At 44.8% G+C, this 117,962-nt stretch overlaps 3 protein-coding genes across 5 annotated transcripts in view; 2 read left to right on the top strand and 1 right to left on the bottom strand.

Annotated features, from left to right (window-relative positions):
- DYNC1LI2 (dynein cytoplasmic 1 light intermediate chain 2) overlaps nt 1–13,622 on the top strand; it is a 24,481-nt gene extending 10,859 nt beyond the window's left edge. The window contains exons 5-13 of one of the 2 annotated variants that reach the window (XM_036833707.1): nt 1,633–1,802; nt 2,524–2,617; nt 3,834–3,969; nt 6,129–6,240; nt 6,886–6,945; nt 7,701–7,742; nt 8,147–8,264; nt 9,095–9,211; nt 10,642–13,622. In XM_036833707.1, coding sequence (XP_036689602.1) covers nt 1,633–1,802; nt 2,524–2,617; nt 3,834–3,969; nt 6,129–6,240; nt 6,886–6,945; nt 7,701–7,742; nt 8,147–8,264; nt 9,095–9,211; nt 10,642–10,742 — 950 coding nt within the window. In that variant the 3' untranslated portion in view covers nt 10,743–13,622. The remainder of the gene's footprint in view (nt 1–1,632; nt 1,803–2,523; nt 2,618–3,833; nt 3,970–6,128; nt 6,241–6,885; nt 6,946–7,700; nt 7,743–8,146; nt 8,265–9,094; nt 9,212–10,641) is intronic. The other variant, XM_036833708.1, reaches the window with a different exon arrangement.
- A 19,367-nt stretch (nt 13,623–32,989) lies between these two features.
- Nucleotides 32,990–102,561, top strand: CMTM4 (CKLF like MARVEL transmembrane domain containing 4). The gene is made up of 4 exons (XM_036833110.1): nt 32,990–33,320; nt 85,366–85,542; nt 92,876–92,974; nt 94,046–102,561. The coding sequence occupies exons 1-4, from the start codon at nt 33,135–33,137 to the stop codon at nt 94,208–94,210; spliced, it is 627 nt and encodes a 208-aa protein (XP_036689005.1). The 5' UTR covers nt 32,990–33,134; the 3' UTR covers nt 94,211–102,561.
- CMTM3 (CKLF like MARVEL transmembrane domain containing 3) lies at nt 101,160–110,653 on the bottom strand. Of its 2 annotated transcripts, XM_036833112.1 has the most exons (5): nt 110,390–110,649; nt 107,165–107,320; nt 106,083–106,178; nt 105,556–105,676; nt 101,160–103,540 (listed from the first exon to the last, which is right to left on the bottom strand). In XM_036833112.1, the coding sequence occupies exons 1-5, from the start codon at nt 110,534–110,536 to the stop codon at nt 103,512–103,514; spliced, it is 549 nt and encodes a 182-aa protein (XP_036689007.1). In that variant the 5' UTR covers nt 110,537–110,649; the 3' UTR covers nt 101,160–103,511. The 2 variants fall into 2 exon arrangements, with proteins under 2 accessions (XP_036689007.1, XP_036689008.1); XM_036833113.1 differs by lacking the exon at nt 105,556–105,676 and having other exon boundaries at nt 110,390–110,653.
- Nucleotides 110,654–117,962: the final 7,309 nt, after the last annotated feature.

The following is a 117,962-nucleotide window of genomic DNA, read 5'->3' as shown; positions in this document are numbered from 1 at the left end:
ATTTCTTAAGAGCCTTCAACAATCATCAGAAAACCCTTCTCTGTTTTTGTCCAAGATGCAATGCAGTAAAGATCTCTTGAGTATTCATTTATTGAATCTGAAGAAATAAACTGCACTGATGGTAAAAAAAAAAAAAAAAAAAATCTCTTGAGTAGATTGTTTTTGTGTGTTTTTTTTTTGTTTTTGGCCACGCGGCATTCAGGATCCTAGTTCCCCGACCAGGGATTGAACCTGCACCCCCTGCATTGGAAGCGCAGTCTTAACCACTGGACTGCCAGGGAAGTCCCATGAGTAGATTATTTATATTGGCAATGAAATTATATGAATGAGCTTAATTAAAGAGAAGTTGTAGAGATGAAATGTTATATCTGCGCTTTAGGGTTTAGGCAGTGGTTTTTTCCCAGTATTATATGAAAGACATTGTACTCCCAGATAATTCCAGAAGCTTATATAACAATAACCTAAAGTCTTTGTAAATTAGGACTCACTGTTTTAAAATATTTGAAACCTGTTCTGTGGGTGAAGAAGAGTACATGCACTTTTCTCTAGATTCTCTTTAACCTAGTTGTCTGTGTTTTCTCAGTGAGCATGTTGTGGATGAGAGTAAAAGTCCTTTTGGTCCTTTAGGCGTGTTGTGTGTAGAAGAGTAGAGCTGCCGGCTCGAAGTAGCTTTAATCATCATGTCCTTGTTCTCTGGCCTGACATGTAACCTTGAAGCACCCAGGAAAAGGTGCAGGTCTGTGGACTTTGTGTTCACTTGCCTTAACCAAGACCATGGACCACTCTCAGCTTGAAGGCCCTCCTGTGGGGTTGCACCCATGGCCAAAGTAGTGCCAAGAAGTAGATGTTGTATCACTCACCCCTTCCTGTGTTAGGCAGGAACAGGTCCGTGATACATGTGACTCAGGATCTCCTGAAGATGAAACTGAGTCCACAAGAGTGAGGATGATGAGGAGATGCAGATGGTGCTGGCAAGTCCAGCCTTGCTCTTTAGCACGGACGCACCTCAGCTGTATGGAAACAGCATGTTCTTGGTAATTCAGGTGGTTTCTAATGAGAACTCTGAGGAGTTTCATAAGTTGTAACCTATTCTAGTGGTCGCGTCTGTTGAAGTAGCACAGTTCAACTATCCTAATATTTTGAAAATGTAAAATATATAGGAAAAGTGTTGGGAATTCCCTGGTGGTCCAGTGGTTAGGACTTGGCTCTTTCACTGCCATGGCCTGGGTTCAATCCCTGGTAGTGGGACTAAGATCCTGCAAGCCTCGCAGCGTGGCCCAAAAAAGAGTGTTTTGTTTTGTTTTTTCATAGTAGGAACTATTGAAGCCTTAGGAGTTTTTAAAAACCTGTTTAATTGTTAACAGTTAGATGCAATTAAAGATGACCAGGGGAATATCTTTGCTGCTCTGAAGTTATACTGCTCAGACTGACTGAAAATGTCAGAATTGGGATTTTGTATCACCACCCCTAAATCCCTAATATTGCAGTTAAGTCAGATGCAGTTAGGAAGTTTGTCACAACTCTTTATGTTTTGTGCTTATCACTACCTGCTTCAGTTTTCTAAAGCTGGCATGTGCATTTTTTATTGTGTGTGTGTGTGTGTGTAATTTTCTTTTTCTTTTTCACCTGTAGTTGTGAAAGATTTTCAAGACTATGTTGAGCCTGAGGAAGGTTGTCAAGGTTCCCCACAGAGAAGAGGGCCTCTGACCTCAGGTCCTGATGAAGAAAATGTTGCCCTGCCTCTTGGTGACAACGTGCTGACTCATAACCTGGGGATCCCAGTGTTGGTGGTGTGCACAAAGGTATGTGCCAGGGAATTGTACGCTTGGCTGGGTTTGGCAGTGCAGCAAATAAATAAAGTGCGTTAAGAAAAAAAATCCAGTAAACAACAAACAAAAAAATGGGGGGTTTGAAAAGTTCTTTGATCCTAGTCAGAGCCACTAGGTTGCCCAACTGCAGCATGTGCCATTCACATCATATTCTGTGAGAATGGAGCCCTGTGGAGTGTGCAGTGCACAGCCATGTCCAGTGGGCCTGTTTCCTGATGTGACCTTGTTTGATTCTTAGAGCAACTGTGAGGTGATCAGGGCTATCATATCCCTGCTTTATAGATGTGGAAACCGAGGCCCAGGATGAAAGAAGAATCTCCAGTTGCTTTTCACTCTTGTCTATTTATTTAATTAATGCTTGGACTTTGGGCTGTGGCTGCCTTCTTTTTTTTTTTTTAAATTAATTAATTTATTTTGGTTGCGCTGGATCTTAGTTGCGGCTGGCGGGCTCTTTAGTTGTGGCATGCAAACTCTTAGTTGCAGCATGCATGTACGATCTATTTCCCTGACCAGGGATTGAACCTGGGCCCCCTGCATTGGGAGCACGGAGTCTTAACCACTGCACCACCAGGGAAGTCCCATGGCTGCCTTCTTTGAAGCTATGATACTTTATTACTGACAAAGACAGTGTTCCCATCCTTATCAGGCAGACAGGCAAAAAGATGACTCCTTTCTCTTTCTATCTTACCTGCAGTGTGATGCGGTGAGTGTCCTGGAGAAGGAGCATGATTACAGGGACGAGCACTTTGACTTCATCCAGTCACACCTACGGAGGTTCTGCCTCCAGTGTATCCTTGGGGCGCTGTGTTGGGGTCCAGGGGCACAGGCTCCCCTCTGTGTGTGCTAATCCAGGCTTCCTCCAAATGGGGCATCTTCAAAGAGATACAGTACTTCCTGAATCCAGAATAGTCTTTTGCCAGGGTGAAACTGTATACATCTGCGGTCCCCAACCTTTTGGGCACCAGGGACCAGTTTCGTGGAAGACAGTTTTTCCACGGACCACGGGGGGCGGGGGAGGGTTCAGGCAGTAATGCGAGTGATGGGGAGCAGCAGATGAAGCTTCACTCGCTTGCCCACTGCTCACCTCCTGCTTTGCGGCCCGGTTCCTGACAGCCCGAGGACCAATACCGGTCTGTGGACCCGGGGTTGGGGACCCGTGGTATACATCATTTTACTTTCTAAAAGTTTACTGTGTTGGAATTTGAGACTTAATAATTTGTGCCTATTTTTGATTACTTTTTATTTTTAATGGTGTACATTTGATAAGCTTTTGTATTAAGAAGAAAGCTGATATGATAATTTTATTGCAAATTATTTTTATCATATCTTGGAAATCTTTTTAAACTTTGCTTTTTTTATAGAAAAGGTTAATTACCCAACATGATAGTGTTTTGGCTGCTACAGGGTTTCCTTTATGTTTATGTTTTGTGCTGTCCGTGAGAGAGATGCTGTGTCAGCAGACTTTTGAGTCTTGTTTCTGTAAAAATCCAATAACAGTTGGTGCCATCATCCCACATCCTGGGCGGGGCAGGGTAAGGGTGGGTTCCGCTACTTCCTTTGGGCTCTTAAGCTTGTCCAGCTCAGTGGAGGGTGCCAATAACATGTAGGTACCCAACTCTTGTATGCTTAATGACCAACTTGATCACATGTGGGCATCTGTCTGGGAAAGAATCTGTGTACCTTGGATATGCTGAGGGTTATCCTGGGCTACCCTCAGAATCATTAAGTTGACTGCTTGGGACGCAACCTGATGGGTTAGAAGACAACAGTTTACATGTTCAAAAATGAACTACGTGGCCCGCTATCATCAACATGCTTTATGCTTTTGACCTGCTGCTTCTGCTACTATTACTTTTTTAGTTCTTAAAATTTTAACACTTTCTATTAATCGTGTGTTGATCAAAAACTGAGTATCCTGTGACTATACTTTGAGGATTGTGCCTGTATGTATTTGCTTTTGTCTCCTCTTGCAGTGAATTGGTTTTCCTTAAGCAGATTGATTAGATGGAGCGGCCTTGATTTACACGTCAGTGAAGGAAGAGAAAAACCTCGACTTGTTGTATAAGTACATTGTTCATAAAACATACGGTTTCCACTTTACCACGCCTGCCTTAGTTGTGGAAAAGGAAGCAGTTTTTATGTGAGTTCTTTATAGGTGATGCTTTCAAATGCTTCTCTTCTTGGTACATTTGCTCTTTACATTTTATCTTTCCAAGTAAGATGGCTCTGTCTCTCTCTTATACAGCCAGCTTTCTACTACCCTGGGGCAAAGTGCTTGGAGTTGGACCTCATAGGGGATATATACACCCACCTTTCCATCTCTGCTGTTTTCCAGATTACTTGCCATTCTGCTTCCAGTCTGAGGGAGCTGGGTGGAGTGAGGTCAGGGGTGCTGCCTTTCTTCATTGAGAGCAAGTTGCTAAAACATTTTTGCCACTTACTGTCAACTCTGGTAGAATACCGGCTGAGTGAGGGAGTTGCAGTATAGGGAATTGGCGCTTTGAGGATCCTGAACGTTTTCTGTTGAAGCATCTGGTTTATTGGCATCCATTGACAGGGATGACTGCCTACGCCCTCCCTCGCGCCCCATCAGCTTGGGCTTTGGCCGTACTGAATGCCTGTTGTGTTTCCGGTGTTTCACATTTGAGGAGCCACTGGGGCTGATTGTCCTGGGCAGAGACTTGGATACCTGTTAGTCCGAATTTGTGTCATTCTCTCAGTGGAGAATGGTGAGTGTTGTGGATGCATAAATGAATGTTGAGGGTGTGGTCTCTGAGAGGACTTGTGCTAGTATCATGTTTTTAGGCTTAGATATCCTCTTAAGAAAGAATTACAGTTTGTTCAGCAAATACTGAGCACTTTCTCGGAGACCAGGTTCTATGCTGAGGGCAGAAATGAATGAGATGTGGTTCCTGCACGAGGCACTTTAAGGGACACACACAGCCGAGGAGGGCTAGGGCAGTACTGGGGTAGTAGAGGCAATGTGGCAGGGAGAGCAGAGGAGTGATGCTGGGAGGATGAGTGGTGCGTGCCAGGCAGGCCAGAAGGAGTGGTGGAAGGGTGGGAGAGTCTGGGAGAAGACTGAAGGTGTGAAAGCCGAGAGCTCTCGGGGGACCCAATAGGCTGCCTCCTCAACATTTAGGGAGAGCCTCACTTGGGCTCTTCCCAGACAGCAGACATAGAGACTTAGACTGATTTTAGAGAATCGTTGTCTAGAGCAGTCAGGCCAGCACCAAAGCCACAAGCTCTCAGTGAGTGGTATGCTTTTGGAGTCAGTCAGTACCCAGATCACTTGTGATCCTGAGGAGAAGGAGGATCCGGGAGACTGGATGTGTTCGGGGCTGGTCTGGAGTGGAGAAGAAGCTCAGAGCTTCTGAAGGTGACACGGGTCATGGCAGTATCTTGATCATGCTCTGTTCCTTTGCACCTTTGGTCCTGTTGGTAGTTGCCTGTTTGGGAGCCGGTGAAGTCGTCGGAGCCATTGGGGTGGAGGGCCCTGGCTAAGCACCTTCTCGGTTATAGGGCTATGGAGCAGGAGTTGGATGGAGAATGAGAAGCCTGTGGGAACAATCAGTTGCCATCTTTTAGAGCTTCTAGATAAAAGTATGTCATGTAGGGCATTTTACAATTGTTCCTTACCCTAGGCTGCAGCTGAACTTAATGGAACCTGGGTGCCATCCTGCCCTGCGATGTCAAGCTGGGCAGCACCCACATAGGATCCTCCTTGTGTCCCTCTGGTTTGAGGCCCAGGATAGTGCAGGTCCTGCTACTCCCCTTGGCTCCAGGGTACATATTCACACATCAGTAAAATTAACCAATCCATAAGAAAACTGCTGTCAGAAAGAAGAGTTCTCAGAGAAACAGCTCACAGGGGTGTCTTCATACCAAAGCCCAGAGAAACAGCCCTATCCTGAGCTCTATCCTATGTGTTGCTCTGTATTCTCCACTCTGTCAGAACAGGGCCCCATTGTGTCCTTGTTCTTCTCGGCAGAGTTGTGGAAAAGCTCTGAACACCTCCTGTGGGTCAGCATGTACAGTCAGTAAGATCTTGCTCTGGCTCCTTAGGCCTTGGGCCTCATGAACTCAGTATGGAGCAGGACCTGTGAGGTTGAGCTGATGGACTACACTTGCAGTGAATATTGGCTTGTCTGCCAGAATCTACAAGCCGGCCCAGCAACTACAGACCAGAACTTGTGGGAAGGGATCGCAGCCGGGAGTCCTCTCTAACCCAGAGTGTGCTGAGTATTCCATAAGGCAGTCCCAGGAAAAGCAAGTCAGTCTCTGTGTCTTTGCCTTTAGACCTGCAGGCTGGGACAATGAAAAGAAAATAGCTATTTTACATGAAAATTTCACAACTGTGAAGCCAGAAGATGCATATGAAGACTTTATTGTGAAACCTCCTGTGAGAAAGGTACCCAAATCAATCACTTTAAGAGTTGCAGGTGGGGAATTCCCCAGCGGCCCAGTGGTTGGGACTCTGCGCTTTCACTGCCAAGGGCCTGGGTTCGATCCCTGGTCGGGGAACTAAGATGCCACAAGCTGCGCAGCGCGGCGCCCCCACCAAAAAAAAGAAGAAATAGTTGTAGGTTTTTTTCATGGGAAAAGAAACTTATAAAGAAACAAGTCTTACACATTGAACCATTTGGGGGGGTAAAAAAAAATAATCCAAGGGCCTTTTAAAAAAAGTCTTTAGATGAAGTCGTGTTATGTAATTGGCTCTGGGTGGCACAGCATGAGTGATGGAGTGCCACTGCTGCCTCTGGATTACTGTTAGTAGATCCCACTTGCTCCTGTGATCACCTGCAGACCCGGATCTGGGAGGTATTGTTTAGAACCTGCCAGACTTAAAAATGTCATTTGGCCATATGCCAAGCCTGGTCTGGGAACAGGGTCTTTGCCAGGCTAGAAAGACTTGACCTCTGCAGTCTCCATAGGGACTCCCCAAACCCATGTTGAGACATGAGCACAAGATTCTCCTTTCAGCATGAATTTTGACAAGTAGTTGGGGGTGTTCTTGGTCTATGACCACGAATGAGTGTGTCACTTCACTTCACAGCTGGTCCACGACAAAGAGTTGGCAGCGGAGGATGAGCAGGTGTTCCTAATGAAGCAACAGGTAAGAAGACCTGTGAGGCCAGAGCAGAGGCCTTCTCACGAATGAAACCAGCTCCCTGGCGTGAGGCGGGGGTATCACAAAGAGCTTGCAGGGACAAAGGGGTTGCTACCAGTTCTTGTTCTCTCCCATTTCTAGGATTGGTACAGGGTAGGGGGCCCCTCAGAGGATCGCATTCCTGCCTTGCAGATTCTCCTACAGTGATAGGCTTAGTATCTTATTAAGTACCTGTTCTGTCTGCAAATGTAGGTTTTCTGGCATAGTATTTCCCATGTTGACAGTTTACCAAACGCCCTGACCTCACTTCCGTTAGTTCACATAGCCCCACACAGCCCTGTGCATGAAGGCATGTGAGCTGATATACACATTTTGTAGGTGAGGAGAGTAAACCCAAGCTGACAGTTCAGAATGCAGACCCAGTCCCACCTTTCTGTTTCACTGAGAGTGGTGTTAGACACATCATGGGTTTGCCTGATGATGCAGGCAGGTCAGCAGGGGGCGTTGATTTTTTTTTTGCCAACTTTTCCTCCCTTTTGTGCTCTCCTTGCTTCTTTAGCTTCAAAACTGGTTACTGGGAGTATTTTTTGTTCACCATATACCAAATTGCTCAATTTAAATATTTTGCATTTATAGTGTAGAACCTCTGACTTGGTTGTTGTTAATGGTGCCCTCTAGTGGAATACTTGGAAGTGTTTCTCCAGACCTTCAGTGCACTCTGCAGGCCTTGGTTAACGGTCGGTGTGTCCCTCTCTTTGCAGTCACTCCTTGCCAAGCAGCCAGCCACACCCACGAGAGCCTCCGTGAGTACCTTAAACTAAACAGAGGGTCAAGGCCCAATGTCATGTCTTCAAACTTTATACCATTATTTGTGAGAGCTTACATTTGTGTGGGCTTTTGTATATTCAGAGGGAATTTGGTCCCCCTAAAAGCCCAGGGCCAGGAACATGGTAGGAACTCAGAAAACGTCTGATGAAGGAATACAGCTCTGGGAGTTAGAGTGAACAGGTTTTGTTATCTTGGTATCTCTTCTCTCAGGAGAAATTGGGATCTAAAAAAGGGACTGAGCTGGGCGCAAACTCCCATTACTGCCACCCTTCTCCCTAGACTGTGAAAAATACCCTGCAGAAGCATGTCTTCATTTTTGGAATATGTATTTTCTGTTATTTTTATGCCTGTGTGTGACTTGGGCTGGTTTTGGACTTAGGAATCCCCTGCAAGAGGACCCTCTGGCTCTCCAAGAACCCAGGGCCGGGGAGGGCCAGCCAGCGTGCCTAGTGCCTCCCCAGGCACGTCAGTAAAGAAGCCGGACCCAAACATCAAAAGTACGTATCCTGTCTCTTTGGAGAGTGGTTTAGTCCTAGGCCTCATTCCTACTTTAGGGGGTGAGTAGCTGGGTTTGGAAGGTGGAGACTCAAGGTAGCTGAGCTGTTTTCTTTCCCAAGAAGGGCTGCTTTCCACTTCCTCTTTCTGAGAGAGAGGGGGTTCATGGTTGGCAGAGACCAAGGCCTGTTTCTTTGTTGGAATTGGTGGCCCTTGCACCTGGCTTTGTTTAAGACCTTGGTTAGGCCTCTCTATATTCAGAGAAGAATACAGCATAAGAAGTCACTTTAAAATGTATATTTTGAGTTCTTGGTTTTGTTGCTTATTAGGTTTATATTATTACCATTTATGAATTGTCACTTGTTTTGTCAAGCTCAGTTACTTACTAGTTTAAGTAGCCCTTACCCCAGTGACTTAATAATACCCCAAGATGTTGGCTGCAGTAAAACCCTCAAATTATATTTAATTCTTGCATGTTCGATGACTGTGTTCTATTCTGAATGAGAGCTTTTCACAGCAACTTTGGAACATTACGGGCTTATAAAACTTTGAAAAACACTGCTTCATGGACAGGGAGATGATGTGGAGCACAGGTTACCTGTTATGCCTCTGAACAGGTGGGAACTCTAAACAGGTTTCCACTTACTAACTATGCTAACACATCATCAGCCTTAGCAGTGGCAGTGTATACGGCATCATAGTGAATGAATCTGCTCAGTATCCTAGGAAGATCATAACCACAAATGGATAATTCCAAGCTGAAAAATAGTTTGTTGCTGTTTAATTGAGTCATTCAGTTTGTGTGATGCTTTTTTTCTTAATGTTTCCTTAGATAATGCAGCAAGTGAAGGGGTGTTGGCCAGCTTCTTCAATAGTCTGTTGAGTAAAAAAACAGGCTCTCCTGGAAGTCCTGGTGCTGGTGGGGTGCAGGGCACAGCCAAGAAGTCAGGTACTGAAGGGCCCCCAAAGACTTAGGACCCTTGTGATCGAGGAGTGCTGGAAGGTGGGGTGGTGGACAGGAGTGTCTGCTTTCACTGACCTGCAGACCCCTCGATGTTCTGAACAGATTTCCACCTTACACTGAGCAGTATACTTTACAGTAGGATTACCTTATTACCATGCGTGTTTCTTGGTACATTTAAGGTGGGATTTATGTATATTCAGGTTCTCAAGAACTGACTGTTGGGTGAGTTGAGGTAGGTCCTAAATATTGGGCTGGCCAAAAAGTTCGTTCGGGTTTTTCCATAACATCTTACGTAATGAACTTTTTGGTCAACCCAGTACATGGCCCGGGTGTAGAAGTTCTGTCAGTTGGAAGTCATGGTCTAGAGTGTACCATTGACATTTTATTTACTCTCTTTAATTTTCTGTGTTGCTTTATAAGGATTTTGCTCACTCTACTGCCTCCAGTCTTGCCGTCAGCTGCCTGTGAACCCTCACTGTCTCACTGGAGGGTTTTTATTTTCTCCTCCATGAAGCTCCCCACCCTTGTCACACATAGACATCTCTGTGGCAGCCCACCCATCTGTTCTTCCGTGTGGGCACATAGGGCAAGTCTATGTCTTGGAGGTCTCTGAAACAAAAGAACCAGGTTCCTTGGGAATTACAAATTTTCCCAGAAAGCTTGAGGCCATTTCCAAAGGGTTTTAATTTTCCATTAGCTATAAGGAATATTAATACAGTATTGTCCTTAATTGGTGTTTTCCAATCAAAGGAAACCCTCAAGAAATCACTCCATCCTCAGGTCAGCCTGTGCCTTCAGGTGCTCTTGAGTTCTTGGAGACTCAGAGTCTGTCTGATCTGGTGGCCCAGGCTATAAGCTGGTATTCCCTGGGAGGAAATAGGAGTCACTTCTAGGCCCCAGTTAGTGTTCAACAACAAAAAATATGTGCACCAACTTTGTGCAGTATCGAAATGGCCAACCTTAGTCTTATATTCTTATTGAAATATGATGTTTCCAGGATATCCATGTGAGTCAGTTGTAATTAGTAACAAAACATAAACAGCTGTTCTGTCTGAGGCACAGAAAGTCATTTGCTGCATGCCAGAAACTCAAATACCACCTCTAGGAAGATGGGTGATGAGAGTGCATAGGGGTGAGAGGGTTTTCAGAAAGGCCTTTGTGTTTGGCACAAAGGCACCCCCAGGCAGGGGGCAGTAATGTAGTCGGGGAGCCCAAACCTGTGGCATTTGGAATTAAGAAGGGCTGAATTAGAGTCTGTCTCCTTATAACCATTGCAATGAAAAAAGACTTTCCTCATTCTCATTGGAGTTATTATCACCAAAAATGATTATAGAAATCTGTATAATTTTAAATGTCCCTTTTTAAAAAATTTTTTTTCTGCTCTCATCACTGCTGCTTTTTTTTTTTCTTTAAAGGACAAAAGACTGTGTTGACAAATGTTCAGGAAGAACTGGATAGAATGACTCGAAAACCAGACTCCATGGTAACAAACTCTTCAACAGAAAATGAAGCCTGATCCTCCTTAAAAAGTGCATATGTAAAATGACCAAATAACTATATTGATCTGCTCTAAGACCAGGATTTTTCTGATATGGCACATGCTATCAGTTTTTTGGGGCAGGGGAGATGAACTTAAAAAAAAAAAAAAAAAAACTTCATTGGCTTGTCCGAGTGTGAAATGCACCTTTAGGAAGGTTATGTGTCAGACCCCTTTGTGAAGGATAACCCTTGGACTCTCAGGCATGTGGCTCTCTCATGGGCAGCAAGTGCAGCTGGGCTTCTTGGGGAGGGGAAGGTAGATGGGGAGAAAGAGGGCCCACTTACTTTCAGGGTGGAGCCGGTGAGACCAGGAAGTCATTGATCAGATGGTGGCTAGTCCGACCAGTTGCGTGTTAACAGATTCACTTGTTCTTGGGAAGCAGATTAAGTAGCAGAAAGTCCAGGAAAGAGAAAGACTGAAAGGAGGAATGAGAGAAGTGTTGGTAGGGAAGCTGAATGTTGCAGGAAGTGGAGGAGGAGGAGATGAGCAGTGTTAGTAAATACTGTGTGTTCAGTAGAAGTCGAATAATCATTTTTAAGACTTAAAATCAGAAGCATTTCCAAACTAAACACTAAGCAAAATGGGAATTGGACTTGTTCTGAATGCATCTTTAACTTATGAAAGATGTGTTAAGTGTGGGGATGCCTGAGTCAGGTGGAGCCGGTATGGGGGTGGGGAAGATGGCAGCTGCCCAGGACGCACGTGCTTAGCCCAGGCCATGTCCTCGTGGGAGGTGTTGGGCTCCACGCATGTGCGTCGTGGGGCAGTCACTGGGGGGTATGTTTAAAGTCAGCAGTTACAAAATTAGTTTACTTTGAATTGTGTTTTCTAAATAGCTTCTGCTTTGTTTTTAAATTTTTTTTTTTTTTAACTACCACAGGCTGGCCTACTAGTAGAGAATGGGTGACCAACCTCTCATTTTACCATAATGCAGTGTGCTACAGAAAGTTTGAAGGAGGTTTTTAATGTAAATACACTCCAATTAATTGGCTTACACCAGTCCCTGCCTTATGGTCATTGGAAACCTTCGTGGAGTTCCATTGATGCAAAAGGGTTTTGTCCTAGCTCCCTGGTCTGATCAGTGCTATCAGATGGACAAATAAGTGTGAATGTTTTATATTGAAAATGGAAATGATACATTTCTCTTGTTTTATGTTTTTCATAAACTAGCATTTTTTTCTTATGGAAATAAGTGTTTCAGGTGTCTCCATTTAGGGCAAATTCATGCACATTGTCATGTCACACCATCATCCTGGAAGTGACTTCTATGGATTTTAAATGGCACTTTTAATTTTATACATGACACAGAACATTGAAATGCAAACACTACCATTAATTTAATGTATAAAACATTTGTTGTCAAATCAAGGGAAAAACTACAGTTCACTTATGTGGAATTTACTTTTTTTATATGAATGTTTGTTGTACTGTGTCTAAGCCTAACTTCCCTAATGTCATTACTTTTACATACCAGATTTGACTGACCACTAACCATACTGGGCATAACTTAATATCGTGTGTTATATAACAAGACTCTGAGACTGTCTTGAGTTGCTTTTCTGTAAAGGTCTGAACACTGTTAAGGAGAAAGCTGAGTATTTACTTGCCTTTCTGACAAACATAAAAATGTGTTTCTTGTGCCAGTCTTATTGTTGAAAATACACTTTTTCCCCCCTTTTTAATTCAGTTTTTTTTTTTTTAATGTATTATGGCTTCCAGTTACCAGATTTTCCAGGTAATGACAGTAAACTGACTTGGAATGATGGTTGTGGTATAATGACCAATAGATGCCAAACAGCTTGTGGCCACACGAATGATGGGGTCACTTAATCCCTCCATAGCAGCTGGCAGGGGCAGGGGGCACAAAATGAGTGACCTCAGAAATAAGAAAGAATTCTTCGAACGGCACATGCCTAAGAGGGATACAGTGTGGTTTTAAATTTTAATGCAAAACTTTACTTTTTGTTTATTTTTTATCATTTAAACTGAGAAGCACTTTTTGATGTCAATATAAAATGTACTAAAACCGAAGAAATGCTAAGACACCTGTCTTGCGAAGGAAGGTTTCTTGGAGATCACTTTAGTTTCTCATAACAAGTGGATACTCCTAGGATCAGAAGAAACTGATGTATAGATAGTGTCATGTGCTCAGTGGTTGCCAAAGTCTACCAACTTTGGGGAGCTGCAGGGTTCTTTTTTGGGAGGGTGGGAGGGGGGAGCATATTTTTTGTTACTTTGGGATTTTCGTGCATTGGAACCAAAGGCCAAACAATAAACAGCCTTTACTTTTTAAAGTAAAATTCATTTCATTTGCAGAATACACTTGTATGGTAGACTGTTAAAGATAATTTTATGACTATTTATGTACATTGTAGTGGTTACATCTGCTGTTTGTCTTTAAAATGGAAAAGTCAAAGAAATAAGCCCAACCTTGAAGATATGGCCACAATAAAGGCCATGAATTGGTCTTTCCTAAAAATGCAACGGGTATGCTGCTAGAATTATTTAATTTTGTTTGCACTTTTTTTTTTTTTTTGGATTGGCATTTTTAAACCAGTATTTAAACTGAAGATGTGTTTTATTAGTTTAACAAAGTTGAAAGTGACTGCTCTGTACATCATGACCTTAACAATGTTGATGCTGTAAGTGAAAGTTCACTGTTGTCTCTATACTAGGTTTATTGGTGTTTTTAACTTAAAATTAGGACTGCAGATTATTCCCCCACCAGCCTTAGTCCAGGGGTGTGGCTCTATCCGAATGCAGTATGCAGTCATGTGGAACCTTGCTTTCTAGTGCTGGAAAAGAAGATGTCTCTAATTACTGGCTTCAATAAACATGAATCCAGACTGCTTACAATTTTTGGTGACTTTCTTTATGATAAATCATCCCACTGGAGATACACTGAATTGTCTGCTAGTCATATAAGGTATCTACCATGTAGCTAAAAATGTATACCTCTCTCATTTGAAATTATCAGAAATTCTGTTAAAGAATATTTTAAAACCGTATTTTGAGATATGTGGAGTTCCAGGCTGTAAGTAAAGTGCAAGGAGTGTGAGTTGTCCAACATATTTTCTTGTCTATTAGATAAGTTTTTGACTGTCTGAATTGGGCTAAGAAATTTTCACTTAACTAATTTAGAAGCCTTGAGGATTCATAGAGGAATTTCAGAGCAGCTGTACCATAATGCTTCTCACCTGCTGAAATGGGCAACAGTAAAGTATGTTTAAGAAAATTGGACACTTTATATTAGAGATGAATTGTGTTTCTGATTATTACAGTTTAAGCATGTTGAATTTTCTGTTCTTTAAAGCTGATTTATTACACAGATTTTCTCCCCCAATTTTTATTTTGAAAAATTGTAAACCTACAGAAAAGTTGAAAGAGGAATATATTGAATACCCATGTTCTTTTACATAGATTCACCAGTTATTAACTTTTTGCCATATTTGCTTTCTCTGTCCCTCTCTTCCTCCATCCCTCCTTCCCTATATCTGTCTCAGTACACACACATATACTTTTTTCCCCCTGAGTCATTTAAAATAAGTTTTAAACACCAGGGCATTTCACCCCTAAATATATTAGCTGAGTCCAGGCCAGTTGTCTTATAGAATATCCCACAATCTGGATTTGTCTTATTGTTTCCTCATGATTTCATTTAGGTTAAACATTTTTTGTAAGAATTGTTATAAGAATGCTATAAGTGAGATTGTGTATGTTCCAGTATTGCACATCAGGTTGTCCCTGTATTGGTGATGCTGGGTTCAATGCCTTGTTTAAGGTAGTGTCCCACATATCTATCAAAGTGGGGTGATACCACTGAAGATGTTGGATTTCAGCCACCTTTTCCACATCATTTATAACATCCACTGATGATCTTATCTAAATCAGTTACCACATTAGGAGTTCTTAAATGGTAGTTTTCTTATCCCATCATTCCCCTACATGTATTAGCTGGCATTCATCTATAAAGAAGAGTTTTCTTTCCTCTACCCTTTTTGGGTAGTTGTTTTCACTGTGAATTTACAGTTTTGTTTTTTTAATTCAAAGTGTTACAATCTAATAACTCATTCTTTTTTTTTTTTTTTTTTTTTTTTGCCACCCATCCCCCTCACCAAAGCCTGAAATCCCCCCGTTATTAAGAAATACATTTATAACAAGCAATGATCTTTACCTAAAACTGCACAGTGGGAAGATGAATGATTTTGGAAGTAGAAGTGAATTTCAATCTTTGGGCATCTTCTGTAACTTATTATTTATTTTTATTTTTATTTAATTAATTTATTTATTTATGGCTGTGTTGGGTCTTCGTTTCTGCGCGAGGGCTTTCTCTAGTTGCGGCGAGCGGGGGCCACTCTTCATCACGGTGCGCGGGCCTCTCACTGTCGCGGCCTCTCTCGTTGCAGAGCACAGGCTCCAGACACGCAGGCTCAGTAATTGTGGCTCACGGGCCTAGTTGCTCCGCGGCATGTGGGATCTTCCCAGACCAGGGCTCGAACCCGTGTCCCCTGCATTGGCAGGCAGACTCTCAACCACTGCGCCACCAGGGAAGCCCCCTCATTCTTTTTGATGCTCAAATTGCTCCAGATTTGATGAGTGGGAGCCTCTTCAACCAGTTGTGTCCTTTTTTTCCCTTTTATTGAGATACAATACACAATATAAAATTCATCATTTTAAAATGTTCATTTCAGGGGTTTTTAGTATGTATATTCACTCTGTTGTGCACCCATTGCCACCATCAAATTCCAGAACATTTCCATCACCCCAAAAAGAAACTCCATACCTATTTGTCAGTCCCAGTTCTTCCCTCCCCCAATTCCTAGCAACCACAAATCTTTCTATCTATGGATTTGCCTATTCCGGATATTTTACATAAGTGGAATCATACAGTATATGGCCTTTTTGTATCTGGCTTCTTTCATTTAGCATGTTTTCTAGGTTCATCCATGTTGTAGCATTGTGTCAGTACTTCATTTCTTTTTGTAGCTGAATAATATCCCACTGCATGGAAAACCATATTTAGTTTATCCATTCATCTGTTGATGTATATTTGGGTTATTTCCAATTGTTATTATGAATGAGGCTGCTGTGAACATTCATATATAAGTTTTTGTGTAAACATATGTTCTTTTGGCAGATACCTAGAAGTGGAAGTGCTGGGTCATATGATAATTCTATTTTAGCAGAGAATCACCAGACTTTTCCATAGCAACTGAACCATTTTATGTTCCTGCTAGCAATGTGTAATGTTCTTTCTCCATATCTTAGCCAACACTTGTTTTCTGGGAGTTTTTTGTTTGTTTAACTATAGCTATCCTAGTGAGTGAAATGGTGTCTTAGCGACTAATGATGTTGAGCATCTTTTCATGTTGTTATTGGCTATTTACATAGCTTCTTAGGAGAGGTGTCTATTCATATCCTTTGCCCACTTTAAAATTATTTGTCTTACTGCATAATTGTAAGAGTTCTTTATATATTCTGGATACTAGACTCTTACAGATATAGCTGTGTCCTTCTGACTCGCCCCCATTGTTCTTTGAGCATTTCCCTACTTCCTGGCACAAAAAGATGTTCCAGGCTCACCTTGCATTTCCCCTGCCTCCGACCTGGAATCAGCCATTTTCCCAGCGAGTCCTGGTTTCTTTTAGTGGGGATTGGTATTTAGAAACTAAGATCTGGACTGTAGGCATGCTTAATGTTACTGGGTGCTGTTGCATCTAGGCTCTTTCAGTGGACATGCAATATGTACTTTTTCACTGAACATTGCCTAAAAGTTATTTTATATATCAATTCAGTTTATTCTTGTTTATGGCTGTATAGTATTCTTGTTTATGGCTGCATAGTACTTGATTATGTGGATGTACCATAGTTTATTCAACCAATCTCTTATAGATAGACATTTAAGACATTTCCAGTCTTTTGTTTTTACATAATGCTGCAATGAATAACCTTGTGCATGTGTTGCTTTTATTTGTGGAGATGCATCTTCAGGGTAAATTCCTAGCCATGGGTCTTCCTTGTCAAAAGGTAAATGTAGTTTGTTTTGTTTTGTTTTTTAATTTCGTGTGACTTCCTTTATTGCAATACTCCCTTTTTTGTTGTTTGTTTTTTTTTTTTTTGGCTGCATTGGGTCTTCATTGCTGCGCACGGGCTTCTCTAGTTGTGGCGAGCAGGGGCTACTCTTTGTTGTGGTGCGTGTCGTCTTATTGCGGTGGCTTCTCGTTGCATAGCATGGGTTCTAGGCACACGAGCTTCAGTAGTTGCAGCACATGGGCTCAGTAGTTGTGGCATGAGGGCCCTAGAGCACATGGGCTTCAGTAGTTGTGGCACACAGGCTCAGAAGTTGTGGCTCACAGGTTCTAGAGCGCAGGCTCAGTAGTTGTGGCACATGGGCTTAGTTGCTCCGCGGCATGTGAGATCTTCCCGGACCAGGGATCGAACCCATGTCCCCTGCGTTGGCAGGTGGATTCTTAATCACTGCACCACCAGGGAAGTCCTCCCTTTGTTTTTTTAATTGGAGTATAGTTGATTTACAATGTTGTGTTACTTTCTGCTGTACAGCAAAGTGAATCAGTTATACATATTCCACTTTTTTTAGATTATTTTCTCATATAGGCCATTACAGAATATTGAGTAGAGTCCCTGTGCTATACAGTAGATCCTTATCTATTTTATATATAGTAATGTGTATATGTCAATCCCAATCTCCCAATTTATCCCTCCCCACCCCTCTTACACCCTGGTAACCATAAGTTTGTTTTCCGTGTCTTTGAGTCTGTTTGTAAATAAGTTCATTTGTATCATTTTTTAAGATCCCACATGTAAGCAATATCATATTTGTCTTTCTCTGGCTTACTTCGCTTAGTATGATAATCTCTAGGTCCATCCACGTTGCTGTAGATGGCATTATTCTTTTTTATGGCTGAATAGTATTCTATTGTATATATATACCACATCTTCTTTATCCATTTATCTGCCAATGGACATTTAGGTTGCTTCCACGTCTTGGCTATTGTAAATAGTGCTGCATGAATCTTTTCAAATTATGGTTTTCTCCGGGTATATGCCCAGGAGTGGGATTGCTGGGTCATATGGTAGTTCTGTTTTTAGAAAACATCTATTTGCTAGATGTTTTCAGAATCCCTTCCATAAAGATCACATCATTCTGTACTATCTATCAGCAGTTGTGGAAATTATTAACTTGTTGTATTTTGCCTTAAAATTGAGTTTAGGAAGTTTTGTGAATAAATACTTACTTTAGGAATTACTTAATTTGATGATACTAGCAGTAACATTGTCATGGCAAATATTTATATTAGAGATTGCTATCTCCTCTATTAGCAAGGAGGAGTCAGTGACTCCTCTAGATGTTGTATGTAAATTGATTTAATCTTTATAAAGACCCTGTGAGGCAAACTAAAGATGGATAGGCGAGGCAGCTACCAGGGTCAGAGCCAGAATTTGAACCCAGTCAGCGGTGCTGTGCTCATATTCATTGTACTCATTTTTAAAGCAAATGGGGGGAAGTAAAAGCAATTGGAAGTGTTTTCATCTGTGGTCTTAAGCACACATGGTGCTCCTGTTCAACCTTTTCCCCTTTCTGTCGGGGATGAAGGAGCCATTCTTCTTAGGCGGGAGAAAAATGGCAGAGAATGTACCCAAAGGGAAGGTGTACAATCACCTAGGCAAAGTGGGACGGGATTGCAGTCAGTTACTTTGTTGAGAAAGGCAGGTTGGGATGCCTGCCACTCTCCTTCTTGGAAGGATCTCTGCCTCTTAAGGCATGAATGGCTTTGGGGGTCATCTGTGGTAAGGGCTCTTGGCAGGGCCTGAGATGTAGACCTTCATCAGTACAAATACTCCTGAATGTACAAGTAAGGGGGAGGGCATGGGCTCCAGTGGGTTCCAGTCCTGGTGCTTTCTCTGACCTATGGAAGGCTCATTACTTTTGAATCAGGCAAGTACAGTTTAGACAGATGAGAAATTGATCAAGAAGTAGAACAAGAAAACAGTCAAAATTGGGGAACTTCACTTCTCTTAGGCCTCCTTTCTTTGTAAAGTGGGGATAAAATTTCTTTCCTGTCATTGTGAACATTAGAGGAGGTGCACGTGTGCCTGGCATATGGTAGGTCTTCACTGTGATGGTTGACCCTGAAAAATACCTCTAGGAAACTCTTCAGTTAATGTTGTTCCAGCAACCCCATTTGGTTTTTTGGTTGGTTTGTTTTAAATAAATTTATTTATTTATTATTTATTTTTGGCTGCGTTGGGTCTTTGTTGTGCGCGGGCTTTCTCTAGTTGCGGTGAGTGGGGGCTACTCTTCGTTGCGGTGCGCGGGCTTCTCACAGCAGTGGCCTCTCTTGCTGCGGAGCACGGCCTCCAGGCATGTGGGCCTCAGTAGTTGTGGCTCACGGGCTCCAGAGCGCAGGCTCAGCAGTTGTGGTACACGGGCTCAATTGCTCCATGGCGTGTGGGATCTTCCCAGACCAGGGTTCGAACCCATGTCCCCTGCATTGGCAGGCAGACTCTTAACCACTGCGCCACCAGGGAAGTCCCAGCAACCCCATTTGTACCCCTGTAGAATCTACCCTTTCCATTTGTGGCATTTCACAGTTAGTGGTCTAAATACCATCTCATCTCTAAAGAAAATAGAGGTTGGAGGGATGGATATCCATCCTGTAACCATTCACCTGGTGCAGTTCCCATGGGATCCCATGCCTGAGCCCTGGATTCTGGAGGTAAGGACGGTGCTTGTTACTTAATACTGTATTCCTTACCCTGTAAAGGCCTGCAGATAGCCACGAGGATGCAGAGTGCTGTCTGGATGCTCTTTCTGACTTGGTTGATGAGGCGCAGATGGTGAGTTCTGACTAGGAGGAGACGGAGATGACAGGCCTGTGGCAGTGTTGTTGGGAGCAGGAGGAAGAAGCCAAAACTCCCACTTTGGGTGGACATTGGCCCCACTGGTGCAGAGAGCCAGGCCGCAGTTGAGACAGCCCAGAAGTCTCTCCTTGGGCTCTGAGGGACTCAACAGCTTGAAGGGAGAGGAGACACTGTGCTGAGATAGCAGGGGTTTGAGAGGCTAGGAATGGGGCGTGGGGTGGTCACCAGATCACTGGGGACCAGGGTTCTGTGTGGAAGGGTTGAGAGGTCATGACGTCTGTTCCCCATCCTTGGGCAGCATTTCAGACAAGAGGAGCCTAACCTGTCAAGTGTTTCTGATCTTGTTAAGAAATTCCTATGTGGGTAAAGTTACAATTTTTTCCAGTAATGTGAACATTTAACTTTGTATTCCATCTTGATTGTTTTCATCAACTCAAGGTAAATCTCAAGAGTGATATGAGGTATTTGATTGTATGATGTTTTCCTAGAACATATAATTGAACTTTTTTGTGTAGAACTGAGTTAACATTCCTAAATGATCATCAGCCTCCACTGTCTTCCTCACCCTGCCTCCCCGCAAACCCACCTCACCCAATCAGCTTCTTCATGGAACTATTTTAAAGTTCTAGACAAGCAAGATATGAACTTCAGATTATAAGATCTTAAATTTCATTTGGGGAAAAATTTAATGATTTTAACTATGTCCCATTTTCAGGCAGTTATTTATTTTAAAGAGTGGGGTGCTTTGTACATCTGTCAGCAGCCCGTGGCATGGTACATCTGTCCTTGATATTTAAAATATTTGGCGCCATTTTACTGTGAATCCATTTTTGACCTACTCAATCATCTAACAAATGCTAGCCTGGAATTAGACTTTGGAGTACATGGGAAACTAAACACTGTAATTGTTTAAACTGCGTATACAGATGATATGTGCATGTTGAGAAGGTATTTCAGAGGTTCCAATCAATGTTAGGTGGCTTTGCGCCCTGAAGACCCATCTGAGAGGATCTGTTCTCTCTTACAGCAGAGCTACAGGAGGTGGGCAAACTGCAAGGCTTTGCTTTGTAGCTGCGCCAACAGCACACCCCCTGGTTCTGGGCAGGCTCTGCCCCTCTCCAGCAGCCTTGCTGTTGACATTCCTCTTTGCATTTGTGGAAGCGTAAATCTAGGCTTCCCAAAGTGTGTTCTGGGCATATCATATAGGTGGTTAAGAAGGATTAGAAGACTCAAGTTTTAACTAAATGAAACAGGTTTTTGTTTTGATTTGTTTTATGGGTGACTGGGTAGGTGTGAGTCTTCAGAAAGGCTCAAGTGTGGGCTTTCCCAGCCGACTGTGACTGTGGACATCCTCTAGGTTCCACAGAGTGCCGTTTGAGAACATCCACATGCAGGGCTTCTAAGGCTTGGTCAAGGTCCATGTTTTCATGACTCTTGGAATTTGGACTCTGGTGATCTTTGCGTATAGCCTCTCAGTATCCTCTCTCCTGTCCCCACCTTCTCTTCCCTCTCGCTACCCCAGGGGAAATCAACTTTCTGTAAATTGGTGGGTTTGCCATAACTAGGACAACCCCTAGGAGGTTTTGCCCCTGGGAGCAGGTTTCTCCAGTGACTCCCATGGGTGGCTTGGGCCTAGACACAAAGGAGGCCAGCAAACACCGCCCTGCTGCTGGCTCCGGGTCCTTAAGGGAGGCATCACCAAACACAGCTTCAAACCAGCCAGTCTGCCCACACTTGGAACCAGAAGAGTTTCTGGCGTTGAGCTGAACTAGAACTGCTCTAACATAAAAGGGAAAACCATTGTCCACAGTTCCAGCCCGGACGCCTGGGCTGTCTCAGCTGAGAACCTCGAGTCTAGTGGACTTGGGTGACAAATAAGTAACTTAACCTCTGAATCCTAGCATCTTCATCTGGAAAGTGGTGAGGACAATCTCACCTACCTCACAAGGAGGCTGGATGCATTGAGATGGGTGCACGGCACAGTGCCTGGTGTGCAGACAGTCCTGAAACTGAACCAACCCGGAACTAATTGTGTGAGAGACAGACCTTAGTGTTTGAAAGGATCTTAGAAATCGCCACTTTCAAGATGGGGAAATAAGGCCAGGGAGGGAAATTACTTATAATGGTCACACAGAAAGGAGCAGAGTTGGGACTGAGAATCCAAGTGTCATTGCTGCTCCTTCCCTGCCTTCTGCTACCTAGTCTGCATACCCTTCCCCAGCCCGGGGAGTGCTGAACACCAGGTCTTAAATCTGAAGAAATAAATTGCTAGTTTAGACTGTGAGCAAGAGAGCTATTTTAGGGCAGACAGGCTTTCAGCGCACCATAAACTCCATCACCTGGGCAACTGCCTGATTGCATGGACAAGGCAGCTCTCCACTATCTGCACGTGTGGGCCTCCGAATACGTGGCTGAGGTATGTGGCCTCCTCCCTGCCTCTCCTCAGCAACCACTGCCCTCTTCCAAGGAACTGTGGGCAGGAGTGGGTGACATTCAATATGCTGGTGATAGGTGAACCAGGTGGGTCCTCCCCTGCAGGGCTTGTAGTCTTCCGGGAGCAACAGACAAGCCAACTGCTGTCCCTGACACCACAGTCAGCTTCTCTGCCCAAATTAAAAAACGAGGTCTTTGTGCTGCTCTTCCTCTTCCCCACCGATTTGGCCCTAAACCCTTTAGGTGGGCAGAACATGATAGGTTGGAGTGGGGTGGGGAGCTGTGGTGACCCAGAGCTGGTTTTTGGAAACTGAGCTGGGTGAAGAGAATCCCAACTATGGGTAGGGATGAGGGGATGGCCTGGCATGGAGTGTTAACCCAAGCAGGGTGAAGAGGGCAGCTTCCTGTGCAGGGCAGGAGTTTGGGGGGGACACAGGGTGTCAGAACCCAAGTCGGGTGAAGAGAGCAAACCCATGGAGGGCTGACCTGACTCAGGCTATCAGCCTGGGTGGGCTGAGGAAGGCATCCAGAGGGGGTGTCAGAACCTGAGTTGGGTGAAGAGAGCCTCCATAAGAGACGGGTGGCCCAGTTTGGGGTCATGTGGTAGGAGGGCATCTGTGCAGGGATGGGGTGATGGTGGAGATGGAAAAGGGATTAATACAGAGGCATTGATCAAGCAAATTACCGTATGAAAGACAATAGCCAGGTTTCTCACTGCCAGAGAAGGGAGTTATAAAGAATGGAGAGAGAGAAAACTGGAATGTTGAATTGGAGTTGGAGGTATCAGTGTGAACTCATGATTTTCAGTACACACACACAGAAAAAATATGTAGATGTAAATATGTGCATGTATAACTGTGTGTTTATATACATATATTCCCTAGCTGTTTGTGCTGAGAGCTCAGGCCTAGGAGCGGCAACGGCCCATTGAACACACCTCATGCCTAGACTCAGTTTCTAGGTACCGTTCTCCAATAAAATAAATCAGGGCTCCTTGGAGAAATGGCTGATTCCAGGGCTGGGCCAGGGACAGTATAAGATAAGCTTGGAATGTCTGTGTTAGTAGGAAAGGGCTCAGAGAACAATGGAGACATGTCAAAAAAACACTGCAGGGCTTCCCTGGTGGCGCAGTGGTTGAGAATCCGCCTGCCAGTGCGGGGGACACGGGTTCGAGTCCTGGTCTGGGAAGATCCCACATGCCGCAGAGCGGCTGGGCCCGTGAGCCACAATTGCTGAGCTTGCGCATCTGGAGCCTGTGCTCCGCAAAAAGAGAGGCCGCAATAGTGAGAGGCCCGCGCACCGCGATGAAGAGTGGCCCCCACTTGCCACAACTAGAGAAAGCCCTCGCAGAGAAACGAAGACCCAACACAGCCATAAATAAAATAAATAAATAAATAAACAAATAAAAAAGGCATTCCTGCTAAAAAAAAAAAAAAAAAAAAAAAACACTGCAGCCCGGTGGCCAGATTTGAGGAACAATTTGAGCATTAAAAAAAAAAAAAAAAAGATTGTAACAGATTACAACCCATTAAAAAAAAGAAGTCGTGAGTCTATATTGATATAAAGAAATAAATTGAAAGTTTAATGAGAAACAGCATTCCCTGCCTCATCAAAATTTCAGTTGATGTGTTTCTTTGATGCGTTATAATCCATTACAATCAATACTTATTTGATTGCTCACTTTGTCCCAGGTTTGTTCATTACAAGGGGGAAAAAAGAGTGATGGTGGAGAAGCCTGGGAGACACAAGCCTAATCCCCAAAAGTGAATGCCATTAGCAATAGGACAAACAGAAATCTTGTGCCTCCTGATAGGCTGTACTGAGAAAGAATACAACATCACATGTAGGGTATTTCTGCCAAAAGTGTATAACCGGAATCTAATGGTGAGGAAACATCAGACGAGCCAAATTGAGGGATGTTCTGCAAGATAATTGGCTGTAATCTTCCAAAGTGTGAAGGTCGTGAAAGTCAAGGCAAGTGTGAGGACCTCTTCCAATCTGAAGGAGACTAAAGAAGCATGACAACTAAAGGTAACATGTGATTCTCAATGGGATCATTTTCTTACAAAGACACAGGGACATTTGGCAAAACTTGAATGGGATCCAGTGGTTAGATGGTAGTAACGCAACATGAATAACTTGTGGGTTTTGATGGTCGTATTCTGGTAAAGGAGGAGAACATCCTCCTTTAGGAGGATAGGACAGAAGCACAAATACTAAAGTATTTGGGGTGATGCAGTATTAGGTTGGCAACTTACTCTCAAATAGTTTAGAGGAAAAAAGTTCTTCGTTCTGCACTTAAAACTATTTTTTTGAGACTTTCCAAATGAATACATTTAATTAAAACAAACCAACCACCTTCGAGTCTACCCATGCATATGGACTGAAGAGCCAGGTGGTGTGACATTCAGGCCACTCACAGTAACTCCTAAAACCTTTCCACTGTCATGACTTCTTTGTGTTTTTCTCAGCTTGTATTTCATTCTTCCTTCCCTAGTCTCCTGGCTTCCCAGACTTGGCCCTTGGTGTGTCCTACCATCATGCTTTCCTGCCCACTCTGATCACTTACCTAAGTCCTGTCTGTTTTTGAGGCTTAGCTCAGGTGCCCATTGATCCGGGGGGCCTCCATGCCCCCTCCAAGAACCAGGTTGCTGAACTCCTGGGGCTTTTCTGGCTCTCCCAGGCTTTCCCTGGATAGGTCTGGGGACCCCCTAGGCATCCACAGATACACTCTTGGGGGCTCTGAGACTCTTCTTCTTTTAAAGGGCTCTGTAGGACTTCACTGGTGGTGCAGTGGTTAAGATCCATCTGCCAATGCAGGCGACATGGGTTCAAGCCCTGGTCTGGGAAGATCCCACATGCCGCAGAGCAGCTAAGCCCGTGTGCCACAACTACTGAGCCTGCGCTCTAGAGCCCGCGAGCCACAACTACTGAAGCCTGCATGCTACAACTACTGAAGCCCATGCGCCACAACTGCTGAAGCCCATGCGCCACAACTACTGAAGCCCACGCACCTAGAGCCCATACTCCACAACAAGAGAAGCCACCGCAATGAGAAGCCCGCGCACCACAACGAAGAGTAGCCCCCGCTCGCCGCAACTAGGGAAAGCCCGCACACAGCAACAAAGACCCAACACAGCCAAAAATAAACAAATAAATAAATTTTAAAATTAAAAATAAAGGGCTCTGTACATTTTTCAAGACAACAGTCTCTACTACCCATTTGATACAGTGGAGATAAGACTTTGAATTATTCATCTGCACTTTACTTTCACCCAAATTCAATCATGTCAGCACCCTGCTTAAAGAGCATAGTGCAGCCCTGATGGCTCCCCTGACTACAGGGGCCTTCAGAATCTGTCCCTGCCCCTGCCTTCACATGCCTTCTAACCCCTTTCTGCCTGAGCAAGAACCCAGACTGCTCACCTCTTTCTGAACCTCTCAAGCCTTTCCATCAGGACCTTTGCTTAGGCTGGGTCCTTTTTCCAGAATGCTTTGCCCTGCCTTGCTTGTTGAGAATAATGGCAACAATAATGAGTAAACATTTGCTGAGTGTCTACTTTGTCTCAGACACAATTCTAAACCCTTTACAATTTACAGATGAGGAAACTGAGGCCCACAGATGTTCACAACTTGTCTGAGGTCATACAGCCAGTGAATACAATCCTGTGTTGCACAAATGCTTGCTTGCATGTCTACTCCGTGTTCTGGTCCTGAGCCAGGCCCAGAGGGTACAACAGAGATAAATGAGGCCTTTGCCCTCTCAGAGCTCATGGTCTGAGACTGATGGGTAAACAGTGAGTCGTAACAGAGTGTAATAAACACTTTGATACAAGGGGCCATGGAAGCTAGGGCAGGAGCACCTGACCCAGCCTGGGAACTCAGGAAGGTGTTCCTGATATGCAGGAGTTAGCCCTCCACACTGGGCTGTTTTGAGGATTAAATGCGTTAATATGTGAAAACCAAGTAGATCAGGTTCTGGCACGTAGAAAGCATGATAAAAGTACCGCCGCCTCCTTTGCCTCCTCTTCCCTCCTCCTCCTCCTCTTGGCCTTATAAAGGAATGGATGTTTTTATTGTGGGAGGGGGAACAGCAGGTAAGAGTATGAGTTATGTTCTGGCCTAATGGAATTCAGGACACCCAAGGGTGATGTCTAGGGGGAGAAAGGTCATGGGAAAGGGGATGAAGGTAGCACCCTGAGGAACACTGAACTCTAGGGGCTAAGCCCATACAAATGACTGAAAAGAGCAACCAGAGAGGTGGGAGGAAAATCTGGAGTGTCTGGGGCCATCCATGCCATGCAAGGGGACTGTCACAAGAAGGCAGAAGCAGTTGGCAGGCTCACATGCTGTTGGGTAAACTCCTACTAAGCCTTCAAGACCTAGTTTAGCTCGTCGAAGCTTTCCCTGGCCTCTCCCACCCTGGGCAATTGTACTGGCCTTGTAGTCCTGTAAATATTGCAGCAGCAGATTCCTGTTCCCCACCTGAGGCCTAAGCATCAGACTCTTGGGGGAGGTCCTGAAAATCTACCCCTTGAGTGATTCCTATGCACATTAAAGTTTGCAGATGCCAGTATTCTAGAGAGAAAAAACCCAGGGTAGGATTCTCATTAGCTCAGCTTGGGTCCCGTGCCCACCCTGAGCCAATCTAGGGTGGAAGAGAACCATGATTGGTCATTCTTGGGTCAGGTGCCGACTCTTCCTAGGTGGGCATCACTTGGAAGGAGGAAGGCAGGTGTTGGAGTAGAAGAGGAGCAGCCCCAGAACAAGGAGGGCTGCTGTTATTAAAAGCAGCAGATGGTGCTAGACAGAGAGAAGCAAGCATGTCTGCTACAGTTCCACAGTTCTTTTCAGAGAGCCTTGAGGTCCCAGGATGTGGCTCGGTGCCTGGCACAGGGGGGGTGGGCCATCAGCAAATGTTTGGTGTATGTACGTTGCCTCCTGGCTACCTGGGCAGCTCCCGGAGGCTCACAGGCTAGTTTAGCCAGCCCAGGCCGGCATGGCCACGGGTATCGGAGGTGAGTGTAGGCAGTGTCCACATTCCCTTGTAGCCACATTTTCTGCCTTCTTCCCCAGAAGACCATTCCCCATCCCCTGCCCTGGGAAGAGAAGGCGGAGGAGGGCAGCCAGGGAGAAGCCAGGCAGCTGCTGAGCAGGCGAATCTTCCCCTGAATCAAGTGCCAGCAGGGTTTGGAGGCAGCGGGAACAACAAACTGGGGTCCCACGGAGGGTGGGATTCCACTGGAGGCCCCGGTAAGGGGCGCAGATGGTTTGGCCCGGGGTTGTCCTTGGTCATAGGAACCGAAGGAATGTCAAACTGGAAAATCCCGGCGAGCACTATTTTTAGAGATGACTTGGAGAGCATTTTTCCGGCTAAAGGGACAAGTTCTTTCAGAAGCAGCAGTTAACTCTAACCCCTGAACCGCTCCCGCCTGGAATCTGCCCAGGCCCGGCCCCTCCCTCCAGGCTCGTGGGAACACTGCGGGAGGAGGAGAGGGACATTTGCTCCTTTCAAACACAAAAAGAGGTTGTTTGTTTTCTCACATCTTTGACCACAGTCCTCAGACATTAGGAGTTTATACCAGTACCTTTCTTTAAAAGGCCCTTTAAAGGTAGAGAATCATTTCAGACCAAGCTGTTAGTCTTGAAACATTAAACATGATTTTCTTGGATGTTTGGTCCATGCTTAACATTGATAGTTGCTCGTGATAAACTCAGTCTTCCCACTGCATGCTTTATGCTTGCGATGTTCTCCTTAACTACCGCTGTCTATATTTTTGTGTTTGAAGTAGGAGTCTCTAGGGACCTCCTAATTACTGAGCTTATTAAAAGTAGTAGATGAGCGCTATTGCTTAATTGAAGTTACAGGAAAAGCAGCCCTACCCCCAACACTAATGGGTGCCCTGGGGAGGGGCCTCAGTAAGAAACAAAGTGAAACTGGAACCTCTTCCCTCCTCACCGTTATCAGGCACCGCCTCCAGGGACAGAACACGCAGGGACCCCAGTTTGGGAAGGTGTTTTGCTCCCAGCCCTTCATGGAATTCAGATTCTAAAGTCCTTGTAGGACCAATGCTTTATGGAATCAGTGTGCTTGGGGAGGAGGGCAGGAGGGCTGGAGTGGGGAATCATCCCCCAGGCTTGGAGGTGGTTGCCCTTCGGCTAAATGAGAGGCTGAGAGACTTGGGAAGAGGCCAGGCCCGATGTAGGTGAAGCGGCATATACTGGGGCATAGCGTGTATCTAAGGATGCTACACTCTGAGCAGTTTTTTTTCAGGATGAGTTCAGGAACTGAGATAAGAATCAGCATTATGGTTGCTGGCAGAGCCTATCCACTGGCAACAATGAACAAAGTAGCATCTGGTTTCTTCATCAGTCTTGTCTGAGTCTGGTTTCCTTGAGTCAGCCCTGGATATGTGGACCAGACCCTGGAAGCCAGGGACCTGAGGGCTACCCACTTCTCTGTCATTTATCATCCTCATTTTGTCTTCACTTGTAGACACCTGGAGGCACAGCTATAGCCACAGACTCATGCTGTATTACGACTGAACACTTGAGGAAGGCACAATACCAAGTTTTATCTACTCTTAATATGTGGGATTCCCAATAACACTCGTTGAAGTCTGTGAACTTCTGTTAAAAACTAGAAGTAAACATTTCGAGTCTGTCCCCGGAACTAAAAATAAACGTAGGCTAGTGTCCAGGAATAGGGAACAGTTAACAAGTACTGGAGAGGAGCCTCCAATCTTGCTTCCGCTCAATCTACCTCCTTCGATGAAGCCAAAGAGAGCATTCTAAAAGGAGGCCTCACTGGGCCACTCTCCTGCTTAACACGCTTCAGTCCAGAATCTACCCTCTCATACGGTCCCTGAGGCCCTGCAGGGACACCCAAGGCCACCTTTCACCCTTGAATTCTGCACTTGAGCCTCTTCACTGTGCTTTGCTTTCTTGCTTATCTCTTGGCCTTTGCACATGTTGTTCCCTCTTCCGGGAATGCTCGTCTACCGACCCTTACCATCTCTTTGCCTTGCTAACTGCTCTTCCTATTTCAGACCTCAGCGGAAATTCTGACCCACAGACTCAATGAAATCCTTCCTGGAAATTCCCATACCACCATGAACAACACTCAGCACATGCTCTGTTGTATTTACTGGTTTCAATGCTTGGTCTCCATGTCTGTGCTGGCAGGGACTATATCTGACTCTCAAATTCCTTTTTAAAAAATCATTTTAAATTTAGCTTTTATTAAAATTATATGAGCACATAGTTGAGAGAATCAAATAGTTCTACAAGGCCTATAACCCCCATTACATATCCTGCTCCCCAGAATTGACATTTTTTAACTTTTAACCAATTATTTTTATATTTACACACACATATATATATATATATTATACATATATATATATATTTTTTTTTTTGCCTCGCCACGTGGCATGTGGGATCTTAGTTCCTCGACCAGGGATCGAACCCGTGCCCCCTGCACTGGAAGCACAGAGTCTTAACCACTGAACCGCCAGGGAAGTCCCTTTACCTTTATATTTTTAATTAACATGCATATACTGCTTCCTGTTGAGTTTTCAGTTTTAAGCATCTACTGATCTCCCATGATGGATGATGAGTATTCAGGTCTCTTGCCCACCTTCCCCTTCTCCCTATCATACATGCACACATCCTGTCCCTCTATCCTTTCCTCGTAATATGGTCAGGTACTTTTGGTTAGATCCGCACTCATTGTTTACATTGTTATAATTATGCAAATGTTATTCACATGTGATTTAGCATACTTACTTCTTTTCTATATATCATTTTATTTCCTGCAGTTCATCTACGAATATTTGCTTAATTTTCTATGCATTTATCACTAATTTATCTCAAAACTTTCCAGAAACTATGAATCTTTCTTTTCTGTGTATTTAAACACATTCTTAATTTCATCTTGAAGATGTCTCTTGAAGCTCTGGCTGCTCCAATCTGGGCTGGTTAACCCCCAGCCCTGCTGCACAGGGGCCTCTGTCCCCTTCACCATAGGACCCTTATCATCTCTCTCTCTCACCCTTTCCTGGCTCCCAGGTCCTCTGCTTCCTTGGTTTAAATCCTTGTTCTGGTGGTGTCCTCCTCCAGCAGCCTCCTAAGAAGAGACAGAGGGAGTCTTTGCATGTCCCAAAGAGTCTTTCATCAGTCCTCATACCCGATTGATACTCCAGCTGGAACCAGACTTCTAAGTGGGGATCATTTTTCCTCAGGATGTAGAATGGTTTACTCCATTCCCAAAGCTGCTGTGGAAAAGTCTGTTGCCTTTCTGATTCCTGATCCTTTATAATGAAATGTGCTCTGTTCTTCTCTGGAACCTTGAGGATCTTCTCTTTGCCCCCAGTCGTCTGGTGTACCTGGTGCTGGTTCATGTTCATTCATTGTGCTGGCCACTGGTGGGTCTTTTAAATCCAAAACTCATGTCCTTTGGTTCTGGAAAGTGTTACTGAATTTTTTTTTAAATTATTATTTTTTGTTTTCTTCCCTCCATATTCTCTGTTCTAACTTTATTAGAGTGTTATTCTATTATTCTCTTGGACTATACCTCTAATTTTCTTATCTTTTCTCTCATTTTCCATCTCTTTGTCTTTTGGTTCTATTTCCTGTGAGGTTTTCTTTAACTCTTATATTGAATTAAAATTTTTTTGCTTTCATTTTATTTAGTATCCAAGGACACACACACGTAAATATATATAATTTTTAGTATGGTACTCCTGCCCTCAACTGTGCCTAGTGATCCCTAGCTAAGGGGCCCTCTGTTTTACCTTCTCCAGAGAAAAAGATTCCAGTCTTGGGGGATGGTCATGGGTGGGGATCCAGGGATCCATTTGGTTCTTTTTTTTTTTTTTTAATTTAATTAATTAATTAATTACTTTTTGGCTGCCTTGGGTCTTCGTTGCTGCGCGCAGGCTTTCTCTAGTTGCAGTGAGCAGGGGCTACTCTTGTTGCAGTGTGCAGGCTTCTCATTGCGGTGGCTTCTCTTGTGTGGTACGTGGGCTCCGTAGTTGTGGCTCGCGGGCTGTAGAGTGCAGGCTCAATATTTGTGGCTCACAGGCTTAGTTGCTCCGCAGCATGTGGGATCTTCCCAGACCAGGGCTCGAACCTGTTGCGTGCATTGGCAGGCGGATTCTTAACCACTGCACCACCAGGGAAGCCCTCCTCATTTGCTTCTTAAAAAGACTTTCATTTGGTCTTTTTTTTTTTTTTTTAAATTCCTGCTTTCACCCCCCACTTCTAGATTTGCTTGGTGCTGCCCATTCCTGAGCCTTTTTTCCTGTGATATGACCTAGGTTGCATTTCAGCCTTCCCCTGTGTCAACTTAGGGTTTAGCTTTCTTGGATCTGCTAAGTTAGTTACCACTTGCCCATTTGCTTTTCTGCTTCCAACATTTTGTTGCCATTGTCTCCTTTCCCATTCTTTGTCCCTGTGGTTTTATGCCCTTAAAAAATGTCCCTGTAACTGTCATTTCACTGGGATTTGGGGAGAAAGCAGAGGCCAGAGCCTGCATCCAACCATTCAACTTATCTTTCATTGGCAACCTCCAGGTCCTAGCATATCCTTTAGCATATAAGTGCCCAATAAATATTTGTGGGCTGAATGGAGTGTTAGAGTTAGTGTCGTTCCCATCTTTGGTAACCAAAAGGTGAGAGCCCTTTAAATTGAGATCTCCTGAGTTATGACATTTACTGCTTCTCACTTCACAAGTTCACAAGCCCATCTGAATTATATACTAGGCAACACTGTGTAGGGAAAAAATTTGGAAGTGAGTGGGCTCTGCCCACCAATTGTGTGGCCTGGGACTACCAGTCTGAAACCTTAGTCTGGTCTTCTGTAAAATGGGAATAACACTTTCAAGTGCCTTCCTCAGTGTCTAAAGCATGGTAAGCTCTAGATATTTGTGGTGTGGAAGAGTTCAATACCAAAGGGACAATTCTTAGAAAGTCGGTGTTTTACTTAAGCTTAAAATTATCCTTCACACTTGAATTGCAAATTGGTCCCTAATTAATGCCCTTCAGTGCAAAAATCTGTGTTTAACCTGCCTTGGTGATTAGACAGACATCGCAAAACCTTTTCAGCTAAGAGAGGAAACTAATGTTAGTCACCGAGGGTCTCCTGTGGGCTAGCTCCCATTCTCGGTCAGGCCGGTGAATCCAGAGCATACACTGGGAGTTATTCACAAATATTGCCGAGTGTCTGTCTTACAGACCCAGTACTAAGCGACCTCACTCACCCCGACTTCTCACCCCTGTCCCGCTCAGTCCCTGACCTCGGTACTGGTTTGTTGCCCAGTGTGGGAGCCCAGACACTTAGCCCCCTCTTGTCAAACAGTCCAAGTCAGGCCCACCCTGGGCCCCGTACTGTTCCCAGCACGGGGGCCGCACAGCACATCTTGGTCTTCACCGGTAAGTCCCCTGGCCTACCTGAAGAGGACCCCACTTCCTCCAGGGAAGAAACGGAGGCAGCACCCTGGGAAAGCAGCTCCGTGACCCCTAGGTCCGCCTCGACCCTCCGTCAGCCCCCATTCTCCCTGCTCCCCACTACCCCTCTTTCCCGGACCTTGGCCCTCCCTTGACGCGATCGCCTGGCGCGCAGCCGCGGCCCCGACCCCCGCGCGCACTCAGGTGAGGGCGGAGCCAGAGGCCCTGGCGCCCCGCCCCGCCCTCCGGAGGCCCCGCAGCGCGGGCAGCCACCTCCACCCGCGGGAGCCGCGGAGCGCCGCCGAGCGGCCGGCGGGCGGGCGCTCGCTCCGCCCCCTCCCGGCTGGCCGCGCCGGCTCCCGCCTCCTTCCCTCTCCGCCCGCTCCCGCCTCCCTCCCTTTCCGCTGCCGAGGCGGCGGGAGCCGAGCCCGAGCGGACCGAGCCGCGGCCGCAGCCGGGCGGCGGGCGCAGAGGCGGCGGCGGCGGTGGTGGTGCGGGCAGTTAGTCGGCGGCGGCGGCGGCGGCAATGCGGCGGCCCCGCTGAGCCCGCTAGCTCCGGGCGCCGGAGGCCAGCCGCGCAAGGCGGCCCGGGCCGGGCGGCAGCATGCGGAGCGGCGAGGAGCTGGACGGCTTCGAGGGCGAGGCCTCGAGCACCTCCATGATCTCGGGCGCCAGCAGTCCGTACCAGCCCACCACCGAGCCGGTGAGCCAGCGCCGCGGGCTGGCTGGCCTGCGCTGCGACCCGGACTACCTGCGCGGCGCGTTCGGCTGCCTCAAGGTCGCCCAAGTGGTAGGTGCCGGGCGGGGCCCCAGGTGCCGGCGGGCGGCCTAGCCGCGCGCCTTCTCTCCCTGCTCCCGCTTCAGGGGGCGCAGGCCCGGCCGGCCTCCACCGCGCACTCGCTTCCCATGGCCCCAGTCCTTGCGCTCCCTCTCCTTCGCTGGGTCCCCGTGCCGCCCTCCCGCCTCCCCTGGGGACTCTGCATTCCCCAGCCCTGCCGCCTCAGGTGTGCGCCTTCTACCTGAACACCTGCCCCCGGGCCTTCGTGTCCACTCCAGCCTTCGCTGTCGCGAGCCTCTTTCACTGTTGGGTTTGGTGGTGCGCGAAACCCGGCGGGGGTCATGCTTTCCCCTGGGTACTGCTGGTCATAGCAACTTGTGTTAGGTTTTCGGGGCCCGCACATTCTCCACTCCTCCGGATGGTCCTCGTTTGTCTCGGCTTCCACCACTGGGGACTGTGGCTCGGTTTTTTCCCCGGCGCCCAGCAGAGTGCTGGGCATATGGTAGACGCTCAAATAAATGTTGAATGGAGGCATGTAGTCTAGATGCATTGGGGGAGCCCAGATCTGCCCAGAGTCTCCAGTTTATGCTGCAGAGGTTTTGTTTGTTTTTTGTTATTTATTTATTTATGGCTGCATTGGGTCTTCGTTGCTGCACGGGGGCTTTTTCTAGTTGCGGCGAGTGGGAGCTACTCTTTGTTGCCGTTCACGGGCTTCTCATTGCGGTGGCTTCTCTTGTTGCGGAGCACGGGCTCCAGGCACTCGGGCTTCAGTAGTTGTGGCACGTGGGCTCGATAGTTGTGGCTCCCGGGCTCTAGAGTGCAGGCTCAGTAGTTGTGGCGCACGGGCTTAGTTGCTCTACGGCATGTGGGATCTTACTGGACCAGGGCTTGAACCAGTGTCCCCTGCATTGGCAGGCGGATTCTTAACCACTGGCCACCAGGGAAGTCCCTGCTGCAGAGGTTTTGATTCCTTCTAATTAGCCCAGAAGATAGAACCGGCATCCCTGAATCCTCCGCCCCAGCACGGTGGCTAGCATTGCCCAGCTGGTACCCAGAGTTAAATCACTATGGGAGAGCAGCCAGTTTTGGAGGTAACAGAAACAGAGAACTTTCTTTTGGGCTTGTCTATGGTAGAGCTCATTTCTCAGAATTCTTATTTTTAGCTTTCAGGGTGTTCAGGGCAGGGGCCTGTCCCCTCTGCCCCTCTTTTGTGGTTTTCTAACAGGCCTCTTTGGTTTGTTACTTAGCTCTGCTGTGGATAGAGCATACTCCAGTTCGGAAAAAACTGTGTCCCGATATCCCCTGACACAGGTAGGCCTTTCCCTGAGGCCTGGCAGCAAAACTTTATAGACTTCTCAGCTAGAGAAGCCATTTGCACAGAGCTGCAATGTATGTGCATTTTGTTTCTTCCAAGCATTGGTCTTCTTGTGCTTACTTGAGTACATAGCTAAAGGTTCCTTGGGAATCATTTAATGTGTGGATATCCTTTAAATAAAGGTCTCAGTGTTTGTAAATTGCGGAATCATAGACTGTTTTCTCTCTCTCTCCGGTAAAAGGCTTGTTCTGCTGATTGCAGGGGGGTATTTTTGAAGGGCTCTCAGGAAAGACAAACGGAGCAGGTTATTCCTCTCTAGAATTTTAAACTGACCTTATCTGGTAAAGTGGAATGTTCCAAGAGATATATTTGTTCAGTAGTTAGGCATTACTGTTAGCAAAGTGAATGGAGGAGTGGGGGAGGTGTATAACTGCCTTTAAAAATAGGCAGCTAGCTGATGCTTGAGTACAGCACTGATAATCAGAAGTGAATAAAAGAGCAGGATGGGAGGGAACTGGGCCCAGGTGGAATTTAGGGCCTTGTTAAGTACCTTGTTTTGTTTACTCTGGACTTTTGAAAGTACATAGAGCTTGCCACTCAAAAGATCTGGTAAAAGAATGAAATCCAGTAGTTTATATAAAATGTTAGATATCACCTCATTGCTGGAATTTTGTCACCTAAAGCCAGAAATGGAAGCCAGTGGTATTTATCACTGCCTTTTCGTAAGGTGCTATTTTTTTTTTTTTGTAGAGCTTTACTTTTCATCTGGAAGAACTTTGGGGCCCAGCCCCTAAAATCTCGCCTAACTCTTGTCTTTTGTCTAATCTCTAGAATTTAAACAGCGAGAGGTTATGTTATGTGTGGGTGAGTGAAAGATGGGGACCTGCTTGAAGGGTATGGCAACGTGAAACAGTTCCATGCATTTAGCTTTTCAGCCTTGTTAAAAAAAAAATCAGGGTTTTTAGGGGGAAAAACCGCCACAAAACTTAAAGATATTGGACTCTCAACTTAAACTGGAAAAGAAAACAAGAGTCGTTATGAAGATATTTCTTTTTGTTTTTGGCCATGCCGTGGGGCATCTTAGTTCTCCGACCAGGGATCAAACCCATGCCCCCTGCCTCGGAAGCATGGAGTCCTGTCCACTGCACCGCCAGGGAAGTCCCTGAAGATATTTCTAAGATGTTACAAAGCTCAGAATCCCATCAAGAAATATGTCTAATATAAATTCTAATTCTGTGGTTTTTGAGAAAAATTTGACTTGTTTTGGTTTTAGTTTTTAGAGACATTTTTTGTGGTCTGTGGCCTGTTGCCACCTGCAGGTCCTTGCTCCAAGTGTGGTCCGCAGCATTGCCAGCACCTGAGAGCTTGTTAGAAGTGCAGAATCAGAGGCCTCACCCCAGACTTCCTGAATCATAATCTGCAGTTTAGCAAGATCCTCTGGGAGATTCTCGTGCACATTAAGGTTTGAGACTTACCTTTCCGTATCATTTTAGTGTTAAAACCTTACACAGTACTAGCAATCAGTTCTCTATCAGAACTGTAAATAGTCAACCTCAAGGCTGAGGTTTTTCTGTAAAATGAGCCTATATCTCTCTCAAAGGATTAAGAGAACGAGGTAGTATGTAGAAATTAGCACCTAGTTTATTAGGTGCTTAGTTAGTGTGTAATAAAACGTTAGCTGTCACTGTTGCTAAGTAATACTTCCTGCCTTTAAAGAAACTTGGTGAAAATGCCACCCCAAAATTATAATTACATATTTGAATTAAAGACAGTTTACGTCCTAGTGGTTTAAAAGTTACATCGATATTTTAAATGGAATGCTATTTGATAGTAAAACTAATCTGAAATATTATGGAAATTAATCAGTGCATTTTCATAGATTATATCTTTTTTTAAATTAATTTATTTTTGGCTGCGTTGGGTCTTCGTTGCTGCGCGTGGCCTTTCTCTAGTTGTGGCGAGCCCCTGGGGCTACTCTTCGTTGCGGTGCACGGACTTCTCACTGTGGTGGCTTCTCTTGTTGCGGAGCACGGGCTCTAGGCGCATGGGCTTCAGTAGTTGTGGCTCGTGGGCTCTAGGGCGCAGGCTCAGTAGTTGTGGCGCACAGGCTTAGTTGCCCCGAGGCATGTGGGCTCGAACCCGTGTCCCCTGCATTGGCAGGCGGATTCTTAACCACTGCGCCACCAGGGAAGTCCTAGATTATATGTTTTAAAAATGAAACTCATACCTATTTCTTTTTTTTTTTAATTAATAGCTACTTTATTTATTTATTTATTTTATTTTTATTTTTGGCTGTGTTGGGTCTTCGTTTCGTGTGAGGGCTTTCTCTAGTTGTGGCAAGCGGGGGCCACTCTTCATCGCGGTGCGCGGGCCTTTCACTATCGCGGCCCCTCCCGTTGCGGGGCACAGGCTCAGCAGCTGTGGCTCACGGGCCCAGTTGCTTCGTGGCATGTGGGATCTTCCCAGACCAGGGCTCGAACCCGTGTCCCCTGCATTAGCAGGCAGATTCTCAACCACTGCGCCACCAGGGAAGCCCCATACCTATTTCTTAGTTGGGGAGAGTATCTCCTGTGGTTATTTCAAACAATATAAATGTACTTTTTGTAGGAAAAGAGTAGGTTTAAACTATTGATTTAAATACCTTCTTCTTTCTTTTGAATGTGGATTCTGGGAGCACTTATTGGTTTTTAGCTCTCAGACATCATTTAATGAAATAGTTAATGTGGGCCTTTTGTTTATTGTTTTGTTTAGATTTTTTTTCCAAAGCACTTCGTTGAAAGCCGAATTTTGCTCTTGGGATAGGGATGGGGCATAGTATCGCTTATACCATGATGTTACGACAGTGTCAGAAGAGGACAGGACCTAGACGGGACAACTTTCTGAATCACAACAGCAGGCATCATTAATGAGTGCTTACTCTACTGTTATCACCTTTATTTTATGGATGAGAAAGTTAGAGGCACTGAGGTCGTGACTCGTTTAAGGTCACGTGGCTAGTGGTTGGTGGAGCTGGGATTTGAACCCGGGTGGTGTGCTCTTTCCTGCCTCCTGAACACATCATTTTGAGTTGTTCCACAGAGCAGAGGAGACCTTGAGTCCAAGGACATTTCTGAGGTCTTTGTTGCCTGGTGACTTTTACGTGCTTGTTACGTGACCTAACAAGGGTTTTGATTTCTCAGTGGCCATTGCGCTGTTCCTAGGCGTGCAGTTCCTGTGTGGTGTCCTGCTCCTCACCTAGCAGACCTGCCACTTTCCACCTTGAGGGGATGGGCCTTCTCAAAAGAGCCAAGAGCAGAATCAGCTTTTAAGTTCCGAAAACACCTCTCAAGGAGCTCTTTTGCTTCGGATCCCTTTCTCTTTTTTTTTCTTTTTTGTCTACATCACTTTTATTTTATTTTATTTTTTGGCTGCGCCCTGTGGCATGTGGGATCTTAGTTCCCCGACCAGGGATCGAACCTGAGTCCCCCGCAGTGGGAGTTCGGAGTCTTAACCACTGGACCACCAGGGAAGTCTCTGGATCCCTTTCTTGAGCCCCTCCCACGCCTGATTGACCTTCTGACATTGCATTGCATTTGTTTAGGACTATTTTTTAAACAAAGTTGGGTAATAGGTGATGTTTAAATTCAAATTTTAGCTCTGCTGATCTCCTTGAAATCTCTTAACCCCATTGTTTCTTGGCTTCCTCAGTAGTAGAATGTGAGTGGTAATGACTGAGCATTTTAGGAATTGTAAGAACTAAAGGGTTAATGTTTGGCAGGTGCTTTCTTAGGTAACTCAAAGACAAATGTGAGCGTTTACATTTCAGGGTTGGGTGATAACGTATCTTTTATTTGATGGAAACTGTGTCAGTTTTTCATCCCAAGCTGGTGAGCACTTCCCTCACCTTTCTGGCTTCCTTGGGCTGTACAGAAGCAGGGCAGGGGTGTGCAGAGAATGGCTGGTGAAGTAGTTTCACTGCGTTGGATTCTCACTTCTGCCTTAAGGTGGCTTCTTATAAAACAGTCCCATTTTCCCTTGGGCAGATTGTTATCTTTGGGAGTTGTCTTCCTGGTCAAAAACTTGAAGTCAAATAAATTCTAGCAGAATTTAAGCAAAGATTAAAACCACTCTTAAGTTTTTATGATGATTAAAAATAGTAAAATTATCATCCAAGACCTCAGAAAAGTGTCTAGTACACATCTGTTTTATAAAAGCAGACAAAGATTGTTCAAGAAAAGAAAGCTTCAGACCAATCATCCTCATGAACACAGGCACAAAAACCCTCAACGAACTACTAGGAAATCTAGGAAATCGAATCCAGCAATGTTATGTAAAAAGAATAGTACACGGCAATCATTGTGATTTATCCCAGGAAGAAAAGGCTGGTTCAGTCTTCCAAAATCAGGAGATATAATCTGCCATACTAACAGTTTAAAGCACAAAAAACACTTGATTATGTCAGGGGATGCAGAAAAGAACTTTTGACAAAATTCAACATTCATTCACGATAAATGTAGCCAAGAAGATTAGTAAGATAAGGGAACTGCCTCAACCTGGAAAAGGGCATCTGCCAGAAATCTACAGCTAACATACTTAGTGGTGAAAATACTTTCCCTTTAAGATGGGGAGCAAGGCAATGAGGTCTGTTCTCACCACATGTCTGTTCTCTCTTCCACATCCTACTGGAAGTGCTAACCAGTGCAAGAAAAATAAATAGAAGGCATTCAGACTGGAAAGAAAGAACAACTGTCCCTATTTGCAGATGGCATGATTGTCTATGTAGACAATCCCATGGAAATCTATAAAAAAGCTCCTAGGACTAATGCGTGAGTCAGCAAGGTGGCAGCATACAAGGTCAACACACAAAAATCAATCATATTTTTATATCCTAGCAATCAATCATTGGAAACTGAAATTGAAAAAAAAAAAAAAAAGCAACCCATATCAGTTATGATAGCTCTGAAAAGAATGAAATACTTAGGTCTAAATCTAACAAAACATGTACAGGATCTACATGCTGAAGACTACAAAACACCGGAGAAGGAAATCAAAGACCACTGAAGTAAGTGGGCAGACATACTGTGCTCATGGATTGGAAGATTCAATATAGTTATTAAAATATCACTTCTTGGGCTTCCCTCGTGGTGCAGTGGTTGAGAATCCGCCTACCAATGCAGGGGACATGGGTTCGACCCTGGTCCGGGAAAATCCCACATGCCGTGGAGCAACTAAGCCCATGCACCACAACTACCGAGCCTGTGCCGTAGAGCCTGCGAGCCACAACTACTGAGCCTGCGTGCTGCAACTACTGAAGCCCATGCGCCTAGAGCCCGTGCTCCGCAACAAGAGAAGCCACCACAGTGAGAAGCCTGCTCGCCGCAACTAGAGAAAGCCCCTGTGCAGCAACGAAGACCCAACGCAGCCAAAAATAAATAAAATAAATATCTATATATAAAAGCTTTTTTTAAAAAAATAAATTAAAAAAAATATGTATCACTTCTCCACAAATTGATCTGTAGGTTTAACATAATCCCAAAATCCCAGCAAGATTTTTTTTAGATAAAGAAGCTGATTCTAAAATTGATATGGAAAAGTCAGGTTAGCCAGGTAGAGGGATGATGAAGGATTGGTTTTGAGGGCAGAGGGAACAACACAACATGAAGATAGAACATAGAGTTTAGGAGAGTGTGTGTGTGGGTGTTGGGGGGTGGGATGGGGAGGGGCTCTGAGAGTATGGACTTTATGTCTCTTATCACCATGAGACTTTTGGCCAGTTGCTTGTTCACTTCAGGCCGCAAGCAGGTCTCCTTATTTGTAGATCAGGGCTGATGAGAGGGCTGCTGGCGCCCGTGAGCCTTCCATACAAAGTCCTTAGCAAAGTGTCTCTCACATAGAAGTCACACCACCCTGTTAGTACTATCGAATATCTCTGGAATGGTACAGATTGGGAAACTGGGTGACCAAGGGTCAGGGTGGAAGGGAGATTTATTTTTCACTGTATTTGAATTGTATACCACACGCAGATATCTTCTAGTCAAAAATTCCCAAAGCATCAGCTGTTACTAGCTCTACCTTAGTATAGATTAGCCTTAAAGCTATTATACCAATCATAATCTTTAGTTAACCTTTTATTACTTTACTTACTTTGTAATTTGGAGGCCCTTTTGGGGAGAATGATTTCGATAATACAGTACAGACATCTTGAAGAAACTTGAAGCTTAAAAGTTTTTTCAATCTATTTTCCTGTAAAAAAAAAAAAAAAAAAGAAGCCTTCTGCACAATTGTGGGTGCTTAATAAATTTGTTGATGCTAATGAAAAAATTTCTCCCATTTGAAAGGAATCTACCCTATAGGCTGGCTACTATAGTTAATAATACTGTATTGCAGTTGTATTGTAATTGAAAGTTGCTAAGAGAATAGATCTGATAAGCTCTCATCACAAGAAAAAAAAATTTTTAAACTATATATGGTGAAGCATGTTAAATAAGACTTATTGTAGTGATAATGTGTATATCATTATTGATACAAATATTGATATATAGAAATACTGAATCATTATGTTGTACACCTAAACTAATGTAATGTTATATTCCAGTTATATCTCAATAAAAAAACCATTGTAACATTGAAGGAAATTAGGGAAAAAAATCATAGTCAAATGAAAAGCACTTTGGAATTTTTCCCTTCCAAAGGCTGCATAAGATCCCCTGATCGTGGTTTCCAATATTTTGCTATTAGGAAGGATCCTTCAGTAAATGTCCTTCATTCTTCTTTTGAATTGTGACTATTTTTTATTAAATTTCAGGGAGTGCTATTACTAGATCAAAGGGCAACATCATTACATTTCTGAACATTAAAAAAAATATATGGACTTGGTCCTACAACATACGTAAAGGTCTCACTTTATCCCAAGTTAACATTGTGTTTACCCACAAGTACTTACCAGTGGGAAATGCTGAGCTCAGTAAGACCTTCGGGACTCCTCCTGGGTCATAGGGCCAAATTAATTTTTTCTTGGGACTTCCCTCGTGGTCCAGTGGCTAAGACTCCATGCGCCCAATGCAGGGGACCCGGGTTCAATCCTTGGTCAGGGAACTAGATCCCACATGCCGCAACTAAGAGTTCAAATGCAGCAGCTAAAAGATCCTGCATGCCATAAGACCTGGTGCAGCCAAAATTAAAAAAAAAAAAAATTTCTTTCTTGGCAGCCCTGGAAACCTTTGTTTTTCTTTCTTTTTAAAAAAAAATTAATTATTTTTTTCTCTTCCAGTTTTATTGAGATATATTTGACATAGACACTGTATAAGTTTAAGGTGTGCAGCATAATGATATGATTTACATACATCATGAAATGATTACCACCATAAGTTTAGTGAACATCCACCATCTCAGATAGATACAAAATTAAAGAAATAGAAAAAAAATTTCTTTTCCTTGTGATGAGAAGAACTCTTAGGATTTACTCGCTTAACTTTCATATATAACAGCATCAGTGTTAATTATACTCACCGTGTTGTGCATCACATCCCTAGCACTTATTTATCTTGTACCTGGAAGTTTGTGCCTTGTGACCACCCTCATCCATCCCCCTCTCCCCTACGTGCCGCCTCTGGTAACCACAATTCTGATCTCTTTTTCTATGAGTTTGATGTTGAAGTATAATTGATCTACAACACTATGTTAGTTCTTGTTATACAGCATAGCGATTTGATATTTCTGTACACCTCAAAATGATCATTGTGATGACATTTTATCTTTTCTTTCTTTTTAAAAAATATTTGTTTGGCTGGGTTGGATCTTAGTTGCGGCATGCGGGATCTTTCGTTGCGGCACACGGGCTTCTCTCTAGCTGCGGCGTACGGGCCTTCGTTGCCCCATGGCATGTGGGATCTTAGTTCCCCAACCAGGGATCGAACCTGTGTCCCCTGCATTGGAAGGCGGATTCTTAACCACTCGACCACCAGGGAAGTCCCTGATGACCTTTTTTCTTAATTACAAAGTACTAAGAGCCTTTCCCAGGTCATGGCACTTCAGAGGATGCTTAGAGGGGGCAAGGGCAGTGTACATGCCCTGCCAAATCCGTGATGCTTCTCCCTCCTGGTAGAATGAATGGATGCTTACCTGCATGCTGGAGAGAGGCATATTTCCAGCCTAGAGGTAGTGCTGGATTTACCTGAGATGCAGCACATATGTGATCCACCCCATTAAGGGCTGAGGTCTGTATGGCTGCCAAAGCTGATTATTTTCCATGATGGTCCATTTAGCTCCCTGAGCTGTTGAAATGACCTGGAAATAGCAGCATTCTGGCCTTCAACCCACAGCTATCACTCACTGCCTCTTTATCCTCATTCGTGGAAGTAGCTCCAAATCCCTTCGTAGGGTGATGTCGTATTTCTTTGGAAAATAAAGTTGTTTGTTAGAGCATAGCGCAATAGTCAAAGGCCTGTAACTGATCATAGAGCCTAAATTTTCCCAGTCTCAATTTTCTGTGCTGTCTCAGACCATATGTAAGTACATCCTAAGTTTTAAAAAATTATTGTACTTTTAAATTATGAAATATTCCAAGCATTGAAATTAGAGCAGCAAGTACCATATATTGACAGTGAGTCCTGAGGTTTTTGTTTGGAAAATAAGATTATTCCTGTGTGTGCAAGAGAAGTAAAAAGCAGGGCGAGATGAACTGGGATTTGGATTCATTAGCAGGGTGAGACTTCAGAGAGTCTAGAAGGACGAGGAAAGGCAGAGAGTAAGAGAGCAAGGCACCTCCGGACGAGGGGATGGCCTCAGCATCTTGTCTGGTGGCGAAGAGCCAGTTTAAACTTTCAAAGGCTCAGTTCAAAGTGGTCCAGAGCTGGGAACAGGCCTGCAGCTGGCTGAAGAGGGAACAGATGAGTAGAAGGGTACAGAAGTCAGAAAGTGACACCTCCTTCGGGAGAAGATCTTGCCTTTTTAGCATTTGGAAACTATCTTATTTTGAAGCGGTTTAACTTCTTGATGGGGGGGATTTTTGTGTGAAAAATTCTCACTTAAAGGCGCCCAGCCCTCCTCTCAGCACCTCTTGTGTGTGGCCTTGTGTCCTCACATAAAATGGTGGGGTCTGCCACTGGTTTTCAGAGTGGGGGTTCCCCTGGGAGCCCTAAGTTTATTAATATAGAAATGGGGGTTGAGAATCAGACTGAGGGGCTGGGTACCAGTTGTGTTTCAGAAAGTCTAATATAAACTGCATTAAACAGAGTAAGGCCAGTTTCTTTTTTGACTGGGGTTTTAAGGTACTGATTATTTCACTTGACCAGAAGCTTTGATTAACTTTTTGATTAACATACTCCTGCCTTAGAGTCTTTGCATCTGAGGTTTATTCTTCCATCCCCTCCACCCCTTCCCAGAAATGCCCACTTGGCTCTGTTCTTCAGAACTGCTGTTCTTCTCTTCTGCTCAAGAGACCTGCTCAAGAGACCTTCCCTGATCACCTGCCAAAAGTAGGACACTCCCCCATCCCCGCTCTTTATCCCCTTCACCCTGCTTTACTTTTCTTCTCAGCATTTACCACCCAACTAGAATACCAACTCCACGAGAGCAGAGGCCTTGTGTTTTGAGTTCCCTGAGGTATCCTCAGTGTCTAAAACAGTGCCTGGCCCACAGTGAGGCACCGAATGAACAGGTGAATATACATATCTGTTTCACAGAAGAAAGAAAAAAATAACAGTTTATGTATTATTTAACATAGTTCGTAAGGTCAAATTATTTGAAAACATGGGATCTATAAGGGAACAATAACATTTATATATTTATAAGCAAATAAGCTTCTGGACTCTGTTGTAAGTGGAAAATATTGGGGAGAAAGTATGGAAATAAAATGCCATTGTAATTATTTTTTTCTTTTTTTAACCGTGAGTTTTAAGTGTATCTAGTGCTACTAGGAAACAGAAGCTTTTGCTTAGGAGACAGATTTTTGTAAAAGGAGGGGAAACCATAAGAGGCTTTGCCAAGCTTTTTGCTTAGGAACGTATAAAATGAAAACCAGGGGTTCTGTAATTATTGCTAAAGTTGTCTGCTTTCTGATTAACATGTTGGGGGAGAGGGTCGCTGAGGATCTGCCACGTCAGTATTTTGAGAATCCTTAGAGCAGGCACTTAACATGTGTAAAGAAGTCACAACTGGGATTGAGGCTGAGGGTCCTTGTGCTTGTTTTTATGGACCTCTCTGATGAAAATAAAAGAACAGCCGTTCTGTGAGGCCTGAGAAGGGAGGCCTTCATTTCCAGTGAAGACTGGAGAGGCCCGTAGGAAATACTGGAATCCAGAATTTTGTCTCTGAACATTTCAAATGGTTGGTTAAATTTGGGAATTAAATGGGTTAATAAACACTTAAAATGTTCAGAGTTTCATCAAACGTGGATAGTTTTGAATGGTTTCTTTCTTGCCACTACAATTTGATGACTGGTGCAGGGGAAGCCTTCATTTTTGTGGTTTCCCGTTTATTCCAGCACAGCTATGAAAAACAGTTTAAGGCTAAAAGTTTTTTGTGCCAGTGGAAAAAAAACAAACCCCAAGGAGCAATGGCTCTTCCAGCAGTAGTTGCTTCTTTAGCTTGTCTACTTTCTCTCAACCATTTTTGGTCCAAACCCTACACATGTGTATAATTTCAGGTTAAGAGTTGGCTAAATAACTTTAGAGTTAGATCAAGGTCAGTAGCTAGATGTTGGTAAAAATTCTAACATATTTTCCCCCTTTAAAAAAAAAAATCTATACTTCATATATGTGTGAACGTCGAGGCTGGGCCAGATACTGTTAGACATACATAAATAGGACAAAAATCCCTGCCTCCAAGGGGTTCACAGTCCATTTGGAGGAGGGTTTGGTATGAGGCAGAGAAAGTACACAACCCTTCCTGATCACCGGAGCCAAGTGCTGTAATAGGGGCTGGGGACAGTGGGCTTGGCTAGGAGGTGTGGTGTGTCCTGTGGAGAAGGAGTATACCAAGTCCTGGGAGTTGAGGGCGAGCCCAGGAAAGGGGTGGGAAGGAGGTACCAGGTATGGTTCACCAGGCAAAGGTATGGAAGGGGAGGGATGAGGGGCACCCAGGTTGGGCCTGACTTGTTAGGCTAATGAATTTTGGATTTTCTGAAAGAGATGAGGAGCAGTCAGAGCTGTGGCAGTTGAGCACTTGGCAGTGTGGCTAGTATGAATTTTGAGGTGTGCATAGGTGTAAAATACATGCTGGAGTTCAAAGAGGTAATAGGAAAAAGGCAGAATGTAAAATTACATGTTGAAATGGTGGTATTTTGGCTATATCGGGGTAAATAAAATTTACTGTTAAAGTGAACTCTACCTGTTTCTTTTTGCTTTTTAAAATATGGCTCTTAGAAAATTTAAAATTACTTACGTGGCTCACGTGTTTTTGTTGGCTGTCGCTGGGTTAGAGGGTGTGAGGAGTGGCTTTGAGGAGGATGAGATGATCCAAAGCCTGCTGAGGGACTGAGTAGTCCAGGTGAGGATCGGGGGCGGGAGGGACCGTGGCAAGTGGGAGTAAAGAGGTGGCAGTTACGTGTATTATATTTATATTCCTTGTTTTTATTTTTCATTGTTTATTTCTCAATCAAAGAAATACTGAAGCTAACATTTATGGCACTTTTACGTGTGAGGAATCTGACACTAGAGAAGTTGTGACTTACCTATGGCTAGCCAGTTTGTTGGTCGTCTTGGAACCTGGGCCTCAGGCTGGCGTTCTTTCCCCTGTGACTGGCTCCTGCTCTAGGGTGACAGTTTGATTCCTTTCTGTGAAGCCAGATGTGGGATAGCTCTGTGAATTCTGATAATCTTTCTTACCCTTTATGTGATTATGGGGAAGACAGATGAATAGTTAACATCCTCAGGCATTTTCTAGGATAGTAGTTCTAGGAAAGCCTGTATATGATAAATCAAGTCTTTGCCTGTGATACTCTGTTTATTTATTTATTTATTTTGGCCGCGCCACGCAGCTTGGGGGATCTTGGTTCCCCGACCAGGGATTGAACCCCAGGCCCTCGGCAGTGAAAGCGGGGAGTCCTAACCACTGGACCGCCAGGGGATTCCCCTGTGATACTCTGTTTAAAGTGCAGGTGTTGGGACCTCCCTGGTGGTCCAGTGGGTAAGACTCCGTGCTCCCAATGCAGGGGGCCCAGGTTCGATCCCTGGTCAGGGAACTAGATCCCGCAGGCATGCCGCAACTAAGAAGCCCGCATGCCGAAACTAAGACCTGGCGCAGCCTAAATAAATAAATAAATAAACATTAAAAAAATAAAAATAAAAAAGTGCAGGTGTTTACCCAGCCCAGACAAATGGCCCAAGTGAATGTGCTGGGGCGGGCAGTGGACTTGGGAGCCCTCAAAGTTTGGATTGTAACAAAACCCTGATATTGGTAGATAGAATTTGCCTTTTAGTTCCTTAATTTCTCTGATAATAAATTGGCATCAGGATAATTTGCCAGCAAATTGATCTGTATTCCTTTCAAGTATGGTTTTGGAGCTGAAACTAGGGAGACGGACCCCCCACTTGTCACAGGTGAGTTCATTCACATGGCTGTTTGCATGGTCCCGAGGTGTGTGATGGTTGTGGAGGTGGTGATGAAGATTACTGGCGTTGTGCTCAGAGGTGGTTTTGGTGAGGTAGTTGGAGAGATACTGCGCCTGCCTCACTAGACGCTTTGGGAAAGCTTCAGCTGTTGGCCTGGGACTTTGCAGGCCTAGGGGTTGAGAAGCTAGTTAGATGAGTGAAGTCCACAGAGAATGATGAATTGCCTGGTTGAGGGAAGCCTGGGGGAGCCCAGTAGTTTGTAAAGGGTCTCCTCTGTGTTTAGCTCCATGGAGTTCTGTAGGAGACCTGCAGTTTTGTTTTTGTTTTTTTCTTTTTGGCTGTGCCGTGCAGCATGCGGGATCTTAGTTTCCCGACCAGGGATTGAACCCGGACCCCCAGAATTGGGAGCTCAGAGTCTTAACCACTGGACCACCAGGGAAGTCCCGTTGTTTTTTTTTTAATGGACTGTGGAATCTATCATTGAGTCTCAGACCAGATCAATATAAATGAAAACAAAGTAAAACAATACTTTAAAATTCTACCTGTTTGTAAACTTCTTAATATTTCACAATCAGATCATCAAGACCGGCCAAATACAGGATTTAGCAAGATTAGTTTAGCAGTATTATTATTATTATTGTCATAGAGGAACAAAGAAAGTCTCCAAGATCCTGCTTTAAATCTCTATTGTCCAAGGCTACTTTGTACAGTTGGGCAGGTTGTGCACTGCACAGTGGGTCTAACCGAGCCGGTGAGGGAGGCTGAGATCCAGCCTGCATGCTCTGCTTGCCAAGGCTCATGCCCTGGTACTAGGCAGCGTCCCAATTCATCAGCCCAGAGCAGGTGCTGTTTTTAATTTGCTATCCTCTTGCCAAGCCAAGTTGCCACCCAGACTGGAATGTTTCTAACTGGCACACAGGTGCCATGTGAAGCAGCTTATGTCTTGATTATTTAATTGGGAAACTTATTTTAGAGGCGTGGCTTAGCCATGATATTTAAGCTAGATAGGGGAGTGCATTTTTAAAATAAGACCAAATAAAACAAAAATGTGAACTTTAAATTTAGTTTTCCAGATACAGTATTTAAAACAGATTTTTTTTTACATTGGTAAGCATGTGCAGGGCCTTCTAGCCTTTTGTGTGGTCCTCTGTGAGGTGTGTGCATGAAGATGAAGTCAGTACTGCATGACTGAATGGATGAACACAGATAAAAAGTTAACTTTCTGACTCATTTCAACAAGAGCTCCCACGTTGTTGAAATTAAACTTTTGACATGTATACACTGATGTGTATAAAATTGATGCCTAATAAGAACCTGCAGTATAAACAAACAAACAAAACAACTAATACTAAACTTTCATTGGGTTATTTGTATGGAAATATGTTAATATAAATCTTTCAGACATTACATGAAAAAAAAAAAAAAAAGAAAGAAATTAAACTTTTGGTCCCGCTCCGAACCTAAATTATTGTTAGAACATCCGTCAAACAACTGATGACGTGTGCTTGGGTAGTCGAGGCTGGGGCAGATATCCTGACACACTTGCCGCCCTAGGAGCTCCTGTCTGGGTGTGAGCACTGAGGCGCCTCTGACTGGGTGGGCTGCTCCCAGGGCTGAGCCCATGCCTGCAGTGTCGGTCAGCTCTGAGTTGCCAGGAGCAGAGAGACACGTGGGTTCCTTGGGGTTGACTGCAGGACCAGGTACACCAGGTCTTGGAGGGAAGCCTGGGAGGGCCAAGCAGCTGGGCCTCATGAATCTTGGGAGTTTTACTTGAGTCAGTGCTTCACTCAGCAGGACTCAGTTTTTCTTTCTAGCTGCTGGGTTAAGGGCAGCCCGTGGCTCCTGGGCCACAAACGGCCCATGTCCTCTCTTCATAGCCCAGCCTGTGACCTCATCACATCTGAAAGAGGATTGGGCTCTGCCCAGCTCTGTGCTGGCCCCATTCTAGCCCGAGGCCAGCCAAGTGCCTCATCCGCTGCCAGCTGGGCCTGCTTAGTTAGGGACGGGGATCTGTCCGTTGGGCGTATCTGGCAGGGGCTTGTGAGCACTGACTGCCTTGGTCTGAGAACTTGGGGACGGGAACTGGCTGGAGGGGCACAGGGGCCATGCCCCGCGGTGGAGGGCAGCACGTGGCAGGGTGTCTGTCTCAGGTAGCCAAGGACTGGGTGCCGTCAACCTGAAAGAATCCCATCAGCAAGTCTGGTCAAGGACCTGAGTGGAGGTTGAAAACTATGCAGAGGAAGGCAGTTTTCTTAATAAAATGTGAACCTTCTGCTTGGTTACTTCCAAGAAGAGAAAACTGGCTGAGGAAAAGACTGCAAGGGGGAGTATGTTAAAAACATTGCCGCCTAACTTGTTAGCAGTGGGAAACACAATCTCCTGTTGTAAGGAATTGCCGTAGTAAGAGGCCCTATGGAACAAACCACATTTCACTGTTAAGTAGCAGCACAAAAGTGCAGGACAGCATTTTCAGGCTCTGCAGTGTGTGCACTTAGGTATTTTATGTAAACGACAGTATAAACCAAAAAGCAACTCCTAAAAGGTCAGAGGAGTCGTAAAAGAACGCTTAGGCAAAGTCGCAGGCGTTGCGTTTTCTGATGTACATCTTACAAGTATATTCTGATAGATTATTTAAAATGTTCATCCCAGGTCTGTCTGCTCTCTCTGACGCTAACTTGCTGACTGCGGTTGAATTCCAGAGAGCGTCTGATTGGCCTGATTACCACTGTCTCTATTTGGGTGGAGCTTTCCTAGCCAGGCCAAAGTAGAGGTGCCTCGCCAGCCTGTGGGTTGGCTGCCCTTGGGTCAGGGACCCGCCCCCCTTAGGCACTCGGGGTCCTGAGCATGGCACCCCTGTGCAAGGAACAGCCTTGGGGTCACTTCTCTTAGGGGTGGGAAGGCAGGGGAGGGGAGAGGGATGGAATAGTTAGCCCTCTGATTTTTAGTGAGCACACTGGTCTTTTGCTTCACACCTCTTCCAGATTTCCTGGTCTCCCTCTCGGTCTACTTCCCTGCCTTCGTTCCGTGTCAGGATCTATTCTGCCTCTTCGCCATCACTCACAGGCCTCCCTCCATCCAGACCTACCTTTGCCACTTGCCTGATTTCTTCCCCTCTTTTTATTCAGAGATGCCAGAGAAGTTACCACTTCTCGTGAGAAGCCTTGCATATTTCTATTCTTCCTTCTCCAGACACACATCTGGTAAAATGTCTTTTGGGAATCTGGTACTGTATGAGGCTTACAAAGCTCCTTTATGTCAAGGAGCCCACAGCCTAAGTCATATATAAATTGATCTGTAGTATAAATATCACATTTTTAACTTGAATGCTATTTTCCAAAATGAAAAAAAAAATTTTCTGATTATAAAAGTATTTGTCTCTGTGGTTTAAAAAAAAAAGACTACTATAGAAAAATGAAGAAAGAAGTAAAAATCACCAGTATTCTCATCAGCTAGGGAGAACTTCTGTTAACAGGTATCTATTGTTTTAGACTTTTTCCTATGTGTGCATATTTGTAAAAATGGGATATTGTACATGCTGTTCTATAACTTGCTTTTGGGTATGGCACAGAGTGATGGGTTTTTTTTTTTTTTTGGAGTTATAACTGTAGATTTATGTTATTGCTTTTAAGGACTTTTTATGGAAGCATAGTATATATTCAGAAAACTGCACAAGTCTTTTTTTTTTTAAATTTATTTCATTTATTTATTTGTTTTTGGCTGAGTTTGTTCTTCGTTGCTGCACACTGGCTTTCTCTAGTTGCGGCGAGCGGGGGCTACTCTTCGTTGCGGTGCACCGGCTTCTCATTGCTGTGGCTTCTCTTGTTGTGGAGTGCACAAGTCTTAAATACACAGCTAATGTCTGAACATTATGATTCATTATGTTTTAGACTCTAGCTGGTCGGCCCCGTCCAGTAGACTCAGTCTTGCTTTTGTTTTGGTTTCCATTTTGGAAATTGATCTGTTTCTTTCTTTAGATTATTTTTGTTTTGTTTCATGACTGAGTGGCAAAATTGAAGGGCTTTTATTCTATATTTTGAATTCTGGAAAAACAGCATTTAAAAGCTAATTTGAAATTCATCACATCGTGGTTTTGAATTAAACCAACAAGAAAAAAAATTTAATAAGGGAGTTCACACCATTTTCTTTCTGAGAGCATAGGAAAACTGGCAGAAATTTGAGCTCTAGAGGTTGGGGACATGCTAAGGATGTTGGTGGTCTCCCCATGTTCTGTTTTTTAAATTGAAATACAATAAAATTGACTTTTTTTGGCATTCAGGTCTATGAGTTTTAACACAGATATACATTCACATAACCACTACCTCAATCAGGATACAGAACAGTTTCATCAACCCACAAAACTTCCTCATTCTTTTCCTTTGTGGTCACACCCACCCCTTGACAACCACTTATCTGTTCCCCATCACTACAGTTGTGTCTTTTCCAGAGCATCATAGAGTATGCACCCTTTTGATTTTGTCTTTCACTTAAGGTAATGCATTTGAGATTCATTCATGTTGTATTTTATCGGTAGTTCATTCCTTTTTATTGCTGAGTACTGTAGGTATGTACTACAGTTTCTTTATAATCATTTACTGTTGAAGGACATTTGGGGTTGTTTCCAAGTTTTAGTGATTATGAATGGAGCTGCTGTAAACATTCATATACAGTTTTTGTGTGAACATAGGTTTTTATTTCACTGGGGTTAATACCTAGGAGTGAAATTGCTCGATCATATGGTAAGTGTATGTTTATTTATTTTTTTTGAATATTTATTTACTTATTTTTTTGGCTGCACCGGGTCTTAGTTGTGGCACGTGGGATCTTCGTTGCTGCATGCGGGATGTTCATTGCGACACGTGGTGTCTTTTCGTTGAGGCATGTGGGATCTAGTTCCCTGACCAGGGATCGAGCCTGGCCCCCTGCATTGGGAGCGCAGAGTCTTAACCACTGGACCACCAGGGAGATCCCTGGTAAGTGTATGTTTAAATGTATAAGAAGCTGCTGAATAGTTTTCCAGAGAGTCTGCACTATTTTTCATTTTACCATCAGTATATGAGAGTTCCAGTTGTTCTGCATCCTGGCTATAGCACTTGGTGTTATCTTTTTTTTTTTTTTAAATAATTTTAATTAATTAATTTATTTAATTTTGGCTGCGTTGGGTCTTCGTTGCTGCACATGGGCTTTCTGTAGTTGCCATGAGCGGGGGCTACTCTTCGTTGCGGTGCGTGGGCTTCTCATTGCGGTGGCTTCTCTTGTTACCAAGCAGGGGCTCTAGGCGCATGGGCTTCAGTAGTTGTGGCGCACGGGCTTAGTTGCTCCATGGCATGTGGGATCTTCCCGGACCAGGGCTCGAATTCGTGTCCCCTGCATTGGCAGGCGGATTCTTAACCACTGCCGCCACCAGGGAAGCCCTTCTTTTTTTTTTTTAAAGCCAATGTAATAGGTGTGTAGTGGCATGTCATAGTGATTTTAATTTGCATTTCCCTAAATGACTATATATTCTCTTTGGTGAAGAATTTGAGTCTTTTGCCTGTTTTTGTATTAGACAATTTTTTTTTTTTTTTACTGTTGAGCTTTAAGAATTCTTTATATACTTTGGATATAAGAGCTTTGTCAGATACATGACTTGAAAATATTTTAAACTCATTTTGTGGTTTGTCTTTGCATTCTCTTAACCATGTCTTGCAGAACAAGTTTTTAGTTTTGACGAAAATCAGTTTATCAAGTTTTTTTTTTGTCCTGGATTCTGCTCTTTGAGTCATATCTAAGAACTAATCTCAGGTCATAAAAATTTTCCATGTTTTCTTCTGAGAATTATAGTTTCATGTTTTATATTAATTTAGATCTAGATTTAGTTCATTTTTATACAAGTTGGAAAATTTAGCTTGAGGTTTATATACTTGCTGACATCTGGTTGCTCCAACACTGTTGAAAAGGCTATCCTTTCTCTATTAAATTGCCTTTCCACCTTTGTCAAAAATCATTTGGTCATATTTGTGTATGTCTGTTTCTGGACTCTATTCTGTTCCATTGATCTATGTGTCCATCCTTTTATTGCTGTTATACTGTCTTGATTACCGTAGCTTTTTAAAAAATATATTTATTTATTTATTTGGTTGTGCTGGGTCTTACTTGTGGCAGGCGGGCCCCTTAGTCACAGCACGTGGGCTCCTCAATCGTGGCATGCAAACTCTTAGTTGCGGCACGCATGTGGGATCTAGTTCTCCGACCAGGGATCGAACCTGGGGCCCCCTGCACTGGGAGCGCAGAGTCAACCACTGTGCCACCAGGGAAGTCCCCTACTGTAGCTTTATAGTAATTCTCAAATCAGGTAGTAAGAATCCTTCAACTTAGTTCTTCTTCAAAATTTTGATCATTCCTTTGACTTTCCATATAAATTTTGCAATCAACTTCTTTCTATCTATAGAAAAATCTTGCTGGGATTTTGGGATTGTGTTAAACCTACAGATCGATTTGTAGAGAATTGATATTGCAACTGTATTGGGTCTTCCAGTCCATGAACACAGTACGTCTGTCTACCTATTTAGGTTGTTTTTTATTTCTTTCTTCAATGTTTTGTAGTTTTCATTGTGCAGGTCCTGTACCTGTTTTGTTAGATTTATATGTAAGTGTTTTATTCTTTTCACATCTATTGTAACTGATATATATTTTTTTTAAATTTCAGTTTTTGATTTATTGCTAGGATACAGAAATAAAATAGATTTTTGTGTGTTAACCTGGGATCCTGCCACCTGGCTAACTCACACATTAGTCCTTGGAGCTTTTTTATAGATTCCCGTGGAACTACATAGACAATCATGCCGTCTGTGAATAGGGACAGTTGTTCTTTCTTTCCAATCTGTATGCCTTCTATCTGTTTTTCTTGCACTGGCTAGCACTTCCAGTGGGATGTGAAATATCAGTGATGAGAATTGAGTCATTGCTTTGTTCCCTATCCTAGGGGGAAAGCATTCATTTTCTTCAGAAAGTATGATATTAGCTGTAGATTTTTGGTAGATGCCCTTTTCTTGGGTTGAGGAAGTTCCCTTCTCTTCCTAGTTTGCTGGCAACATTTATCATGAATGAATGTTGAATTTTGTCAAATGTTTTTTTCTGCATCCATTGACATAATGAAGTGTTTTATGGTGGATTACATTTACTGATTTTGGAAAACTGAAGCAGCCTTTTGTTCCTGGGGTAAATCACAATGATTGTGGTGTACTATTCTTTTTACATAATATCGCTGGATTAGATTTCCTAGTATTTTGTTGAGGAGTTTTATGTCTTTGTTCATGAGGAGTGTAGATTTAGTTATCTTTCACTTCTTGGGTGAGTTTTGGTAGTTTGTGGCTTTCAAGAAATTGGTCCTTATCATTGTCAAATTTATGTGTGTAGAGTTGTTTGTAGTATTTCTCTATTATCCTTTTAATGTTTGTGGGGGTCTGTTGGTATATCTTTTCTTATTCCTGATAATTGGTAAATTTTTTCTTTTTTTTCCTGTGGCCATCTGGCTACAGAAGTAAACCAGTTTTTTGTTTTCGTTGACATTTCTCTATTTTTTCCCATTTTATTGATTTTAGCTCTTTATTATTTCCTTTCTTCTACTATTTTAGGATTACTTTTTTTTCTAGTTTCTTAAGGTGGAAATTTAGATTGTTGATTTGAGATCTTTGCTCTTTTCTATTGTAAGCATTCAGTGTTATAACTTTCCCTCTGAGTACTGGTTTAGCTATATCTCACAAGTTTTTTGTAAGTTGTATTCTCATTTTCATTCAGTTCAAAATATTTTCTAATTTCTCTTGAAACTTGCTCTTTAACACATCAATTATTTAAGAACATACTGTTTAATTGCCAAGTGATTGGAGATTTTTCCAATTTTCTTTCCATTATTAATTCTAGTTTAGTTCCATTATGATCAGAGCACATACTTTATGTGATTTTCTTTTAAATTTATTAAAGTATGTTTTCAGGACTTCCCTGGCTGTCCAGTGGTTAAGACTCTGGTTCCACTGCAGGGGGCACGGGTTCCACCCCTGGTTGAGATCCCGCATGCCACACGGTGCGGCCCAAAAAAAAAGTATGTTTTCTCATCAAAGATATTGTCTATCTTGGAGATGTTCCATGCATACTTGTGAAGGATGTGTTCTCTCCTTTTGATAGGTGAAGTGTTTTATAAGAATCAGGTAGATCCAGGTGGTTGATGATATTGTTCAGTACGTCTATATTCTTTTTTAAATTGTGATAAAATATACATAATGTAAAAATTACTGTTTTAAGCATTTTATTTTTATTGAGCTATAGTTGATTTACAATACTGTATTAGTTTCAGCTGTACAGCAAAGTTATTCAATTATTTATATATATATATATATATATATATATATATTCTTTTTCAAATTCTTTTCCATTATAGGTTATTACAAGATATTGAACATAGTTCCCTGTGCTATATAGTAAATCCTTATTGTTTATTTTATATATAGTAGTGTGTATCTGTTAGTCCCATACTCCTAATTTATCCACCCCCTCCCTTCCCCTTTGGTAAACATAAGTTTGTTTTCTATGTCTGTGAGTCTGTTTCTGTTTTGAAAATAAGTTCATTTGTGTCATTTTTTTTAGATTCCACCTATAAATGATAAATAGTATTTGTCTTTCTCTGACTTACTTCACTCAGTATGATAATCTCTAGGTCCATCCATGTTGCTGCAAATGGCAGTATTTCATTCTTTTTTATGGCTGAGTAATATTCCATTATATATATATGTATACGTGTGTGTGTGTGTGTGTGTGTGTGTGTGTGTGTGTGTGTATACCACACCATCTTTATCCATTATGTGTTAACTGTTTTAAAATGTATAGGTCAGGACTTCCCTGGTGGTGCAGTGGTTAAGAATCCACCTGCCAATGCAGGGGACACAGGTTCGAGCCCTGGTCAGGGAAGATCCCACATGCCATGGAGCAACTAAGCCTGTGCACCACAACTACTGAGCCTGCGCTTTAGAGCCTGAGAGCCACAACTACTGAGCCCACGTGCCATAACTACTGAAGCCCGTGCACCTGGAGTCCATGCTCTGCCACAAGAGAAGCCACCACAATGAGAAACCCGTGCACCGCAACATAGAGTAGCCCCCGCTCACCACAATTACAGAAAGCCCATGAAGACCCAACACAGCCAAAAATAAATAAATAAATAAATTTATTTAAAAAAATAAATAAAATGTACAGTTCAGTAGTGTTAAGTATATTCACATCGTTGTGCAACCAATCTCCAAAACTTTTTCATCTTGCAAAACTAAAACTTTACACCCATTAAACAACTCTCTATTTCTCCCCTCCCCCAGCCTCTGGCAACCACCATTCTACTTTCTGTTTCTAGATACCTCATGTAAATGGAATCGTACAGTATTTATCTTTATGTGCCTGGCTTATTTCACTAAGCGTAATGCCCTCAGGATTCATCCATGTTGTGGCATATGTCAGAATTTCTTCCTTTTTAAGGCTGAATAATATTCCATTGTATGTATACACCACAATTTGTTTATTCATCTGTCAGTGGATACTTGGGTTGCTTCTACCTTTTGGCTGTTGTGAATAGCGCTGCTATGAATACAGGTGTACAGGTATTTCCTTCAGATCCTGCTTTCAATTCTTTTGGATATATATACCCAAAAGTGGAATTGCTGGATCATATGGTAATTCTGTTTTTTAACTTTTGAGGAACCACCATCCCGTTTTCCACAGAGGCTGCACCATTTTCCATTCCCACCAACAGTGCACAAGAGTTCCAATTTCTGCACATCCTTACCAACACTTGTTATTTTCTGTTTTTTTTTTCTTTTGATAGTAGCCATCTTAATTGGTGTGAGGTGGTATCTCATTGCGGTTTTGATTTGCATTTACCTGATGATTAGTGATGTTGAGCATCTTTTCATGTGCTTGTTGGCTGTTTGTATAGCTTTGGAGAAATGCATCTATTTAAGTCTTTTGACCATTTTTTAATCTGGTTGTTGTTTTGTTGTTGAGTTGTAGAAGTACTTCATATATTCTAGATATTAACTCTTACTAGATATATGATTTGCAGATATTTTCTCCTGTTCTCTAGTTGTCTTTTTACTCTGTTGATTGTGTCCCCTGGTGTACAGAAATTTAAATTTTAGTGTAGTTCAATTTATCTATTTTTATTTTTTACCCTGTGCTTTGGTATCATATCCAAAAAATTATTACCAAATCCAATGTCATGAAACTTTTCCCCTATGTTTTCTTATAAGAGTTTTATTATTTTAGGTCTTATGTTTCAGTGTTTGATCCATCAATACTTCTGTATTCTTTGATCCATCAGTACTTCTGTATTCTTGCTGATTTTCTGTCTCCTAGTTCTTTGGAGAGAGGAATGTTGAATGTTGATCAGTTTTGCTTCATGTATTTTGAGGCTCTGTTATTTGTTGTATTATACCTTCTTAGTGAATTGAAACTTATTTTTATGAAATCTCTTTTTTTATCCCTGGTAATTTTGTATGCTCTGAAGTATCTTTTTTTTTTTAATACAGCAGGTTCTTATTAGTTATCTATTTTATGCATATTAGTGTATATATGACAATCCCGATCTCCCAATTCATCCCACCACCCCCACCCCCCCGCCACTTTCCCCCCTTGGTGTCCATATGTTTGTTCTCTGCATCTGTGTCTCTATTTCTGCCCTGCAAACCGGTTCATCTGTACCATTTTTCTAGGTTCCACATATATGTGTTAGTGTACGATATTTGTTTTTCTCTTTCTGACTTACGAAGTATCTTTTATCAGATATTAATACAGCCACTCCAGCTTTCTCTTATTGATGTTTGTATGGTTTATTTGTTTCCATCATTTTCTTCTAACCTACTTAAATCATTATATTTGAAGTTTCTTATAGATAGCATACAGTTGGGTCCTGTTTTTTAAATCCATTCTGACAATCTCCATCTTTTAGTTGGTGTGTGTTTAGACCATTTACATTTAATGTTGTTATTATTACGTTTGGATTTAGGCCTATAGCTTTATGATTTATTTCCTATTTGTTCCCTCTGTGCTTTGTTCCTCTGTTTTCCCTTCACTCTCTTCTTTTAGATTATTTGACTATTTGCCAGTATTCCATTAGAATTAATCTACTGAGTTTTGACTATATCTCTTTACATAGGGTTTTTCAGTATTTGCTCTAGAAATTACATAATACATAATTAACAGAACACTAACATTAACATTTTGCAGTCTAATTATAATTACTATTTTACTACTTAAGGTAAAATATAGAAACATTACTAGCATGTAGGTTCCTTTACCTCTTTACCCTCCTCCCTTGTTTTCGTTGTCATATACATTGAAAATCCCATCAGACAATGTTATAAATTTTGCTCTCAACCATCATGCATATTTTAAAGAACTCAAAAGGGGAAAAATTGTCTATTATATTTACTCAGCTTTTTACCATTTCTGTTGCTCCTCTTTCCTTCCTGATGTTCCAAGTTTCTTTCTGGTATAATTTTTATTCTATCTGAAGATTTGAAATTGTATCATTTCATTTAGAGCTCCTCTATTGGCTATGAATTGTCTTAATTTTCTTTTGTCTGAGAATGTCTTTATTTCACCTTTCTTCTTTTTTTTAAAATAAATTTATTTATTTATTTTATTTTTGGGTCTTTGGTGCTGCAGGCTGGCTTTCTCTAGTTGTGGGGAGCGGGGGCTACTCTTCGTTGCAGTTCTTGGGCTTCTCATTGCGGTGGCTTTCTTTGTTGCAGAGCATGGGCTCTAGGCGCTCTTGCTTCAGTAGTTGTGGCTTGTGGGCTCTAGAGTGCAGGCTCAGTAGTTTTGGCACATGGGCTTAGTTGCTCTGCGGCCTGTGAGACCTTCCCAGAACAGGGCTCGAACTCGTGTCCCCTGCATTGGCAGGCGGATTCTTAACCACTGTGCCACCAGGGAAGTCCTCACCTTTATTCTTTTTTTTTTTTTTTTTTGGCTGTGTTGGGTCTTCGTTTATGTGTGAGGGCTTTCTCTACTTGTGGCAAGCGGGGGCCACTCTTCATCGCGGTTCGTGGGCCTCTCACTATCGCGGCCTCTCTTGTTGCGGAGCACAGGCTCCAGACGCGGAGGCTCAGTAGTTGTGGTGCACGGGCCTAGTTGTTCCGCGGCATGTGGGATCTTCCCAGACCAGGGCTTGAACCCGTGTCCCCTGCATTGGCAGGCAGACTCTCAACCACTGCGCCACCAGGGAAGCCCTCACCTTTATTCTTAAAGGATAGTTTTGCTGGATGTAGAATTCTGGGTTGTCAGTTTGTTTCTCAGCACTTTAAAAATGTTATTCCACTTCTTTGTGGCCTCTGTGGTTTCTGATGATAAATCTGCATCATTTGAATCATTGTTTTGTTATGTATAATGCATCATTTTTCTCTGGCTGCTTTTAGGACTTTTTCTTTCTCAGTTTTCAGCAGTTTATGATGCATCTGGGCATAAATTTCTTTGAGTTTTTTGTTTGGAGTTTGATGAGCTTCTTGAATCTTTGAATTTATGTTTTTTGCCAAATATGGGAAGTTGTCTGCCGCTGTTTCTTCGAATACTTTTTTCTATTCCACATTCTTTCTCCTCTACTTTTGGGACTCCAGTGACGCAAACAGTAGACCTTTTGGTATTATCGCATAGTTCCCTGAGGCTCTGTTCATTTTTTTCTCTTTGTTGTTTAGATTTGGTAATTTCTATTGATTTATCTTCAGGTTCACTGATTATTTTCCTCTGTCAGCTCTGTTCTGCTATTAAGCTCATACATTGAGTTTTTTATTTTGGATATTGCCTTTTATAGTTCTAAAATTTCCATTTGGTTCTTCTTTATATCTCAATTTCTTTGCTGAGACTTTCTGTCTTTCCATTCTTTTCAAGAGTGTCCATCTTTTTTTCTTGGATTATTCTTGTTATAGCTACTTTACAGTCTGATAATTCCAACAACTGTGTCATCTCCGCATTGGCATCTGTTGATTGTCTTTTTCCATGTGAGCTGGGATTTTCCTAGTTTCTGTATTTCAAGTAATTTTGGATTATATCACAGACATTTGAGTATTATATTTTGAAACTCTGGTCTTGTTTAAATCCTGTGAAGAATGCTGATTTTTGTTTTGTTTTAGAAGGCAGTCAGCCTGATTGGGTTCAGGTGGCAAGTTGTGGCCAGTCTTCTGTGGGTTGAGAATTCAGTGTCAATTGTTTCAAAGCCTTTGCAATGCTATTTGGATCTTTCCTTTTTGTGTGCCACCCAATGGCCGATCTGAGACCTGTGTGGTGACCTGTCCCATAGTTCAGTTCTTAAAGTCTTTATTATGCTGTTTAGAATCAGATCTTTGCATGTACAGCTTGGAGTGGGCCACACGTTTATAAGCAGCTTTATGGATTCGCTTTCTCTTTCTGCTGTCTCCTTGGTACTTTCCAGTTCTCTGTAACTCCCCTTTCAGGTCTGTGTCCAGAAAGCTGCCACTTTAGTTACTATTGTAGTTACTATCACTACTGTTTGTCTGGGGCCAAACAGTGGGAAGACAGGGATAGAAAAAAACAATGGGGGTTCACCCATTCTCTTGGAATTCTCCTTCCTCTGATCATACAGGAAGAGTCCCCTCCATCAGAGTTTCAGGCATCTTCAGGCTTCTGTTGCTGCAGCTGCTTATGCCACTTCCGGCTTGCCTGGGGTCTGAAATAGGAGAGAATGAAGGGAAAAAAATTAAAACAAAAACAAAACAAAAAACAGAATTTCCTCCAGTGTTTATAGTATTAAGAATCCCCTTGCCCACATCTCCAGCCAGAATAGGAGGGATTGTCCTGGGGCTCTCTCTGTCCACACCTGGTTCCCTTTTCTGGATTTGAGGCTGCTTTGAGTCTAAACTGGGCAATCTTGGAGGAAAAATAGGAAACTGACTGCCGGCTCAGTGGAACTTTGAATTCTGGTCTTCTTCCCCCGTTTACCTACTACTATGTATTTTTCACAGTCCTGAAATAGCTGCTCCACGCATTGTTTCCAGATATTATGGGAGCATTCAGGGTAGAGTGTACTTACTCCATTAACTGGAACTGGAATTCCAAAGTTGTGATATTTGGAAGCTTTCTGATATGTTTTTATTTAGCAAATAGGTTATTGGCTTGCAGGCTGCTAGGACCTTGGTCTGCTTAGGCTAGAGAGAAGTTAGAATGCTGTGATATTTTGGTTTGTTTATGTTGTTGTTGATTTTTGTTTTTGAAGTAAGGACATTTAAAATATCACTCTGGATATTCCTGGCATGTGAAGGGAATCATAAAAATATCCATTTTAATAAGTTTTGGACTTAATATCTTTTCAAACTAATGAATAGATTTCAGCCTGTAGATGTGAAAATGGAGGATCCTAGATGAGAAAAGATCTGTGATCACTCAGCTCAACCCCTGCCACCAAAATTTGTCTTTTACTTCATCCTTTACTGACAGACTGTAAGCTTCAGCGAGACTAATGTCACCTCAAATCACCAGGTCTGTTTTCACTTGACTGCTTTTATCAAGTCTGCTTTCTGCTATTCTGTATTCCTACAGCTGACTCTTTGAACCTTAAATATGAGCCAGTTAGAGTCTACCTTATCACATGTTGGGATGATTCTGAAAGTTCTCATTTTAAGTATTAACAGTTCCAAGTCTCTTATCCACAAATATGGTAAGTGATAAGCCAGCCTTGTATGTTGTCTCCCAAATAATTTCTAGAAACTTAAGTGGGCAGGGGTCATCCCAAAGGCCCTTCACCTGAGTCCATATTCTAAGCTGACTTGAAACATTAATTATCACCCTTTGGATAGTGTCCAGTTACCTGTAGATATGGTTTACTGGTCATTTATTAGATGCCTGTTCATTCCCAATTGCTTGGTCAGTCACTGACCAGCTCTTTACTGAGTGCCTGTTGGGGGTGGCTGGTGGGATAGAGCAAGGAACCAGATGGACATGATTCCTGAGACAGGCGCCCCCCCTGGAGTAAACTGGAGTGAACACAGGAACAAGGCGGGTGAGGAGGCACTTTAGCTCATCAGGAGGGGAGGCTGAGGCTACAGAGAGAATGAGGCTGCAGGGCAGCCTGTGGTAGGTGCTAGGAGGAGATGGAGGGGAGGCCTGCAAGGCAAAAGGTTAGTTGTGGAGGAATCAGGAAAAGCGTCTCAGAGGAGCTTGCATTTTTCTTTTTATCTGCTTGTTTTAAAATTACTTTTTAAAGAAATCATAGGGGCTTCCCTGGTGATGCAGTGGTTAAGAATCCACCTGCCAATGCAGGGGGCACAGGTTCGATCCCTGGTCCGGGAAGATCCCACATGCCGCGGAGCAACTAAGCCCGTGCACCACAACTACTGAGCCTGCGCTTTAGAGCCCGCGAGCCACAACTTCTGAGCCCACGTGCCTAGAACCCGTGCTCCACAACAAGAGAAGCCACCACAATGAGCAGCCCACGCACCACAAGGAAGAGTAGCCCCTGCTCGCCGCAACTAGAGAAAGCCCTTGTGAAGCAACGAAGACCCAACACAGCCAAAAATAAAAACAAATAAATAAATAAATTTATTTTTTAAAAAAGAAAGAAATAATAAAAGCAATACAATTTATTTTAGAAAAAAAAAAATCAGAAAACACCAGTAAGTTAAAAGAAGAAAACAAGTTTCCTGGAATCTTACTAATCAGAGATGAGCATTATTCACATTGCACATATAATACTTTTGTCTGTGTGTGTATTTATTAATGTGTAAATATGGGTGTGTACATACACATGCACAAACACGTGCACACTAACTACAAATTGATTTATAACAACAATTTTATACATGCCTCTCTTTACCAACAGCCTTCATAGCATTTTCTTTTTTCTGTTTTTCTTTATTTTTAATTTACATACAATAAATTCACTTTTTCTGGTGTACAGTTCTGAGTTTGACAAACATGTAGTCATGTGTCCATCACCGCATAGTTCAGAATACTTTCATCACCCCTCAAAATTGTCTCATGCTGCAGTTTTGTTGTCAGTCCCTCTCTCTACTTCGATCCAACCCTTGGCAACCAGTGATCTTTTTTCGATCCCTATAGTTTTGCCTTTTCCAGAATGTCACATAAATAGAATCATACAGTGTGTAGCCTTTTGAGCCTGGCTTTTTTCACTTAGCATCATGTATTTGAGATATTCTTCCATGTTGCTACACGTATCAGTGGTTTGATCCTTTTTATTGCTGAGTAGTGTTCCATTTTATGGCCATACCACTGTTTGCTTATCCATTGAAGGACATTAAAGGACATTGGATTGTTTCCAGTTTGGGGGCGATTATAAATAGAGCTGCTATAAACATTTACATTTAGATATAGGATCATAATTTCCATTTCTCTAGGGCAGTTACCTAGGAGGGGGGATTATTGGGCCATATGGTAACTGTATGTTTAACTTTATAAGAAACTGCCAAGCCATTTTCAGAGTGGCTGTACCATTTTGCATTCTTACCAGTAGTGTATGAGAGTTCTAGTTACATTGCACCTTGCCATCACTGGCTATTGACTTAAAATTTTTTAAAATTATAGCCATTGTAGTGGGTGTGAAGTGGCATGTCATTGTGATTTTAGTTTGTATTCCCTAGTGGCTAATTATGTTAAGGATCTTTTCTTGTGCTTATTTGCCATCTTGGTATCTTCTTTCATGAAGTGTCTGTTCATATCTTCTGCCCACTTTTTTTTTTTTTAAAATATTTATTTATTTATTTACTTTGGCTGCACCGGGTCTTAGTTGCGGCTTGCGAACTCTTAGTTGTGGCATACATGCAGGATCTAGTTCCCTGACCAGGGATTGAACCTGGGCCCCCTGCATTGGGAGCACAGTCTTACCCACTGGACCACCAGGGAAGTCCCTTCTACCCGCCTTTTAATTGGGTTGTTTCCTTTCTCTCTCTCTTCCTTTCTTTCTTCCTTTCTTTCTCCCTCCCTCCTTTCCTTTCCTTTCCTTTCCTTTCCTTTCCTTTCCTTTCCTTTCCTTTCCTTTCCTTTTCTTTCTTTCTTTCTTTCTTTCTTTCTTTCTTTCTTTCTTTCTTTCTTTCTTTCTTTCTTTCTTTCTTTCTTTCTTTCTTTCTTCCTTCCTTCCTTCCTTCCTTCCTTCCTTCCTTCCTTCCTTCATCTCTTCCTTTCTCTGTCTCTTTCTCTCTCCCCGTTTCTCCCTCCCTCCCTTTCTTTCTTTCTATTTATTTATTTATTTTTTGGCCACGCTGCTTGGCTTGTGGGATCTCAGTTTCCTGACCAGGGACTGAACCCAGCCCACAACACTGAAAGCGCCAAATCCTAACCACTAGACCACCAGGGAACTCCCATGGATTGTTTTCTTATTATAAAGATTTGAGAGTCCTCTATATATTCTGGATATAAGTCCTTCAATATTCTTTTTATTTTTTTTAATTTTAATTTTATTATTATTATTTTAAAATAAATTTATTATATTTATTTTTGGCTACGTTGGGTCTTCGTTGCTGCACACGGGCTTTCTCTAGTTGCGGCGAGCAGGGGCTACTCTTCGTAGCGGTACATGGGCTTCTCATTGCTACTCTTTGTTGCGGAGCATGGGCTCTAGGCATGTGGGCTTCAGTAGCTGCGGTGTGTGTGCTCAGTAGTTGTGGTTCGCGGGCCCTAGAGCGCAGGCTCCGTAGTTGTGGTGCACGGGCTTAGTTGCTCCGCGGCATGTGGCATCTTCCCGGACCAGGGCTCGAACTCGTGTCCCCCGCATTGGCAGGCAGATTCTCAACCACTGCACCACCAGGGAAGTCCCTCAATATTCTTTTTAAATTTAACTTTTTATTATGGAAACTTTCAAACATTTACTAGTATTAATCGGGGTTCTCCAGAGAAACAGAACCAATAGGATATAAGATTTATTATGAGGAGTTGGTTCATGTGATTATGGAGGCCAAGAAGTTCCTTGGTCTGTCATCTGCAAGCTAAAGACCCAAGAAAGCCAGTGGTGTAATTTACTCTGAGTCCGAAGGCCTGAGAACCAGGGGGGCTGATGATGAATCCAAGGGCAGGAAAAGATGTGATGAGATGTCCCAGCTCAACAGTGAGGCAGGAAAAAGAGACAAATTCCCCTTGCTCTTTTATTCTGTACAGGCCCTCAACAGATTGGATGATGCGCGACCACTCTGGGGAAGGCAGTCTGCTTTACTCAATTGATTCGAATGCTAATCTCACCTAGAAACACCCTCACAGACACACCCAGAAACAATGTTTAATTTGGGCGCCCTGTGACTCACTCAAGTTGACACAAAATTAACCATCAGCTAGTATACCTTTGTTTTTTTTTTTTTTTTAGCTAGTATACCTTTCACCCAGCTTCAACAGCTATCAACATTTTGCATTTTTGTTTCTTCAACTCCTCTCCTTTTTTTGGCTGTAGTATTTTAAAGCAAGTCTCAGATGCCATAGCATTTCAACTGTAAATGCTTAGTATGCATCCCTAACAGTTAAAGATGCTTTTCCCCAAATGATACATTCACAATTATCACATCTAAATAATTAATAATCTTAATAATTCCTTAGTATCATTTAATATCCAGTATGTGTTCATTCTTCTCCAGTGGTCTCAAAAATGCCTTTTTGGTTTGAATGAATTAGGATCTAAACAAGATCCACACATTGCTTCTGTTGCTTTGTATTTTTAATCTCTGTAAGTCTGCAACAGCTCCCCTCTCCTTTTATGCTATTTATTTGTTGATGAAATGAGGTAATTTGTTATGTAGAATTTCCCACATTTTGGATTTGGCTGATGGCCCCTCTAGTGCAGTTTTAACATGTTTCTCTAACTCTTCTATTTCCTGTAAGCTGGTTGACTCTAGAGGCTTGATTTGGGGGGAGGGGCCTGCAAGAAAGCTTTATAGGTGCTGCTGTGTATGTCCTACTGCCTCCACATCAGAAGGCAGTAGGGTCTCACTGCCTCACTTTTTAGAGACAAGAGGCTGATTGTTGGGTGTGTTACGGAACCAACACCAAGCAAAGCCAATCTGTTGACACCGGGTTGTGGTGAAGGAAAGTACAACATTTATAGCAGGGCGCCAAGCAAGGAGAACAGGCAGCTCATGCTCAAAAGACCCAAACTCCCCAGTGGCTTTCAGGAAGGGTTTTAAAAAGCAACATTAGTGTTACCCGAAAAACTGGGTTTGCCTCTTGGTGGGTGTCAAACCAAAAGACACAGCCAAGGCAAGTCTGGGAGAAGGAAGGATTCATTATTATTTGCAGCAAATAGGGAGAACACCAGGGATCTTTCCCAGAGCAGTATTTCCCCCTCCAACAACATAACTGGGGAAGTTTTAAGCTAAGGGTTCATGCATATTCATGAAGGGGCTTGGGTGGTAGACAGAGTCCAAGCTTTAGTTGATTGAAATCTTAAGGGTCAGAAAAGGTCAACCTCATCATCCCTTAGGTTCCAGCTGATCTGGTGCTTGAGCACTTCAGGCTAATCTTTATCACTGAAACAAAACTGGGAGTCTTTACAACTGGTAAACTATCTTTGCTACTGTTACTTCTCTTGCCAGCTAACAGTTGTGTGTTTCTTCATTCTTTTGTTCCCTTAAGATCATTAATTACTGAGACCTGTTCAAGGGCAAGCATTGTGCCCAGGCTTAGATCACAGAATGGCTTAGGTCAAAAACAGCTTCTCTTATGTCAAGAAAGCCGTGCCTCGTTTTCTTTCTCCAGAGACCCCCATCCCCCACCCTATCTGCTTACATTAGGAGTGAGGGTTGCAGGGTGCATGGTCAGCTCATGGACGTTCTTCTGATTAGTTGGTGGTAACAGGGTGATGTTTTGGAAATCTTAATCATCAGCCAGTCTGGGGTTTTAGCCAGTCTGGGGGCTCCGTGCTTGTGAACTACATGTAGTCACCAAACTCCACCTGGGTATGGGTCTTAGTTTTCTGCAGACTAACTCAAAGGTATGCATCAGAGTGTTATCTATATCCCTTGAGGAAGACTCTGTTTAACCGCTGAACTATTGTTTAAGTCATGATTGGGAATTCCTTGGCGGTCTAGTGGTTAGGACTCCACGCTTTCACTGCTGAGGGCGTGGGTTCAGTCCCTGGTCAGGGAACTAAGATCCTACAAGCCATGTGGCGCAGCCAAAAAAAAAAAAAAAGGCCATCATTACTTTTCTTGCTTAACTGCTTTTCCTTTGTTTCTGCATTCCCTCTTTTCTCTAATTAGTAACTGTTGAGTCTGCTCTTTAGAAGACCTAGGAGACTAAAGCCTTTTTCTACAAACAAGAACCAGGGGCACAGAGGGGCTTTTGTACCCAGGAGGGTCCTGCAGAATCCTGCTTGGTTTCAGTCCCCCCTTTTCTCTGATACTCCTCAGTCCCGAGGGGAACAGGGGTGAGACAAGAAAGGGTATAAAGTTTTGGATAGAGAGGTTAATGATAAACTCTGCAGGGGAACTCAGTTTTAGGGGGACTTGGTTTCAGATGCAAGTGTTGTGAGTCTGATGTCTGATCTATCTATTTAAAATTCCTCATCATCCTTTTACCTAGTAGCCTAACAGCCATTAATGAGCATGGCCTAGGTCACTGGTCCCCATTGGAGGTGGGAGGAGGTTTTGCCCCCATCCCCCAGGGGACATTTAACAATATCTGGAGACAGTTTTTGGTTGTCATCGCTGGGGTTGGAGTGAGTGCTGGCATCTAGAGGGTAGAGGCCAGGGATGCTGCTAAACATCTGCAGTGCACAGGACCATCCCTACAACAAATGGTCTGGCCCCCGGTGTCAGTAGTGCTGAGTTTGCAAAAACCTTGCACTGGAGTACAGGGTGGGTACAGTGTGGGTATCAGAATTTTGAAATGATCCCACAGTGCACCAAGGATGTGAACCACTGGTATAGACCAAGAGCTACAGGAAATCAGAGAGAGAGATAAGACTGGTTTGGGCGGAAGAAAGAGCCAGAGAAAGCTTTAGTGGAGGATGAGTCAAATGGAAGATAGAAGAGTGACTTTGATAAGTGAACGGACAGAAAAAAAAGCTTTTTGGTTGAGTCCAGCAAAGTTAACATCTTCTAGTTTTCAAATGGATTGAGAAACTCTGGCCTTTGTCCGTTACAAAATGGTGATTTTCTAAATCTATCCATCCTTCTGCATTTATTAGCTGGAATTCTGTAAGGAACTTTCCCTCATTATCCATTTGATTACCCTGAAATACAGTTTGTACAGGAAAGGCAAGGTACATGCTTGATTCTTTTCCTTTATTTATCAGTTTTCCTAATAGCAAGCTGATGCTTTAGCAACTTCCAAAGGTGAATGAACAATGGGCTTTTCCCCCTGGTAATGTCCATACAAACTTGTGAATTTTTATGTATTTAATATAGCTCAGTATTTTGTGGTCATCTAAAAATACTTTATTTTGAAATAATTTCAGTACTACATAAAGGTTGCAAGAGTACAAAATGATATATACTCTTACCTAGATTCTCCAAATGTTAACTTTTTACCACATTTGCTTTATCCTTTCTATTTTCCTCTGTTTATGTGTGTGTATGTACACATGTGTATATGTATATTTTTATAATATTTTAAGTCTTTTGAGAGTATGTTGCACACTTGATGGCTCTTTATGCCTAAATACTTCAGAATCCTTAAAGACAAGACCACTTTTTAAGTAACCATAGTACAATGATAGAAGTCAGGAAATTAACATTGATACAATACTATTGCTAAACTATACACATTAGTCTTGTTCCCTGGTTGTCTCAAAACTGTTCTTTATAGTACAAGAAAGTCCTGGATTGGTGTTGCATTCACTTGTCATGTCTCTTTAATCTCCTTTGGTCTGGAGCCTTTGTGTTTCATGACATTGACATTTTGGAAGAATACAGGCCAGTTATTGTGTAGAATGTCCCTTAATTTGGGTTTGTCTGACGTATTCTCTTGTTTAGATTCTGCTTGTTTTGTAGTATTGTCAGGAATACCACAGAGGTATTCTTTTCAGTGTATCATATTAGAAGCAAATGATACAGATTCGTTCCATCACTGGTGATCTTAACTCAGTTAAAATGATGTCTTCCAGGCTTCTCTACTGTGAAGTTACTGTTTTTTCCTATGTAATTAGTAAGTATTTTTGTGGAGAGATACTTCTAGACCATGTAAATATCCTATAACTTCTCCAGCATTTCACTCAGTAGTTTTAATATCCATTGATGGTTCTTGCTTGAATCAAGTATTGTTATGATGTTGCCAAATGGCATTTTTATAAATCCATTGTTCTTTCTGTATTTATTAACAGGATTTTCAATCTTACAGAAGAGTTTTCCCTTCTTCCCTGTTTGTTTATATCAGTGTGGACTCATGAGTTCATATTTTAGTCGTGGGTTTTAATACTTAATTATCATTATTTATTTTGATGATTGAATTGTCCTGGATTTGGCCAATGAGAGCCCCTTGAATTGGCTCCAATGTCCTTTAGACATGTTCCCTTCATTCTCTAACACAAGGTTTCCAAACTCATCTCAGACTCTTCTTCCTCAGCCCTGCAATTCTCCAAGGAGCCCTGGTTCCTTTCAGTGAAAAAGAATGGTATTTAGAAACCAAGATTTGGATGTTAGTTTAATTAAATAAATAAATAAATGAATAAATAAATATTTTGATGCTTATATTGTCCTCTTGTTGGCCATTGGGAGCCCCTTCAAGTTCACTTGTGTCCTTCTGACTCAGTCTCAGTAGTCTTTAATAGCATCCTCGCTTTCTGATATGCTTATCTTGTGTACGTCCTGTCCCAGACCTGGAATCAGTCGTTTCTCCAAGAAGTTTCCGTTCCTGTTAGTGGGAAATAATATTTAGGACCTTGTTCTGGGTACTTGAGGTGCTCATTGTTATTGAGTTATTGTTTCTAGCCCTTTTCAATGGATACAGCTATTTTTATTTTTATTTTTAATTTTTTATTTATTTATGTTATTAATTTTTATCGGAGTATGGCTGCTTTACAATGTTGTGTCAGCCTCCACTGCACAACAAAATGAATCAGCCAGACACATACAGATATCCCCTCCCTTTCGGACCTCCCTCCCATTTAGATTACCACAGTGCATTAGGTAGAGGTCCCTGTGCTATATAGTATGTTCCCATCAGTTGTCTATTTTATGGATAGTATCAATAATGTATATGTGTCAATCTCAGTCTCCCAGTTCCTCCCACCCCACCCCTTTCCCCCTTGGTATCCATACATTTGTTCTCCACGTCTGTGTCTCTATTTCTGCTTTGCAAATAAGATCATCTATACCATTTTTCTAGATTCCATACATAGGCATTATATGATATTTGCTTTTCTCTTTCTGACTTACTTCACTCTGTATGGCACTCTCTAGGTCCATCCACGTCTCTACAAATGACCCAATTTCATTCCTTTTTATGGCTGAGTAATATTCCATTGTATATGTGTACCACATCTTCTTTATTCATTCCTCTGTTGATGGACATTTAGGTTGCTTCCATGTCCTGGCTATTGTAAATAATGCTACTATGAACATTAGGGTGCATGTGTTTTTTTGAATTATGGTTTTCTTTGGGTATATGCCCAGTAGTGGGATTGCTGGGTCATATGGTAGTTCTATTTTTAGTTTTTTAAGGAACCTCCATACTGTTTTCGATAGTGGCTGTATCAATTTACATTCCCACCAACAGTGTATGAGGGTTCCCTTTTCTCCACACCTTCTCCAGTGTTTATTGTTTGTAGATTTTTTGATGATGCCCATTCTGACTGGTGTGAGGTGATACCTCATTGTAGTTTTGATTTGCATTTCTCTAATAATTAGTGATGTTGAGCTTAAAGTTTTGACTCCTAAAAATTAGAAGTAGAATTACTGTGTGACCCAGCAGTTCTACTTCTGGGTATGTACTCAAAAGAATTGAAAGCAGGGACTCAAATGGATATTTCTACAGCCATGTTCATAGCAGCATTATTCACAGTAGCCAAAAGGTAAAAGCAACCCAAGTGTCCATCAACAGATGAATGGATAAACAGAGTGTGGTATATACATATAATGGAATATCATTCAGCCTTCACAAGGAAATTCTGACATATGTTACAACATGGACACATTTCCCCACAAGAGTCAGCTTGGTGAAGACAGAGGCTGTGTCTGAGTTCTGCTGGACCTTTCACATAGTAATGACAACAGCTACCATTTACTTAACACTCACTGTGTGCTGGGCGTGGCGCTAAATGTCTTATGTTTAATCCTCGAAGCAACCATAGAGGCCCAGAGAGGAGAAGCAATGTGCCCAGGGCACAGAGCTAATAAGTGGCAGAGCTGAAATCAGAACTCAGGATTGTGAGACTTCAGAGTCCCAACTCTTTAACTACTATGCTGAGTGCTATTGCTAATGCCTGGTGGTGTCATTAACTGCATCAGGGAAGGAGATTTCTGCTCTCACATTTGTGGGTGCCTGGGAACATTTAGGTGGAGATGCCCAGTGGGACAGTATTGCAGCCTGGATCCGGGGCTCAGACTAGAGAAGTAGATTTGGGAGTGGGAGTCAGGATCAGGGAAATCTGTTGGGTATGCTTATCTGGTGAGAAAGCAGCAGAGGCAAAGCCCTGGGGAGCACCCACCGTTTGCGGGCTGGTAGGATGGGAAGGGAGTGGTGGAAGCCACAGGTGGATAGAGGGGTGATCAGTGCTGTGGCGGCCAGTGCTGTGAGGGGTTCAGGGACTGGGTTTCACCTCAGCTCTGCTGGAGACTTTGTGATCCTGGATGGGTTGCTTAACATGGTTCCCTCATTTTCCTCATCAATAGCATGGGGATTAAAAAGGATGTTTCTGGGACTTCCCTGGTGGCACAGTGGTTAAGAATCCGCCTGCCAGTGCAGGGGACACAGGTTCGAGCCCTGGTCCGGGAAGATCCCATGTGCCGCGAAGCAACTAAACCCCTGCGCCACAGCTACTGAAGCCTGTGCTCTAGAGCCCGTGAGCCACAGCTACTGAGCCCACTTGCCACAACTACTGAAGCCCACGCACCTAGAGCCCATGCTCCGCAACAAGAGAAGCCACCGCAATGAGAAGCCCACGCACTGCAATGAAGAGTAGCCCCTGCTCGCCACAACTAGAGAAAGCCCGCGCGCAGCAACGAAGACCCAACGCAGCCAAAAATAAATAAAATAAATAAAAAACAAAAAACAAACAAACAAAAAACGATGTTTCTCTTGGGGTGATGAAACCGTCCTGCAATTCTATAATGGTGATGGTTGCATAACTTTGAATATGCTAAAAAACCACTGAATTGTATGTACACTTTAAATGGATGATTTTTGTGGTATGGGTGAATTACATCTCAATGAAAAACAAGCAAACCAACCATGTTCCTCCCAGGATTGGATGGAGGTTAAATAAAAGGAGAGAATCCTGTGACAGTGCCCAGCACAGCATTTGACCCACAGTAGAAGGACTCAGCAAATGTTGGGTTTTTTAGGAGGGCCACAGGATCACACATTCTAGGGGCACTGTCCTTATTGTCTGTGGCGCTAGGGACACCAGTTTATAAAGACTGCTGAACCGTAGTGCCTTGATTTGTGTGCTAAGGTGTGGAGGAAGGTACCTGAGTCTCTTAAGTCTCTGAATCTGTGCTCAGGGCCCTGGGGTTTGGCCACTTAAGTTGGCTCCTCTCCTGCGGGACCCTTCCTCAGTTGGATGACGCTGAGGTGCTGGGGGCCGTTACGGCTGTGGGTCTTAAGGCTGAGCTGGGTTTTCTAGGCACACCTCCTCCTGGCCTCTTAAAGTATGTAGGTCGCTATTTTGGCCTAAATTAATCTTTAGCAAAAAGCTGCTCATGGCCTGCTGGTTTCTCATTCACTGAGAAAAGCTGTCCCCTTCTTCCCATCTGTCAAGGTGGTTTGTCAGAGATTTTGGGGCCGGGAGACGCCCGGGAATTAAAGCAGAGAGAGCAAGGAGCGGGGGCGGGGGGGTGCGTTTTGCTTTTGAATCACGTTGGGGATGTGACGCTGCTTCCCGGGATTTTAGCTTCATGCATGAAGCTAGGATATGAGAAAGGAAGGGGGAAAAGAAAATCCAAATGCCAGCAGTGTAGTTAAACATCTTCAGATGTGTATGGTTTGAAGGCGCTTGTTTCCTGTGTCCTCTTCATGTGCATTGTTTTTGCTCCATTACTAATTTAGATGGTCTGAAAATGTAGCTTTTTGGCCAGGATGGCATTTGCAGTAAAATGTTGTGGGCATTCTTTTGGCAAAAAAGTTGCTGACCGTCCTGTGGTTTTCTGAAATCATGTGCAATTATATCATCAACCACATAATAAAGTTTTCTAGACTTTTTTTTTTTTTTTAAAAAACAAGGAAATGTTTTTTGCATTTCATTGGATAATACTGTTTGTGTGCTTTCAGTTGTTGGATGTCCCCAAATAAGCCTATTTTAATTTGTCTGAGACTGTCATAGGCTATGGCCAGCCGTTGCCAACAAGTAACGTGTAGGTTTAATACGTGTGCGTTAGAGCTCGCTTATGCTGTTAAGTATAATAGTTTATGTGGAAGGTGAGAGTCTTGCCAGAAAAAGAAATCGAAATGCAATCTGCTGAGTTCAGCTCTTAACTTACATATGGCTTTAGGATTCCAAAATAGCAAAATTATTTACACAGTAGAACCCAGCTTGAAAAACATGTAAGAGTCCTGGCTGGAGTGGGCCTTGTGACACGGGCCACGCTCAGACCAACCAACGGACAGCTCCCTGGAGCAGCAACAGCCTGAGTCCTTCTGTCCTCAATCAAAAACAAAGCCCTCAGAGGTTTGAAGTGACCACAGCCTGGAGTGTGGCTGGCAGAGCTGGCCTCTCTTGTCCCCTCTTTTCTTCTGACTGCCCGGAGCCCTTGGCAGCCTCCCTCTCTTTTGTCCTTATCTCTTCCTTTCTTCATCAGGAACTTATTTGCCTCTGCCCCTTGGCTCCTTTGCTTAACTACTGCCTAATTAGTGTTCCCTGCCAGCCTGGGTGGCTGTCGCTCCTGGGGGCGTCCCTGCATTTCCAGAGCAGGTAGTTTTCTTTTAATTCTCTGCATCTCTCAAATCCGTACCTTGGACACTGTTTATTTACTTAGTTAGCTGGAGAAAAACAATGGAACCAAAGATCGCAGGCAAAAAGTATTGATTGAAGGTTAAATAACTTACACCTGTAATTAGCTGCTTTGTTTCGGAACCAAAAAATATTTGCTCATTGCTCTATTGTCTCAGGGGAGAGGAGGGTACTATCTTAAATCTCCCTTCCTCCTGGGATGGTGTCCCTTGAGCGGAGCAACTCATGGATTATTTTGCTTCAAAAAAGTGAGATGTCACTGTTGTTAGATCCCTTTGAGTAATCAAATTGCGTGCTTTGTCAGAGACCCGCATGACACTGGCTCCCCGGGTCTCCCGCTGTGTTCATTGAAGAGAAACTATACACTGATGCTTTTTCCCATGGCCAAGGGTGTGGGGAGGTTCTAGACCCTGGATAAATCAACCATTAGGCATCTGGTGTAGAAGAACGAGATATGTGGAGAAACTACCTTTGGGGCCTGGGACAGAGCTTCGGGGCCACACCATGGAGGTGTGGTCATGAGCATCAGAGATGACAAATGGACCGTGCCCAGCACAGGGCCTGAGAGTGTCCTGATTACATTATTGATGCTCCCTAAATGCAAGCCATTGTCAATCTGAGGTGCCTGGCACTGCACAGCTAGCTGTTTGAGACCCTTTGCAGATCAGGCCACATGGCTTCTGTCCTGGGAGCTTATGCTTTAAGGTGACCTGTTGTTTGGCCCTATATAGAACAACTTAAATTCCTTGGCCTCCAGACTCAGAAAGATGGAAGGGAAAGGGCTCCTGTGCCTCTTCTGCAGTTCTGGCCCCAGGACCCAATCTTAGCATCCACTGTGAGTGATGAGAATGGAGCTGCTTCCTGAAGTGCCCTCTGCTGCCCTCTCTGGGTTCTCTCTTCTGCACATCGTGGGGTCTTCCAGAAGAAGAGGCGTTTTAACAACTTGCCTGTTGGATCTTTGTGGCTAAATACAAGCCATGTCTCATCTCAAATAATTTTTCATTACTGGTGGGAAGAGAGACATTTTAATTTTGAACGTGCTAGAGCTGATTAGAGTTTGGTCTGATTCTGAAGGTACTTTGGACCTTGCTCTGTGTGTGTGTGTGTGTGTGTGTGTGTGTGTATGTATGTGTGTGTGTATCACTCAGTTAACAGGGTCCTTAGTAGTTGCTACCCTGCTGAGTAAATGAGCTTCTGTATTTTACTCTGTGCGTTTAAATTGTGTATGACCTGACAAAGTTGAATACTGACCAGCACATGCTTTTTGTGTTTCCCAAACTCATTTCTCTCCAAACACTGCTATGTAGTATTTTTTTTTCCCACTATGTAGTATTAATAGGTGTGCTGAGGAATAAAAGCATTCTGTGTTCAGGTAACATAATCCGCACATCAAATAAAGGTAAACAGGTTTTTTTACTGTGAGCCTTTTCAGAACTGTTAATATGCCGATGTGCTGTGAGGACCCCAAGACCAGGAGGGATATTGTTATGATGGAAACAGCATGGGGCTTAGCGTGAGAAAACCCAAAGATGGGTGCCCATGGGGGCCACACCGAAGCACACTGTGCGAATTCAGGACTGCTTCTCTGTAAGTGGAAGGGTCAGACTGCTGTAGTAGTTTTCAAACTTAAAAAAAAGTTTTTTTTTAAAAGCACAACAGAAATATTTTCCCAGTGTATAAACCAGACTGCTGATTTGCAAGCTATGTTTCCTGGAGCATTGGTTCAGGAGACTATTAACAGGTGTTCTGTTCTTTGGTCAGAAGAGTTTAAGAACCTCTAAAACAAATGTACTTGGGTGAGGGGCTGGGTTCTGTCCCTACCCTCCACCTCACCCCCAACCAAGGAACTCAGCTGGCAAGCTAGGCACTACCATGCACAAATGTTCCTCTCTTGCTTTTTCTCTAACATCACTGAGTCCAGTGCTCTCCAGGAAGCCTTCTAGAGCTTTCTGCTGTTCCCCAAACCCTCAGTGACCCTCTGCCTTCCAAACCTCAACCCCCCCCCTGAGCCCCTGGTACCTGGTTAGTTACCTGTCTGTGCGTGTATCATGGGGTGTGTTGGCTGGGTTGGAACAGAGACTTTGAGCACAGCTAGCCCCCAGGTGCCACCGAGCTGTCAGGGTCACTGAAGAAGTTGTCTGGCTACATAGGAGCCACCACAGATTCACGTTGTGACAGACATCTTCAAATGGAGAGTCATTTTTGCACATGGTGGTTTTTAAGACTCCTGAAAATTGTTTTTATTTTTATTTAATTTATTTATTTCCCCCCAATTTATTTATTTATTTATTTATGGCTGTGTTGGGGTCTTTGTTGCTGCGCACGGGCTTTCTCTAGTTGCAGCCAGCGGGGGCTACTCTTTGTTGTGGTGCGCGGGCTTCTCATTGCGGTGGCTTCTCTTGTTGCGGAGCACGGGCTCTAGGCGTGCAGGCTTCAGTAGTTGTGGCACGCAGGCTCAGTAGTTGTGGCTCGCGGGCTCTAGAGCGCAGGCTCAGTAGTTGTGGCTCACGGGCTTAGTTGCTCCGTGGCATGTGGGGTCTTCCTGGACCAGGGCTTGAGCCCATGTCCCCTGCATTGGCAGGTGGATTCTTAACCACTGTGCCACCAGGGAAGTCCCCTGAAAATTGTTTTTAAATGCTGTGATTTTTGCTTGCAGGTGTATTTTAAAATGAGCTTCATTAAATCCTTTGATAAACTGGTGATCAAGGAAGGTTAGGATTTTGTCTAATCTTCCAAGATGCCTTCATAGATACTCAGGACAGTACTGTTCACTTGGGAGGCATGGGGGGAGGGTCCTTGCCATCCCATTGGTGAGAGTAAAGCTGCCCTTTTTCTTTTCCTTTACTTTTGTTAAAAGAAATTTATATTTAAATTTTTTTTTTTTTTACTGAAATACAGTTTGATTTATTTATAAGTGAGAACAACAACAACAACAAAAAAACCAATGGACAGTATTTCAGAAGTTGGAAAAAGTGACACTGTTTTTTGGTTTGTTTTTTTTTTTACTGAAATAAATACAGTGTGAATTATTTATTTTAAATTAAGCGAACAATATTGTGTTAGTTTCAGGTGTACAGCAAAGTGGTTCAGATATGTATATATATTCTTTTTCAGATTCTTTTCCATTATAGGTTATTATAAGATATTGACTATAGTTCCCTGTGTTAAACACTGCATCCTTGTTGTTTATCTATTTTATATTTATAGAAGGCTGCCCTGTTTATGTGCCCTCTCCCTGCGCTAAAAGTGCAATGGTGGCCAGGAAACAGGATGGTCTGAGGTCAGGGAGGCCTTGGAGATGATGAACTCTTCTGATAAAGAAATGGGACTGGGCTTCCCTTGTGGCGCAGTGGTTGAGAATCTGCCTGCCAATGCAGGGGACACGGGTTTGAGCCCTGGTCTGGGAAGATCCCACATGCTGCGGAGCAACTAGGCCCGTGAGCCACAACTACTGAGCCTGCGCGACTGGAGCCTGTGCTCCGCAAGAAGAGAGGCCGCGATAGTGAGAGGCCTGCGCACCGCGATGAAGAGTGGCCCCCGCTTGCCACAACTAGAGAAAGCCCTCGCACAGAAACGAAGACCCAACACAGCCAAAAATAAATTAATTAATAAATAAAATTAAAAAAAAAAAAAGAAATGGGACTGACATGGATTTGGAGAGCGACTTTCATTTTCCATTAAAGTATATTATCTCATTTTAAAATATTCATGAATGGTTTCAAAACAAATAAGGAATGATTCTTAGAGGTCACTAACACGTAACTCATAATAAGTCTGGATGTTTGCCCAAAGTGTTTATATACATAAAATTATTTCATTTTTAAAATAAAAACGTGTACTCGTAGAAATTTTGGAAAATAATAGAAACCTAAGTTAAAAAAAAAAATCTATCCACGGTCCTACCACATAGATAAATGCCAGAAATTCCAAATATTTTATGCTTTTCTTTGTTAATTTAAATAACACAGGCATGGACATCCCTGGTGGCGTAGTGGTTAAGAATCCGCCTGCCGAGGCAGGGGACATGGGTTCAAGCCCTGGTCCGGGAAGATCCCACATGCCGCGGAGCAACTAAGCCCGTGCGCCACAACTACTGAGCCTGTGTTCTAGAGCCCGTGTGCCACAACTACTGAGCCCGTGAGCCACAACTACTGAAGCCCATGCGCCTAGAGTCCGTGCTCCACAACAAGAGAAGCCACCGCAATGAGAAGCCTGTGCACCACAACAAAGAGTAGCCCTCGCTCACCGCAACTAGAGAAAGCCTGCGTGCAGCAACAAAGACCCAATGCAGCCAAAAATAAATAAATTTATAAATAACATAGGCAGTATCTTTACCTTGACAGTCTGTTAAGAATTGGTCTGTAAAACCATTTGGATTGGGTGTCTTTAAGAGTGAGTGGCGTGGTAACATATTCATCCTGTAAAAATTTGCAGTTTTGTACTAAATACCCAGGACCTGTTGTGCAAATTTAACATTATGCCCAGGTGCCCTTCCTAGTCGGCATGAGCTGGATTATGCTGAAGTAACAAACAAACCTAAAATCTCCATGACTTAACCCAAGGGAGGTTTCCTTCTCCCCTGTGTTACACACTCATCTCAGGTCAGTTGGGAGCTGGCTGCCCATCAGCCTTACTCAGAGGCCACCCCCACCAGGAGCACTGCCGGCTGGCGGGGGAGGGAGCGTGGTGAAACTGCTCACAGTTCCTGAAGGCCGCTGCCAGAAGTAACAGATAACTTATCCACTCACCTTTGATTGCCCAAAGTCAGAAGCAGAGCCAGGTTTTGAGAGGCTTGAGACTCATATGACTTTGGAGACCCACTCTAAGGAAAAAGATATGAAATTAAAAATATAAAACTGGGTGCAATAATGACTATTTAAGAATGAGAAGCCTACAAAATTACAAATTCTAAAAGTGTTTTCTTTCTGTTTTTACGTTTGGCCTCCACTAAGATCGACGGTATTTGAATTTTAGTATGATCAGTTAATTCTGAAAAAGTAGACAAAACCGATCTGAAATTTAGGGGTACCCAGAACAATGCACGTTGTAGTTTGCCACTCCATTGTATTGCGCAGCATCATTACACGATCAGTATCCTCTTAGGCTGCGTGCATCAACTTATTGTTGAATGTGTGTAAGAGGTTGTCATTGGAACATTTGTTTCTTCAGGCTGTTTCCATTCGTTGGAGGCAACTTTGTGTGCCATTTTATTTGGGACTGTCAGACTTTATCAGTTCAAGATTTGTCAGATACTTTATGATGTGATCTGATACATGGGGATGCATAAATTATAATAATCTCCCACATATATGTACTTGCTCTTTATAGTACCACTGCTGGAATTTCTTTTTTTTTTTTTTTTAATTTTTATTTATTATTTATTTTTGGCTGTGTTGGGTCTTCGTTTCTGTGCAAGGGCTTTCTCTAGTTGCGGTGAGCGGGGGCCACTCTTCATTGCCATGCGCGGGCCTCTCACTATCGCGGCCTCTCTTGTTGCGGAGCACAGGCTCCAGACACGCAGGCTCAGTAGTTGTGGCTCACGGGCCTAGTTGCTCCGCGGCATGTGGGATCTTCCCAGACCAGGGCTCAAACCCGTGTCCCCTGCATTGGCAGGCAGATTCTCAGCCACTGCACCACCAGGGAAGCCCTGGAATTTCTTTTTTTAATGTGTTTTTTTTTTTTTTTCCCTTTTGGCCGCATCGCATGGCTTGTGGGATCTAAGTTCCCCAACCAGGGATTGAACTCAGGCCCTCGGCAGTGAGATTGCAGAGTCCTAACCACTGGACCACCAGGGAATTCCCCGAACCCCAGAATAATGATAGATTCTATTTCATGTGATTCCCACCAAAAAGGGAGGAAAGGTGTATATAGTGTGTTTATAATTGCATACTCTGCATTATTGGATGCATTCCTGATAGGGCACAACTTCCATTTAGGCACCAGTGAAAACAGAATTGTCCACTTACTGTTTTAGGCATTTGATGATCTGAAGAATTCTGCTTCTAAAGAATGCTAACTTCTGGCTCCATATGTTTCAAACCCCGTTCCCCCTTCACCACCCACACTTTTAGTTTGGCGCTGTCAGGCACATTGATCTTGTGAATTTTAGCGCCTTTTTCTTCCTCATGATGTCAGAGCAGAGGGAAGGCTACAATAGCCGTACATGAAAGCGACCACCAAACCCAAATTCACCGTCTCTCTCACTCAGCTTCCAATTAGCCGGGGCTTTCCTGGTGGTCCAGTGGTAAAGAATCCGCCTTACAATGCAGGGGACGTGGGTTTGATCCCTGGTCGGGGACTAAGACCCCACATGTCTCGGGGCAACTAAGCCCGTGTGCTGCAACTACTGAGCTCTGGTGCCTCAACCAGAGCCCGTGTTCTGCAAAAACAGAGGCCATGCACTGTGGAACCTGCGCGCCGCGACTACAGAGCCCACACGCCCTGGAGCCTGTGTGCCACGACTAGAGAAGAGAAAATTCGCACGCCACAACTGGAGAGAAGCCTGTGTGCCACAATGAAAGATCCTGCCTGCGTCAACGAGGAGCCCACGTGCCGCAACTAAGACCCGACACAGCCGAAAAATAAATAATTTTTAAAAAATCCTAAAAAAAAAACCAAACTTCCAGTTAGCTGAATCCCCAAAACGCCCACTGTTACTCCATCACCACCTGGAAAAAGGAGTTGTGATGGATGGGATGTTGGAGCATAAGCTTCATCATCTTGAGAGTAAATCCGCCCCAGGAAACTCAGCACAAATCTCCAACCCTACAATGTGCCCTGAGGGAGGAGAACAGGATGTACTGTGAACCATGCTGTTATTAACACAGCCCTTCAGAAGGGTCCTGATGGTTTTCACTCCCACCACTGGTAACAGGGGGTTTATGAATTTTTTTTAAGTTTTATGTTACCTTAATCAGCCAGCTGCGTCCCCCCAACCCCCCGCTTTTTGACGTTGCCAATCATAATTAGCCATAGTTGTGGAAATCTGACACTGTTTTAATATCAGTTTACTTATCAACTGTGCAAATATTTGCTCCTGGTCAGTTGGTAGATGCTACACGGAAAGGGCTCTCCTCAGGGGCACACCCGTGATCTCCCGATTAGCAACTGCAATAGCTATTCCTTATTTACATCTTTTTGAACATCTCTGTACAATTTTCCATGTGTATTTGTGTACTTCAGAATTGTTATAAGTTGAATTACTTTTGATTCTTTAGGTGCTTTGAAGTTGTTGGCTTCCAGTATAACTTTGAGTCCCTATTTCTCCCTCCCTCCCTCCCTCCTTCCTTCTTTCCTTCCTTCCTTCCTTCCTTCTCCGTACCACGTGGCTTGTGGGATCTTAGTTCCCCAACCAGGGATTGAACCCAGGCCCTCAGCAGTGAGAGCATGGAGTCCTAACCACTGGACCACCAGGGAATTCCCCCAGTCCCTATTTTCTTATTGGCCAATTGATAGGTTTTGCTTCAGCAGTGATTGTTAGATTTCAACGTGCTGGAAGAAATTTGATTTGCTGTGCCAAAGCGCAGGCACATAAAAAGTATACTGCTTACTAGAACTTATGGTCAATTCATCTATGACAAAGGGGGCAAGAATATACAATGGAGAAAAGACAGTCTCTTCAATAAGTGGTGCTGGGAAAACTGAACAGCTACATGTAAAAGAATGAAATTAGAACACTCCCTAACACCATACACAAAAATAAACTCAAAATGGATTAGAGACCTAAATGTAAGACTGGACATTATAAAACTCTTAGAGGAAAACATAGGCAGAACACTCTTTGACACTTATATGTGGAATCTAAAACGTGACACAAGTAAACTTATCTGTGAAACAGAAACAGACTCACAGACATAGAGAACAGACTTGTGGTTGCCAAGGGGGTGGGGGGGATAGGGGAAGGATGGATTGGATGGATTGGGAGTTTGGGATTAGTAGATGCACACTATTGTATATAGGATGGGTAAACAACAAGGTTCTACTGTTTAGCACAGGGAAATATATGTATCTGAATCACTTTGCCATACAGTAGAAATCAGTACATTGTCAACTATACTTCAATATAATAAGTTTTATAAAAAGTGTACAGCTTATTAGAGTATTACAAACCACCTAATTACCTGTCAGTGGGGGATTGATTAAATTATTGTATGTATATAGTTGTGCATATGTATGTATTTATGTATCTGTATCTTTACACATGGGAATACTTGTGATATTGTGGTTTATAATAATGAAATATATATTTGGTCTTCATTCCATTTCTGGCACAGAGCTCTTAAAACCCTTGGAATTTCCTAAGTGATAAGAGGTGTTTGATATTGATATTCTTTTTTTTTTTTTTGGCTGCATTGGGTCTTTGTTGCTGCATGTGGGCTTTCTCTAGTTGTGGCGAGCAGGGGCTTCTCTTGTTGCGGAGCATGGGCTCTAGGCACACGGGCTCAGTAGTTGTGTCTCCTGGGCTCTAGAGCGCAGGCTCAGTAGTTGTGGCGCACGGGCTTAGTTGCTCTGCAGCATGTGGATCTTCCTGGACCTGGGATTGAACCCATGTCCTCTGCATTGGCAGGCAGATTCTTAACCACTGTGTGACCAGGGAAGTCCCCTATTTTTGATATTCTTAACAGATACCTTCCAGCCACACCTGAGTTTGTGTTAATGAGATGACTTTTGGAAAGCTCCTAAGGATGGGGGCTGGTTGCCAGGGGAACCAACCAGGTGATGAGAGGGTTGGAACTTTCAGCCTTAGCCACTGACCTCTGAAAAGGGGAGGGGCTCCAGATTAAGCTCTATAAAAAATCTTGAACTCGAGGATTCATCTTCCAGGTTGGTGAACCAAAAACGCATCCAGGTGATGGGGAGCAGGGGGTGCACTCCAAACTCCAGGGGGACGGAAGTTCCTGTGTTTGAGACCCTTCTGGACCTTGCCCTGTGTATCTCTTCATCTGGCTCTTCAATCGTATACTTTAATATCCTTTGTAATAAATCTAGAACCTTCTTAGAGAGACCTTCCGTGGTCACTCTGCCTAAAATTTTGAACACCCTTGCCTGCTTACATTTCATTCTCCTCCCCTGCTTTGATTTTTCTTCTTTGTATTTATCACTGTCTAACATGCTATATTTTTAATCTACTTTTTAAAAACTCCTTCCTTAGCATATGAGCTAGAGAGCAGGGAATTTTGTCTGTCTTCTGTATTGAACTGCCTATTGGATTTGCATATTCTTGAAACCATTTTTATTTAAATATTTAAGAATGTAGATGTTACCTTCCCACACAAATACGGTTGAAGTTAGCATACCAGAGACATTTGTAACTCTATACTGATGTGTGTTATTTCTTGCCCAAGATTACTAGGTCCAGTTACAGGGGTAAAAAAAAAAAAAAAGAAAGAAAAATTTTTTTAGGAGTTTCCCTTATATGAACTCTTTCTTTGTGAATTGATTGCAAGTCAGGCATGTAATTCAGATTGAGAATGAAAGTGTCTGGTTCTGTAGAGAATTATAAGGAGAGCCATTAGGAGAAGCACAAAGTGTGCCGTAAGGCCCACATTTGTTATGTGTCGACTTAGAATAGAAATATGGAAAGACCCCATATTGTTAGAAAGGCATGGAAAAAGCAGAGCCTCCCTTCCTTTCATGTGGAGACTGACAAGTCCGTCAGGAATTGTTGGGGTGGGTTTGAAGAGGCTCCCCGGGCCCCCCTTCGCTGGCTTTGTGCAGGTTAGTGAGCTTGGTGCCTTGGGAGTGGTGGGAGATGGACTGGTCCCTGCCCTCGAAGAGCTCAGGAGGCAGAGAGATCCATGGTGGCAAGTGTGATAGATGGAACGCAACCACAGACCCGCAAGCTTTCCTGGGAGAGGCTGGCATCAGTCACGTCTGGCGGGGAGGGGTGCAATCAGGGAGGGCGTGGGGAAGATGTGAGCTGAGCGCGGCACTGAAAGGCATGAGTGGGACTCCTGGAGGTGGAGAAGGGCCCCAGAGCAGCCTGTGCCTCCGATGCTCCCCACACTTCAGTCATCTAGGGATGTTGTCCAAAAAGCAGACTTGACTCTGGAGGTCAAGGAGGGGAGGCAGAGATTCTGCATTTCTAACAAGCTCCCTGGTGATGCTGACGTTGCTGGTTCTAAGGACAAATCTGGAACCACAGAGCTGCCTGCCTGTGCTTCCTTGACTTTTGGGGGGGGGCCGGCCTGGAAGCTCTGGCACAGGCTTGACAGGTAGTGGGCGGCAAGGCGCTTGGTTGCGGAAGTGGGGTACAGGCCAGGAGCCCAAGACTGGTCTGGTTTTAGGTGTAAGGCCACCTGACTTTTCCTTGATCACAGGGCCATTAACTCAGCCCCTCTGCCGCCTCCTGTTCCTGAAATCTCCCTTTGGAAGTTGACCTGGTGATTTCCACTGATACCTGTTTGCCTTCATGATCTCTCATCGCTTGGGACATACTGCTAGAGTGTTACTTTGGTCCTTCAGAAAGAAATTGATTCTATTGTTTGTAGATTTAAAATGTTTTTATAAACTGCCAGGCTGTCTCTTTATTATCAAGTCCAATGATAAACTTTTTAAAAGCATGGCTCATGAATTAATTAGGTGGGCCTTATTTTTGGGTGGGACTTCTAAATGGGGGAAGGGGGTTATACAAATCCTTCTCCTAAAGCCATCAAGGGTCTCAGTCAGCCTGTGTGACCTCAGCTGGACCAGCAAGGTAGTTGCAGATGCCATGAAATGGACACCACCAGGACCCTGCTCTCTTGATGTTTGGCATCCTTGTGGTGGGGACTATACATGAGAAGCGTGTGTGGGCAGTGTCCACTTACTCGTGGCAGAGGCAGACTAAAACCATTGCGGGCACGTTCCTGTCTGCTTCCTCACGAGGAGCTGCACGGCACCAGCCTGGTGTCAGTGTCCTGTGGTGGGGTTTGGTTGTTCACATGAGGAATCTGATCCTTTCGTTAAGGCCCCTATACCTGTTCTTAGGTAAGAATTGGATCAGGTCACATTCCCGACCGTGATACTGCCGTCCCCAGGGGGAAAACTCCGGGGCTGTATGTGGCGGCGGTGGTGGAGTTTTATTTAAACGTGGCGGACACGTGTGTCCACAGATGTGTGCTGAACGTACACGTACATGTGTGTTTGTGATTTTCTTCCCAGATTTTGGCCCTGATCGCGTTCATCTGCATAGAGACCATCATGGAGTGCTCCCCGTGTGAAGGCCTCTACTTTTTTGAGTTTGTGAGCTGCAGTGCGTTTGTGGTGACTGGAGTCTTGCTGATTCTGTTCAGTCTCAACCTTCACATGAGGATCCCCCAGATCAACTGGAACCTGACAGTGAGTAGAAGTCACGCTCTCAGATTAGGAAAGGATCGGGTGCTGCACGGCTCCCAGGGAAAGCAGGAAGCAGTCCCATGGCATGTTTGGTTCCAGTTCATTTTGATACTTAAATATTCCATTGTAATGCAACTGTGAAATTTTAAACCTCCTTACTGGGTTGAATCAAATGACTACAAAATTAATGGAATCTTCACTAATGAGAGAAACATAACAGTTATTCTGACCCCTTTAAAGATGTCATTTCGATTTTGGGGTCCTCTGAGAAGATTGGTAATGTTGATGTTTATAGAATATGGGAAAGAGAACATGGAATTAATACGTTTGCATATTTTTCACACTGGACCCAAAAGCTGTTTGCAAAAGGTATTGATTCAGGAAGAATTGAAAATATGAATGAAATTGCCATTAACTTGTGAAACCTAGGAATATTATTAAATTCAAAGCAGCTGGGAGGTCCCAGACGGTTTGCTGGTTTGATCAGAGAGTCTTGAGGAAATGTGTCCTCTTCCCTCTGTGGTTTGGGGGTCTTAACTCTGTTTGACAGCCTTACCTTCTGATCGGCATAGGCATCTCAGGGCTGGTCACTCCCAGGCCCCTTTTCCTGGGCTTGTGTAACTTGTCCTTACTGTGCCAAACGGAAAAGGGCACTTCACAGCCCTCGGTTTCCTTGATATTTCTTTGCAGATAAACACGTGCAGGAGCTCACAGGGAACCAGTTAGGGAGACACAGGCAAGCGCTATCAGCTACCTCTCCTTCTGTGCCTGGGGGTGGGTGGGGGGGCTCTGAGACCACCTGCCCTCATGCAGGCTCCTCTCTTGGCGGCCGGTGCTGGGTGTATGCAGCACCGTGGAAAGTGTGGCCCGAGTGCAGGAGCCCAGGAGGAGGAGGCCTGGGCTGCTCACCTTGCCTGGTGGGGCCACTCCCATGGTGTTCATGTGGGGGACCAAGAGGAGATGGTCTTCCTGACAGAGTGCTCTCTGTGGTGTTCAGACTCTCTTAGGAGGAAAAATAAAAAGAGAATTGGACTAGAAAAGTTGTCAGTTGCAAACTCAGATGGTTTTGTCCCGGCACTGAAAACTAAGAAAAAAGCTCTAAAACCTCAAGATACTGGAGGCATTTTGTCAGTTTTTGGTGACAGATTTTAATGTCTCAGCTTTTTTTTTTTTTTGTTTTTTTTGTTTTTTTTGTTTTTTTTTTTTTTTCTTTTTTTTTTTCAGCTCTTTTTAAGATGAAGTCTGTGTTATCCATAAGAAAATGCTTACAGAGTTGTGATCTAAATTGATAGTGTAATGAACAGGTAGCGCAAGAGAACCTCACAAACCTCCCCCACCTAACAAGCAGGCTCCATGGGGGCAAGGTCATTGTCGTGGGGCAAGGTACACTGGAGACCCAGGTCCTCGGGGGTTTCTAAGGCCACAATAAATACTTTCTGAGGGAGGGGCTGGACCGGGCTGTGAATGAAACCATGCTGGAGATCCTGTTTGACAAAGAAGCAGCTGCTAGGATGGTTAAGACCCAGGGGCAGGACTTCCCTAGCGGTCCAGTGGTTAAGAATCCGCCTTCCAGTGCAGGGGACGCGGGTTTGATCCCTGGTCGGGGAACTAAGATCCCACATGCTGCGGGGCAACTAAGCCCACGTGCCTCAACTAGAGAGAAGCCCACGCACCACAACGAAGAGCCCGCATGCCGCAACTAAGACCCGATGCAGCCAAAAAAAAAAAAAAAAAAAAACAACAAAAAACCCCACTGGCTTTAAGTTAGGCTGACCTGTCTGCATTCAAGTCCAGGGTGGATCTTAAGAGCTGTGTATGACCCTGGGCAAGTCACTTAGAGCCCCAAGTTGAGATGATAATATTTTTCTTACAGGGCTGTTTTAAGAATGAAATGAGGCAGTGTGTATAAAGCCTCCAAAGCAGTGGGTGCTGCCAGTATGAGAAATATTAACCTTACTGTGAGTCAGAGGCCCTTGGTGTCTGTCAGCCACATCATTCTCCTGTAAACTTCCACCAGCTTGGACTTCACTCCCTTAATTCTGTCTTACCTACTTATTTGGCAGCCATAAATCTGTTAGAAGACTTTATACTTCACTATATTGTATAACATAGGCAATTATAGCCATTAGCTTATAATAATTTATAATGGAGTGTAATCTGCAAAAATACTGAGTCACTGTACTGTACACCTGAAACTAATATAATATTGTAAATCAACTACATTTCAATTTAAAAAAAAAAGGATCACTGGGAATTCTCTGGCAGTCCAGTGGTTAGGACTCTGCGCTTTCACTGCCATGAGCCCAGGTTCAATCCCTGGTTGGGGAACTAAGATTCCACAAGCTGTGTGGCGCAGCCAAAAAAATAATTAATTAGTTAGTTAATTAATTAATTAAAAAAGGATCACAGATCACCATAACAACAGCAAAAAAGACTTCATACTTCAGATTTCTAACTAATTCATACTGGCCTTTATCTCCAGAAATACCTATTTGTTAAGAAAATACCTTTCTTAAATCCTGATTTTTCTATTTTGACCGTGAAAGACTTTTCACTGGTTGACAACCACATTTCTGGGGTTATATCGAAGTGCATCTTTTTCACTGGAAAGTTAACATCCCTCCTTTCCTTTCGGATGGTGTTGGCTAGGGCCGATGACCAGGTGGTGACGTGGTCACTTGAGAACACTTTCTGTCCTTTGGGATCCTTTGCAGGATTTCCACCCTTTTAGAGCAGGTGAAGGTGTCTGCTTATCCAACAAAAGAGTATGTAAGTTACATGGACTCGAGGAGATGGTACTTACTGATGGGAGCCCAGGTCATCTGTTCTCAGGGACGGGAGCAGAAGTGAGTTCTCCGAGCTGATCCAGCTGGAATCATCACAGTGGGTTGGCCTTGGGTGTGTGTGTTTCTCTGACAAGGTGGTAGGAGTATTCTTGACCCCAACAGAGCCAGCTGATGAGTGACGTAGGGTGTGATTGGTATAGATTTAGAAAACCGGCTCATTTCAGGAGGTAAGTTGACTCACATATGCATGAAAAATGGTAAATAAGGAGGACAATGCAAAGTATATATTTTATACAAGCATTATTTGATGCAGTCAGAAAGAGTGTGTTAATGTCAGCTTGTAAGTATATATTTTATACAAGCATTATTTGATGCAGTCAGAAAGAGTGTGTTAATGTCAACTAGAACAACTTAAAGAACTTGGAAAAGTGCTTTATTTATGATTTCTGGCTTGTTCTAAAGGATGCAAAGCAGGAGTAGCCAAAAGGAAGAGATGCATAGGGCAGGGTCCAGAGGAGTCTCTGTCCCCATGGAGTTGGGGGGCAACACCCTCTCGGCATGTGGAACCCCGTCATTCAGGCTTTTATGGAGATTTCATTATGTAGGCATGGTTGATTAAAATCTTTGGCCATTTGGAGGTTGAACTCAATCTCCAGCCCCTCTCCCGCCCACAGGGGCCGTGGAGCTGAAAGTTCCAACCCTCTAATCACCTGGCTGGTTTTTCTGATAACCAGTCCCCATCCAGAAACTATCTAGGGGCTTGAGAGTCACTTCATTAGCATAAACTCAGGGATAGTTGAAAGGGCCTCGTTAAGAATGACAAGACACTCCTATCACTCAGGAAATTCCAAGGAATCTGGGACAAAGACCAAATATATATTTTTCATTATGCCAAACTCATCCTTTCTAGGGCTCAATTTCCTCATCTCTAAAGGCCCTTTATTATAGATATTTTGGATGGTAATTAGGTTAGGGCTCAGTGAGACACTGGGAGTTACATGCTTGGCACAGTGGGCTCTCTGTAGATGGTAGCTGCCCCTGTCATCAGTACTCCGATCATCCCTTTGATACTGGGGCCATCTGGGCACAAGTCAGTGCACTGTATGTTCCGAGTGGTTGTAAACTTCCTCTCTTGTCCATGTGTAGGGCTGACTCAAGCTAGCCACAGAGCCCAGTGGTACTGAACAGCTGCTTTGGGCCAGGTTTTGGGAACTGAAAGCGCAGGGTAGGTAGATGCCAGCTGCTCTCCTGTGGTATGTGTGCTCTGTGTGATCCTGTTTGGTGTGAGGCCTGGGAGAACACAACGGCTTCCTCGGGGCAGGGGGCCTGGAGCAGGTCAGTCGGGGAAATTCAGAGAAAACGCCAGATTCCAGTTGAGCCTTGAGGGATGAACAGGTGCTCGCTGGGCACAGAGTATGGAAGGATGGGGCACGTTGTAGGATGGCCCATTCTCTAGGATTGGATCAGGGTCACAGACTCAGGGTCCCCCGGGGCTGCTCATGTGGCGGAAATGGGCAAGTGAGAAGATGGGCCAGGGGTCTGGGAGACGGAGAGGTCGTTCTACTCAGTCACAGCCTATTGTGTTACTTCATGGGACTTCAGGACAGTTTTTCAAGAGCAGCTGAAAGATGGATTTTGTTTGTTTTTTTTAGAAGTTTCTTATGTGCAGTCTTCTGATATTTAAATGTCGGCTTGTTCAAATCTGTTTTGAACAGTGTACAAGTCAAACCTATCTGTGGGCCAGATCCCGTTGATCAGTTATTGGAGTTACTTGGGCTCCCACCTGTGCTTATTGATGTGTTAATGAAGGAGAGACCGGAAAGCCTGTGTGTGTGAGGGTGCCCTTCCTCCTCATCTCCTGGCCTAAGAAGGGGCTGCAACCTTGGGTGTTCTAGAGCCCCTCCCCATAGGAAGCAATGTGGCTGGGTGTGAGACTGCAGGGAGGGGGAGCGACTGCGGCAGACATGAAGCATGTGACTGATGAGTGCATGTCCCATTAAAAGCGTTAAAAAAAAACCAAAAACAAAAAGCACCAGTGTTGACTAAACCCAACCCCTCCCCAAATCCACATCTGAAGGCATGCCTGTGTCTGCTCCCTAATGTGAAGGGTGAATCTACAAGCCTTGATTTTGTTGATGGCCAAGGAACTCAAGAGATTGATGCTGACTAACTTTTGCAGTATTCCAGTTTTAAGCCTTTTAAACTGTGCAAGTAGTAAGTGTTTGTTATAGAAAAAGTGGAAGATACAGATAATAAAGGAAAAATGAAATCATGTGATGACCCAAGAGAAATGAAAACATATGTCTACATAAAAGCTTATAAGTTCATAGTAGCATTATTCACAGTAACTGAAAAGCAGGAACAACTGAAATGTCCAAAAACTGGTGAAAGAATAAGATGTGTATCTATACAATGGAATATTACTCCGTAATGAAAAGGAATGAAGTGCTGATATATACTACAATATGAGTGGACCTTAGAACTATTATACTAAGTGGAAGAAGCCAGTCCCAAAAGATCCCATATTATATAATAATTCTATTTATATGAAATGTCCAGAATAGGCAAATCCATAGAGACAGAAAGCAGATTGTTAGTTGCCTAGGATTAAGGGAAGGGATGAAGAATTAACTGCTAATGAATATGAGGTTTGTTTTGGAGGTGCTAAAAATGTTCTAAAATTAGATTGTGGTGAATTATATCTCAATAAAGCTGTTATAAAATCATATGTGATAGCACCCATCCAGGAGTAACCATTTGTAATATGTGGGTGTAATCTTATAGAATATTTTCCCTAGACTGTCTTTCACATGTGCATGTACGTTGTGATATGTGAGTGCAGAAAAATGGAACCATTAAAGTCATGCTTTTCCATTTAAACTATCTTGAGTATCTTCCATGTTAAATATAAAACTATATCATTATTTTTAATGACTGCATAGTGTTCTGTTATGGAAATACCATTTTATTCAACAAATCCCTGATTCTTAAGCATTTTGTTTGCCTTCAGTTTTTTGCTGTTTAAAATAGTATGATGAACATCCTTGTGCTTAGACCTTTTTGTGCTAGTATGATATTTAAGATGAATTTCCAAATGTGGAATTCATAGACAAATAAAGTTCAAAGTCTTTAGTACCTATTTGCCCTTTACCACATTTATATTTTTATATTGTCACCATTAATGTACATACTGTTTTGTTTGATGTTCAGCCTCAGCATTTTATCATAAAACATCTTCCCTGTTTCTGAATAGTCTTTGGTTTGGAAAGTACATTTTATATTTTTCTTTATCCCTATAATATCCCTATATTTTTCTTTACCCAGAGTTGGGTGTAACTAAACACTTGCTGATTTGAATCTGTGAAAATTTTGCCATGGCTTCACACTGGTCACCACTGAAAACTGCCCTGCTGGCAGAAGCCCCTGGCAGACATTTCTGAATAGAGTTTGTAGTCCGTACTTTGCTGCTCTCTGTGAGCCGGTGCAGAAGCGCTGGCCAGGAGCGTGTGTGTGCCTGGAGGGTCCCGCTGCACAGGCTCAGGACTGTTATGATGTGAATGCTGCCTTTTGCCATCTTTAAAGAGGAGATGGCCCCTGAAACCAGCCCAGCCAGGAGGACTCACCTGGTATTGATGGCACAGTCAACCTGGCACTTAAGCAGTTGAGGATTTTGCCTGGATTCTCTTTCCCTGTAGAGGTCACAGGGGCGCTCTGGTATGGCCCAGTTTGTGGGGGGCCTAATGCCCAGGTAGTAATATCAGAAGTAACAATAGATGTGCAGGGAACCCTTCCCATGGGCCGGGCACGATGCTCAGCTCTTCACATGGGCTGTTCCACCCAATCCTTAAAGCACCTCCGGGGGGTGGGATGGGGGGCTGCGCCCATATAAGACACAGAGCGGCAAAGTGGCTTGTCCACAGTCATGGTCAGTTAGGACCCTCATCCGTCTGTGTCCCTTAATCACTGTGCTATGTTCCTCTCGACAAGTAAGACAGGAGTTAAATGTTCGAAGCGTTGGATTTGTAACCTGATTTGCTTTGCAAGAAGCTTAGGGGAAAATCCTCTAGGCTTTAGCAGCATGGAGACTTGAAAGACCATGCATGAGAAAGAGAAGCATGAGGCCTGGCTAAGTGTGTTCTCCAGGTCTGAAAACAGTGTGCTTGACATGTCACAAGTGAATGAGGGGATTTCACCAGTTTCAGTCCATTCTTTTCCATGCCAAGAGGATTTGAATGTGTTTTGGGTAATTAGTGTGCGTGTCCTTGTGGGTTAGCAGTTTGGTTTCCATAATAGGTCATTAAGAAATGGTAACATGACGTGGTTGGTTAAAATGTGGATTTTGCTGTGGTGATTTATCAAATAGCATCATTAACTGTTATCCTCTTTGCCTTCCTCTGTGTGACCAATACCCGTGGGCCATTGAGACTAAAATATGGAGCCAGCAGAGAGGCGGGGTATTGTGCTTTTTATTTAGAAAGTTCTTCAGTTGCTTTTAGGGCAAGGCATGAAATGGTTCTTTTCAAGTGATTTTATTTTATCTTATTCTTTAGGATTTGGTCAACACTGGACTCAGCACTTTCTTTTTCTTTATTGCTTCCATTGTACTGGCTGCTTTAAACCACAAAACCGGAGCAGAAATTGCTGCCGTGGTAAGTGAACTCAACATGTTAAAACAGGGCTGATTTGTACACTTTCTGTGACTTGCTCCTCTGGTCCCCTGGCCTGTGTCCTACTCCTTCTCCTTCAGCTTTGTCTTTGCTAGTGATACTGTTACTGGGCCAGCGGAGGTCCCAGTTCCTTCAGTGCTGCGGTTCTTAAAGTGTGGTCCCCGGAACAGCAGCCTCAGCATCACCCGGGAACATGTTAGAAATGCCCTTCTCAGCCTCCCCCAGAGCTGCCGAATCAGAAATGTGTTTTAACAAGCTCTCAGATGCACACTCAGGTTTGAGAACTTCTGCTTTAGTCTCTTCCCAACGGAGCCCTGGATGTCTGTTAGTGGTGCTGCTTTTAGGGCCTTCCCTGCCGGGATGGGGTGTTAATGAGGCAGATGCAATCTTGCAGAATGCGGGGTGGGGGTGGGGAGGACGGGGCCAGACAATGTAAGACTTTCTCCCTCTGTGCTCTGCATTTCCTTATTGTTCTGTATTTGCAAAGAATATATAGCACTTTTGTAATTGCGGGGGATGGTTAAAAGGTTTATTAAAAATGCTAAACTGTTAGCTCTCCAAGGTATCAGTCAGTAGATTCATCAGTCATTATCTTATCATTAAAACTCCACTGCTTCTCACCCTGGAGCTGCCCACCCAGAGCTGCCCAGGTGAGCGGCAGCTGGATAGCAGGTGGGGGTTGGGGGCTGTGATTTGGAATGTCAGGTCTTGCGGTTTGATTTGGGGCTCACACAGCGAGACCCTGATTTTTCATCTCACGGTGTTTCATCTACATTGTATTTTCCCCCAAGGACCAGTGTCATGAAGGTCTGTAAAAGAGGCACTTCTGTGACCTGTTTCCTTGTAGATCCAGAATACTTTGAAAGAGACCTTAGGCTGCCTTTTTGTGGGTCACACGACTATGAACTTGGCCATGACAAGCTGAACATTCAGCGGGGCTGCGTGTTGGGGTCAGAGCTGGGAGAGCTGCCGCAGCTCGGCTCACTGTAAGCTGCTCAGAGACCCCGCAGACGGCTGACGTGCCCGTGGACTAACCGGGTTTGTGTCTCGTAGATATTCGGCTTCTTGGCAACCGCGGCGCACGCAGTGAGCGCGTTCCTGGCCGCGCAGAAGTGGAGGGTCAGCCTCCGCCAGCAGAGCGCCAGTGACTACATCCGCGCCCGCACGGAGTCCAGAGACGTGGACAGCCGGCCCGAGATCCAGCGCCTGGACACGTGAGGACGCGCCAGAGTCCTCTTCCCTCTGCTCCTCGTGCCCGTCCTTTCAATCAAGTTTTTCTGTCCCTCATCACGTCAGATTTTCATGTGACTAAGTTGAATTTTGTCCTCCTCGGTAAAAGTTCATTTTGGGAAAGGGTTTTCACAGTGGCCCTTGTGGCGGGTGCCTGAGGCAGGGAGCCCCGTGCCCAGCTGTTCAGAAAGAGGTGGGCGGAACAGGTGCCCAGATCCTCCGGTTTGGTGGCCCTGGGAGCCGCTGGCCTCACAGGCTGCCGTGTCCACTTCACTGTCCCTGAGCACAGGCTTCACGTCTGACTCTGAGCCACCCTGTCATATGTATTTGTGACAAGTCAGGACTTTGGATTAAATGGGGGCTGCTAGGAGGGTGGGGGGGTGGAATCAAGGAATGAAGGTACATGGTTGGAACAGTCGGTGAGCAGTGATTCCTGGGCAGCTCCCATAGCTGCCCCAGGTCAGCTTTAGTCTTGCTGCCAGGATCCCCCTCTCCCCGTTGTTTTCCACGCCTGGGGCATCGAGACACCAGCACAAGCCTGGAAAGCCACATGAGACACCGAGGGTCTTGGCGGTGGGTGTGCTGGCAGAGCTTTTCGCTGGGTCTGGGGTTTGCGGGGGGGGGGGGGGGGGGGGGGGGAAAAGCTGGCATCCTCTTGGCACGGCGCCGCGGCACTGCTGACCTGTGGGAGGGTCACCATTTGTTTCCTACCCTGCTGAGAAATCCCTTAATGCTTCCTCAAATGAATCACCTCCCTGAATGTGGGGACCATCTTTTTTCCAGTTTCCTCCCTTTCCTGAATACTTTGAGGCTGGACTGCAGATTTTCTGTCATTTTACCTTCCCAGGTAAAAGCCACGAAAGAGATACAGTCTGTTCCCCCAGCCCGAACCCTTGCCCATTTGCTGGCATCATGGACCACAGGTGGGGACACACCTCTATTTTAGGGGTGTGCACTGATTTTCAAATGCCTGAGAAGAGTTCTAGAGTGATTCTGAGTCGATCTGTCTAGGATTTGAAAATACTTGAATCTGCACCATGACACCCCCTTTCACTGATGTTTCAGAGGCACGGTCATCCCTGTGCCTCAGGGTCGTAACCATGAATGTCGATCTTGGAATCTGTCGGGGAAAGTTCCAGTTATGTAAGGTTTTGAACTGATTCTCGATAAAGTGACGATTATTGTGGTGACTGAGTTAAATGAGCCCCTACGATGCTGTAGTTTTTTGTTTTTTGTTTTCTGTTGGAGACTAATTGTATCTTTTATGGAAAAATTGTTTTAACGTGTCAGGTTTTCACTCTGAACTGTTTTTAATGTTTACAAACCTCACTCTAGCTCTAATATTTTGTGTTTCTCCCTGACCGAGGAAAAAAACGCTTACTGCTGGTGGGAAGATTTTTGCATTAACGTGGAGAGTCCCCAGGATCTTGTCCTAGTGAGTGTTTACAGCTTCAGCAGCATGCAGTGTTAACGAGAGAGAGGGTCTGGGTCTGGGGGTGGGGTGAGCAGAGCCTGTGTGAGAAATGTCCAGCTGTGCACACATGGCATTACGTTCTGCATAGCAGAGCAGCGTCTGATTTCCCTGCGCGGGTAGATTGATCAGGTAGCGCTGCTTGGCTGGGGATTCCGCAGGAAATGGTACTGTGCTGTCTCTGAAGGGTCGGGGTTTGGGCCCCCTGAACTGAACATCCCATACAATCTGAGTTCTGCCGCAGTTCCTTTCCAGGGCCGTGACCCAGGTCACCTGTTCAAGTCCCTGGTCTGCTCAGGGGCCGTGGGCTGCAGATGCAGACCCAGCTCATCAGGCGGTAATTCCCCTCCCTCTGTTCCCGCAGAGGGCAGCCAGGCCTGGTCACAGCGGGTCTGACGGAGCCCTCTTCCCATGGATGTTGTGAGGCAGTACAAACCATGCTTCACAAACTCTGTACCTATTATGTGTAGTGATTTTTGAGGAGATTATGACATCTGGATTTTATCTGTTCATTTTATGTATTTATTTTGCATTTGTTGAGTGTATATGCTTAGTCAAAATGGGGCTTATCTCTCTCTGAGAGTTCCATTTAAAAACAGGGTCACAAAGACTCAGCCTTGCATTAAATGGGGCCCACTTAGAAGGACCACCCTGAACTGTATCAGAAATCTCCTGCTGGGACTCATGTTACTTGGCCTCAATAAAAAAGCCGCCTTTGAAGTGAGATTGAAAAAAAGAAGACTGTTCAGGCAGGGTTGTTGCCCAAATTTTCCCAAGTCATTTCAGTAAAACCAGTTTATCATCTGGTTGAAAGGAGCCTATTGGCCTCCTGAGGATGTGTTGTCCGCTGCAAGGAACGGTTCTGAAGCCCATCGCAGTTGTAAACGCTGATAGATGATAAAAAGTGGTGACACCTTGTGCCATCGGCCACTTAGGAATTATTGAATAATTTGCATCTTAGTGTTAGAATCTTGGAATTATTTATTCCCCTGTAACTATTTAATGTCCTTTGTGCCATGAGACTCTCCCATGGTTTTTGTAAATATATTTCTTTATATTTAATAAGCTCCCACTACAACCGGAAGTGGCCAGGTATGCAAATTGGTGTGATGCAGAGTCATAAGTCCTGTCACGTGTGGCAGTGTGGTGAGAAGGAAGGAATATGGTTGTCCAGTGTCAATGGAAAGACACCTGCATTTTCCTTATGTTGTCTCTGTGTACAAACAAGACAGTCTAGATTTGGGGGGCTTAAAAGGACTGTTTTTTGCAAACTGAAGGAAGCTTATTTTTGCATTTAATAGTTCCAATATGGACCCATGTCAGTTTGGTTTGGGGCATTTTTGAGGCTGAGGCAATCTTAGTGTTTCTCAATTTTCTGGTGGGATGATATTGGCTTTCATAGTTGGTGCCAGACTTGTGTATGTTTGAATTTGTTCCTGGAGACTGGATGGTTGAAACCCTCAAGCATTTGGTGGAAACTCTCGTGGTTTTAGATGGATGCAAACACTGACGTCTTCAGAGAAAGTTTATCCTGGCATCGATTTGGTTGATGCGGTATTTTTTCTTTTCTCTGATTCTCCTTTAGCCTCCCTTCACACTGCTTAAGGCATGGGGTGGGGCGGGGGTAAGTACCTTTTCCCTTTCATACAGGGAGATTCTAACCACGAGAGCCTAAAGATACTTGTTGGCTCCATATAAAGCCGGGGAAAGACAAAGACAGTTACAGATGAAAATCTCACAACAGAAATTCGATTTAAAGCAAAGAAAATAGATTTTCACTCTACAGCAACAGTCGTCCGAGAGATTCCCTTTGCCCACAGAAAGGCAAGAATGTAGTAGCCTGCGCAGTCCCAATGGCCACGTCTTCCATGGCAACTTGAACCAAAGTGCCAGCGTGGACGAAGCCCGGCCTGGCCCCAGGGAAGCCAAGGACACAGCCTGGTTCTGAGAGCTTGGCTCTGGAAGGTGGATGCCACCCCCTGCCCTTTGGGCACCATCACTGCCCCTTGGCTAAAGGCTCATGCCCATGGGCAGGCATGGAGTGTATCCGACCCCACCCTGTGTCGGATGCTTCTGGAGAGAGCTTTGTGACTCAGTTGAAAACATTCCTACTCTTTTAAAGTTTGCAGTTGCATCTGCCTTTCTTCGAAGCTTTCTTAGTGATTCAATCTTGGGTTAAGCCACATGCGGCCTCTGAGGAGATGAAGCACTAACCCTTTTGTCTGCACATGTATGTGAATTCTTGCTTGCAGTGAATGACCCTTGAATAACCCCTCCCTGTTTCAGGGGTGTGTGGCCCAAGCTCACCTTTTCTTGTAGACTTGCATGTGCTGTTTGGGAAGAAACCCCTCACCTCTCCACGTGTTTAAGAGGCGGACCAAGTTCCTAATCTCGGGCTGTACAAGATGTTCTCTGGGTTGTTCTCAGAATCTGTCCTAACGGATGAATAAAGTGTGGAGACAACATGTGGCCCCTGTAGTGATTCTGGGAGGCCGTGACGACTGAAGTGGGTCCCGTTGTGCCGTCCACGTTCAAAACAAAGCAACCATGAAGTCTTCGTGCCACTGCCAGATTGTCATTTTCTCCACCTCTGGTTTACAGGAAAATATGGCATTACACAGGTAGCAAAAGGTGAAAACACCTTCTAGGCTGCTGCCGATTGACTGTCTCAAGCGAAATAAAAAGTTGCTTCCTGCTCCAGCGACTGCCATTAGCGTGTGAGGTCTCCAGACACTTTTCTGGCTCCTAGTGAAGTTCGCAGAACTCAGGGGCTCCCTCTTATTTCATCAGCAACCATTCCCAGGACCAGCTAGGTGACAGCCGGTGAAGTGGGAGCAGGGGCGGGTCTGGGAGGGGAGAGGAAGGAGGGGGAGGCTCAGACCGTCTGTCGTGGGCCTGTCAAGGGCACTGGACATGGTTACCCACCCAGGGTACTTCCTGCCCTCTTTGGAAAAGCGAGGTCTTGTGTGCTGGAGCCCACCTGAGAGCGGGAGCCAGCGTGGGGAACAGCGTGCCTTGGCGCCGGGCTCTTAGTGTGAGTTTGGGGACTCACAGGTCTGGACAGGTGACTCGGATTCTGATTTGGGTGCCCCTCAGAGAGGACGCAGGCCTAACACCGCCTGCCTTGAGCTTTGTAAACGCTCCTGGCTCTTTATAAAATCTCCTATTTCTTCTCTTCTCAGCAGATATCGCTGAAATCATAACTGTCTGGTTGAGAAGGTAATTTGAAATATCTGGCTCTTTACATTTCTTTTATTTAGAAACTGTCTCTGAAAGAAAATACCCTCGATATCTGTTAGATCTAGAAGAATTTTCTTCTCAAAGTTGAATGTTTGTTTAACTTTTCTTCACACCAGTAAATGGCATTTATATACTTTTAGGCTTGATACAGAGGGGTGGGTTCTGATACAGTTTCCCTTCCTTTGGTCTAGATTCTTATTCCATTTGGATATAATTTCTCAACCTTGGGGATTTATTTTTTCCTTTCTAGTTTTTATTATTCTATAAACATAAAAGTAAAGAAAAAAAATTACCCGTAAGTCCGCTGAGTAAATCAGTGGCAACTTGCCTAGAATAAAGTTTAGTTCATGGATCCTTCAATCGTTTATCTTTTTCACAGGGTTAGTTTGTTGTCTAGTTTTTATGCCAAGACTTTAATTTGGGTGACTCGCTATCTAGACACCCTGGAGTGTTGTGTTTTCTTTGGGATGCATTCTACACAAGGCCGAGAGCCTTCATTAAGGGGTTAATAGCCTGGACTCTAGTGAGCTACATCAGAACTTTCATGGTTCTAATTTAGAGTAGGAACTTGTCTCAAATGACCTTAATCAGTTTTGTTGGTGGGATTAGGGAGAGGCCCAGAGTTTCTTTTCATAAGTGCACCTCAGAGGAGAGAACGCGTGACACAGTTGATCCGCCAGTGGTTTGTACGGGTTTCAGTAATAGCCTGGAACCATCCAGTATGAGTCGTCTTTGGAGGACACTGCTGAAACCCGGTAGGAAGCACCCCTCTTATCAGGAAAGCCACCTGAAGGGACGGTCAGGAAACGAGGACAGCGTGGGGGCCTGGCGTCCACGCAGGCGGGGCCAGGTCTGGCTGCTGCCCTCGCGGGCCGTTTTGCTTTCCTGCGTGTTCCAGAATTGACTTTGCAAGTTTCAACTCTGTTCTCCTTTCTGCAGATGTGAGGAAGGCAGATATTCGGTGCTTGGAGGGAGAACTGGCTGGTCCAAGGGTTCCTGGGGGAGCGCGAGGGCAGGATGCCTGTGCCGCCTCTCGGGACCGGCCCAGGCCGCTAAGGCCTCTCGCCTGCCTCCAACTCTGTCACTCCGTAACCCGTTTAAAACCGAGTTTTCAAATCCTGCCGCATGATGAAACTGACGTATGTGGATAAAACCAGTGCTTTTCATAACTTGATTCTGATGTAGTTTCCTCTAAAAGAATGCTAGGGGTCGAAACTATTTGTATATGTTGAAATTTGTAGGGGTTCAGGAACCCGTGGCAAAAAACACTTAACTATTTATTACAGGTATGACTGTATTTTTTCTTTTCCCAAAGTAGGTAATTATGTCTTTGTATATTTTAAGACAAATAATAATCACTTCACCTTTGGTGCCTTCCGTGTGTCAGTCACATGAACACTCTTGTCAATCATGGAATTGAAAAAAAAGATGTACATTTAGTTAAACAAGATAACACTATTTTTGTAGCATGATTTTAGATTGTGTCCTTTCAATATTGCTTCCAGCAATGTTGGTTTTGAGGTTTGGTCATTTTCCCTTTAAACTTCATTATATATTTTAAAAAAGAAGAAAAAAAAAAAAACCCCAAACCCCCGGCTTTTTCGGTCTTGTTTTCTGCTGCTTTCTCCCCAACATCTTGTTTCTGCTTATTTAAACAGCCTGAGAGTGAGAATATATTTCTGTGAAGTAGTTATTGATCAGTATAACTGCATTTGGCATTTTTAAACCATTTTTTCAGTTTGAACAGCCACCGCTCATCTCAAACAGTAAGAGGAAAGTGGTTCCATAAAAAAAGGACAGAACATTCTCGGTGCTCTGACTTCCCCATCTTTGGGTCTAAAACGGTGAAAAAAGCCCTTTCTTTGGCTGGTGTCTGTCTTCCAGATCAGCTCAGGCCGCCGTCCTCCGCCTTGGCCAGCCTCCCTCTGCCCGTGTGAGATGTGCTGGGGTGGGGCGGGGTGGGGGGTGGAATCTCTGCTGGTCTCGGGCTCACCTTCCACTCGGATCTCAGATTGGTTTGTGGATGCCCTGGGTAGGTTCCGTGGCCCTTCCTGGTTTCCCGCCCAAACATAATAGATTTCCTGCTGTGACAAGCTTGATGAAATTAAGACACAGAGGACATGCCGGCTGCTCCTTTTGCTTTCCCACCCCTGCAGGACTGAGTTATGTCTGGTCAAGAAAAGTCTTGAGTAAACTAGCTGAGCCCATTTAAAATGAAGGAATGGATTTATTAAAACATACAACTGTAGCTTTTTTTTTTTTTTTTTTGGTCGCTTTGAAGGGTCGGAATGTGTTATTATTTTCTAACAAAGGAAGTCGAGTCAGATGGCTGATAATTCCCATGTGATTACTCGGTACTTGGCCCAGTGGTACTTGGGAGAGGGGCAATGTTAATTTAACAACGACTACACTTTGCTTCTTAAAAGTCTATTTCCTTTAGCAGTGTAGACACAGCTGCAGGGCGACCTGAGGTGCCGCCTGTTTGGCAAACTTTGGTTTATGCTGTTGGTAGGTCAGAGCTCCCATCCTGGCTTTTGAAGCTGGTGTGGATGCGCTGGGGTGGGCACCACCCGGCTCCCACAGGCTCCCAGGTTTGACTCTATCCATTTGGAGTGGTTTGGGGGCCCCAAAGCCTTTGCTCCTGTTGGTTTGTCCCTGACAGCAGACAAAGCCTCGTGCTGCCCTCAGTTTTCCCTCTTTCTTTTGAAGGACCAATTTTTCACGGTACTTGTCCTGATTGTTTTCATAGTGTTCAAATCTGTATTTTTGTATGTAGAGGGAAATAATTTTCTCAACACTAATCGCTAATAAATGCTGTATTAAATTGTCATGAAGGAGTTCTTGTTTAATAAACGGACATGTAAAAACAGTATCTCTTTCTTCGCTCTGCCTCGCCTCCCGCCCTTTCAAAGGCTGTGGCCCAGATCCTGAAACAGGCCCGTAGGGCGGGGGTTGAACACAGCCACAGTTGGGGGTGAGGACTCCGCGGTGTCGCTGTCCACAGGCGGCTTGGCTGGGCCTGGCGAGGTGGGGCCACACCCACAGGCCCGTCAGCTTCTGCACAGTCCACTTTCATACGTGTTTTCAGAACACACTGTGTGTGAAAGTTGGGGCAGAATGCCTCGATCCTTTTCCATCGCCGGGGCCAAAGCACTGACTTACCATGGGACGTTAGCCTGATGCGTGGGTGAGACCCTGGGCCTCTTGTGAGGACCTGGGCAAGTCACCGAAACCGTCAGTTTCCTGAACTGTGAAAGAGGATTGTGTGGGGTGTAGAGTACACGTGCAGACGCCTAGCAGGGCCCTGGCGGGGAGCAAGTGCGCGTGCATCATTGCTGTAACCTGGAGCTGCCAGGATCCACACGGCGCGTGGGACCACTCTGTGCTGACGCATGACACCCGGCAGCGTTGCTCCGGGTGTGTAAGGTTTTTTTCAAACACACACACTCCAAGCAGGAAGTCAGTCTGATTTAATCCATTATGGCTTTTTTCAGGGTAGGAGATTCACATGCAAGAGAAGAACAAAGATTACAAATGCCCAAAACATGGGTCCAGAACTCTGGCTCATTCACAAGGCCTCTTGGGTCACAGGAAATGCCATTTAAGAAGCTGCTTTTGTGTAAAAAAATTTAAAAAAATAAAAATAAAGTTACAAAATCCCATTGAAGATACATGCACAGCATAATAAGGTCCTTAGGTGAACACAGAAGGCACGTCTCACCCCTCGTGAGGGTCAGGTGTTCAGAAGCACATTGTCCTGAGGGCCAGAGAGCCTCTCGCCTGCTGACGGCCCAGGGAAAGACAGGGTTTGGCTGGGCCTGCCCAGCTGCCCTGGGGGCTGTCACTGCCACTTCGTCGTTTGGAGCCCTCGATCTCTTGGACCTGGTACGCTAGTCTACAAGCTCTTCTTGAAACAGTCTTAGACCCAGAAGAGGATGTCATCTGAAGAAGATATGGTCTCCAAGGGTGTAAGGTATCACTCATGGGCACTGGGACCCACTCTCTCCTAGATCATACAGCAAAGGCCAGTTTTCTCCCTGCTTCGAGAATGAAGAGGGAACTGTTGCTCCTTGAACAAAAGAATCTTGGAAGCATCGTTCTCCACAAGATGCCTGCCGGGAGCAGGGGCACCAGATGCAGACAGAAACCACTGGGGCCCAGGGGACGGCCCTCCGCCGGTTTCTGCCTTGTCTCTCCCCCGCACTCACCGCAGCGTGAAGTGCTTCCTGGGATGGTATAACAAGGCTCTATCTGCTTTGTCCCCTTGTGCTTATTTTTGGCAGAGGTTTAAGGGCTTAAGGTCTGTGGGACAGAAACGAGAAGTGGCGGAACGATGCCCTCACGAGCAGAGAGGCTGGAGAGTGCTAAGCCGAGGGGTGCCATCATGTGTGCCGGGCTCAGGAACGTCACCCTGGGGCTGTGAGGAGGCCTGCTCCGTCAGCAACTCCCGCTGCTGCTCGAGAAGTCACAGCCTCCCTCCCAACACGCACGGTCCCCTGGCCACGCTCCGGCCAGCATGGTCAGAAGCTGCAGGAGTGGAGGCCTGCGTGGCTCAGGCTGCCAGGGCAGGTCGGGTCTTCAGTCGGAGTCAGAGTCGGAATTCTCTTCTGAAAGGAAAGCAAAGAGGATGCTTGGCAGGAGTTTCGGGGCCAGCGGTGCCTGGGAGCCGTCTCTGGGGAGGCACTGGCGGCTGGAACCCGGGGCTCAGGCCGCTCCCGCAGCTGATGGCGCTGTGGGTGGTGTCTGCTTGGCGTGAGGACCGTCGAGTGCTTGGGACCCTCCGGGTGCAGTCGAATGGAGGTGGGGAGCCCAGATGCCCCTTGCTCTGGGGCTCCAGGCCCTCCCAAATCTGCCTGGGCCGTTCTCACCTGGAGGTGTCAGGGTTGTATATCTGCCCCCCAACCTGCAGTTCAGCAGGTCAAGATGGGGCTAGCTATTGCCCAAGAAAGTAAAACATACTGGAAAATCAGGAAGCTTCTTTTTAGCCATTTCATAGTTTCAATCTCCCCTGTCCCAGGAGTTTCAATGTCACCTGCCTGGGGACAGCAGGCACTCAGTGGAGAGATGCCAACTCCAAGGCAGGGCCTGCAGGCCCCTCAAAAGCCCCCCTTGTCCTTCTGTCCAGCCACATGTCACTGCTGATCCTCACAGGACGCGACCACCTGTTCCAGAGAAACACCTCACCTGGACGGGAGCATCTGCCCTTTATACTCTGTTGTCTTCCCTCCACCTGTCCCATTTCTTCTGCCTGCACACTCCTATACATCCATCAAAACCCAGCAATGGGGCCACCTCCACAGCCTCCTAGCGGGAACATAGGATGGGTGCTCCCTCAGCTGCTTCATCCCTACCTCTGTCAGCTCTCATTGTACTGTTACAGTTGACATCTACTCTGGGCTCCTCGTGCCCCCGTTTATGCCGTGTGTGTACATCACCACTTTGTCTCTGGGTCTAATTCCTGTCTGGGCTGAATTCCCTGAGGGCAGGTAGTTGGCCTTGCCCGTCTGCACATCCCTAGGGCCCAGCACATGGCAGCCTCTGTAGGTGTTTGGGTCAACAGAGGCTGACAGAAGGGCCGCGAGGGATCAGGGGACACCAGGCTGGGGGAGTTTGGTGCTGAGCCAAACATCCGATTTACTCAGTTGCAGGAAGCTGACATCTGCCTCTCCATTTAAAGCCTGCCTGGGGGTGTGGAGAGGAAGGGGCAGGTAAATGGCCTGGGCCCTCGGTCCCAGGTCAGCTCCTGGGCTTCCCGGCATTTCTGTGCTGGAGCCTCCACCGCCCCTGTGACTCCTGCTCCCTGGGCAGGGACCTCCACCTCCTCTGGTGGCCTCCCCGGGCAGGAGAGCCCTGGGCTGTGGCTGAGGAAGGCCCGAGGGAGATCACAAGCTCCAAACCAGCTTGGAGTTTGGATGCACCCCTATAGGGCCCCCAGCTGGGTGCATGCACCCTGAGGATGTGACACGTTGGTATGGCTGCTGTCATGGATGGAAAAACCAGCCATCCAGCTTGCAGGGATTTTTTTTGTTTTTGTTTTTTAAATCAGGTAACGATACAACAGCCATTCTGAGCTGAAGGATGGCTTGAGGGGCCAAAAAGTCTGTGGCACTTTGTTTGGATCTAAAAAGTGAAACAAGCCCGAGCTTGACTGTGTTTGCCTGGGCGCTGCGGATAAGCATGAGAGCTTGGTTCGCTGGCCCTTGGGCTGGGGGCAGGCGAGACTGGGGAGCGGGGGTGCTGCTGTGGGACAGGCGGCCACGCTGCAGCCCAGTGGATGGCGTCCAGGGAGTTGAAGGGGAGTGACTGGCCGTCCTGGGGGATTGTCAGGGAAGGTTTCATGAGGAGGAGGTGCCGGGCGTGCCCTCAGCTTGCCCCTTCTGGAAAGGCTGAGGCCCTGGGGAATCCTGTGCTCCCCAGAGGGGACCGGCTTTATGATCAGTGCCGCATGAAGGGATAGGAGAACCAGGCTGTGAAAACACGTCCTGCCCATGGGGAGAGAGGAAATGCTCTTACTCCAGCCTCAGACTAGCCAAGTGTCCCCAGGGGAGAGCAGGGCCCCTGCATCAACCGTTCCAGGTGATGCGCTGGGTTCCCTGGTGGGACCCACAGGGTGGCCACCTACCTTCTGCCTTGTCAGCTGCGGTCTCAGCTGCGGAGTCCCCTTGTTTGAGGAATTTGGCCACATCGTTAAAGATCAGGTAGAAGTCAATTGCAAACACGATGGTGGCAAAGAAGCCAAACACCTGTGCGATACAGGGGACAGGGAGGATGGGACGCGTCATCAGGAGCTGGGAGCCTGGGAATGGGGAGGGCCAGCCCCGGAGCAGCCGCTGCGCCATCCGCATAGCTTTGTCTTTATCTGCTTGGATAAGTAGCTCAGATTGGCGGACACAGACCCCTCCCGTTAACGACAGATAGGAAAACGAGCTGTTAACTTGGTTTGGCAAACAGCCTTTTCGAACTCCGGGCAGAGTAAATCTCCAATAAGAGGACAGTGGAGTCGCTGAGATCCATGTGAAAGCCCAAGGTACCTAGGCAGAGGCAGAATATGCCCAAGAAGCTAAGAGGGGCACCCACTTAGGAGTGGGGTGAACTTGAGTGGGGCATCACTGGGCATCCCCCCCTCCCAGGGGTAGAGTGGCTACTCACCCCGGCTGCTTTGGAAGCTCCGTCCGAGTATTTGGCCACAGCTGTGATGGAGATGGCGAAGTAGATGAGGGCCGCTGTGACACAGCGTAGGAAGTCCTGGGGAGAGAGGGGCATGGTCACAGCGCCCTGAGCTCCCTGGAGTGGGGCACAGCATGGGAAGGGGGCCGCTGGAAGTCGAGGCAGGGGAGAGGGGCTCAGAAGGGCACTGTGTGCCAAGAACAGGGCCAGAATCCCACTGTCAGGGGAAGATGGGTCTGGCAGCCTGGACACACCCGGCCCCCAGGTCCAGCGTCCACAGCGCTCCCCCTCTTCCTGGCCCCACCTGCACTCCCTGGTCCTCCCCCGACCTCCACCCCGCCCCTGCCCAGTGGCCCAGCCCAGATGCAGACTTCCCCGTTTGGCGGGGAGGGAGAAGTTGGAAATCTTGTCACTGCTCCCTCTGGCTCTCCGATAGGGAGATCTGGCCCTGGACCTTGCTTTGCCACATACTTGTGGCAGATCATTTATGTATCATGGTTTCTGTCTACCGGTCCCTAAAATGGGGACGGGGTGCAGCCCATCAGGAAGAATGCTGGGTATGACGTCAAGAGACCAGAGTTCAAGTGCAACCTTTGCTGTCCCTTCTCTCTTACCCATTTCATACAGCAAAGTCCGGGATGGGGTTCTGGGCCCTCCCAGGTGATAAAACGAGTTGTCAGGTGGCTGAGATCCGGGTAAGCCCTGCAAGTCCTCAGTTAACCCGCCCTGCCCCATGTGGAAATGGCTAGAATTCCTGCGGCTAAGACTCATGCCGATGGGCCCAGTTGGGAACACCAGCGCCACCTGACGGCGAGGGGGGAGGATGCCGTCTGGGGTTCATAGCCTCACAGAGGGACACTGGAGGCCCTGGAGGCAGGGCAACCTGCCCTGGGTCATGTGGCTGCCGTGTGGTGAGGCCTGGATCATCCGAGGCCAGGCCTACCCACCAGGCTCAACCAACTGCAAATGGCCCCTCCAGTGCATTGAAGAAAGGATGAGGGCCGAAATGCACACCTCTCTGTGATGGCCAGTCAACCCCTTCCTCCCGGGGCCCCAGCCCTCACCATCATGGGCCAGCACAAGCCCTGCCACTTGTCGTTCAGCTGCATGGCATCAGCAAAGAGGAAGCAGAGGGCCAGCAGGAACTCCAGCAGGGGCGCAGTGAGGAAGGCGGATGCTGAGGACGCCACATAGCAGACGAAGGTGATGAAGGAGAGACCCTGGGAGGTGGGGGAGGGAGAAGTCAGAGCCCGTGCACAGCCCCTCCCTGCAGGCAGGACTAGAGGAGGCTCCAGCAGGTGAAGTGACCTGCCCAGTCCTGCAGCTGCACGATTAGAACTCCATCAGACGCACACCAGTGCTGCCCCCAGTGTCTCTGGGCATGGCTCTGCATCCTGACCTCAGGCCAGCTCCCTGCCAGGACCCAGTCAGGAAGCCCCAGCCTCTCCTGTGTCCAACCTCCCAGGAAGCTGCCTCCTGGGGCTGCGCCACTCCCACCTGCCCCAGAGGCTCTATGGCAGAATCCACCCAACTCAGATGGTGCCCAACGGGAAAATCAAACCCAACCCGTCTCAAAGGCAGTCAACTAAGCAGGAGCCAGTTTCAGAAAATTACACCCAACACCCAAGGTTTGTGCTTGAATGAAAAATTTACCTGAAAAACAGTACACAAATGTGGCGCTTTAGTTAATGATACGCATGCTGAAGTATTCAGAGTTGAAATGTACTGATGTCTGCAATTTACTTTGAATGCATCAAAAAATAAAACGGATTGATGGACAGATAGATATGTGATAAAGCAAATAGTATAATCTAGATGGTGGATATATGGGGTTTTTTCTTGGTATATTTGCAAATTTTCACAATAAGGAGAAAACATCCAGGAGAGGGAGTGGTGACACTGACACGTCATGCCCTGCTGCCTCATTTGTTCAGCCTTTGTGAAGGGTGGGGAAACTGTAACGAGGAACTGATTAAGGATTAAAGTGTTTTCTGCAGCCCTGTCCACACACTGTGGGTGGCAACTGATGCTCGAGGTGCCGAGGCCCCGGGTTAGTTCTGCTGCCCCGTGTGCTCTGAAGAGCAGACGGGGATGATGGGGCTGTTCGCTGGACCAGTGCCTGCTGAGGCTTGTGGGGCGTCCTCAGCTCCTCACCACCACCCAGGCACCAGGTGCCGTTCACAGCCCACTCTGCAGATGAGAAGAGTGAGGTTCAGGGAGATGAAGTGCTGTGCTCAGTGTCGTACAGCTAGTAAGAGGGCATCAGAATTTGAACTCTGGCCTGGCTGACTCCACATCTGGAGTTCTTAAGCAACACTGCCCTGTGGTTGCTGGCCTTTATCTGTCCTGGTTTTGGTCACTCTGGCTGGGTTTGAGCAGGTCCCTGGCTGAGTAGCTCAGAGTGGGCCAGGGGGCTATGTGGGGATGACACCCAGATGCCCCACAGGAGGCCCTGTGGTAGCTTCAGACAAATGAGCTGCAGAGCACCCATATCTGGCCTGAACATGACAATGGAGGTAGCTGAGCCCAACTTGAACAGATGGGAAAATAAGGCGTAGAGATGGGCTGAGAGGCTGCTAGGGCCTCCCAGGAAGGCAAGGCCACAGGACTCTGGCCTGGCCCTATCCTCTACTTCCTCTGCCAAAGGCTGTTCTGTCCCTCCTTTTCCTGTCCCCTACCCCCAAAGCCTGATTCTGGGGATCTCCCTCTCGATTCTGTTTCCTCATTCCCTGATTCCTGGTGGCAACTTCCTCCCCCTTCCTGCCCATGTCAGCCTCCCCACTTGCTTGGGCCTGGGGGCAGCCAGAGGTGACCTGAGGGGGGCAGGAGTGACCTCCAGTGGCTCCCCTTGCGTCTTCAGTGCCCACTCCTCATCCGTCCTTCCTCCCCACTTCATCCTCCTAGACCTAGATTCTTGGCGCCCAGCTTTGCCAAGGGCCTCCTCTAGGCTCTGGCCAGCATCCCCTCCACCCATGAGGTGAGCCTGAGTGGGGATGTGGTTGGGGTCCCCTCAGGGGATGGTGGATTCAAGGCTTCTCCGAAAAAGTGGCTCCCATCAATCTCCAAAGTGGGGCTGCGTGGCCAACCAGGAGGCAACTCCCTGGAGTGTGAGCTGCGAGTCCTGGACCCTGATGCCTCATCTGGGAGTCCGGCAGGTGCCAGGCTGGTGACCTCTGGGCTGACCCCAGAGGCAGAGGAAGTGGTAGGACGGCCTCCTGCCATCTGCCCTGGGTGGTACAAAGGAGAGGCTGGGGCAGAACCCTCCTCTCTCTGATCCCTGCTGTCCCCTGGCCCTCAACTGACCCACGTCAAATCCCCTAGAGGCTCGGGCCTCAGCTTTCTTGTCTGCGAAGTGGGAATAATGACAGATTATCAAATTGCTGTAAATCTGAGTAACAAGTGCTCCACTCTTATCCCGCCTCCGCTCCGCTTGGCCTCTTCCCTTCCCTCCACAGAGGCCCAGCACCAAACCCCAACCCCACAGGCCGACAGTGCGTGAGTTTTCGGAATGTCCCGAGGACAAAGGCCTCTTGATGGGCCTGGGGGAGGGGCGGGTGCGGGAAGGAGCTCAGCGGGGGCGGGACGGCTGGATCCTAGCGAGGGAGAGGAGGAGGGGGATGAAGTCACCCCGCTGGGCCGCCTCTCAGCAGCCTGGGTGGGCGTGGGCTCCCTGCGCGCCCCCCACTGTATGGCCCGGGCCTCACCCAATCCCGGGGGTCCCCCCTCCCAGCTGGCGGGACTCCACTCTGGCTTCCGCCCTGCAGCTCGAGGCCCGGCCGGTCCTCCCTGAGCCCAAGAAAGCGAGCCAGGGAGCAGAGAGACGACCCTGGCCCCCGACCTGGGGGTCGCGAACGGCCGATTCCTCCCAGGCCCGGCCCGGGCGTGGCGAGAGGCTTTGCGGAGCGGGGTGCCCGCGATGGAGGCCAGAAGATGCGGGGACGCAGCCCGTCCCAGGGGCCCAGAGAGGGCGGAGGCGCCGGAGGTCACACAGTGCTGGGCCGAGCTCCCAGGGGCCCGGCCGCCGCGTCGGGGGGCCCCTCCCCAAGCTTCCCTGCGGCTCCCGCCTCGCCTCCGACCCGCGGCTGAGCTTCAGCGAGCCCGTCCCAAACCGGGGAAGTTTGCCGATCTCGGCCCAACTTCGCGGGGCTGCGAGGGGCGTCGGCCGGGCGGGGCGCCAGGACCCGGGCGTGCAGAAGGCGGCGCCCCTAGCTCCACGCCCGGGAGCTGCAGGCGGGAGCTGCCGCAGGGGTCTCGGCGCCGCCGGGAGGGGGCCGGGGGCCCGCACTCACCGTCTCCGCCAGCAGGAGGCGGCCTTTGAGCGAGCAGAGGAAGGCGCGCGCCGGCAGGAGGGCGCGGAGCCCGGGAAGGGCCGCGCGGGGCTGGGAGCGGCCGGCGGGCTCGCGGTCCGGGTCGGGCTCCGGGTCTGGGGGCCACATGGCGGCGGCGGCCCGAGCTCGGCCTCGCTCCCTCTCACCCTGCCCACAGGAGGGAAACGGAAACCCCGACTGTGCGGAAGGAGAACCGAGCCAGACTAGCTGGGCGCGGGAGCTCGCCCTGCCCCGCCCCGCCCCGCCCCGCCCCCGCTCCGCCCCGCCCCCGCTCCGCCCCTCCTCCCTTCCTGCCCTCTCCTCCCCTCCTCCCCTCCTCCCCCCTCCTGACCCCTCCTCTCCTCTCTCCCCTCTTCCGCTCGCCTTCCTCCTCTTCCCCTCTCCTCCTCCCCCTTCGGACTTTGGCTGCCGGGGCTGCTTAGGCCCTCGCTGTTCCGACTGGCAGTGATGCTGGCTTGGGGCTTCCTTAGACCCACCCCCGCATTCTCCCCTCACCCTTGTCCTGGCGGCTGGAGACCTTTTTATTGCCGCCCCCGTCGGAGCTCCCACCCATTTCTCCTTGCCCAGAAGATTGTCTGCATTCGCTGTCTCCCGTCTAGCTTCCTGCCCTAGCTCGCGTCGGGGATCCAGGAACTTAGGCCTTCAAACAGCGAGACCTCTCTCTTGTTTTCCTGCGGCTTTCACCCCACTGTCAGCTCCCTGCCCCACTGCCTCTCTCTTTCTTCCCTGGCCACCCCTCCCATCTTTGGCCAGCCCAGCCTCCTGCGGCCAGCCCTGGATTCGGCACCACTCCCATCTTCATCCCAGGAGGACTCCCAGATAGAGACCTCGGAGCCCCAGCCCCTATACAACACACACATGTCTCCAGGGCGTCTGGAGTTCAGTGTGACCAAGACCCAGCCCATGACATTGTCACTATGCCTGAGCCTCTGCCAAGGGCACTGCCATCTGCCCTTCCACCCCCAAGAGCCAGAAACCTGGGGATTGGCCTCGTTCTCCCTGACCCCACCCTCACCTTCACCCCCCATCTGTCACCAAGGCCCGCACGTCTTCGCCTCCTAAAGCTTTCTTAGATCTCTGTCCACATCTCATCACCACAGCCTCCATTAGATCTCAGACCACTGCTGTCTCCTTCCTGGACTGTTGTGAGGGTGTCTTTAGGAGGCCTCTCTGCTTACTCTCTTGGCAGCCAGAGGGTTGCTTCAATCATCAGTCACAGTCACCTCCATTCTCCTCACCTGGAAAAACCTTGGGAGCTTCCATCTTGCTCAGGGTCTGGGTATAGAGAGTAAAAACAGCCCCTTGCTACCCTTTCCTCTGTCTCTCCCACCTATAGAACTTCTTATCTCCTCCATGCTCCCTCTTGCCACAGGGCCTTTGTACATGCTGATCCCTCTACCTGGAATGCTCTTTCTCCACCTTGTTATCTGATTAACTCCTCTTTTTCTTCTGTGATCATACTGCATTGTCACTTTCTCAGAGGAGACTTCCCCGACCTTTCCAGCTAGGTAGGAGACATTCATTCACTCATTTATTTATTCATTCTACAGCAGTGCTAGAAGCCCAGGATGCAGGGAAACCCCAGCTTTGTTTGCGGGGAGGCTGAATGGGTAAACACTAAGCATGTCCAGAGAATCCTGAATAAGATGATTCCTGGTAATAGATGTCTGGCTGGTTCAGAGTGCAGACAGGCAGCCTGTGTGGATGAAAGGACTGAGCTAAGGGCTGAGGGTGAAGACGAATCAGACAAGGGGTGGAGCCAGATTGTGGAGGACCAGGCCTTGGTGTTTGGATTTTACTCCAAATTCCCTGGGAGGAGGCCAGGTGAAGATTAGAACAGAGGATGACCTGGTTCTGATCTGTGTTAATTAAAACATGCCTCAAAACTGTAACTCAATAATAAGAAGAAAACAAGCCAATTTAAAGAATGGGCCAAAGATCTGAACAGACGATTCAACAAAGATATATGAACATCCAAGAAGCACGTGAAAAGATGTTCAATATCATTAGACATCTAAGAATGTGAATTAAAGCCACAATGAAATCATATTGTACTATACACCTATCAGAATGGCTTCGTAAAAGGGGATGCTGCCATTTAAGTGCTGGTGAGGACGTGGAGCAACCAGAACTCTCAGACGGTACTGATACGGGTGGAAATTGTTACCACCCCTTTGGAAGACAGTTTGGCAGTTTCTTAAAAAGTTAAACAGAGACCTACCATATGACCCAGCCATTTTACTCCTAGGTATTTACCCAAGAGAAATGAAAGCACACATCTCTACAAAGGCTTGTAGGCAGATGTTTGTAGCAGCCCTATTTTTAATAGCTCCCACTGGAAACCACCCACAGTCCATCAACAGGTTAAAGGGATAAACTAACTGTGGGACATTTATACAGTGGAGTACTTCTCAGCAATAAAAAGAAATAAATCATTGACAAACGCAGCAACATGGATGCATTTTGCAGATATTATGCTGAATGAAGAAAGTCAGACTCTAAAGGAGGATACTGTATGAGTCCATTTTTGTGAAATTCTAGTACAAGCGAAACTAAGCTGTGGTGACAGAAGTCAGATCAGTGGTTACCTGGGGGCAGGAGGAAGCTTTCTGGGGTGCTGGAAATGTTCTTTATTTTGACTGGGGTGATGGTTTTACAGGGACGTACGTTTGTCAAAACACATCAAACTGTGCACTTAAAAATGGGTGCATAGTATTTCATGCAATTTATATCTCTTCTACTGAAAGCGTTCTGAGAAAAAAAGAAAATACAGTGACTGACTAGAGTGGCTGAAAGGGCCTAGGAAAGGGCACGCAGATCCGGGTGGGTACCCTTGTGTGAGGTGACCGGATATCCATGACGACTGTGCATTCCCCGCAGGCTCTGCACTCCCCAGGGGCCTGTCATCATGGCCCGCCCCATCTCAGAACCCATCACACAGGATGGCACCAAGAAATGTCTGTTGTGGAATGAAGGGGGGTGGCCCTTTTCCTTTTACATTCTTTGTGTAAGGAATATTTTCTGTTCTCCTCCACTTATTTATTTATCTTATTCTTTGGGTTATAATTATGTACTATTGTGCTTAATTTTGTTGGTTAAGTAGCTCCATCTTTGGCCATTAGGACCTCCTTCAGGTGGGTGCTTCTGTACCTAACATGCCCCATCTTTTTGTCTTTTTTCCGTTTTTTTTGGCCATGCAGCATGCGGATCTTAGTTCCCCGATGAGGGATCGAACCCTTGCCCTCCGCAGTGGAAGCGTGAAGTCCTAACCACTGGACTGCCAGGGAGTTCCCATACATTTCCTTATTTTCTGACCCTGTAAGATGCTTCAGGTTCATCTTATATTCTCCCCATCCCAGCCCTAGGATCAGCTGTTCTTCCAAGAAGCTCCAGTGCTTTTTACTGGAGAATGGTGTTTAGCAACCAAGATCTCTCCGGACAGTTGTTTTTTAAATTAATTAATTAATTAATTTGGCTGCTCTGGGTCTTAGTTGCAGCACATGGGATCTTCATTGCAGCATGCGGGCTACTTTAGGTGTGGCATGCGGGATCTAGTTCTCTAGTTCCCTAAACTGGGATGGAACCCGGGCCCCCTGCATTGGGAGCGTGGAGTCTTAACCACTGGACCAGCAGGGAAGTCCCTTGGGGCAGTTTTTTTAAAAAAATTAATTAATTAGTTAATTTATTTATGGCTGAGTTGGGTCTTCGTTGCTGTGCATGGGCTTTCTCTAGTTGCAGTGAGCGCGGGGGCTGCTCTTCATTGCAGTGCGCGGGCTTCTCATTGTGGTGGCTTCTCTTGTTGCAGAGCACGGGCTCTAGGTGCGTGGGCTTCAGTAGGGCTCTAGGTGCGTGGGCTTCAGTAGTTGTGGCGCATGGGCTTCAGGAGTTGTAGCTCGCGGGCTCTAGAGTGCAGGTTCAGTAGTTGTGGCGCACGGGCTTAGTTGCTCCATGGCATGTGGGATCCTCCCAGACCAGGGCTCGAACCCATGTCCCCTGCGTTGGCAGGCAGATTCTTAACCACTGTGCCACCAGGGAAGCCCCCTCTGGGCACTTTTAATTTGCATTTCTCTAGTTATGAGTGGATCAAACTTGGGTTTTTTGCATGGTAAGAGCCATTTGCATTTCCTTTTCTGAGAACTGACTTTTCACATCCTTCACATATTTTTCTATTATTGTTGATTTTTAAAAATTGATATCTAAGAATACATATATTCAGGAAATTAATCTTGAAATGTGAGTTATGAATGTTTTTTTCTGGTTTGTCATTTGTCTTTTGCTTTGCTTTTTTGCCATACAGATTTTTCTTTTAGAACCTGCTGTTTTTCTCCTTGAAAATATAAATGTAGTGAATGACAGTAGCAGGGTCTATGATGCTCACCATTCTTAGATGTAGTGGGGTGTGCCTTTCTTGGTCATGGTGTTTTTGCTCTTTTGATAAACCTCTGGATTCATTTTATTAGTATTTTATTTGGGATTTTGGCCTTGATTTTCATAAATAGAATTGATCTCTAGTTTTTATTTCATTTTATTTTTTGTGTTATTCTTTATTGTTTCCTAATGAAGGCATTTAAAGCTATAAATTTTTCTCTGGGGATCACTTCATACACATCCCCAAAATATTGCTCTAGTTTGTATCCATTCTAATTAGCTGGTTGTTTCAGTTTCAAGTTCCTCTTTAATCCAAGAATTATTTTATTTTATTTTTTAAAAAATATTTATTTATTTATTTATTTGGTTGCACCTGGTCTTAGTTGCGGCAGGCGGACTCCTTAATTGTGGCATGCAAAGTCTTAGTTGTGGCATGCATGTGGGATCTAGTTCCCTAACCATGGATCAAACCTGGGCCCCCTGCATTGGGAGCGCAGAGTCTTATCCACTGCACCACCAAAAGTCCCCCAAGAATAATTTTAAAAAGGTATTTTTACATTTTTAATTAGATAAATTTTGGACTGTACATTGTGGTTAGTTTCTAATTTTATGTATTTTATTCAGAGAATAGTTCTATATGTTCTGCTTTTTGGAATTTGTTAAGATTTGTGTCCTAATAAACAGAGAGTCAATTTTTGTATATGTTCCATGTGTGTTTAAAAAGATTGAATATTTTCTCTTATTTGTTGGGTACAAAATTTATCTATTATATATCTTATTAACTGTGTAATTTTAACCCTCTGTATACTTATCCTTTTTTACTTGATATATTTGACTTATTAAAACAGGTATGTTAAAGCTACTCACTAAGGTTTTATTTTTATTTATTTATTTTTGTCTGTGTTGGGTCTTCATTGCTGCGCACAGGTTTTCTGTAGTTGTGGCAAGCGGGGGTTACTCTTTGTTGTGGTGCGCGGGCTTCTCATTGCAGTGGCTTCTCATTGCAGTGGCTTCTCTTATTGTGGAGCATGGGCTCTAGGTGTGCGGGCTTCAGTAGTTGTGGCGCCAGGGCTTAGTTGCTCCATGGCATGTGGGATCTTCTCAGACCAGGGCTCAAACCCGTGTCCCCTGCATTGGCAGGCAGATTCTTAACCACTGCACCACCAGGGAAACCCTCACTAAGGTTTTAGGTTTATTACTCTGTCCTTGCATTTCTAATAGTTTTTGAGCTTTTTTTTTTAAGATATGATGTTAGATGAACAAATGTTAACATAATTTTGTTCAGTGGAGTATAGCAATTAAGAGCATAAGCACTGGTTCTACCACTTTCTTAACTTCTCTGTTCTCAGTTTCTCCATCTGCAAGATGAGGATAATAATATTACCTAAGTCATATGACTATTGTAGGGATGAAATGTGTTAATGTATAAAAGTATCTTAGAACAGTGCCTAGCATATAGTCATTTTTATTAGATATTATCTTAATAAAACATCTTTCTTTTTCCTAGTGAATGCCTTTAGCTTTGAATTCTGTTTCCTTTAATATTAAGTTCACCACCCCTACTTTCTTTTTGTTAGCATTTATCTGACATTCTTGTTTTTTAAAAAAATATTTATTTATTTATTTGGCTACACCAGGTCTTAGTTGCGGCACATGGGATCTAGCTCCCTGACCAGGAATCAAACTGGGGCCCCCTGTATTGGGAGCGTGGAGTCTTAGCCACTGGACCACCAGGGAAGTTCCCGGCATTCTTGTTTATACATTTCTCATGTAAGTATTTGATGCAATAAATCTCTAAGTACTACTTTAGTTTCATCTCACAAATTTTAATATGTTGTGTTTTCATATTTGCTTACTTCAAAATATTTTCTGATTTCTCTTGAGGCTTTATCTTTGACCCACAGATTATTTGGCAGTGTGTTTAATTTCTAAACATTTGGAGGTTTTCTACTTATCTTTATGTTATTAATTTCCAGTTTAATTCTGTTATGGTCAGAGAGCATACTTTGTATGATTTCAGTTCTTTTAAATGTATTGAGATTTGTTTTGTGATTCAGGATATAGTCCATCTTGGTGAATTCTCTATGTATGCGTGAAAAGAAAGTGTATTTGTTGAGTGAAATGTTCTGTAAATGCCAATTAGATCCAATTGATTGGTGGTGGTGTTTAGTTCTTCTAGATCCTTGATGATTTTCTCTGTACCTGTTCTATCAATTATTGAGAGAAGAGTTGACATCTTCAACAATAACTGTGGATTTGTCCATTTTTCTTTTCAGTTCAATCAGTTTTTGCTTTATACATTTTGAAGCTCTGTTGTTAGGAACATTTAGTATTGTTATATCTTCTTCATAAAGCAAATTGACCCTTTTATTATTATGTAGTGTCCCTTTTATCCCTGGTGATTTTCTTTGCTTTATACTTTGTCTGATATTAATATTGCCATTCCAGTTTTCTTTTGATTGGTGTTTGCATGAAATATCTTTTCCCATCATTTTATTTTCAATCTAACTATAGCACTATATTTAAAGTGGGTTTCCTGCAGATGGCATATAGTTGGGTCTTTTTTTTTAATTTTTTTATCCATCTGGCAATTTATCTATTTTGACTGGTGTATTTAGACCATTTATATTTAACCTAATTATTTGTATATTTGGATTTAGATCTACCATTTTTCATCTGTTCCTTCTTTTTGTTCTCATTTCTCATCTTCTGCCTCATTTTGGATTATTTGAATATTTTTTAGTATTCCATTATAACTTACCTACTGAGGTTTTTTACTATCTATCTCTTTGTCCAGTTTTTTTAGTGTTTTCTATAGGGATTGCAAATACATGTTTAACTTTTCATAGTCTACATAGAATTACTTTTTTACCACTTCAAATACAGTGTAGAAACCTGACCACCATATTCGTTCTTTTGTCCTCCCCTCTTTATGCTATAGTTATCATACATATTACATCTACATATTACATCTACATACATTGGAAATCCCATCAGATAATGTTATGATTTTTGCTTTCAAAAATCATTTTATAGAACTCAAGGGGAAGGATATTCTGCTTACCCAGATATTTACTATTTCTGTTGCTCATTCTTCATCTTTGAAATTCCATATTTTCCTCTGGTATCATTTCCCTTCTGTCCGAAGAACTTCCTTTGGCAGTTC

This window comes from Balaenoptera musculus, chromosome 19 (genome assembly GCF_009873245.2).
Source record: "Balaenoptera musculus isolate JJ_BM4_2016_0621 chromosome 19, mBalMus1.pri.v3, whole genome shotgun sequence".
Classification (NCBI taxonomy): Eukaryota; Metazoa; Chordata; class Mammalia; order Artiodactyla; family Balaenopteridae; genus Balaenoptera; species Balaenoptera musculus.
The sequence above is the reverse complement of the archived record's forward strand: the minus strand, read 5'-3'. Positions and strand labels throughout refer to the sequence as shown.

What these genes read in the sequence shown, in the direction of transcription:
- CMTM4 (XM_036833110.1), top strand. Translation starts at nt 33,135, where the DNA reads ATGCGGAGCGGCGAGGAGCTGGACGGCTTCGAGGGCGAGGCCTCGAGC. An exon ending in GCCTCAAGGTCGCCCAAGTG is followed by an intron (nt 33,321 to 85,365) that starts GTAGGTGCCGGG and finishes TTTTCTTCCCAG; the next exon opens with ATTTTGGCCCTGATCGCGTT. An exon ending in AGATCAACTGGAACCTGACA is followed by an intron (nt 85,543 to 92,875) that starts GTGAGTAGAAGT and finishes CTTATTCTTTAG; the next exon opens with GATTTGGTCAACACTGGACT.
- CMTM3 (XM_036833112.1), bottom strand. Translation starts at nt 110,536, where the DNA reads ATGTGGCCCCCAGACCCGGAGCCCGACCCGGACCGCGAGCCCGCCGGC. An exon ending in GCCTCCTGCTGGCGGAGACG is followed by an intron (nt 107,321 to 110,389) that starts GTGAGTGCGGGC and finishes CCCACCTCCCAG; the next exon opens with GGTCTCTCCTTCATCACCTT. An exon ending in GAGCTTCCAAAGCAGCCGGG is followed by an intron (nt 105,677 to 106,082) that starts GTGAGTAGCCAC and finishes TGTATCGCACAG; the next exon opens with GTGTTTGGCTTCTTTGCCAC.